The 144,179-nt window shown below is 33.4% G+C and overlaps 3 protein-coding genes across 3 annotated transcripts; 2 read left to right on the top strand and 1 right to left on the bottom strand.

Moving 5' to 3' along the window:
- The first annotated feature begins 40,853 nt into the window (after nucleotides 1–40,853).
- Nucleotides 40,854–65,882, top strand: LOC140448297 (lipase member K-like). The gene is made up of 7 exons (XM_072541385.1): nucleotides 40,854–41,065; nucleotides 46,301–46,484; nucleotides 49,681–49,798; nucleotides 52,147–52,393; nucleotides 55,956–56,102; nucleotides 60,433–60,660; nucleotides 65,605–65,882. Exons 1-7 carry the CDS (start codon nucleotides 40,895–40,897, stop codon nucleotides 65,791–65,793), a joined length of 1,284 nt encoding a protein of 427 aa, XP_072397486.1. The 5' UTR covers nucleotides 40,854–40,894; the 3' UTR covers nucleotides 65,794–65,882.
- A 5,752-nt stretch (nucleotides 65,883–71,634) lies between these two features.
- On the bottom strand, nucleotides 71,635–89,824 carry LOC140448296 (uncharacterized). Its single transcript, XM_072541384.1, has 6 exons — nucleotides 89,556–89,824; nucleotides 83,642–84,135; nucleotides 79,394–79,495; nucleotides 77,961–78,063; nucleotides 75,458–75,616; nucleotides 71,635–71,748 (listed from the first exon to the last, which is right to left on the bottom strand). Exons 1-6 carry the CDS (start codon nucleotides 89,772–89,774, stop codon nucleotides 71,689–71,691), a joined length of 1,137 nt encoding a protein of 378 aa, XP_072397485.1. The 5' UTR covers nucleotides 89,775–89,824; the 3' UTR covers nucleotides 71,635–71,688.
- Nucleotides 89,825–105,092: 15,268 nt separating this feature from the next.
- LOC140448295 (gastric triacylglycerol lipase-like) lies at nucleotides 105,093–125,381 on the top strand. The gene is made up of 7 exons (XM_072541383.1): nucleotides 105,093–105,461; nucleotides 113,069–113,249; nucleotides 113,942–114,059; nucleotides 116,953–117,196; nucleotides 120,850–120,996; nucleotides 123,000–123,227; nucleotides 125,150–125,381. Exons 1-7 carry the CDS (start codon nucleotides 105,318–105,320, stop codon nucleotides 125,318–125,320), a joined length of 1,233 nt encoding a protein of 410 aa, XP_072397484.1. The 5' UTR covers nucleotides 105,093–105,317; the 3' UTR covers nucleotides 125,321–125,381.
- The last annotated feature ends 18,798 nt before the right edge of the window (nucleotides 125,382–144,179 follow it).

The following is a 144,179-nucleotide window of genomic DNA, read 5'->3' as shown; positions in this document are numbered from 1 at the left end:
TGGCAATAAGGTAGCTTTAGGGTATGGTTGCAGTAATACAGGGGAAATAAATCGATTTTCGGGTGTGTCCTTGGAAGTTGCCATCGCTTCATAAGAAACAGTTTTCAAAAAATATCAGTGACAGTGTTTTGTTGTATTCTGCAGACTTCTCTATCAGTTTCTTTATCGCAAGTAAGTAATCGTAAGTGCTGTATCCCGATCTAAATTCAGCTTGTTCTCTAGGATGATGGAAGTCTAATTTACCGTCCAGTCTTTTTTTTGATAATTTTTGTGAAAAGTTTATATATGTGTAAAAGCCAACTGATTATGGCGGTAGTGTTTAGATCTGTATGTCTCCTTGCTTGTGTAATAAATTAATGACTGCATTGTTCCATTGAGAAGAAGTTTTTCCTTGGCAGGGGATTTAATATTTTTCATTTCAAAAACGGCCCCTTATGAGCATAAAAATGGACTATAATTTGTTTTACGCCAGAAGTCATAAATACCAGCAGGTACAGAAAAAGATGACAAGTCATATTAAATTCGATCACAGTCCAAATACTTTTCGTTAGCTTCTTCTTCTTCTTAACATGCCATACACCAAAGTGCGTAGGCGACTATCTCATTACTAGAATTCTGTTCTTGGCGGCGTGACACAGCTCACCTGTATTGTGTATTCTTGTCCATTCTTTAATATTCCTTAACCAGAATAATTGTTTGCGGCCGGTTCCTCTTCTACCTTCGATCTTCCCTTGTAGGATTAACTGTGGTATTTTATATTTTGCTCCTCTCAATATGTGCCCAAGGTAACCAATCTTGCGTTTTTTAATTAATTTAAAGAGTTCTCTTTCCACGACGGCTCTCTTAAGGACGTCATCGTTTCGAACTCTATCCACCCAAGGTATGCGCATCATTCTTCTTAATGACCACATTTCAAATGCTTCAAGTTTATATATATTTTTTTTCGAAGTCCACGTTTCCATGCCATAAAGCAAGATGGACCATATGTAGCACTTGACCATTCTGTAGCGTATTTCGAAATTTAGGTTTTGATTACATAGGAGCGGTCTGAATTTCACAAAAGCTTGTCTTGCCATTTGTATTCGGGTTTTTATCTCTTGTTGTGGATCCGATTGGTCATTGATTGTGGTGCCAAGGTATTTAAAAGTTTTCACGCGTTTTATGCGATCGTCACATATGCATATTATCGGGTTTTCTGGAGGGTTTCTGCTAATGACCATATATTTCGTTTTCAAAATGTTGATTTTTCGTTAGCAAATTGCTAAATTTAATGAAATTAAAAAAAATAGTTTGTAGTATTTCGTTATACATTTCAATATATGGCGACATATTTAACGGAATATTTTATAAAGCATTCAATCCAATTACTCGTATTAAATAATAAACTCGGGTTAACATATTGCATCACCAAAAACCAAGCTTAATTTAATAAATTTAATAATGTAGGTACGCAGATAATAAAATATATAATGCAAAACTAAATTTAATTAAATGTTGATATTGTACTTGTAATATATTTAGAGATTTGAAAAATTGTATTAAATATCCATATACCCGTATATGTAGTTTGTGTTCAAACATAACTTTGTATAACCTTTCAACGTCCAGATCAGAAGAATTTTCCTTTATTTCACAGATTTGTCGCATCAACTTCTCATGTTATTAGCGACATATTATACATATAGTTAGAGTGCCCGTCGGCAAAAAAGTTTGTGCATATAATCCAGAAGTGTTACTGGAGCCAATGGAATTGCCTAGTGCTAAAAGATAACCTTTTGTATAGAACCTTTGAGAATGATGATGGTACAGAAACTAAGCTTCAGTTGATTGTACCTAAAAGAGACTCTGCAAAAGGTTCGAGAACAGTTCTATTGGGTGAACTGTAAAGTTGATGTAAAAAGATGGTGCCGGAAATGTGAACTATGTGTAACCAGTAATGGTCCAGTTGGTAAAAAGAGGGCACCCATATAACAGTACAATGTTGATAGTCCAATGGAAAGAGTAATAATCGACATTACAGGTCCACTTCCTGAGACGAATGATTGAAATAAATATATCCTGGTAGCCATGGATTATTTTACGAAATGGACTGAAGCCTATGCGATACCAAATCAAGAAGCTGCTACCGTTGCAGCGGTACTTGTTAAAGAATTCTCTAGCCGATTTCTCTTTTGTGTTCCCTTGGAGATTCACTTAGACCAAGGGCGAAACTTCCAGTCAACCCTTTTCCTAAACGTTTGTAAATTGATTGGTGTCAATTAAACCAGAACGATAACCCTGCATCCTCAATCAGATGGAATGGTCGAGAGGATGAACCGAACGATGGGTAAACACCTGTCCAAAGTTGTATCAGAACATCAAAGAGATTGAGACCAGCACCTTCATTTATTCCTAATGGCCTACCGCTCGGCCATAAAGAAAACTACAGGCCAGACTCCAACCTGCCTGATATTAGGTCGTGAAGTTCGTTTGCACTGCGACCTAGAATTTGGCTGCAGACCTTCCAAAGAACATGTTGCAAGCAAAGAGTATGTCGACCGCCTAAAGTTAAGAATGAACAACATTTATGAACTTGCCCTACAACACATCCAGTTAGCCAGTGACAGAATGAAAGATCAATATAATTCTCGATGCAAGAATGAAAGCTATGAAGTAGGTGATCTTGTTTGGCTTTATAATTCACAACGACGTTGAGGCTTGTCTCCTAAACTGCAAAGACAATGGGAAGGTCAGTATGAAATTAAAAAGAGAATAAATGACGTAATATACCGAATTAAGAAGTTGCCGAATCGTAAACCAAAAGTAGTTCACATAAATCGTCTTGCACCATATGCTGGCTTAAATGAAACATAAGAAACACGAACCCTATATTATGAGATCAAAGATGACCGACGACCAAGCTTTAATGAATTTATGTCAAATTACGCAGAGAGAAAGAGTGCTAGATTCGGCGTGACCACAAAAGTTCACCAGGATCTTTTTAGTGTTCTGCATAACGTCCCTTTAGCCCACTGTGTTGCCCAAGATCTTGAGATGACTAAAGAAATCTCATCCGTATTTTATAAAAAGTTCGGTCGTTTGGACGAGTTAACAAATCAGCAGCGTAAAGTTGGAAGAGTACTGAGATTAGAATTCGATTTTTGCTGTATATGGTTTTGGGTATTAATAAATATGGTTAGGTAATATTTTGGTAATTTTTTAGACTTTCTTTTAAAATAAGGCGTTCTCACACCTGAGAGACTGATCTAGACTAGGCCAAACAATTGGCTCCCAACGAAAATTGTGAGTTTTATTGTTACACATTCGCTCCAAACTGTCAGAGATCTACCGTTACTGATAGGTCGTTCGATGGTTACACATCGTGCCCCACCCAAAACATATTGATGCCCCACGTTGGGCCCCAATATGTAACCATCGAACGACCCATCAGAAACAGTGGGAGTCAATGGGTAACAATATAACTACCGCAGAAAGTTAAGTGAGTTCTATTGTTACATATTGGTTTCCAACTTTCAGAGGTAGTTGTATTGTCACCCACTGATACCCACCGTTACTAATATAATACATATACAAATCTCGAAATTTTCGTGGTTTTATATTTAATTAAATCCTGGTTATTATTTAAGGTACTATAAACAAAATAATAATAAGGTAATTTAAAAATTTTGGCAAATATTAGCATTATATTTTTGTACACTCATAAAATACTCAGTCAGAAAATTAATGCTAATGCACATGAAATATTTTCTTTGACCTTATTTGCACAAGCGGAAACAAATAGAGCAATTTAATTAATACGTAAAATATCGTGAATACGTAAACAGAAAAACGAAAATAATACTGGAAGTCCGCATTATGACGACAAATTGGAAGGCTTTTAGAAGTTAAATACACACGAATGAGCAGGATATGCTGCATCAAATAATTTTCACAGAGAGCACTCGATTAACCTCCGGCGATACAGTGGGAATTTTTTAAACTTCGAGGTCTGCTCTTTGAAACAAAAAGACAATTTTTGTTCCGAATTTTGGCAGTGAAACTAAAAGAGTTACACGGAAGTGCGATAAATTCAATAATCTGATACAAAAACAAAAATTTAAATTAATGCAATTTAAAATTTAAATTTTAAAACAAAAATGTAAAATTTATGGTTTAATAGATTACTGATAAAAAATTGACACATTACAACAAATCAAGCAATGCTGTTTTTGTAGTAATTCATATTTTAGATTTTTAATACTTCTTCTTCTACTTCTTCTTTATATATATAGACATGACTGTCTGTTTTTCAATGTGCCTCCAGTAAGTTGTCGTTCAATCGTTTTTGTGGTCTTTCTACTGATCGTCTTCCTATTGGTTAACCGTCTCTTGCCGTCTTTACTACTCTATTTACTACTCTACTACACTTCCACTCTTAACCATGTTATTTTCTTTTTTGAAATGTTAGTGTTCTTTAATTCCCTCTTTCCAAGTGATTCTGTTGCTGCGTTAACGATGTTAGTTTTAAGTTTTTCCAGCTTTCATCGATGTTATCGTTTTCTAATATTTCATTCCCAGCGATCTTCTCTGATATTCTTTTCCAGTATAAGTATTCCATGGTTTCCGTATTTAGTCTTTCAACTTAGATTTTTTTTGTCGCCGACATGTCTATTTCTTTTTCTTTCAGCACTTAAGTTATTTCTTGGTCCCTTGAGTTGAGCGATCTGATACTCCAAGTAGTAATTCTCATCTGAGTTTTGGATGTTTTTTGCTTATTTTTATTTCTTACCGTAGTCGTCTTCATAGTATCAATCCGGTTCCGAGACTGTACATTGTTTCTTTGAGCGGTATTTGTTTTTACGATTGGTAGGTTGCTAACGTTGCCAATCATCTTTCACATTTTATCCGGCCTTGTTACCGGCTGCGCTAACCTCAGAGCTATTCAATTCACCCCGCAATCATCCCAGGTAGTGTTGATTTCTAATACAGGGCAATTAATTAGTGTGGTCGAAACTTAGTAGATAATACGAGGCGTGTTTTTTAAATAAGTACCGTTTTGGAATTAAAAAAAGACGTGCAAAGATATGGCAATAATTTTATTTTTACATGAAAGCCTGTACCTTAATCTACTTTTCTACATAATTTCCGTGAATATTGAGGCAGATAAAATTCTGCCGCCTGACTTGTTAACCACTGCATCACAAATGTTTTGACTTCGTTATCGTCTTGAAGACGCTGACCGCCCAGGTGTTTCTTCAAGTGCTGGAACTAATGGTAGTCGCTGGGCGCCAGATCAGGGCTGTATGGAGGATAATCTAGAGTTTCCCATTTAAATGATTTGATAAGATCTCTGGTCTACTTAGCCACATGTGGATGGGCATTATCATGCATCAAAAAGATACCCTTACTCAAGTTGCCACGTGTTTTGTTCTGGATTGCACGACGCAGATTTTTCAATGTCTCACAATAAGACGCTGCATTGATTGTCTCATTACGAGGCAGAAATTCCACTAGCAATACTCCTTTTCTGTCCCAAAAAACTGTGCACATGATTTTCCGGGCAGAAATTGTTTGCTTAAACTTCACTCTTTTGGGTGATGATGAATGTCGCCATTCTATGGATTGTTGTTTCGATTCTGGTGTGACGTATGGCACCCACGTTTCGTCACCAGTAACAATTTGGTCTAAAAAATCTTCACCTTCACTGTGGTACCGCTCAAAGAAAGTCAATGCACTGCCTAAACGTTGGGTTTTGTGCAAATCCGTCAACATTTTTGGAACCCAACGTGAACACAATTTCCGGTAATTCAAGTTCTCGGTAACAATGCGATACAAAACACTACGAGAAAACTGAGAACAGCAGTCGGACAATGATGAAATTGTAAAGCGTCTGTTTTCTCTCACCTTTTCGTCCACTTTCTGCACCAAATTTTCATTAACGACCGAAGAACGCCCACTCCGTTCTTCATCATGCACATTTGTGCGGCCATCTTTAAATGCTCTCACCCATTCCCTTACCATTCCATCACTCATAATGTTTTGTCCGTAAACTTCAACGATCTCATGATGAATATCGATCGGTTTTACGCCTTTAGCACTAAGAAATCGTATAACAGCCCGTACTTCACAATCAGCGTGACTCACGATTGTTGGAGGCATCTTAAACACTGGAGTAAACAAGTATACAATGAAGAATCAGACTGTAATGGCGTCAGTGCGTAGGCAAGAGATGTAGGTAACCAGCGCTCATGCGCGGAACGCCGACCGTAGCGCTGCGGCGGCGGAATCGCAAAACGGTACTTACTTAAAAAACATGCCTCGTATAATATAAAATTACGTAACACATTTTTTAATAAATCATAGAATAAAAATATTGTAAAAAATGGTATAACAAATCATGTGAAAAAGAGTGTGTGTGTATGTGTGTGTGAAAAGAGAGTGATGGTATTAGACAAAGAATCTTTTTGTCATAGAATATTGTTATAGAGATGTTCAAATTTTTATCTTAGAATTAATTATAAACTTGATTAGAATATTATATATAGATTTGTAAGAATAAGATAACAGATTTCTGATGTTAACTGGTAGGCTAATGTTGAGATCTTCTTCTTCTTCAAGTGCCATCTCCACGGCAGAGGTCGGCAATCATCGTAGCTATTCGGACTTTTAAGACGGCTGTTCTGAAAAGTTCATTTGATGTACATCCATACCACTCTCCCTATGCTTCTCCTTCCTTGGATCTTTCCCTGTATAATTAGGTGGAGCAAGGTGAATTTCTCTCTACGTATAATATCTTCGAGATATTCCAATTTTCTTATTTTAATTATATTTAAAATTTCTATTTCTTTATTCTTCCTTCTCAGAACCTCTTTGTTTGTGACGTGTTCTGTCCACGATATTTTCAGAATTCTTCTATACACCCACAGCTCGACTGATTCCAGTTTTTTTCATTGATGTCGCATTCAAGGTCCAAGATTCCATTCCATAAAATAAAGTCGAAAAAACATAGCACCTCGCCAATCCAACTCTTAGTTCCAATTTTAAATCCCTTGTACATAGTACTCTTCTCTACTCTTCTCTTCTCTACTCTATTTTGTTGAAATTTGCTCTAGCCTTTTCTTTTCTAATTTTGATCTCCTGAATGTAATCATTCGTGGATTTAATCATTGTTCCCAGATATGCATATTTATCCACTTGTTCAAAGTTGGTTCCTTTTATTAGAAGATTCCCATTATTTCTTTGAGTTTTCGATATTCTCATAAATTTCGTCTTCTTGACATTCATTTTTATGGCTTCCCTATCGAAGGCATTTTATTGTGGCTGCTTAAAGACAGAAAAGATTTATTTTTCACGTTGAGAAAGCCTATGAATAGCTGTTCTGACGAGCCCTATTATTAGGGCGAAATACGTATAAATAGATACATAGTCACTTTGGACGTGAAATCAAATCTTGACTGTCTTTTTCATTTTATTCGGAACTACTCTGGATGAGTACAAGAAACCAATTCGCTAAGGATTTCTTCTTAGTTGAGGAGACATGTCGTGGAATGCAAATTTTAGATTCCCCATGTCTCTATTAATATCTTTATCAACGTCTGGTTTGACTTGCAATTTTTAGAAGGCTCAGATTAAAGAAGAAATCTGAATTGTGTTTCGAAACTATTTTACAAATTACTAATATTTCATAGCAGATAAAAGAAACGTTTTTAAATACAAAATATATTGTCTTTTATAACATTTTTGTTACATTTTGCTCACAAAAACACCTAGATATACGTAGAGATGTCAGAAAATTTCAAGGCCCTATTTTTTTAAAAAGAAAAGTTATCACGATTTGAAAACTTTTGTACAATTGTACCTATACCGCCCGACTAAGGTTAAGTGAATCTAACAATAGTAACACAGTAAATTAATAACTATATAATTGTTAATTATTATTAAAAAATTGTATCCATTGACTCTCAATACAGGAGTCGTTAAAATTTCAAATGACAAATCACCAAGTATTAGAAGAACTATCGGCTGACTGCTTAAGAGATGGACTGACAACCTTACATAGAGATAATAACCCGCCAATAAACAAGCAATATTGCTTATAAGATTTATTTATTTATTTATCGTATGGCAATTACAACACATTTAGAATAAATACACAAACACTAGCAATATAGGTATTTGACAAACTTTAAATAGTTACAAACAAACATCAAGTGTATTTATATAATCAATTGACTCTGAAGTTGCAAACAGGAAGTCTTCAGGGCTACCATTGTAGGATCTTGAGGTACACTCTTGAATAATGTGGTCGATGGTTTGGTTCTCCCCACAGTCACATTGAGGAGACGGGTTCTTTCCCCATTTTTGTAGCATGTATGCACATCTGCCATGTCTGGTTCGGATCCTATTTAGAGTGGATCATGTTTTGCGTGGAAGATCAAAACCTGGTGGCTTGTGGGTAATGCAGGGCATGTTATTTTGCCATTCGTTCCATTCTTGGGACCATGCATTCGTGATGTTGAACTCCTCATGTATCATTCTTGCCGTTTTCATTGGTGGTTTTCTAGAACGGAGACGGGTATTTCGTGCATCCTCGGTATCTTGGTGGATCGGCAGGTTTATATTATTCATGATCTTTTTGTATTTACGTGTAAGTGCGTCGACTCGTCGTAAATGTGGAGGTGGGATGTGACTTAATACTGGAAGCCATTGGGTGGGAGTTGATTTAATTGTACCAGCTATCATCCTCATAGTGCTGTGCAGCTGATTGTCGACTTTTTTTACGTGTGGACTGTGTAGCCAGACTGGAGCACAATATTCAGCGGTCGAGAAAACAAGGGCTAAGGCAGTAGAGCGGAGAGTGGAAACCGATGCTCCCCAGGTGGTACCGCAGAGCTTCTGTATAATGTTATTTCTTGTACTCAACTTTTGGGCAGTTTTTGTTAAATGCTCTTTAAATGATAGCGTTCTGTCTAGTGTTACGCCCAGGTAATTCGGTGTTTTGTTGTGGGTAAGTGTGGTATTTTCAAACCGTATGTTGAGTTCCTTTCCAGCAAGTTTATTGTTCAGGTGAAAGCAACTAACTTCTGTTTTGGATGCATTTGGTTGAAGTCGCCACTTGCGAAAATATTTGCCCAATGTATATAAGTCTGCCGTCAGAACTTCTTCAGACGTTTCTAGTATTCTGCATCGTATAGCGAGGGCCCAATCATCGGCGTATCCGAACTTTCTTGACTGTGTTTCCGGCATATCTGCTAGGTATAAGCTAAATAGTAGTGGAGAGAGCACTGACCCCTGTGGTAGGCCATTCTTAAGTTTCTTTGGTAGGCTGATATCTGTGCCCATCACTACTTGAAACATTCGGTCGTTGAGCATGCTATCTATTAGGCGTGCTATTGGTTTACAGGGGATTGCACGGAGAATTTTGTATATAAGGCCCTCTCTCCATACTGTATCGTAAGCTGCCGAGAGATCAATAAATGCCGCTGAAGTTTTAAGTCTTCTTTGGAAACCCGTTTCGATGTAGGTGGTGAGTGACATTACCTGGTCTGCACAGCTTCGTTCTGGTCGAAAACCCGCTTGTTCGACTGGGATCGCCTAGTACAGTTCTGTACTGATTCTATTATATATAAGCCTCTCTAATAGTTTGTAGATGGCAGAGAGAAGCGCAATTGGTCTGTAGTTTTTTAGGTTGTCGGCGGGTTTGCCTGGCTTTAGTATGGCTATTATCTTAGAGCGCTTTAGTTCTTGTGGAATATTTCCAGTTACCATGATGTCTGTGAAAAATCGAGCCAGCCAAACTTTTGTATACTTGCCACAATTTATTAGGAATTCAGGGTGAAAATTATCAAATCCTGGTGCCTTTGCTGGCTTAACGTCTTTAAGAGCCTTTGATATGTCTTCGCTGGTGAAGGGGAGGGAATGCTCCGTTTCTGTGGCTACGTGTTTTAAAGTTTTAAGTTCTCTCTTAACGAAAATGGTGTGTGCTTTATCCTTTGGTGCCCTGGATGTTTTTACTATATGTGATGCTACGGCATCTGGCTTTACGGCTGCCTCTCGGCGTTTCGTACGGACACCACTCCCTAATTTTCTCAGTAATGACCATGCCTGTCTTTGCTTATAAGAATATACAATTGTACTTAATGTAATGAAATAATAATGGGAATTACCTACATTCTAGTAAATTACATCAAATATTATAAACCCTAACTTGTCATAATTCAGATTACTATGTAAATAAAAACAAAAGATGATTTTATCATTTTATAAGCATTTTAACATAACCAAAATTAATATTATCTTAATTCTTATATTAAGATGTTTATATTGTACGCTTCTTATGTATTTTAATGTTTGAAATAATTTTAATGTATTGTTCAATTTTTTGTAATCTAATAAACTATGTATTTATCTATGTATCCATTTGAAACGTTCTTAGATATTTTCCGTTGAATTTACGTTTGAACGTGTCCCACACTGTATAGATAATAATATAAGGTTACGAAAAAAGGGGGAAATGATCGATCAAATTTCTCTTCAACATCCCATCAACCTAGACCATTAACTAACTTTTAATTATACTTTCACAAAGAAAAGATCACCAAAAACCTTAATTAAAATCTTTAAAACAGCCGATAATTGTGCTCATCAAACTTTCAGGAAAAAATCCAAATTTCCAAAAGTTTCTCCCGTTAAAAATTTACCCGTTGGAAGCTCCGGCGTGCTGCTTGCTACAATAGGTGGAGCCCATTAATTAAGACAATAATAATTCTTCTTCCAGAAGTTAACCCCAGTGTCACTTTAATTTTGCCTCCTAATCTGGTATTCTTTGTCACGTCTTCCACTCTTCTTTTTAACTTTTTTCTCTATTGTCCTTCATCTCCCATTGTGTCGAGGGTATTGAAGTTAAATAACTAACAAAATTAGATTCTGAGCACAATTCAGGATGAAAGAACTATACAACGTCATTCATTGCTTCTGAGAACTAATGCACGGGATATGTAGTGAATACAGAGTCGCATTTAGGAGTTCCACCATTTACTCGAAAGAGTTTCATTTTAGATTAATATGTTATTAAAAATACACTTCTCCAAGAAATTAACGCACCAATTTAATAAATCAATTTTATTTGTAAACAGGCAAAGAATAAAAAATAAAACTTCACCAGATTTATTCTACATTTTATTAGTAATTAAAACAGTTTGTCCAATCATCAGAAAATGTTGAAGTACAGGAGAAAAAAAAAATGATACGGAAAATTCTAAAAAAATGATGATAAGAAAAGTTAACTAAAATATGAAAAAAGTCTTAATAACGAGTCTTTCCACCTCTACTACGTGTAACAGCCTCACATCGTTGGTCCATACTTAAAATTAATTGCCGTATTTTATTTTGGTCTAGTTCTCTCCAAATCTGGATCAGATCTGGAAGCGGGATCTCCCACTTCCTTTAAGTTGTTTGGTTGGATAGGTGTCGCTCTTAATCGGCTACCAAGGATATCTCAGAGATTTTCAATCGGATTTAAATCCGAAATATGTGCTGGCCATTCCATAGTGTTAATTTCTACCTCTTCTAGATAATTTCTGACGATCTGTGCAGCGTGAGGTCTGGCATTATCTTGCATTAGTAAGAAACTTTCACCGATATAAGGAGTGAATGGTACTACATGTTGCTCCAGGATCTCCAATATGAACCTTTCAGCTGTAACAGTTCCATTTTGTATGACCACTAGGTCCGTACGTGCGGTTAAAGAAATACCACCCCACACCATAACGGATCCTCCACCAAAAAATGTGGTGTGTGAGAAGTTACACTGAGCATATCGTTCGTTGGGTCGTCGCAACACACGTACACGTCTGTCGTTATTGTACAAACAAAATCGGGATTCATCAGTAAATAGCACTCGTTCCCAGTCAGCCTCTAACCAATTAACGTGTTCTCTGGCAAAATGTAGTCTCCCCCTTCGATGCTCTGCAGTTAATAGAGGACCTCGGGCGGCAATCCTAGGTGTTAAGTTGTATTCCCTAAGTCACCGGCGAACAGTTTCAGTACTAATTTGTATAGCACGCACGTCTCGAAGCTGAATTTGTAGACTTCGATGTGTTACAAAACGTTGTCGAAGAGCAGAAATTCTTAAAAATCGATCTTGAATAGGGGTAGTTAACCGGTTTCGTCCTTGCCCTGGTCTGCGAGTATGATCCCCTGTTTCGAGGAATCTTTCTAACACCCGTAAGACGGATGTGTGGGACACATTAAACCGACGACCAATTCTTCGGTAACTCCAACCTTCTTCCGACAATATCACTGCTTGGGCACATTCATCTCGGGTTAAATTACGTGATTGACACTCCATAATAAACACAATTAACAATAATCAACAATTAAACAATAGACGAATACAATTCGTGAACACTTAAAAATTAGTATATTTATAGAATTAGTACATTTTTTGCTTCTTTTTGTTTTGTTGCAAAAAAAACTATAGCGATAAAACACAGACAATAAATCTAGAGTGTTCGAATAGCTTATACAAGGGGCTTGCAAAATATAACATTACAATGGAAATTTTTATTAACGCTTATAAAATATTTTAATATTTCCAAGTGGTGCGTTAATTTCTTGAAAAAGTGTATATTGATAACAATTAAAGCATGACTTAAGTATTGTTATTTTTTTATATGGATAATTTTGAAGATAGTTAAATAGATAAGTTAAATAAGACACACAAGAAAAAAACAATAAGCCTATAAACTATAGTTGCCTCGACTTCGCTTGTCGGCTCTTGGTCTCCACTCCAATAATCTCTTCGTCCATCTTCCGTTTTCCTTTTTAGCAACATGTCCAGCCCACCTCCACTTTTGTTTATTGATTCGCAGTATAATATCGTCTACGCCAGTTCGTCGGCGTATCTCCTCATTTCTCACGCGATCTTTCAAGGTCAGGCCCAGCATTGATCTCTTCATTCGCCTTTGTGTTACCCTCAGTTTTTCGGCAGTAGCTTTCGTTAAAGTTAGAGTCTCTGCTCCGTAGGTCAAGACTGGTAAGATGAATTGGTTAAATGCCTTCCTTTTCAGGTAAATTGGGGTATTTGTTTTAAAAATGTCTCTCATCTTTCCATATGCCGCCCATCCCAACGTGATTCGTCTATTTAGCTCGCAGGTTTGGTTGTCTCTGGTAATTCTAATTCCATGACCCAAGTATGTGTATTTATCGATTAATTCTACCTTGTTGTTATTGATCTGTATCTCTTCGCTGGGAACCATATTGGTCATCATTTTGGTTTTCTCGAAATTTATTTCCAGCCCAGTTTCTTGTAGTATGTCATTCAGTTCTTGGAGCATGTCTTTGATCTCTCCCAGATTATCTGATAGAAGCACAATATCGTCCGCAAAACGTAGATGGTTTAATCTTTCTCCATCGATGGATATTCCTTTCTGTTGCCATGTTAGTCTTTTACATGCATACTCAAGAACGGTAATGAACAGCTTTGGTGACATAGTATCACCTTGACTGACTCCCCTTTTCATCTTTATTTTATTAGTTGCTGAATGTAGACTTATGGTTGTTGTGGCATTTTCATATATATTTTTAACTATATTACAATATCTGTGGTCGACCCTGCAATCTTGTAGTGCTCTTAAGATGAACGGTAGTTCCACTGTATCAAACGCCTTTTTTAAAGTCTACAAATATCAATACCAAGGGACGGTTATATTCGTTAGTTTTTTCTATCAGGGTTTTTAGGCACTGCAGGTGATCGTTTGTGCCGTAATTAGGGCGGAAACCGGCTTGTTCCCGAGATTGGAAAAAATCCAGCTTTGTCTCTAATCTGTTCGTTATTATTAGGGTGTATAATTTGTAAGGGTACCTACACAAAAAAATTAAACTCTTCTTCCTTATTGATAAGCTTGGGACAGCTGGTATTTTAGTAACTTTTCAAAAGGATGTTTTAAATATACATGTTTTAATGAGTTTAGAGAGCTAAGGGAATCTGTTATAATCAGGGCTTTATCTGAATATGTTATGATAGACGGAGAAAAGGTTGTTTTATAAGGAAGCGATTGATGCCCCCACGCCATCTTCGGACTCAGATGCTTCTCTGAAGATTTTACAGTGGTTGAGGTACTTTTCTAAGAGGGCTTCGAACTTAAGCCGAATCAGGAAATAGTTTGTACTGGATTAATCAAAATATTCCAGAGATGTATCACAGATATAATATCCTAGGAGAAAACATCCAAGAAAGTTAATGTTTGGATTTTAAAGTATGTATTTAATTCTTTCGTAATATGGTTTTTTAGTATAGCTAATACCAAATTTGTTTACATATTTATTTGTAAAAATATTTTAAGATATTATTTTTGAAATATTACAAGCGACTTAAGCTGCACGAGATAGGAAAAGGAACATGCAGCGGTGATGAAGTGGTGGTTCTTTTAAACAAGCATAAATACTCGGTATCGGAGAAGTTGAAAAAGCCCCTGTTAATAATTTAAGACTTTTATTATTAATAATAACTAATAGTTTAAGAAGAGATATATTGACAGTGGAATAGGGCATTGCTCCATAATCTAGCGTAATAAAGATTTATACAAAAGAAGTAGAGTGGGTCTAAGCCCCAGTTTTTGTTACAAAGAGATCTTAACATATTTAATTTTTTATTACAGCAAAGGATAAAGTGAGAGATATGATTTTTCCATAGTAGCTTTCAATTAAAGATTAAACCCAAGAATTTGCAATGATCTCTAAACTCCATTTGTTTCTCATAAATTCTCAGGGTTGGAGTTTGTGGTAAGGAGTACAACTTACACTGATTTTTCTATTGAAAATTTGAAATCTGTAAGGTGAAGCCAATTTTCGAGAGTATCTAAAAGTTTTGAAGAATTGTGGACATTAAGGAGATACTTTTGCCTTTAATAGATACCACTATAATAGGGCTTGTAAGGGTATAATTTTTGATTATATCATTTGTTGTCACTAGAAATAATGTTGGACTGATTACAGATCCTTGCTCTAGTAAATTTTTTCTTTGCGTAAAACTTTAGCAATTAATTCCCAGCGGTACGTTTTATGGGGGTTTGTTTTGGGCTAGGGGATAGTGGGGTAGTTTTTGGGATTGATTATTATACCAATCAACAGCACCATATACACATCCTTTCCTTGCTACTGACACCCCTCGTGGTAACATTCATGACAATAGCTAAACGATAAGAAAAACCTAACTGATCATGCTCATGACTCATTTTACTTATTAGTTGCAACAATATAGCCATGCTAAACCAATCGCGTTACAAGCTAGCTCTCTTTTACTTTATCTTTAATACCTCGTGTTTTTACCAGCTGGCAACCCTATTTTAAAACCATTTTTTAGGTATCTTTATATAATCATACTAAAATTTATTTGTTTTTTTATATCAAATGCAATACATGAAAATCAATGACTAAATTTTGTTTAAAAATTAATTATCATGCCCACTTTTCGACTGACAACCTGTTATCAATTTACTTTCCTTGTTCATAAATATATGTAAGAATGTGAATCTGATTAAAAATATTATAAACGTAGTGATATGGTGGTGGAATCTCTTACTATTAAGGATGTGAATGATTTTAAATAACTGTATTGATTAATACAAGAAGACTAAAAAAATTATGAAAATTTACGAGAAGTAATTATCCAATTTTACAGCCAACAATTTTTTTTTAGAAATTACCATGTTATTATCAGTATCAGTAATAAAGTCAGACGTATTTAACCACGAGTGACAATTATACTTATTTTTAATTATGTTTTTGTGTTAAAATTATTAACAATTAATAAACAATAACCACTCACTTTAGTACATAAAATACCCTAATTGTATTGTTTAAGTATATACAGGTACATTTATATTACTTGTGTTAATGATGTTATAAAAATTTAAAACCTTTTTCTTAAAAACAGTTTTTTAATAATCGCTGTATTTTTAACAAAAAAGAATAAACAGACATCGAAAAAAAAGTGTGAATTGCAAAATGGAAATAACTAAAGATAATTTAAATAAACAACATCGGAGAAACGGTTAATATTTTTAAGTTTTTGGTAATAAAATAAAAAGCAAGAGCACTTAATTCTCATCCACAACTATAAATTAATTAAAAAATAAACATATTCGCTGTCCCGGTGGAACAATGAAGCAAGTGCAAAAGTGTAACTTTTCAGGAGAGCCAAAAATATAAAATTATTTTACTTAATACATCATGCAATGAAGCATAATGAAGATACTGGATTAGTATTGCAGTTTTATACTTAGCCACCGTGATATCCTGTAACTCTGTTACACATTCGAAATGAATTCTTAATTTTTTATCCCTAAATTTGATCCCCAATTGCAATTACGTCATTGTTGTCACAAATAACAATGACGTAATTGCAATTAGAGATAAAATTTAGGAATCAAAAATTAAGAATTTAGAATTTAATTTAAAAAGAAAAATTTAGAATTTAGTTTTAAAGATAAAATTTCCACAGACATACTCATTTTGTAAAATTTTTGGTTACCTAGCTAGTTTTGAAAGGTGTAATCGAAATAAGCACAAAAAGTCATTGAAAAGTATATTAAACAAACCGAAAATTGTAGTAAAAGCAAACAATTTTACTAAAAAGGAACTTAAAAATAAAATTGAAATTGCAAAAAAAGGATCAACGAAAAATTTCATAGTAAAAGGCTTTATAAAAATCAGGAATTATATGTTTTAAAAGTAACTGTTTCAAATCTTTTAGTTTGTTATCACCTAAAGGAATTTTTGAAGAGTAAATCCTACGCAGCTGGCATTTATGTGAAAACAATTCTGACGAACTCCAACCTCTTCTTTTTTGGCAAACATCAATGCACTTCATTGTACTGTGCTTTTACGTTGTAAAACTCAGTGAAATCCATTTCTTTAACGGTTAAATTAGCTCCTGTTTCTCAAGCATTCCTAATTAATTTAACATATTGTTCTGGAATGTATATGGACCCTGATTTGGTTGCCCTCTTCACTGCTTTTTCTATTATGCTGTGGACTAAATCTCCTTCATTTTAGGTGTGACCGCGAACAAGATACTTGTGAGTAATAAAATTGATGTCCAAAGTATTGACAGCAAACAGGTACATGGCTATTAGAAATTTATTTTTTTGTTGGCCTCCACAGTTATCGGAATAAAAAATCACATCAACTCCTGGGCTGGTTATTGACAATTCTTTTAGATAGCAATAAACGCAATATTCGATTTCTATTGCCCCTCTATTCCCCATCACTTCATTCCAAAAGTAACAGCTAGCTTTATCAATTTCACAAGTGCTATCTGTTTCGGAGACTTTTTTTCGCCTTTACTTCTACTACTGTAAAGTTATAACAGTTTAAGCAAGATTTGTAAAAAAAATGCAGAACTTTGTCCTATTGGTACAGGTAACACTGCTTCTAAATCATAAGTAGCCAGATATTTATCGTTAGTTTTTTCTTTACCACTGAGATCCTTTTCCTCTAAGTGACTTTCAATGGTTGTTTGTACATTTTCTTTTTCTTCTGCTCTGGCATTTTTAAAAGATTCGCATTGGTCACAAAGATCTTTCTTCGTAATAAAAAACCATATACTAAATTTGCTGTTGAAAATACGAGAATAACAATCGTAGGTGGCTGACTCTTCTTTTTTTGCTTCTTTTTGTTTCTTTATATAGTTCCTGTGAAGTTCCGCAATAAGTGAACCACCGTCTATGTATTGCCTCGAAGAATTACTTCGAAGATAGTGACTTTCAATTCGTGGAATAGAATTTATATGGCTACGAACAAAATCCAAAATTTTGTCACTTTTCTTTGTGACTCTCGTGCTTTCCACGTTTTTAACTGCTTTAATTTTAGAGCGAATAGCTTTTTTAGTTATTTTAAAAGTATTAATGAGAAACGTTTTACATTACCGTTCTTGTATTCCCTTGCCTGTAATGAAAATGCACAATTTGTATTTCTGGAAGTGGTTTTTAATGTAGAAATACGTCGGTAGCTCAACTCAAGTGGCTGAATACAAGAAGCCAAAATATCTCGCTGTCTTTGCAAGGACACTAATGCCCAATACTTTTTAAATGTGTCTCTCTCAGCTTTTCAGATACCCTATTTGGACATTTTTTTAGCAGCTGCAGGTGTTCCTGTTCTAAAAGTATACCCCTGTCCAGAATTCTTTAGTGTTTTTCTCTTTTCTTTCAACCAATTATCCACATTCCATTGTCTTTTTTTCCCTTCTTGACTAAGAGAGCATTACCAAGTGTTGGTGTTTGGGGATCTTGGTGTATATTTTACTTAAATAAAATGCACTTATGTTAATGTTGCCTTACAATAAGGAGAAATCTAGATGAAAACTGACACAGAATACAGACTGACGTCAATGTTTCCGCGTATTTGTGAAAAAAAAATTCTCGAGTTCCCTTTTAACAATTATCAAAACGTAGCTCTGTGCTATTATTCTTTGCTGTGATTCCTTATTCGTAATTCATTTGTTAGAAAATATTTTTAATCAACATTAATTAGTGCAAAAAATACTAGAATCTATCCGTCTCCACACTTTTTCAGGGACTTTAATAATAATAATATGGGTGCCTTCTCACATGGGCTTCCAAGAAAATGAGATTGCTGAGAAAACTGCAAAAGAAACATATCAATCCAACCTACCCATCTACAACATACAGTTCCAAGAAGATATAAAATTAAAAGTAATAAGGAATATCCAAGGCAAGTGGCACGAACTTATCAAAGACAAAAAGCTTAGAGAAATATAACCTAATGTTAACAGCTATTTATCCCTAGCATCCCAGAACAGAAAAGGGAAGATAACAATACGAAGATTAATGATAGGACACACACGTTTGACACACTGTCATCTTATATCCTCTACTTACACACAGTTATGCTCCCACTTCAACGATATTTCTATCATCGTCAAGCATATCCTCACGGAATATCAACGCTACCAGGCTACTCGCATTGCCAACAATATAAATCACAGTTCAAAAAAAATTCTGAACTGTTTAAACCTACTCAAGAGCTGAATAGACTTCTGAAAGACTACATCGTGGTTAAGCAAAATATAATTTATATAATATTATTATTGTTTACTATTGAAAACTCTTTATCACAACCCTGTACTGTAAACCTTTGCTCCCGTGTCATTGAGCAAAGATATCAAGACTTTTGTCTGTTAAACTGTTTACCGAATGGTAAAAAGTCGTTAAAATTAAGGTGAAGTGGGGTATCTGTGGACGAAATATAAAAGTTTTATTTTGAAGTTACTTATGAAGTTAGTTGGGTTTCAAACCACTTTATTTTTGCTTGTAGATATATATTAGTAATCTATTAGTATGTCTTCTTCAATAGAATATAAAAAATGAATTAAGAGAGAAGAGTCTTGACATTCTTCTTTTACATGTAACGGGGACTGACGGGGAGACTGTGGTCTGCTTGGTAAACTTTACTTTGTAGTTATTATAATAAAAGGTGTAACTGTAGCTTAAAATAAAAGCAATGTTAAAAGTGCAGAAACGAAATACAGCTAGGCAATATTTTTGAAGCTCCTTAAATCCTCACAAAACATAACGACGTTTCTATGTTCTGATTTTGGGTCGTTCAGTATTCCTATTATAATGATGAAAAATACAGTCAAGATTTCATTTCACGTACAAAGCGTCTATGTATCTGTTTATACGTATTTCGCTTTAATAAAGCTCATCAGAACAGCTATCCATAGGCGTTCTCAACGTAAAAAATAAATCTTTCCTGTCTTTAAGAAGCAACAATAAAATGGCTTCGAAACGGACGCAATAGCGACACCTGATATTAAATCCGTAAAATAGTTTCGAAAGACAATTCAGATTTCTGCCTTACTCTGAGCCTTCTAAAAATTGCAAGGCATAGCAGACGTTGATAAAGATATTCCTAATATCTTATGATAAGCAAACAAAATCGTTTCAAACATTTGATTATCACGACTTTTCACTGCATTAATTTGATATATTAGTCAAATCGAATGAGTAACTGCTCGTTTGTTTATTCGTACCACGATGTATTTTTCTGATATTATATTATCGTCAGTGGGTTCTTGAACTTGACGTTCGGCACCTTCTTGCATATTGTCATTTGGAGCTTCATATGAGTCATCACTCTCTGCATCAACGACTTCTTCTGAATTTCCATCGTCACTACCTAATTTTTATTGTTTCTTGAATGTATTCTTAGAAGTTTTGTCTTAGTTTTTGATAACTGTAGGTGTTCCAAATAGGTTTTAGTTGTGATCACCTCAGCAATATCTATTCCTTTCCTCTTCGTTTGATGTAGCTTCGGAGAAGGTTTCACTATTGCTAGTAGAATGTTCTTCCAGGATGCAATAAAAGTTTAAGCAGTGTAATTCTGGCATTCTGTAGTAGACTTGCAAGAGGTTTTACATGGGATCGTAGTTTGCTTACCCGTATAACGTTGCTCGTCAGTGATAGTGTCAGGAATAATTTTCTCTTTATAATATCGTTTTAAATTTTCGGGATCAAACTTTTTTTTGTTAATGGAATCTCGATTTAGAGGAAAAATACCTGTTTTTCTAAAGCCATTCACTACAAAATGTTCTCTAATACTGCGCCAAGCTTTTCTCAAAAGATTGGAAAATTCGCATTTTGTTAGCTGTTATCCTAAACTTTTGCGCTGCCAATCTGGTAACAAAGAATCTCATGAAGACTTGAGACCCTTGAAGACAGACACATCTAAAGGCTGCAATATTGAAGAAGTATGTGGCGGTAATTTAAGAATAGTCACATATTCTGCCATGGATAACGCAATCAGTTCGGGTGAAATGTGCGATAAATGACCATCGTAAATCAAAAGAGCAGGCCTTTCAAGGCAATTTTTCAAAAAAACATTTTTGAACCATAGACAAAATACTCGTTCAGTCATCCAACCATTTTCGGATACGTAGTAAGATGTCTCTGGATACTCATCTGTACCAAACATATTGCTCCATAACCTTTTGCCCTTGTGGAGGATCATAGGTGGCAATATGCATCCGTTGGCATTAGCACATGCCAAAACTGTAGTTGTTTTCCATCCTGAGCCTGCAGTTTGCCTTTGTGCTATTTATCCGATTCCAGTTACAACCTTAGTACGGCTGGGGTCATAATTAATAGCCGTTTCATCTGCATTCCATATCCTAGCAGGTTATTTTTGAAGTTGTAAATTATTCATAATAGTTTCCAGTTGATCAAAGAAATGGTAAACAACAAATGGGTCACTTTGTTGTCTTACACATGATGCTTTAATTATCTGAGGTTTCTTAATAGAAAGTCAGTTGCATTTTGAAAAATATAGAAACCAATCTTCACCAGGCTTCCCCTCTCTAAAGGGCGTTTGCAGATTATTTTGCTAAACATATACCTGTACAGAATTGAGTATTTGTTTGCGAGATAGTCTAAATCCCCAATTACTCATAGTTTTTATCCGAGAAGCCAAAATGTCTTTATCTTCTTTAGAAAGGGCAGTTCTGTGACCTCCAGTCACACCTGTAATAGATTTTCATTGTTTTAAAAAGTAAAATCTAGTAGGTACCTAATTTTGTTATTACCTTGTGCATGTCCTGCTGCTGGTCTACCTTTCCACCCATTCACTTTTAATTCAAGTGTCGATTTTGGTACGCCATGCTCCATTCAGCATTCTTTAGTGAAGATTTTCCCGATTTTACATATCTTATAGCCAGTTCTAATGCTTCTATTGAGTACCTACTTCCGACACCACGACTGATAGTCTTTTTAATATATTTTCTTGGCATTTTTGCACCCAAAAAATAAGTTACCTAAAAACTTTTGGAACCACAGTTCCCCCGGTATCGCCGTCCACAGTTGCACCGATCATGTGTCATGTCTGGGTAACTGACTAATGTTAATTAAAAAAAAACATTAATGGGTGTCACAGTTACCCCAAACCACAGTTAACCCATTTAAAATTTTAAAATATTACCGCTTTTCTATCATTTCATTAATAATTTTGTATAATAATACAAAAAAAAAAACACCGGCACGATAATTTGCCCCACCTGGTAATAGCTGTTTTAAAATTGACTTTGGTATTAGGCAGGTTTAATTAAAAAAAATATGAATATTTGATTATATAAACTCTTTTTAGTAGTATTTACAGAAATATTTATTAATTAAACATTTTGGACCAATTAAATAAAGTCAGCGTATTCGAAAATGTATCAAAAAAATTTTGTGATGCCAAATACACTTGGACAGTTTTCAGAAAAGTATAATCATTTTGGAAAAAACTTCAGTAAATAAAATTTAGTATGATATTCTTTAAGAATCAAAATACTTCTTAACTTTTTTACATCAAAACCGCGTTCGCTTGTTTTTATTAAAAAAAAAAAGTTCAAATGCTTCAAATTAATTATATTTGACATTTTCTCCACTCGGTGACAAACTTTCGTGAGGAGTTTTTGCCAACATCAGGTCGATACTGGTAACTCCAAAAACAAATTATAATTTTTCGGCTGACTAATTCGGTAAAAACCGCCGAACTTGAAATTGATTTGTGCCAAATTTACTTTCGAAAAGTTTAATAATATTTTTACAGCATCAGATGTAACTAATATCGGACGGGTAGAAATGAGGCCTTAATTTCTCTTTTCACTTTTGTGAACTTATTAGGGAATTCAATTACTAAAAATGAAGAAAAGCATCATTCCATCAATAGTTTCCAACTTTATCAAGACGAAATACAGTGTGTCCTTTTTTTTGGAGAAAAATTAGTTTGTCTATTTCTGTGTGATGGAAACTTTATACACTCATCATAATTTTCTTAAAAATATTGGTGTCTGTTCGCAGAGAAGTCACAGCTCCCGCAACTATTCCGTTTCCTAGCATCTTTCCTCCATCTTCTGATCCTAAGCATCTTTAGGACTTCTTCCACATAATCAAGCCATCTTCTACGCAATTGTCCGTTACTTCTTTTTTGAAGTTATACTTCTCCACGTTGGAAATTTGTATGGGAGTGAATCTGTGAAATCATTACATATGTAAGATAATGAGTAAGAGAGAGACAGAAGATATATTTTCTCTCTCTTCCTCTCTCGAATATAAAAATGTTCCTTTTGTATATATAATTTAATATTATATATATATAATAAAATATTTATTAATATTATTATTTATGTGATATGTTTTGTATTATTTATTAAAAGTTCATAATTATATTAGTCTTTTGTATTTCAAAATAATAATCTCAATAAATCACTGAATGATCCAGAACTGTCAATTTTAAAATACTTTTGTGTCATGTCCTCGGTAGTATAGTAGTCAGTGTCCCCGGCTGTCACGCGGGAGACCGGGGTTCGATTCCCAGTCAGGGAGGACTTTTTTTTATTAATATTATTACATGGTAAATTAAACATATATGCGTAAGTAGAAAAGTTATGTATATTATTGTCATTTTTAAATACTTATGAATATTGCATGTTAATTTGTATTGTATGATTATATTAACAACAAAATAAACAATGAATTTTACTGCAGAGTATGTGTAAAAAAATTTTTGCATTCAACTCCTTTCATACATATATGAAAATAAAAATATACATTTTCATCAAAATATTGATTCAATCCTTCATTTACTATACTCCTATTACAGGTCAAAAGTTGTTTATTAATTGTTAGTAAGTTGTTATTAATTCTGTTTCTCTTTCTGCTATGTCTCACCTATAGCATTACATATGTAATGATTGTGCAGATTGACTGCCAAATAAATTTGTAACGGCGAATGCGTGTATAGAAATGTAACTTCCACCGGCAGTCCCACTGGACTGCCACACCCATTTTTTTCTTTGTGTTTAAGAATACCATCCTGTTTGTGTTCTTATTATTTCACATCTTAGTAATGTGTCCAACCCACCTTAGTCTCTACACCTTAATAAATTTCACAATATCTTGATGTATGTACAGCTGGTACATAGTTCCTACTTTTATACAAATAATAAAATTAATAATTGCATTATGTTATCTAATCTAACCCATTAGCGCCCACTGTTACTCGGCACTGAAAAATTCTGCGATACGCCTATGAAACTAGTCAGCTACATATTTTGAAAACTATCGTTTCTAGGAATACTTCAGGCACCCATCCACGTAACGGATTGGTATTGTAGTCTTTTCTCAACCTTCTTCTTTAAGTGCCGTCTCCCGATCGAAGGTTGGATATCATCATCAATATCTTTACTCTATGTACTGCTGCTCTGAAGAGTTCTATAGAACTGCATTTAAACCAGTCCCTTAAATTCTTCAACCATGACTCTCTCCTTCTTCCTATACTCCTTCCTTCTCTTATCTTTCCCTGTATCATCAGCCTTAGTAGTTCATATCGCTGTCCCCTCAGTACGTGGCCCAGAAATTGTAACTTTCCTATTTTTATTGTGTTTATTATTTCGCATTATTTGTCCATTTCTCGCAATACTTCCGTGTTGATGCTATTCTTCTGTGTACATGTTATTCTAAACATACTCCTATAACACCACATTTTAAAGGAGTGTAACTTATTTATGTGTTCTTGCTTTAATGTCCAGCTTACAAGTCCATATTGCAGTATCGAAAACACGTATCATCTCAGTGCTCTTACTCTCTTCTTCTTCTTCTTCAGTGCCTTATCCGGTCCGGATGTTGGCGATCATCAAGGCTATCATGGTTTTGTTGACTGCTCTGCGAAACAGCTCCGCTGAGGTCATCCCAAACCATTGTCGGAGATTTTTCAACCACGAGATACGACGGTTACTTACGGATACTTACTCTCAGTTCTAATCAAAGGTCTTTGTTGCAGAGAATTGTTTTTATTTTTACAAACGCATTTATTGCTATTTCTCTTCTGGCTCTTATTTCGGTTGTTTAATCATTATTTTCTGAAATCCAGGTTCCTAGATATTTGTATTTATCTACCCTTTCTATCGGTACATTTCCCAAATGTATGTTAGTTGGTATATTTGTTTTCATTGTTACTATCATGTATTTGGTTTTATTTATATTCATTTTTAGTCCAATTTTTTACAGAAACTGTTTGTTTTGTTTAGCAGTAATTGGAGTTGTTCAGCAGAGCTTGCCATAAGCAAGGTGTCATCTGCATATCTTATGTTGTTAATAGATCTTCCGTTAATTATTATTCCTTCACGTTGAGATAGTAATGCTTCTTTAAAAATGGCTTCACTATATACATTAAATAGTAATGGGGACATAATACATCCCTGCCTAACTCCTCTCCTGATTTCAGTTTCTGGACTGGGTTCTTTATCTATTACGATTTGTGCTCTTTGATTCCAGTAGAGGTTTGTTATTATTCGTAAGTCGCTATGCTCTATGTTTTTTGTCTTTAGAATTTGGACTAATTTTTCATGTCTTACTTTGTAATACTTTTTCAAAATCAACGTAACAAACATGCACATCAACATTCGTATCCATGCATCTTTGAGCTAACACATTAAAAGCAAATAACGCTTCTCTGGTTCCTAGTCCGTTTCTGAACACAAACTGACTATCATCTATTCCTTCTTCCAGTTTTTTTATTTATACGACTATGTATTATTTTTAGGAATAATTTGAGAATGTGACTTATTAGTGATATTGTTCTGTATTTACTGCAATATTTAGCGTTTGTATTTTTAGGGATAGCACAAAAGGTGGAGAGTAATCATTGTTTCGGTATGTGTCCTGTTTTGTATACTGGGTTAAATAAGTCTATTATACTGTCTAAGGTTTCATCATTTATGCATTTTAAGGTTTCTATAGGGATTTGGTCTGGATCTAGTGCTTTAACATTTTTGCTGTTTTTTAATCCCATTTTAATTTCCTCTTTTTATATCTTTAAAACATTAAAACCATATCATCTTCTACTTCTATCTCCATCTGTTCTGTTCTATTGTCTTTAAACAGTTCATTGATGTATTTTGTCCATCTCTTTAATTTGTGGTTAGTATTCAACAAAAGTTTCTTATTTGCATCTTTCAGTATTCCCGCTTTTCTTGTTCTATTGTTGTGAGTTAATTCTTTAATTTTTTTATGTGTGCTAAAACTATGTCTTTTCTGGTATTCTTCTATTTCTGTGCATTGTTCTTTTAACCATTACATTATACATCTGATTATCTTTGTTTTTATATTCACGTCTTTCTTCCATTAAATCTAAAATTTCTTCCGTCGTCCATTGCTTCTTTTTATATCTGGTTGGTATTAGAATTTCTTTTTGACTTTTATCTATTTCTGTCTTTATTAATAACCATTTTTTATCCGCCTCAGTATTTTGTAGAACTTGTTCTTTAACATTCATTAATCCGTTGTTGATTTCATCTGACAGGCGTTGAATTCTGTGTGGGTTCCTTAATTTACTTGTGCGATTTTTAATATTTTTTGTTTTACTGTGGATCGATTTTTTCATTTGTTGTTCTTTCTTTTATTATTTTTATTTTGAGCCTTATTTTGGTCACTACTGGGTTGTGATCTGATCCTATGTATAATTGCGTTCCTGCATCTTTGTCTAACTAATACATAGTCTATTTGGTTTCCTACAATTCTCTCTTCTTCTTGATCTGCTGGTGACTTCCAGGTATATAGTCTTCTCTTTGGCATTTTGAATAATGTATTAGCTATAACGAAATTATTGTTCTCTTCTCTCAACCGTCGAGAGGTAATTTTTGATAGTCATCTAGTAACAATATTTGCATATTTAAAAACAAAATAAATTTATTATACCCCAACCTATTATAAATTGTTGTATTTCATCAATAATTAAATGTAGCGAACCTGGTAGGAACAGTCAAAGTACGCCGTTACCATATGGTTGCGGCGGGCGCTTACGGAGTTATTACCTTTTTTTTTTTTCAGTCGTGGATTTTCGTTAACAGAAGTGCTAGATATGGTTTACGTTGACGAGAGATTAGCTGAGCAAGTTGATAATTTTTTTATAACACCGCCAGATGTAAATGATACTGATACAGACGAGGATTCTGCGATTGAAGATGAAGGTGGATTCGTAAATAACCTAACAAGTGCTTAGTTGTACAAATAATGATATACTTACATTATAATTGTTTATTTCTACAGATGGGCAGCTACAAGCGCAAGCAGAAATACAACTTTCTAGCAGTGAAAGGATCGGAAGAAGTGCAGACAGACGTAAGTATAACCAGTAATTTTTTAATTTGCTTAGGTTTAAAATTTATTTTTATTAGTCACAAGCAGTAGTGGAGAGACCCGAAAGAGAATCTAGAGCATTGTTTTAACTATGGCAAAATGAAAGAAAAGATTTAATAATAAAAAAATTTGCTTGAGTGCAAGGAGACCTACAGTCTGCAAGTTTTTCGTTTCTTCGTTTCTTGGAGAAGATTCTTCTAGATATGAAAATCTATTATGTCTTGTTATCTTCAATATATTTTTTGATGGTGAGACAGTAGACTACTCAGCGAAGTAAACCCAACAATATGCACAATTTGTAAACCAAACTGATTCGTGCATTACATCTGGAAAAATACGTTGTTTCATAGGTATTCTCCCGCTATCGGGGCACAATCCTTTACCATCGAAGAGAATGTATTGGTATACCTATGATGATGTAAAGAAAACTTTAGTTTTTAATTCAATGAGATGAAATAGATTTCTACAAATTTGAAGGTTTTTGCATTTCGCAGATAATACAAAGCCTAATGTTAGTGACAGAGCATGGAAAATTCGGCCATGGATTGACAGAATAAAAAGAAAATGTCTTAAAATTTTGTTTCAACATAAAATCTATCATATGATGAGTCTATTATAAAGTATTATGATCGCCATCAATGTAAACAGTTTATACGAAATAAACCAATCTGTTTTGGTTATAAAATGTGGTCGTTAAATATTTCTACTGGATATCTGGTAAACTTTGACCTATATTAAGGAAGAAATCCACGTTCAAATAAACAATATGATGAACTTTTTGGCAAGTATTCATTCCCTTTGGTGCGAATGCTTGAAAAAATAAATCAGTCAGATTTACACTACAACAAGTTAACAACCTATTTTCAGGACTTAATCTATTTGATTACCTACGTTTTTGGGGAAACGGTACAATTGAAACAATAAGTAAAAATAGAATTCCACCTAGCTGTCCCTTGGAAAAAAAGAAATAGTTTTCTAAAAGAAATCGTGGCTATTCACAACATGCAATAGAAAAAAAACAGCGGTGTGTTACTGGTGCGATGGAAAGATAACTGTTGTTACAGTGGCATCTGGCATGGTAAGTCGGCCTTACTGTATTGTTGAATACAATAAAATTATAGGGGGTACCGACTTGATGGATCAACGTGTTTCCACCTGCCCAGTAGCAAGTCGCAGTACAAAATGGTACTGGAGAATTGTAACATGGTTGTTGGATGTTGCAGTTCATAATTCACGGCATTTATATAAAAAAAAATAAAAAAGATATATCCTTGCTATCGTTTAGGAGAGAATTGGCTCAAGTTCTTCTCGTAAGATGTAGAAGTCCTCTAAGACGTAGTCTACATAGACAGAACTTGCCAGATCTTTGTTTTGATCGCTTCCACCATTTCGTTACACCAAGCAGTAGAAGGCGATATGCTGGCGACGGATGTACAACATCTGGACGAACAATGTGCCGAAAATGCAACGTTGGTTTGTGTGTTGATTGTTTTATAGGATGCCACACCAGAAGACGAAAATATTCTCAAATAAATATTTTAAAAAAATTTTTATTTCAACGATCCAAAAAATTCCTTGAGCGCCCAGTGTTACCCCAATATGCTAACACTATATAATAAAAAAAAAAAGACTTTTTTGGATTAAATTATTAACATTTTCATCTAATTAACCTTAAAAGTAAAGATTAAAAAAAAACGTGGGAGCTAATGGGTTAATACATACTTTGGAATAATATTATATTTTTATTTTAAATAATTAATTTATAAATTATTGATATAATAAAATATAATTATGCTCAATAATTTGACGAATCCTTCTAAAATGGAAGATACTGAATGATATAACGAACTTATCCTGGCTATCGAAGGTTAAACAAAAGAGAGAGAAAGTAAACATAGAGAAAGTTTTATGCATGAATTATTTAAGTAGTAAGGCCAGATGATATTTAATAAAAATTTGCTTACACTTTCAAAAAATTGCTACAAACGAACTTTTTAAAAGGAGATGGTTGCTAACAAAATGTCTTTAATTCACTCGTTAGTAAATCCGTTGTTTGGATGATTTAAAAATCAAGCGAACCTCAACAATAAAAATGCGTATTTACCAGTATATTTGCCTAAAGGTTGAAAGTCGGAAATCAAAAAAAGAAAACCGCAGTTGATTTATTAACTTTACTTTGCTCGAATAAACTTGAATATTCAAAAAGCATTAGTCCGGTCTTTTAGCATGATGTAAATAAACAAACTGTTTTATGTTAAAATTACTTTAAAGATGTTTGTCAGGGAGAAAATGTGTTAAAATTTATTGTTTTAATTTCCACATATAATATATTTCCATATATAATAAAACATACAATTACTATTTAAATGGGAATAAGCCACAATTAAAGGTTAAAATACGTTTATTGACGTTTCAATTTCCACTTCGGAAATCGTTCTCAAAATACAAACATTAGTAAATTAAATAAAACATACAAGTTACAGTGTTTTGGGTTGCCATGACAGTTAACTACTTTAATATTATTCATCTAGTTATATTTGATTTGGACATGAATGATAGCACCCATTTATGACAAAAAATTGCAATGGTCTTTATATAGGTCTTTTTTTTTCTTTACTATGTGTTGTATGTATTTACAAATGTATTTTTAAGTCAAAACTGTTTTGAAATATACATTAGTTTACAATAATAATAATAATAATATCTATGTGTGTTACAATGTACGTTTTAAATCTTTTGAAGAAGTTGGCAGTCTTTAAGACAGGAAAATATTTTTCGGGTGTCTGTATTTTCTTCTAGGGCATCTCTTAGTGAGTTGGGTATGTTATATTTGAGTCGTTCACTATTATATTTGGGACACTGTATTAAAAAATGTTTTACCGTTAGAACACTGTTGCACACTTCACGCACTGGTTTATTTTTGCGCTGTAATAAATAGTCATGAGTAAGTCGTGTATGGCCGATACGGAGACGGGTAAGTATCACTTGCTCTCTCCTGTCTTTTATTTTTGGTTTCCAAATATGTGAATGTTTGTTGATTTCGTATAGCCTTGATGGAGTGTTGTTCCAAGTTTGTTGCCATTTTTGAATTATTTTTTGTTTTAAGTATGGTTTTAAATCGTTTTGTACCAATATATTACTTTTTTCGGACAGACGGGTTAGTTGGTGCGTTTTTGACCAGCTTATCTACAATTTCGTTACCTTCAATTCCGATATGAGAAGGCACCCATAAAAAGTGAACTTGGATGTTCTTATTTGAAATGTTTTTAAGTTCTTTTTTAATAAGAAGTAGAAGGGGATTGTCACAGTGCAATTGAGTCAGTGAGGATAATGAACTTAAAGAATATGTGATTATTATACATCTTTCTTTGTTCTTGTTTTGTATTAACAATAGAATAGCACCTTTTTATCACATTTAATGATCCGTTAAATTATTTTAAGTATTTTTTTAACCTGGTTTATATAATTTTTTTCTTATAATTACGATTTTGCATACTTTCATTTATGTTGCACTTAAAATAAAGCAGTACCTAATATTAGAATTTTATTTAAGATTTTCTGAAATATGTCACGACGTAAAGGCTTAACTCAAAAACATCTTCAAGAAGAAGCTGATAAAATATTGGCTGAAGACAACGATGACGTTTTGGCATGTACTTTAGAGGAAATATCGGAAGCTTACTCGGATTCAGGAAGTAGTGATGGATGGATTTAGATGGATTTGTGCTAGAAATTCTAATTTATTCGAGCAAAGGGACAGTTTTTCAAGAGACTAATCACGCTCAATAGGTAGTTAAGAAACTAGCAGGAGGTTATCTAGTCAAGGACATACGTTGTTCCTTGATAACTATTACAACAGTGTAAGTCTGGCTGAATATTTATATGAACAAAAAACACACATTGTTGTAACGTTACGGAAAGATTGTAAGGGGAATCCCAAATTAGTGATAACTACTACATTAAGGAAAGGACAAAGTGTGTTTCGAAAAAAGATAAATGTATTTGTGATAAAGTCGAAAGATGAGCGTGACATGTTACTAGTATCTACAAAACATAACTCTGCTTTTGGTAAAATCACTAATAAGAGAGGTGTTGAACTAGAGAAACCAAATGTCATACTAGACTATAACAAAAATATGTCGGGCATAGATCAAAGTGACCAAATGGTGTCGTACTACTCAACGCCCCGGAAAACAGTCCGTCGGTATCTGAAAGTGTTTTTCCACTTATTAGATGTTTGCATTTGGAACAGCACGTACCTATATAATATATAAAGTGCAAAGAAAAAAATTACTTATTTGAAATTTAGACAGTTGCTCGTATCTCAATATTTAAAAGCAAACACAAACACACGTGCTCCATCATTAAACAAACCAACATATATGGAAAAGCCACATTATCCAAAGAAGGTGGAGAAGAGGAAAAAATGTCGTGTTTGCTCTTCAAAAAGGAAGAGAACTCAAACGTACTTTGTTTGTGCTGACTGTAAGGACAAATATGGAGAAACTGTTGGACTTTGTGTAGACCCTTGTTTTCGTGAATATCACGAATCGAAGATCTAATTTCTTTTTAACATTATGTATGCTCGTTTTGTAACAACAGAAATTAGAAATAAAAAAAAAGTCGGTCGAAATTATTATTCTTGGAGTGGCTCATAAGTGAGACACATAGTCAATCAAAGAAAAATTCATATAATAGACCAGTGTCTCATATATGAGTCGGGTTCAAAAATCCTTTCAAATATCTTTTTTCTGCATCTGATATTTACTACATTGATTCACAGCACAATTAAAATAATTTTAGTTCAAAATAATAAAAAAAAATTGTGGTCCCTCAACGTCCAAAAGTTTAAGGTCTTGGTAGCGAACGTGTTAAAAAAAATACAGATCTATAGCGAAAAATATATTTTCCTTAAAGAATGAATCACATACAGCGTGTCCCATTAAACAAAGGAATTAGGCGAAAATTTAGGATGCAGGTTTTATATCAATTTTGACAGCACCCTGTCAAAATAAAAAGGCAACTTTACACACTAAACGAAAATGATATATGCGGTTAATACGCGCGGTTAATAATGTGGTTAAATTTTTATTCAAATTATATTAGAAGACACTGAACTTTATATACATGGTAGAAACGTGTAATTTTCATATTAAAACCATTATAACTCAAAAACGGTTCAAATACGTATAGGAAAGTGTAAACAGAAAATGTTCAGAATAACTTGATTATTATGTCCCATAAAATAAACGAAGTTAAAAGTAACTTTCGGTACTACCTGCACTATTAAGCTTAAATGCAGTAGTTTTTTCTTTTTCTAAACTAAACGAGGTTTTTAATAGCACAAAGTATATTGATGACTCATACCAATAAATAGTAAAATTGTTTTTATGTGTAAATAGTAAGTGTATGCAAATTAGTATGTTACAATGAATAAAAACATATCAAACCATGTACGAGTATGTATCTAAACCAAAATGTATCTAACCAAACAGATTGTTTCTTATTAAAATTAAATAGAAATAAAAAATGTTAAGTAGCTGCCTTGGTGTATAAAATAATTTTATAGAAAACATGACAGAGCAGTTTAGAATAGTTAAAAAGTTAAACCTTATAAATAATAAATTTTGTAAAAAAGATAAGATAGGTTTGGTTAACAACTAGGGTGAATATTTCGTTAAGGATATTTCATCCATGATTTGTATTTTGGTATGATTGGTTTTTTACAGTTAATGCATTTACCATGAAATTGTTATATTCTCCAAAGTATTATGTTCTTACCATTTAGGTATGGGGCAGTATTATTTTATGATAATATTAATAAATTAAAAAAAAAAGAGGTTAATCTTTGTAAATGGGTCATAAATACATAGCATCTCAAGACTCGTGTTCTTATATCAAAGTTCAGGTGCATATTACATAAAATCTTCCTGAGGCGATTGAAGACAGCTCTCGCCTTTTCCATACGATATCCAAGGCTGCATCCAAGGTATGTAATTTTGTCGATTATTTTCAAGGGTTCATTATTAGCTGTGAATTGGTGCTGTATTACGTCGTTTTTACTTACTACAAAAATTTTGGTCTTCTTACAGTTTAACTTCATGCCGCATCTGTCACAGCCTTCCACTATACGGTCCATTAATGTTTGCAGATCCTCCGCATTATCAGCAATCAAAATCGTATCGTCCGCATATATCTTAAATTGTTTATGATTTCACCATTGATTTTTATACCTTCTCTTAAACCATCAATAGCTTTCCTGAACAGCATTTCCGAGTAAGTATTGAACAACGTCGGTGATAAAATGCAGCCCTGACGTACTCCCTGTTTTATCGTGAATTCTTGTGAGGTTTCGTTGTCTACTCGTACAGTTTTCCTTTGCTGTGAGTATAAATTTTTTAATTAGGCGTAAATCTTTATTATCAATACTAGATTCTTTTAGTATCTGAAATAATTTTTGATGTTGCACCTTGTCAAATGCTTTTTCAAAGTCTATAAAGCATGCGTAGACTTCGGAATTTACGTCTCGAGCTCTTTGTATTAAAACTTGTATGAAAAATAGGGCCTCTCGCGTTCCTAGCCCGCTTCTAAACCCAAACTGAATACTGCTAATGTTTTCTTTAAGTTTTCTGTATATGCTAGAGTGAATAACAGAAAGAAAAATTTTGAGTGCATGGCTCATTAAGCTTATAATTCTGTAATCAGAGCATCTCGTGGCATTTGCCTTTTTGGAGAGAGGGATGAAGGTGGAAACTAACCAATCTGTAATAAAGTCTGCAGTTTTATAGATTTTGTTCAGTAAACTCGTTAGGAGTTTGAGTTGGTTGTTGTCTAATAGCTTCAATATTTCTGCTTGTATGTTATCAGGTCCAGGTGCTTTGTTGGTTTTTAGTCTTTTTATTGCATATGTTACTTTACTGAGCGTTATTTCTGGTCCTGAACATCCAGAAACACTGACTTCTCTCTCTTGCTATTCCTTGAATAATTATTCCATGTATTGCCTCCATATCTCAAGTATTCTCTCATTATCGTAGAGTAGATTGTTGTGCTCGTCTAGTATTAAGTTATGACTTCGTGATCCGTTTCCTCCCGTTAAGTTTTTGATATTTTTATGTAGGTTAAAAGTGTCATGCTTCTGTTCTAGGGATTCTATTTCTCTGCAATGATCTTGTAGCCACGATTCTTTTGCTTCTTCTTTAATCTTTTTCTTAATGATTTTGTTTATTTCTCTTTTTACCTTTTCTCATACTTATTTCTGTGTTTTCTTCATTCTTCTATTAGTTCTAATATTTCTTGTTTCATCCATGGCTGTTTTTTTTATATTGTTTTCTGGTTAAAGTTTATTACAGATTACCACTAAATTACAGATATTTTTTATTTTATTCCACATATCATTCACACTTATGTTTTCTTGATTAATATCTGAGATTACCATGCTGTTTATTTTGTTGTTGATCTCCTCTTTGACTTCTTCTCTTGTGGTTTTATCTTTCAACTTCTGGATGTCCGGACATTTTTGTGCTTTTCTTTTATGAACTTTTTTCAGGTGGAGTTTGAAAAGTCCTTGTAAAAGATTATCGTCTGATGGAACATCTGCTCACGAATATGTTTTAGCGGATATTACGGAAATCTATAATCATTTGTTGATCATGATGAATGAATAGAATATTATTTAAAAAAGCAAAAATACTTAAAATATAGTTTTTAAAAAAAAAATGGAAAATTTAAAAATATCATTATTTTTTCTTATTTTAATTTGGCAGTATATCGGGTTAGCACTAACACATAAAAATATACCAGTTAGGGAATTTTCTTCTTATCATTTTGAATATATGCATAGCAATATCTATAATCTAATAATCTAAATATTTATAACATTATTAAAATAAGTCACTGAAGCAGCAACATACGATAATCACAAATCATCAATCACACGACCATTCTGTCTGGTATAGATTAAATCATCAGGAGTTACAAATGTTTTTAAGTAGAACCCATATTTTAAAATGTTAGAATGTTGAGACAATAATTAAGAATAACAGGTAAATCAAATTATAGAAGTAGACCTCTTAAAATTTATTTTTCAAATCGAAGAAATTTAAAACATTTTTGATTCCCATAAATAACGAAAATTTTATTTGGGATAAGTATGTATCGAAAACCTTTAAAGTTTTATTAAACATAAAATTAACTACACTGCAACTATGAATTTGTTACCAAACAAATCAAGCACTGTAGCAGTTTTCTATTTGAAGTGGTGTATATGGTTAGGCTAGAACTATACATGTAAGAGAAAGAAGAAAAATTTGAACGAATCATCCTAATCATATCCGTATTTAATTTTCAAGTTTTCTCATATTTATAAGATGGACCTTGCCCTATTTTGGGGTTAAATTAGTGTCTCCAAGTAGTACGCATATATTATATTCGCCAACTGACTGTTGGTTTCATCAGAAGTCCAATACAAATTTATTAAAACTGGTAGAATTAAACGGACATTTGTTCAACAAATTAGGATGGCGATATTGCTACCACTTAGAGCGTACTAAGTCTTGTAATTACTTCCATTCCGAAGGACCACCCACTGGCGTGGGCAATAAGAATACAAGCAGTTCAAACAATACGTAATTTAATAATTGAATGTTACTACAACTAAGTTAATATCTAGCCAAAGTTTTAGCGCAAGTTCTTTATTGAAATAGCCCCGATCACTGTCTATACACTGGTCCACGACACACTACAGACACAAGCACTGATACAGATTAAATATTACTACTAATTATCACTTCAACTAAGGACGTTTTCTTATATATGAATAAACTTGTTAAATAATCAGGTTCAGCTTTTAACTCTAAGCTATGTAACGATAACTAAAATGCGCGAGATAAAACTCTAAAAACAAGAAGCGACCAGCTCAGCTGGGATACAATTGAATACTGATTACGCGATAGTCTAGAAACTCTTAAACCAAAATTGCGTCGAATTATATCGAATTCGAAACTAAAAACTAACTAATATGCGAGCGACCAGCTAAGCTGGGGTACAATCTTATACTGACTTAAAATTCCGATTTTCAATACCTGACTATTGCAAGGGATTTTCGAGTGGCGGTGAACAACTTTGATATTTCTATACAGAGTCGGAGAAAGTTAATCTATGGGTAAACATATCTTTTAAATACATTTTCGACTTTCATGAGAATTTACCTAGGTAGAAGTTAAAAATTGTAAGTTAATTGCTACCAGTGGCGTAGCAACACTTGGATACATTTCTTACAGAAACTTATCCATACTGGGGGGCGCGCGGCTAGGTGAAGTATAACTTTAGCTAGAAATATTCTAAACTTACTTGTTAAGTACAACTACAGTGCTACTGAAGGCTATCGGCTTCAGACAATGGAAGAGGAGTCAGCTTAGTTATAGGGCGAATATATTCTCCATCAGCAGTATGGACAAAAACAATTCTAACTTTTCCATCTTTGCTGCTAATTGATTCTATCACTCTTGCTAGGGGCCACCGTAACGGATGTATATTTTCACTTGTGATTAGAACTAGATCATTTACTTTCATATCTGTGGTGGGAAAGAGCCATTTTGGGCGATGTTGTAGGTTATTTAAATAGTCAACAGACCAACGTTTCCATAAGGATTGCTGTATTTTCGAAATTTGTTTCTAGATAGAAAGCCTGTTAACAGGCGTATTTGTAACATCAATCTCAGGGAATGCGGTTATGGGAGTACCGATTAAGAAATGCCCAGGAGTTAATGGTTGTATATTATTAGGATTATTGGATAATGCATAAAGCGGTTGAGAATTTAAAATAGCTTCTATTTGGGTTAAAACGATATATAACTCCTCGAAAGTTAATACCGAATTACGCATTAAACGTACTAAATGAAACTTGGTACTTTTTACTACTGACTCTCAGAGTCCACCCCAATGAGGTGATCGGAGAGGAATAAACTTCCACTGAATTTCAGTTTAAGCTAAATAAGCTCTAATTTTGTCAAAGTACCCTTAATTTTTTCATTACTGTGTTTTATATAAGCTATTGTGTAAGCTACAGTATAAGATACTGTGAAAATAGAGCTTTTTTCTTTACCTCAGGTAAATTCTTAATTTTCTCAAAGGTATCAATTTCATCAAAATATATTTTGGGATTTAGCAAAAACTCAGGTCCCTGAAACCAAAACGAAAATGTTTTTGATTAAATACACCGCGAGACAAGAGATCCGCAGGATTTAATTGTGATTTAATATATCTCCATTTTAGATTTTTACCAAGATTCTGAATATTGGCCACTCTATTCGAAACAAACGTATTATAATTATTAGGGGGATGTTTAGTCCACCTGAGAGCAATTTGTGAATCTGACCATGCGTTTATAGAATTAATCTTTGCACGGATTTTAAAGGTCGTTATAATTTTTTTATTCAATTTGACTAAGAGTTCCATAGCTCTTAAATCTAATTTAGGAATGGTAAGCTTGCTTTTCAAGGGTTCGACACGCGATTTTGCAGCAACAAGATTTGATGATAAAGAATTATTTACATATCAAGCGACCATATAGATACAAGCACCGTATGCAACTTGACTTGCATCACTAAATCCATGCAGATCTATGCTAAGAATGTCTAAGTCAAACAAGACGAAACGCGGAATTTTGATATGAGCGATTTGAGCTAAATTTTTATTAAATTTCTCCCACTGACCTATGATAAGTAAATTAATTATAGGTTAACCCCATAAAACCTTCATCTGCCATAGTTCTTGCAATAAGAGTTTTCCCTTCACAATTAAAGGATGTACCAATCCCAGAGGATCAAAACAAGAACTAATACATGAAAGAATTTGACGTTTTGTAATTCGATCTAATTTAGTAGCGTTATTTACATCAATTTTTAAATGATCTGATTTTGAATTCCATTTTAAACTCAAAGTTTTGCAAGGTGCATCATCAAGATTCAAATCCAGTTCTACCAATCGTTTTGATCAAAAATCTTATTTAAAAAGCGGGTCAAATTAGAAGACCATTTATGTAAAGCCAAAGCATGCTGGTTCAATATTTGATTCAATTCTTCATAAAGTACTTTAAGCTCAGAAAATTGATCAGTTCCACCTAAGGTATCGTCCATATATGTTTGGGATAACATAGCACTAGCTGCTAATGGAAATTGAGGGTTAGTTTGTGCAATATCTTTAAGGACGCGGGTGGCTAAAAATGGAGAACAATTTTGTCCAAAACTGAGACGAAACAATTCAATGCATTTAAAATCCTCTCTCCACAATAAATTTTTTAAATAGCGGTGTTTGGGCGAAATTTCAATTTCTCTATACATCATCTTTATATCTGCAGTCAAAAAAAATTTAAATGTCCTAAACCGGCAAAGAATATCAAATAAATTATTCTGTACTTGATAACCCTTTAGTATTAGATCATTCAGCGAATATCCCGAAGTAGATTTGGAAGAAAAGTCATATACGACGCGAAGTTTCGTGGATGTTGCTTGTTCTCTAATCACTGCACAATGTGGTACAAAGTATTTTATTTCGTTAGTGATATTATTGGACAGATTTGAACGTAGTTATGAGGTCCGTTATGATAAATATAATAAAAAGTTGAAGTTGTGGAGAAATAATGTTGGTTAAGGTAACTCTCTATAACAGACTGTGCTCATATGAGGTCAAATCCCCAATTTATAACCTCACAAATAATTGATACCTCAGCAAAGAGGTTATTGCTTCTATCATACAAACCAACTCTGAACTATTAGCTTACATTACAATTTAATCTAGGCCATCATTGCAACACTTAGGAAGTTCAATTATAAAAATTTATAATCGACAATTCATTAACAGGTGAATGGACTTTAATTATTAAAATATTACTGGATATCATTTTCACAATGTTTGTATTTTACACGGTAAAACTATAAAATGTTAAGAAGTTAAGAATAATGTGAGATTACAAATTAAGGGATTAATTTGTGATTGAACATATTGGCCACTATTTAAAAAAACAGACGACCAATAGAAAATATTTAAACACATAGAAAATATAAAATAATAATATAACAATAATCATAACACTTATTCGCTCGGTTTTTGAATTATTATCTCACCCGAGCAGTGCTACCTATAACTTGATTATTTAGAATTATGTTTCAGCTAAACTATCTAATTTAAATCTAATCTCATTAAGTAAAACTGATCTAGGAAGTGCTTTCTCTAAAGTTTTACCTAAATTTGGTTGTGGTACCGTATGGCTTCGAGGCGTTGGATAAGGTTGGATGCAAAAACCTTGATACCTTTGTTTTCTGGCTCTCTTGAAGTTTTGAAAATATCTGACTACCTTCCATATAATGACAATCAATATAACAATAAGTATAGTGACTAGTCCCGTGGTTAGGATGTTTTAGGATTATTTCTTAAAATGGTCTGTTTAGCTAAAAAATACCTTGTTCCATACTTTACGGATACAATGTATATGGAAGTATACATTATAATATTGATATTATTCGACGACGTTATAAACAAACTTGTAACGTAATTTTAGTTATAAAATTAATGATAAGTGGCTCCTTCTTATACACTCAGTTACTCTATGGGGCATTGATCGAATTAAGTGGTCTATATTGTATTGCGGAATACTCATCCAGATTCTTCTTATGGTATGTCATAAAACTTTTAAGTTTGTTGGAGGACGTGGCAATCGATTTAGGATTCAACCTACCATATTCCACACATTAAGTTTGTGACAAATCAGCCTGATCTTAATAGCCACTCCAAAGTATCTACACCAGATTCTTGTATAAACTCCATGGTTTCACGGACAATATGAGGGCTTGCATTATCCTGTTGTCGCATTTGATATGGTTTATAGGTAGAGATGAAATACTTGTTGCATTACTTTAGCAATATATCGTTAAGCTGTCATAGTTCTTCTTTTTTGCTTCATTAAATGTTTTGTTTAAGTCATCGTAGAAGATGTTTACTTCTTGCTCTGTGCTATCAGATGTTGGTGCATACACTACAATGATGTTTATGTTGAACGGTATAGCGTTTAATTTCAATAGTGCCATTCTATCCGTTATCGGTATGAACCCTTTGACTGGTCTTTCGATCAATTTCTAATTACGTTATTAGAATACTCATATTCAATACATGTAAGAAAATAATACAAAATCAAGTAAGAAACTATCGAACTGTTAAAGTGTTCTAAATTGTCGTGGGCTTTTAGGACTACAGAGCCACCAGTGAACTTCAAGGTCAAGGATGGAGTCGAGAAACCTTCGATCCTCTTCTAGAGCTGCGGTCGCAGACCATCCAGATATGGATAATAACTCCGTGGATGCTACGGCCGTACGACAATATTCCTGCGGAAGCAAGGACCCACACATAAAGCCAGACTGATGATAATGACAATGTTTGTCAGTAAGTACTACATATTTGTATAAGTAACGTGTCTCACTAAATAACACCTAAGAATATTTTTTAATATAAAATTATTAATTGAAACATTTGTTGTAAAAAATATTATTGGCAATAATCTACACTTAACAATGGATTTTTTTATCTACAAGCAAATATTTGAATTTGTAATTACTTAATTAATGCGATATGTATTACGTGTGTTAAAAGATATAGAACCATTTAGGTATAAATTTGGTAACAAATGACATTATTCAAATATTTGCACTAGTGGAAAAGTAAAAATGGGTTCACAGATATATCTGTTGTTATTAATCCTTTGTTTTTCGTGTTCGGTCACATTAACTACTGCAGGTGTGAAAACATGTTCTAGTCAACTGGAATATTATTTTAATTTGTTTGGTCTATCTAATGGTGGCAGTTGTCAAATTGATCCCGATGGAGGTGCCACTCCCGTAAGTTGATTACTTTGATACTTTATCAATGATACTATTATTTAATGGATAATTTTGAATTTTTTTCCAATCAGTCAATACAATTTCTTCTACTATCAAACTCTCCTCTTTTCTTTTTAACACGGACTTTCCAGCGCAGGTGGAACACACTTTTAGTGGACAATGTTGTTGTTAAAAGTCCATATTTCAGTTCCATATATCAGAACCGGCAATATATACTGATTTTTTTGCTTTTCGAAAGTTTCTGCTTTTAAAGTATTTGGTAAATTTGATTTAAATACTGTTTGTGATCTTCCAAATACTGCCAAGCTAAGAAACATCTTCTATTTAAATCATTTTTGGGGTCAGCTTTTATAATTCGATTTTTTTTGAGAGGTATATATAATTCTTTACATTTTCTTTATTATTATTTAGATTTATATCCTCAATTATATCTAGAGATTCGTTTGTTAGATACTTAGTTTTTATTAGATTTATTTTTAATCCTATTTCTTTTGATTTTGTTTTTAGGTTAATATCATTTCCTGCAATTCTTCTTTGTTTTTGCTTTTAACGCAACATCATCAGCAAATCTTAAAGGGTTTAGCTTTTCTGCCGTCTATCTTCACTTCTTTATTTGCCCATTCTAAACTTTAAAACATGTCTTCTAGAGCTAAAGTAAGTAATTTGGGTAAGATAGAACTCCCTTGTCTAACCCTTCGTTGTAGTTTTATCTTTTCTGTTTTTTTTTCTGTTTTTAATTGCCATGCTACATGTAGCGTATTATCAAATGTAGCTCTCTCAGAAATTTTCATTGCGGGCGACATTAACTTTATTCCTTTGTAGTTCTGACAATCTTCAATGTTCCCTTTATCTTTAAACAATGATACCATCACACTCTCTATGCATTGGGCATCTTTTCTTCCTTATATATCCTACTCATCATTTATTACAAAATATCAACCCCTTTCTCTCTTAGAGCCTTCCAAACCTCCACAGGTAGTTCATGAGGTCCTACTGACTTACCATTCTTTTACATTCTATTACCATTCTATTACACTCCCATTTGGGCTCCAGTATCCTCTGTATCCCCTTTGATGTTCTCATTTAGCAACTTTCTAAAATAATTATACTATCTTTGCTTTATTTCAACGTCGGTTCTAACACTCTTCCATCCGCATTCTTAATCTGTCGCACGTGGGTCAAATCCTTTGATGACTTGTCCCGTGGTTTAGCAATGCTCTATAACCTTTATCCCCTTGAGTGTTTTCAACTCTTTATAAAGTTGTGCAGACAATCTTTCCTTAAGAGCAGCTACAGTCATACCTCTTTATAGCCTCTTTTTTCTCTCTAAACTTCTGTTGTACTTCATCGTTCCACCATCAAGTTTCTTTGTCTCTAGGAGGCCATTCACCAGACGTTGTTCCCAGCACTTCCTCTCCCACTCGTATTACAACTTTACTGTTAGCTGAATGGTTGAATACTCGTTCAGTATTCTAATCTTAAAGACTATTGACAAATCCTTATCATATAACTTTCACCACTTTACTTTCTACTGTCCTACTTTAAGGCCTATACTTAATGGGTCGGTAGGTGGGTCTTTCTAATTTATATTTATTTCCCTTGTGTGTGGGTACTTCACTTATTTCTATACATTCACTGTAAATAATTTTTAGCATTTTTTTCCATAATCTATCTATATTATTCCGTCTTTACCTAGAGCTTTTTTATTTCAAGTAGTGAGGATTGCGTTTTTATTTCTTCCTTTGTTGTAACGACCAAAAAACAAAAGGAAGTTTAGACCATTAGGCACACTCCTATGGAAGAATGTTCCCAATGGAAGATGATAAATGGATCATTGACAACACTGTTACACAAAACCCGTAACTAAGGACTGGACTTCAGTCTGGTGTTTTCATCGCGGTTCGTCATAGCTAAACTACAAGTGGTTATCAAGTGAGATAGATGACAACACAAAAGAGAAGAAAATTTTGGACACCACTCTATTTTCAAAATAATAGATAATTTAGTAGAACTGGCGATATAACGAATCTGTTCAACATCTTCATCATCCTTAATCTGTATGCGTCCCCTGCTAGACATAGGTCTCCCTCAGCTCTTTATATCTGTCTCAGGTGGTCAGTCCATCTAGTTGGTGGGCGTCCTCTGCTTCGTATTGCTTTTTGTCTTAGTCTCTACTCTAAAAGACGTTTTGTCTATCGGTTATCTGATAATCTGGCGACGTATCCTGCCCAATTCTATTTTAACGACGCGATTTTTTCGATAGCGTCTGTTATTTTTGCTTTACGACATATTTCTTCGTTTAGGATTCGGTCTCTCAGAGAGACACCCAACATCTGACGCTCCATAGCCATCTAAGTCACGCGAAGCTTATAATGAATCTATTATTAAATAAGAAATATTCTGGAATACTATCTGGACCAGGTTTCAATTTAACATTTATGTTTTTTCAACAGTTGTACACACCCATTAAATCAGTTCAAATATAACCTAAGTTGACAGCAGAATATCTATCATGGCAGTTATTTTTCTAATGTAAGTGGAACGAAAATAGTTTTTGTCAGGAAGAAACGGTTAGGAAATCGTGGCCTAAAAGCGTGAAAATATTTTTATTGTTAACTGTTAATACTATAACAATTTCAATTGAGAATAAGCTACAATTTAACCCTTTCGAGACTTTAGGTACATATGTGTACCACTATGTTTGCATACAAGCCTAAAGTGATATTTTGCCGTTAAATATTATTTAAAAATGTACCAGTCAGTTCTCCATTGCATCGTTTGAGTCACGTTCACGTGTAGCCGCGTAAAATATTTTAGTTAACCTAGAATTTGCGAGTTTTAGATGTGTTGGTTGCTACAGTCAGCATAAATACATTGTTTTTTGATACAAATTATAGTTAAATTGTATTATATCATTTTACAGACTGTTTGTTTTTGTGTCTTTTTATAGTAAGTATATTTAGATTGTTATTTATTTAGAGTAAAATAAACATTTGACTGTTTTTAAAATCTATGGTACTAATAAGTACCAATAGTCTTATAGTACGGTATGTGAGTGTACCATTAGTCTTATTCATGTCATTTTTATATATGGATAAGAAAAGGCCACTTACACAGAAAGAACTTCAATATTATGCAGAATTATCATTTTCCGAGTCTGGAAGTAGTGATGACATATATAAGCCTTCTGATGATGAATCGGAATCAGACGAGGACTGCAAAGATAATTTTCACGAAACTTCTGATGAAGAATCAGAATCAGAGTTAGAAGTTCGTGATACACAGGAAACTTTACAAGAAACTGCCACACCTAGTAGTTCTTTTGTGTTGTCGTCAACACCAAATTAAGGTTTTGCTCCGAAAAAACAAATTTTAAGTCAACGTAGTTGTACATTGGATGCTGGCATACAATCTAACTTGACGCCATACCAATATTTCAAAAAGTTGTTTCCACGTTCTTTGTATATGTATATTGCTCAATGCACTAATGAAAGGATTGAAATATGTAAGCAGTCAAGAAGAAACGCTCGTCTGAAGGAAACTGACTTAGGAGAAATTCAAATAGTTCTTGGTTGTATGCTAGTTATGTGCTACAACCGTGTACCAGAAATCAGTAATTATTGGTCAACTCATCCTTCACTAAGAAACGTTTCAATTCAAAATGCAATATCCCGTGACAGATTCAAAGTTATATCGTCAAAAATGTATTTTGCATCACCAAAGAAACCAACAGAAGCCTCAAAAACGTATTACATTGATGACGTTGTACAATGCTTGAAAGGTACCTTTAAAAAATATCGACAAGACAGCAGTTTTCAAAGTATCGACGAGTCCATGACGAAATTCAAAGGTCGATCGTCACTCAAACAGTATATGCCGCTAAAACCAGTAAAAAGGGGAATCAAAATGTGGCTTAGGTCAGACTCGTTTACTGGATATACCTGCGACTTCAACATCTACACAGGTCGCGAAACTGAATATGTAGAAGGAACTCTTGGGGAACGTGTAGTGAACAAACTTGTTTCCACAGCAAAAGAAAGAGATATAACCTTTTGCTTTGATCGTTTTTTTACTTCGGTTTGTCGGTTGGAAAATATAGAGTACGCAGCGATGGGGACCTGTAACCAAAATAGAAAAAACTTGCCAAAAATAAAAGATAAATTGCAAAGAGGTGAATGCGTATTTCAGTGCAGTGAAAACGGACTAATGTTTGTGAAATGGCAGGACACCAAGGAAGTCTTGATGCTGAGTAATTGCCATAATGACAGTGTTTCATCTATCAATAAAACCATGAGAGATGGTTCGAAAGTAAATGTGTCCTGTCCAGAAATGATAGCGTGCTACAGGAAAATTATGGGTGGGGTTAATCTAGCAGACCAAATGGTAGGATTGTACGATTTAGATCGTAAATCAAACAAATGGTGGAAAAAAGTATTCCATCGCTTACTTATGATGTCAGTTGTTAACTCATGGATTATTTATAATGAAAAAAATAAGAAAAAAATTCCTCTGATTCAATTTTTGGTACCTCTGGCAGAAGAAATGATAGCCGAAGGACAAAAAATAGCTGCTATACGACGTTTATCTAAGAAGGGAAGAATATCTATGAAAAGAAAACGTTTCGAGAGTGTATCATTACATCTTCCAATTGAAGGAAGCACAAGAAGACGATGTAAAATGTGCACTGATAGTAAAACTCAAACACGTACAAAAACCCTTTGCGAAGAGTGTGACATTTCTTTATGTAAAAACTGTTTCGCAGTATATCACCGTAAATAATATTTTGTATTTTTGAGTAATTGTTTTGTATTTTTGAGTAATAAAGTAATACAAATATATTATGTGGTATATAATAATATTTTTATGTGGGACTGTTGGTACACATATGTACCAATACACAAGACTAATGGTACATATGTCGGAAATCGTTCTCAACATACAAAACATTAGTAAATTAAACTTATCACTTGGTAAAAATTTTTTCTAATAATTTTATTTTTTATGACTCATTAATATTGACAATTCAAACATATAATGTACATTTTAAAGTAAATGACTTTAAAATGGTATTTCCAAAATCCTGGGACGATTTTATTGTGAGATAGTCCATTCGATTATATGAAATCAACTTTATCTTAAGAATATCCGTCAGAAAAATCATTCCAAGTGTTTCAAAGAAAAAATATAGCTTACTATTTTTATTTTATACATGATTATGATTATCGGTTTTAGATGGAAATTCTACAGAGATGGGGTTGCACTGTTGAAACAAATACATTAACAACCACAGATGGGTATCAAATTTTAGTCATCAGAGCATACAAAAATTTGGATCCTACGTTGACACCCATTTTAATGGTTCATGGTATTTATATGAATTCTAGAGCCTTCGTGTCTTCTGGAGAAAAAAGTCTTGGTAAGTATATTGTAAACTATGTAATACAAAACGTCATCTCGAGATAAATGCGCGATAATGTTTTCTGTTTGTGTTTCAGTATTTTTTCTGTTATTGTTTGTAATGGTCAAATGTAACTAAATACCTTTTTGGAACTGCTTTTTACCGAACATCAATGACAAATTTCTTCAAGAAACCAATTTTTTAGAGTATAATGCTATAAAAGTATTGAAATGGTCTCATACTTCGCTTACTGAACGTTTACGGTCATGTTTTAAACAAAAAAGTTTACATAGCCGATTAAATAAAACTGCAGTTCGTAAGAAAAATAAGTATTTTTGCTAAATATTCCATGATTTAATTATAGAAAATGGTGAAATTAGGTAGCCGTGATAGGTGAACTGTAATTGGAAACTACTTACTCATACATTTCTATTTTATACTGCATGTGATGTGTCTGTGCGGTTTTGCCCATCCTCTATACCTTTTAGTTACAGGGTACTGAAGAGGCGCGTCCCTGTCATACAATTAACTACAGCGCAACAACAAGAACGACTACAACCGAGACAAACAACAAAGAGCTCCACACGCTGAATTTGCTGCCCTGGAACATCAGCTGGCGCTCACTCAAGCTCATGTCCATGAATAAAAATATTTTGCGCTTCTATTACCAGGTGACAAACTTCAGTCAAGAAACGATCAGGTATCGACAAAGTTTTTAGGTCAAATTTTACAATGAGTACTCAGAAATTCAAGTACCTGAACAACGAGTTGCAAAGCAATACCGGGTAATTATAGAAAACAATCTTAGCGCAGATGCTATTAGACGCAATACCATCAGAAGCGAAGTCAAACGGGAAGTTTATAACCAAGAAGTAAATGTGGATTAAGTTCCTAGTGAAACACATGTGCAGATTTCTGAGCTTGCTGTACAAGACAGTTAATTTGATGATACACAACAGAACAACAACAACATACAAGAGTTTAATCGAACAAACCTACTTAGCAGATCATCGCTACCAAAAATAAACTCGTCTACTCGTTACAAATTATGAATATTGTCCTACCCAATTACCTCGTAGAAGCCTATATGCTGGAACATTTGCACATGCTTGTTTACTATGAAGCAAAAGTAACAGCTAATATAATGGTATTCAAGATTAGAACACGATGAGGTACCAATGTCGGAAGGATAGATAAAAGAATTTCACCATGGGAAAATGGATTCTAAACAAGATTAAATAATTGCGTCAAATGGCGGAATATATACGTGGAATACTAAGTAGAAAAGTTAGCAGAATAGCCGAAGAAATAATGCTGAGCACTGCAAGACACTTGAATTATATCCAAAAAACAACGCAGTCCAACAGTGACTGAATACATTAAATTCTTTCAATTATTCAGGACGACTAAGGAGATATTAAATTAGTTACAGTCCAAAATGCGACAATGCGATTTTTGAGCATGCCGAGAAGGCGTTCTATGGGAAACTTAATTCCACTGTAGAAAGTACCAATAAAGTTAACTAATAGATGTGGCAATACTTAACAACTGTGGGTTAAAGACAATATAAAGATCCCCAAGTAAATAGATCTAAAAATACAAATAAGGAGACAGTAAAAAATGGAAAGTACCTAAACAGTGCCTATTCTGTTATCTACTACTGGTGTTATTCCGACAAACCTCCCAGAAAACATAAAATAGCTGGATATAAGTAAACACCTGTGTAAGATCATACAAAAAGCTGTGCTACTATCGACGTCCAGAAGCTTACGAAAATTTTTGTGAGATACTCTCACGTAATCGGTCACCTAGGGCTCGGTAACACGAAAAGAGTTACACCAAAGCTCAATCTTGTTGATATCGGAGGTATCTAGGATAAGTGAATATTTTCTTTAGAGAGAGTATGAGCCATATGCCTAAATCTGAATAATAATAATGATAATAAACAAATCCCTATTAATCCCTATGAGTTTAAAGTTAGAATAAATTTCATAATTTTCTACCACTTCTTTGTCGATTAATTGGATTACTTAATTGAATAGTTAAATGAAAACTTTAATCTGTTACTGACTAATCATTTATTTATACATTTTTATTTATTTTGTAACAACGAAGAAAAGAAATACTGCAACGCTATATTTCTAGACTTTTAACAAACGTTTGACAAAGTCTGGCACGGAGGTCTGCTTTACAAAGTAAAAAGAGCACTATCAAGTATAGATTTCCTTCTACTTAAATCCTGCATATCAAATAAATATTTCTCTGTAAAATTCAAAGACCAACAATCCAACCTCTGTCCTATCAACTCTGGAGTCCCGTAGGGTAGTGATCTAGTGCCGCTGCTTTTCTCACTCTACACAGCCGATATACCAGAGACTAATACTACAATCGCTTCCTTTGCTGACGACGTAGCAATACTAGCTGTAAGATCCCATACAAGCATCACAAAACCTGCAACATCATCTGAACATACTCAGTGATTGGTATACAAAATGGAGAACAAAAGTAAATAAAACAAAATTCACTCAAATAACATTTATCAAACGTCACAACATATGCCCACCTGTAAGAATGGAAAATGTAAGAATACCATCAGTAACAGACGCTAGATATCTTGGCCTCCATCTTGACCAACGTCTCACTTGGAAAAAATATATCCAGACCAAGTGAAAACAGCTCACCTTAAAATTTCGGCAAATCTATTTTCTCCTTGGACGTAAATCAAAAATTAACATCCAAAACAAGAAAGAATCAGAAACCTATCTGATTCTACAGACTACACCTATGGGGCTATGCAAAGTCAACGTTGCTGAAATGATCCAAAGATTCCAGTCTAAAGTGCTAAGATCAATAGTGGATGCATAATGGTACGTAATTAACCAAACACTTTACTACCACTTAAAGATTCCTTTCATTAGAGAAGAAATCCATAGAGCCACGGAGTCACAAAATCAACGAACCATTTACCATGAAAATTACTAGTAAGGGAATTATTCAACAATGGTTCAGCCATTAGAAGACTAGATAGAACCTGGCCCCAAGACCTACTTCAAAACTAAACCAAAATAGAATAAGGTGAGACATCATTGGGTGTCTCTCCTTCACGCCCAAAACTTTTAACATATTTACTTAATACTCTGAAATGTACGAGTAGATTGTAATTAAACGTAATTATAAAAAAAATTTGTCACTACAATAAAACTGTCCATTTTAGTATATCAACTTATAGAGCAGAGAAGGCAAGTTTTTTTGATAAACTTAAGGGGATCGCTTTATAGTCCTGGAAATGTAAATGGTCTTGATAAGAGTAACTACGACTACTGGAATTTTACGTAAGTGATCTTAATGTTGTCATTAAAATATTTTAGTAGTTTATGGTATATACATATATATATCGCACCTTAAAAACCATAGGGCAGTAACTGCAAAAATCATAATGTTGAGTTATGAGCGTTTCAATTTTTTTTTTAAGTTAATATTATTTACTGTTATTCCAAAAATTAAGCTACAAACCTGATATTTAGCATAATTGTCTTTAATTTTGCATATTTTTATATGCAGTAAGGAGTATGTGAAATTTATTTCAGGAAATAGGTATTTTAGCACATACGGCCATATGGTTTTAAAATATATATCAATTTTGGAAAATGATGCTGTAAAAATTCATATCAAATAAAAGTTTTTTTTATTTAAGATTGTACTTATTTATTACAATTTTTTGGTTTTAACACTTAATCAAAATCATGCATATTGTATTCTGTTTGTTCGGTTTCTACTGTTTCATTGTTCACATGTAAATCTTCATAAAACCTATGGTAGTGCTCTTGAATAACATTAGCCTTACATAGTGAGAGCAGATCTTGTATTTTTAGATTCGATATTCCTGGTGGATGCGAATATGCTTTACTTAGTTCCATATTAGCCACCAACCCTCGTTGTCTTCGCCTTATATTAATGGTTCTGAACTCTGTATCATTGTAGCTTGTCTTAACCTGAAACTTATTTTCAAGTGTCTTCTAAACCTTGATCATCTTAATCTCATTCCAGACGACCCGATTTCCTTCTTCGTCAATATTATAATTGTTCCCCATTTCCTTACATAATTTTTTAAAGTCCGATGTAGACATTTCATTAATTTTGTAAGGTTCACCTGTTTCTTTCGCTGTTTGAACTACTGTGACCCATTGCGCAGGCACATAAATTGGTTCTCCTTTTAATGCCCTTTTTTTTGTTTCTCAATCAAAGAATGCATGATATCTCCCTCATTTTGGAAGTGACCTGTTATCAAAAATTTGTGGGTAATTTTAGGTATGTTCAATTTCTGTACTGCATAGAGATAAAGACAGACAATATACTTATTCTTATTGTGCCCACTGCAGTTATCTGAATATAACATTATTTCCTGTTCCCTGGCATGGTTCCTCAGAAATTGTAACAGGCATGAGGCTATTTCGTTTGGACCACGATTGGCAATTCCGTCGAACCAAAGGTAGCAGTGTCCTGCATTTGTGGTCAGGTCAAAAATTGTGAAATTAAATGTTGATAATCTCCTTTTGTAATAAAATAAGGAGACATCGCCTGAAGGTGTAGGTAATACGGCTTGTAAGTCAAAACAAGCAGTAATGCAAGTATTAGATTTTGCAGATTTTGAGTCATTTTCTTTTTCTTTTCTACTAAGTTCCACTTCTTGACGGTGAGTATTATAGGCTGCTTCTAATGTAGATTTATTTAATGAATTTTTGTAACTTTCACATAGCAAGCAGAGGTCTTCTTTGGGCTTAAAGAAACTTATATTAAATTTCGTGTTAAATATGGTCCTAAACGTAGCGTAATTTCCGAACACCGAACCTTTTTCTTCGCAAAATTTTATATAATCGCGATGAATATCAGCCAGAGTTTCGTCACCACTGACGAACTCTCTGGTAGTTTGTTTTCTTAAGTAGTGGGATTCCACTCTAGGAATGGATTCGATGTAACTCATTATGTTTTGTTTCACGACTTCGTCGATTCTTTTTCCATTCTTGTGAGTTCCTCGCTTGTCTTTTGGGATAAACCCATCTACAGTACGACGTTGTATATTTGCTATAGTCTTGTCGCTTATTCCCAGTGTTGCAATAAAATTGCAACACTCTATATTTCTTGCCTTCCACTTCGAAGAAATAGACATAGTTTGCTCCACGATTACTGTCTGGATTTACTGTTCTATATTTCACATTAGTTTTTTCCATTGATCTTCCTATAAATTTTCACTGTTTTGTGGAATTTTATAGGAAGATCAATGGAAATCAACTCACAACATAACAGATAAAAGTAGGTACAGGCTGAGTTTTGGTTCCTATTTTAGAACCATAGAGCAACAACTGCAGATAATGCCTGATGGTATAAAAAGATGAATAGATTTTTTACAAAAGCCATAAGGACGTATCTTTCTGGTGCCGAATTTAAAATTCGTTGCAGATGTTGCTAAATAGCATTAAAAAATAGATTTTTTTTCTATTAGACTGCATTAAAAGGTCATTTTACGAAAAAAATGCAGATATTGCCATATGGTTTTCAAGGTGCGATATATACATATATATATATATATATATATATATATATATATATATATATATATATATATAACGAATATCACTTTCGGAAAAACACATTCTTTATGAGAAATATTTTATAATCTTAGATGGCACGAGATGGGCATGTACGATATGCCAGCTGCTCTGGACTTAGTTTATCAGACCACTCAACAAAAAGCGATAGTGATTGGATATTCTATGGGAACAACTGTCACAAGTGTTTTTCTGTCTTTAAATCCAGAGAAAGCTCAATCCAGAGTAAAAAATTTTGTTGCAATGGCACCAATTGTAATTTTAAATAAGCAGATAAGATCTATATTAGGAGGTTTGGCACCTCTTTGGCCCTTAGTTCAGGTAAGTTTATAATAAAATTATAATTAGGATTCGGTTGGTATTAAGCCAACATGTATGTCGACCATCTATCTAGACAAAATTATTTTCTGCGCTAAACTACCTTGATACGTCACCATCTTGATATTTGAGTGCACTTAACATTTTGCAAAACAAGTTAAAGCTAATTTTGCCATTGGCGTAAAATTACAAGTTTTTTTAATAAACTTTTACTTTTTAGAGAAAATAGTCATAACCATTAATATGATTTAATTATCATCTTTGGCTCGACAATCCTCTGTGGATCCTGGACTTCTCTAAGATTAGTCGCCATTTTGTTTGGTTTCTGGACACGTGTTGCCATCTTCTGATCTCTAGTATCCCTAAGTCGGTCTCAAACTCCATCGAACCACCTAATTCGCGGTCGGCCTTTGCTTCTTTTTCCTATAGGTGTTCCTGTCGTTAGCTTTTTAGCAATCATGTATCTGGGCCATCTAAGTCGCTCTATTTTAATCAACATTACGATATCTGATTCATTAAAAAGTTAGTATAATACGAAATTAAATCTTTTGCACCACTTCCTTTGATCGTTTATGGCTCCAAATATTTTGGAGAGTATAATTCTGTGACTGAGGTGAGTAAGCACATAAGTCAAATTTTCCGAATTTTTTTTTGATAAAAATGTGTAGGTGATTTGTAATACTATCATCGGCTCTAAGCACTTTAGTCTACTATGCATTTTTACAGCTGTTATTGCTAAGTGTGCATAATAACCATACTGAGAAAATACCGACTTGAGTTTGTGAACACTGTACACAAACACTGTACACTGTACACTGTGTCGACTGTAAATACTTAAGTCGACTTATGTGAAGAGAGCCAGTTGCAACTTGCTGTCTCTTGTTGTGTCGTCGGTGATTTATGTTACTAGGCGCTAATGAAACATTACATGCAGAAAATAATTTAGCCAAAAACAGTTCAGTTTGGTTTGATATTGCGAATAACACATGTCCAGAAGTTTTTTGTTTAAAGTGTCTGTTGATGATGAGTTGATAGCAGATACATTCCTAAAAGCAATTCTGTTCTGATGACAAAATAATAATACTACAAGCAATTTTACTTAGAGCGTAAAAATCACGTCAAAAGCTGCAAAAACCACCGGACACAAGAAATGCTAGATAATTACGAAAAAAAAAGTAATTCGGGAAGTCATATATTACAAAAAATGGTAAAATAATTCCAGAAAGACCATTTCAACCTCTGCCACTATGCCGAGCAAAGTGCAGAACAAAAATCACTGAAAATCAGCTGAAAGAAATTTTTCCCGAATATTGGAGTTTGGGCAGTTACGACAAGAGAGTAGCTTATATAGCCAGTCTTTTCACCATACATGACAAAAAATCACAGAGGCCTCATACAGATGATCCAGACAAAGAAAAATTTCGCCTGAAAACCTACAAATATTTTTTATGAATAAATGGTAGCCATATTTCTATTTGCCGTAGATGCTTTCTTTTGACTTTTAATGAAACAGACAATTTCATAAAAGTTATCGCTTTAATAAAAAGAGCATAACCTGCGGAAACAAAGACTGATTCTGTCCAATGAAAGAATATTCCACCAAACAAGTGGTCTGAAGAAAAATTAGAAGAACTCGATAAGCATATTTTGAGTTTCCTGAGTTACGAAAGCCACTACTCACGCGACCAAACAAATAAAAGATTTCTACCATCACATTTGACCCTAGAAGCAATGTATTCCCTATAGAAGGAATCATACAAAAACTTTGTGTCGTATCCATATTATAGATCTAAATTTCATAAATTGAATCTGTCGTTTAAAAAGCCTCAAACGGATATTTGCCATAAATACGACAAGTTAAAGGGGCCATTGGTGTCTAGGAAAAAAGACGATCAAGGAGAACCTTTTCGCTGGCATGACGTGCAATGGCTAAATTATATAAAATGGGATAGTGGGAAAATATTTTTCAAAAAATCCTTAAATGCAGAGAAGCCATTTAAGGAAATTTCTTTTATTAGATGAAATTGGTTGGGAAATTTAGTTCCCCCGTTGAAATATAAGGTGGATGTGCCAATAAATAAAGAAAAAAAGAAGGATCTTCTTGATTTCCTTCCCTTAATCCCTACAACTTTTCATGGGTTCTATGAAAATCTTTCATCGATCGAAACAGCGTTGCTGGACTATTCAAGTATCGACGAAGATATTGATTAAATAGTTATTATGTTTAAGTGGTTCATTCTTTTTTTTAGATTTATTTTTTTTATCAAGCTTCCTTTTTTATAACAAATAAAAAATACTTTGTTTAATAATATTATTTTCATAACCATTTTCTGTAAGTGCAATAACACATAAGTCATGGACACACTTGGGATCAAATGACATAAGTCACGAATTTCATTTTTGGCATATTTTTTATTTCATGGGTGGTGGAAAATTTGGAAAATAGTCTATATTAATATAAGACATTTATATAGATAATTATAAAAACAACAATTAAAACCAAATAAAGTAAGTAACACGTAATTTTGGACTATAAAACGGATTTAGAGGTAACCGGTGAATATTAAATCGCTTCTACTGCAAAACTAGGCAAAATGACTTATGTGCTTTCTCACCACGGTCAAAGAATTATGCTTAAATATTCCTATTAATCCAAGTCTTTTATCCTTCTACGTGAGAGTGAATGTTTCCGCCTGTTTCACCGCAGTTTCCAATTCTAAGAAACATTGCTCAACACCTCGCTTGCTACGCCCTATTATGTCAATGTCATCAGCGTATGCTAAGATTTGTATCGATCTATTGTTAATAGTACCTTCGTCTCTAATGCGTGTGTCTCATCAGGAGAAGGAGTTCAACATCACGATTACATGGTTCCAAGAATGGAACGCATTGTAAAATAACATGCCCTGCATTACCCACAAGCCACCAGGTTTTTATCTTCCACGCAAAACATGGTTTACTCTAAATAGGAACAGACATGGCAGATGTGCATACATGCTACATAAATGGGGAAAGAACCCGTCTCCACAATGTGACTGTGGGGAGAACCAAACCATGGACCACATTATTGAAGTGTCCCTCAAGATCCTACAACGGTAGCACTGAAGGTTTCCTGTTTGAACTTCAGAGTCAATTGATTATATTAATACACTTGATGTTTGTTTGTAACTATTTAAAGTTTTTCATATACCTATATGACTAGTATTTGTAATTTTGTTCTAAATGTTTTGTAATTGCCATACGATAAATAAATATGGCGTACAGATTTTTGGTAAATCGATTTTTCCGTTTTCCCCCCTACAAGGAGGCGTTCTATGGAAAAGCCGGGGATAGGAATGGTAAACTTTTTGCATCTTTTTTGTAGTCCACAAATTAATATTTTCAGCAAAATTTAGCTTGTTCGTACAATTTTTGGAGGTCAAATCTCTGAAATCTCTGACGACTAGACTATTTTTAAAAATGTTTGTTATTTTTTCAGTTTCAGGATGTAATTTTATTCGAAAAATTTATAAAGTTACTCTTCATTATATCTTTAACATCTAATGCACTCTAACCTTTATTTTAGCCAATAGCCAAACTTGTATATAACGGTGAAATGCTCACAGGGCACCAGGGATACACGAATTTCTGCATTCAGCTTCCAATTACAATGCAAATGTGTTACTCGGTTGTGGTACCTCTTTATGGAAGTGATTACGAAGGTTTAGATTATGTAAGTACAACCTTGTAGATTATTTTATATAAAATTAAAACTAAAAGAAATAAATATAGACAATAGGACATCATTGCACAGTTAGTTCTTACTATTCAATATTTTGCCAGGGTCAGTATCATACTGTTATCATTAGAGAATAAAAGTTTAGTCCAATTTAAAAGTCCAATTTAATTTTAATTAAATGATGAAAATTACCTACTTAAGTTCATATTGACTATACAGTGCTAGTCAAAAGTCCGTTCCCCCTCGTATATTTTGAACGGTTATTGTTATAAAAGTAAAATTTGGAGGGAGGTAATAAACAGACGTAGGCTTCTCACCTAGTCATAAAAGGTGACGTAATAATGACAGATGACGTTACAGATAAATTTAAAGTATGTACCATTTAAATGGGAATAAGCCACAATTAAAGGTTAAAGCACGTTAATTGACGTTTCAGTTTTCACTTCGGAAATCGTTATCAAAATACAAACAAAGTAAATTAAACAAATTTTGTTTTTTCTATTACTTGGTGAAAAATTCTTCTAACAATTTAATTTTATCTGACTCATTTATATTAACAATTCAGACATACATTATACATTCAAATATTTAGGATTCATACTCTTAAAACCACCGAGCAAGAGATAACCAGCAGATTAGAACAGACAAGAACATGTATTAAACAAATGAACGGGGTACTGTGGGATAGACAGATTACCAGAAATACAAAGAAGAAAATTTATAACACCTTGGTACGCAGTATAATGACCTATGGAGCAGAGAATTGGATAATAAATAAACGAAACAGGTCCAAAATCACAGCAACTGAAATGGAGTTCATGAGAAGAAGCTGTAGAGTGACAAAAATGGATCGCATCACAAATGAGGAGATAAAACGAAGAACGGCAGTAGAACAAGACATACTCAGCTACATCGAAGAAAAACGTTTAATTTGGTATGGACATGTGAGAAGAACAGATCATACAAGTTGGATAGCAAAGATTTCGGATTGAAGCCCAATAGGAAGGAGGAAAAGAGGTAGACCCCGAAGATCATGGAGGGAAGAAGTGGACGAGGCCATGGAAAGACGAGAGCTTAGAAATGGAGAATGGCAGAACAGAATGGACGGGAGACGTTGGCTGAAAGAAGGAAGACGGCGACAGTTGTAAAAATCCTTATATAGATAGATAGATTATACATTTTAAAGTAGACGACTTTAAAATGATATCGCCAATATTTTTGAGTTGCGTTCCTGGGACGACTTTACTTGTAAGATAGTTCATTCGATTACATGAAATCAACTTTAACTTGAGAATATCCGTCAGAAAAAATCATAGCATGTAATTCGTCTTTAAAAAGCAAACACATGCCATGATGACAGTAAAAATCCCCTGTTAGTGATTCCATAGTAAATTATGAGGGAAAAACCAGTAAAAAAACCTCATAATACTATCCCGACATGGTACGTATTTGGTCGTGCATTTAGTTTACTTTCAATAAACACCAAATTATGATTTTATATTATTTGTTATTTAACCCAGATATTACTGAAACTTTTATTGTTAACATTTTGAATTAATTTCGAATTTTCATGGAAATTATAGCATATGGAACCAAAAAACACAATCATATATTTTTTTATGACGATACCTGTCAAGTTTTGACATGTTCTTTTAAAAGGACGGTAGTAATATACGGTACCAGATATCATATATATTTTATTAGTATTAATTTACAAAGAATGAAAGGATTTAAAACAAAATTTTGGATGTAAAATGGTATTTTGCACTTTTCACACAAAAACTGGACTTTTTTGTGACAATATCCACATCGCGATTGCTTTTCTTGATAAAGAATCAAGTGGTTAATACCGTCATATCTTGAATTGGCTACCGAATTCGAATTCCGCTTAGAAGGTCCGCGTTTTGTTTCTTTTTTAAAAGTTTCCAAAATATTAGTTGCAATAGATCTTCTAAATTCAAGTTGATCCAGTTTACCGTCTTGAGTTTTGTGAATCTGCCACGCATTTTGAATAGCCATATCAACGCAATGAGCAAAAAGGGGAAAATACCATTTCTTTCCTCTTATGGACACTCGATATAAACTGATGTTCTGGTCACTCCGATCAACGCCACCCATGAAGTTATTGTATATTCTAACAATATTTGGTTGAGGTACTTGAATATGTTTTTTCTCTGCTTGTGAAAATCTCTTTACAGAGAAGCAAGGCATTACTGGTACAAAATTGGAAGCAATAGAAACGATATTATTATCATGCCAGCGGCAAACCACTATTCCTGTATTTTTATCAAGACGATACTCGTATTTACCACGTTCAGTTTTTTTCATAATAGATAAACAGGGTAAAGGGCATTTCATGGTGCGATTTTCCCTTACAGTGCCTGTACCAAATATGCCTCTTTGTTTTAGCTCATGCAGTAAATGAATAGAAGTAAAATAATTATCAAAAATAAGATGAAATCGCCTTTGAGGCCATACTTCATTCAATCTGTCTGCATAGGATAGAACTACTGATGCACCCAATCCAAGGACTTTATATTGTTCAGGTATTGTAGTGGAATTACCTTGGTAAGGAGAAAACCAAACTATGTATCCCAGACGAAGGGCTCCTACCCACATTTTGTACCCCCAACGGATTGGTTTTCCCCTGATGAATTGTTTTGTGGGATGGCGACCAAAATACGGAACCATTGCCTCATCTATGCTGTGATGTTGTTCAAAAGGGGGAAATTGTATAAATTTTTTGTTTATTACGTCGAACAGGGGTCGCATCTTGGCAAATCTATCAAATTTATCTAATGACAAGTTATTGCAAACATGCAAAACTTTCATTATGTGGGAAAATCTATCCCTAGATATAGCAGCTACCACCATTGCGTTGTGCGAATCGTCACGATTTTCCCAGTACATGTACCTTTTCGGCACAACCACATAACCACTCAATACAAGAACGCCTATAAAACATCGAATCTCATTTTGAGTAATGTCGTTCAAAAGATTTCTTTGTCCTGCGTAGATGTTAGTGTATTCGGTAACCAAATTGATGACTTCATCATCAAAAAACAAATTGAAAATTTCCATCGGCGACTAAGTCATTTTCGGTCCAAATTGAGTTTTCCAGTAAGTACAATCAGGGTGTTGATACAAGTCTCCTTGAATCCAGTGTGCAGATATTCTCTTCTCTAATTGATGGGGCAGCTTTTCCTTGGAAAGAAACACAACCAATGGTATATTGTCATCATCCGAATCTTCTTCTGGTAGGCTGGAATTCACAGAATCTTGTGGTAATTCAGTCGCGTTGTCAAAAACAAGTTCTACATCGTTTCTCAACTGACTACCCGGTAAATTATTTATTGTAGTTAGTTCTTCATCGCCGGAGTCGCAATCGGTGACATCATCATTGGCATTTTCTGGGGGAAATATGATCAAACCATCTGGAGGGACTGGGATTTCATCAGAATCAAGCTCTTCTAATAGCTCATGCAATTTGAGAGGCCTCCTGAAACAATACGCACGTTGGTAGTACTAATTACTACCGTCCTTTTAAAAGAACAAAATGAAATCCCAAGCGGCGAGCCTTTTAAACAACGTGACAACTATTCGAGCCAAGAATATACTTACATAAGTCCCTATTATACAATAATCCACATGCCAATGCCGTGAAATAACAGTTTTTTAATTCTAGACTTACCTCCAATTATAAGCATCCATTTTGTAGTCCAAAACCTGGCAATTTACACAGATAACCTCACAATTACAGCATGTGCGCGCACTAAAATCGTTAATACTTGTCGAATGCTGGCTCTTGAAAACACTCCATCTAGAGCCATCTATCAGTTGGTAGCTGTACTAACCTAAATTACGCATAATTTACACTGCCTTTTAAAAGGACGGTAGTAATATCTGGGTTAAAAAACATAAACGATGTATCCTCTATATGTTACCGACTTACTAATACTGGTATTTTCCTTTTTATAACTTCCTCATTTAATATGGATAACCAGATCCTGCTACATTCTGCCGAGGAATTTGCGACACAATTGGTAAATGAGACCAATTGTGTCGCAAATTCCTCAGCAGAATGTAGTAAGATCTGAATGAAAAATATATAAATATTTTTGAAAAACTTGCCATAAATAAAATACAATTAACTGTATGCTTCTTAAATCAAAATAAAGCATTTTTTCTTGTAAAAAATTTAGTTATTTTAAAAAAATAAGTGTTTAATGCAGCAATTACGGTACAAAGTTAATCAAGTATTAGTTTTAAATAAAAATTACTTCTTCTATCTATAACTAGTTGTTCATTTTATTAATTGTTACAGGCTAAACGTCCAATACAACTTGTAGATAATCCAGATAGCATTTGCGAAAAGGTTGTAACCCATTACGCACAAATAATTGATAAAGGATTATTCCAAATGTTTGACTATGGAGCATCCGGTAATTTGTTGAAATATAACAGCCCTACACCACCCTTATATCCATTAAATAATATTAATGTTCCAGTTACATATGTCGTTGCATCTAATGATTACTTGGCAGAAAGTTCCGTAAGTAAATAAAATAAAATATTTTTATAGATATTTAACATCAACTTGGGCTATTTAGACAACCTGCATACAGATAGAGAAAACATTTTTTTTTTCAGTCATTTGGTATGAATTGGTACAAATGGGTTTGGCATATGGGATAACAAAATTTGATAGCTTCAGAATACAGAAAATGCGTCAGTTTTATTACCTATCTACTGGTTTATTCAACAGAACAAATCTTTTTGGATGGTCTCTATATAAACTCTGTTTATGAAAAAAGTAGACTCACACTGTTCTATTTATGCCACCAAGATTGCGATTAACTGAAGAAGATGCTGATTTAAAAAAAAATGATATTTTTTCTGTCATCTTATAATTATCATCACAAACTTTTTCATCAATCGTCGGATCTCTTAGGTGTGTCCAATCATTTCTGTTCGTTTTTTTTACATATAATCATGAAAAGTCGTTCGTTTGATATTATTACTCTATTTTGTTTAAGGCTGCCTCTACTTCTCTTATTGTCTCTTTTGCTATTGAACAATTTGCTTCGTTCAACGGTTGTCTTACATTCGTCCTATCGTCTTCGTATTTCTTTATTAGATATCTATACGATCGCTGACTTATTGTTAAACATAACAGCTTCCATAGCTTTCGGAGTCACTCGAAGTTTGCGAACTATGTTGTTAAAAGCACATGTTTTAATTTTATATGTCAACAACGGCAAAACAAACAGTAATTTTCCAAATGCTGCCCATGCTAAGGAATATCGTCTATTTAAATCAGCGTTTAGATTCAGCTTTGACTTATGGATGCGATTCAACCGTTTTACATTATTATTGTAAAATGTTACATCCTCAGTTATATCTAGAGATTTATGATTTTAGTTCTGAAGTTAGCGCCACAAAGTTCTTTTCTGGTCTCAGCTTCAGTATTTAGTACAAACAACTGGAGTTGTAGGCTTATATTTTCATTGATTATTACTTTACAGTCCTTTACTCTGGTATATATTCCCTCCTGGTCGTGAAATAGTGTATTTGATAATGGTTGTGTCAATAATATTGATAGTTTCGAGATGTGGTGCTACTGTCGAATGCTGAAGATAAGTTGGGTTGAAAGAGTTACAAACTTTGAAGTAAGGCGAAGGATAGGAAAAGACCCAGAAATTTTGTCAACGATCAAACGAAGAAAACTTGAATATTTGGGTCACCTGATGAGAAGACATAAATACGCATTACGTCAAAATATAATGCAAGGAAAAATAGAAAAAAAAACGACATCCAGGCCATAGCAGAATGTCGTGGTTGAGTAATTTGAGAGAGTGGTTGGGCTGTACCACTAATGAAATCTTTAGGTCAGCTGTAAACAAGGTCAGGATAGCCTTGATGATTTCCAATCTCCGATAGGAGTGGCACAACAAGAAGAAGAATTGTCCTATTGCTTATTCTAACATATTATCTTGAGCAACAGATTGAGCTAAACCTAGTTTTAGGGAGTTCTATAAAGTAATCAGCATAGACAACATCAGGTACTCTGATGATACCGTACTAATAGCAAGCAACGCACAATAACTACAAAATATAATAAATGCGGTAGTTCGTCGTAGCGAAATGGTTTACATCTAAATGTTTCCAAAACTAAAATTCTAGTATTTTCAAAGCTACCAACAACCGTATATTTGTATGCTAAGCGACAAATAAGTGTAACCCAAAAAAGGAAATCCTATCAAGAATCGAACGAGCCAGGAAAACACTTATGCACATAAAAACACACAAGATCAGACCTTAATCTAGGTCAGGTTGTATAGTCTGTCCAAGGTTGCAGCGCTACACGATGATAATGAACATAATATGCATTAATTCCTGATATATTTAATAGATCAAATAACACGGTGAGTGGCCAACGCCGAGAGTTTCGGAAAACATCATATTGTGCACACGATTGGTCAACCAGTTCTACACCGAATTTTGTTTTGTTGTAATCCGTTATTATCTCGGGTTTGTTCTTGTTTTCTGTTTCAGAATCAATACTGTCATCATGGTGCATGGTTGAATCAGCTAATACGACCTTATTTTTTTTTGGAACGTACGTTACAAATGTACATTTTTATTGAAGGAATCCAAATAGTGAAGAATGCATGTCTCTCTTTATAAATTCTTGTGATAGCTCCCTCTTATTTTTACGAATTGTACCAACAATAGTTAATCGCTTTTGAAGCAAGTCCATGGCCAAAGATATACTGGTAAACCAATTATCCATGGTTACGTTTATGTCCGTTCCTTCTATGGGTTTAACCATTCTTGTAACAACCTCTGCGCTACTCCAATCAGTTTTAAAAGGACCAGTTGGTTGTGTTCCACTGTAAATCTTCATATTATAGGTATATGCATATTTGCGTATCTACTAACGCAAATATTTTTATACCATATTTGGATGGTTTACTGGGGATGTCTTAACGGAATTAACATTTTCTCCTAAAAGCAAGTAATTTCTTAACTGTTAAATAATCTGAACGTGTAAGTTTTTTTTGAATTTTCAATAAAATGTCTAAAAATGTCTCGTATAGGAGCAATTTTATCCAGCTCTCTCCTTTGTTGTCTAGAATTAAAGTCGTCAAACCTTTCAACACCAGTACCTTTCTTATTATCCCACATTTTCAAAACCTTTAGTCTTCCAGATTTTAGAACACCTGCTAAAGAGAGTATACCAATAAGTCCCCAAATCTCTTTGACGTCGGTCATTTTAGAATTTCTATAGCGTTGAAAATTTGTTTTTACCTTCTCCATATAGATGTTGGTACAACGCCTGATGTCTTTGACGATATTATCATCTAGCATACATTATTTGAAGCATTCAAACTGTGTTTTTGCATTTCTAGCTTCTCTTATTGGTCCTGGTAACTTCAAAACAATATTTTTGCACGAGTTCTTGAAGAAGACGCAGGACACATCCTACTCCACTTTGTTTTTTTTTTGTCTTTGCCAACATAGCATTTTGAAATTATTTTTTCTTCACCTTCTTTCCCTTGAATCTTTTCATCAGTCTTGTTCCGATTCTTGTTCAAACATGGTACATTCTTGTTCTAGAACATCATCAGATACATATTGCTCAACATTATAGTCACCTGAGCAGCTGTCGTTGTGACTACTATCTATATTCGGCTCCTGTTTGTTCTCTATTTCTTTATTCAATTCCATCAGCATTTTTTCAAAATTAGAGTCGCCGAATCTTACTTTTTTTGGTCGGGACATTACTGATAACTAAAACAAAAATAAAATATAAATATTTGTTACTGTTTTTCACGCAGAACTAATCTTAACCGCCGAATACAAAATATAATTTTTAGTGTAGGGTTATGTAAGTACACGAGTGGATTACAATGGTAACAGAACACAATCTATTTTTTACACCTACACACATCAAGAGACAGACGCATACTAAAACAATTCCTTATACTATGCCCTGAAGTTATAAGGAGATAGGCAACTTTATATACAGTATAGTCCGAAAAGCAATATTATATCGCACCCTCAGTGCTAGACTGCATTAACTCAAAATTTTATGAAAATTAAGTAATCATGGAATTCAATTGTAAGCATGCATATCTATCCCCTGTAAAACTTTAGTAACTTTCAAATGCTTAACCGGCTAAATATTACAACAACAACAGTTTAACTATTTTGCGTTTTTGTACATAAGTTCCGTGCAAAACTGTTGTAATTCTAATGTAACAGAGTTACAAGAGTTTTGCACGGAACATTGCAATGGTTTCGATGACAAGCAATGAAAAGCACGAAAAAAGTAATATATTTGTTATTTTAATATCTACATTTGTGGTGTTTTATTTTAATATACAGCGTGTCTACGTAATCCATTATCGGCCGATAATAAACAAAGATTTACGAGACCAATCTATTCATGTAAGTTTAATGTCCTTTGTGTGACATTATATTTTCCATAAAATGTGTGCGATGTCGTTCGTGCGATTAAAAACACATAAATTAAGACTAATTATTTACAGACAAAAAGTATTTTTTCTTATGAAAGGAAAAACAGTTATCTTAAAACTTGTGTATTAATAATACTGACAGGTTAAAAACATCTCTTCTCAGAAAACTTGCTCTATAAAAACTAAATCCCAAATTGTTGGGAAACAAATATACAAGAAGTGTATCAACTAGGACAACTAACAGAAAATGTGTCTACACTTTTTACAATTTTCACCGTGCAAAAGTGTTGTAACTTTGAAATTCCTAATTTTTTTAGCAATAATATTATTTTATTTAAATTTCTATTTTTGGTTATTGTAATATAGGCTCAAAAGCATGCAAAATCATAATTAAATGTTAATTTTTCTTAAAACTTGTGTCATATTTCACCGATATTAGCACGAAAATAAACAAAATCGTCTTTATCTCGAAACTTACTTATTCTGACTTAATTATTCTTACCCTCAGTGCAGTCTTGCACTGAGGGTGCGATATAATCCAATGGTTTACGTATGTAATCCTCGCGTGTACTGCAGAGTTAAGGAAGGAGAAATTTTACATATTTGTACGGCATTTATAACTTAGGTAGGTAATACAAAAATACTGACTTGCGACCTAATGCCGTACAAAAATTTTGGTAGAAATAGGGGAAATCGTTTATTTTTGGAAAACTTTCATAAACAAAGTTTTGGATCGGCATACAGATTAATTGTTTTGCAACGTCATTCCGTCCGTACATTCCATCTGAAACAGTGGTGAGAAATCTAAATCGCAACCCTTGTTATTACATATTGTAGTATTGATTTATATATGATTCATGTTGGGTCAAATGACCTTCTAAAAATGTTCTACGAGCTTGTAGTCTACAAATCTTACTTACTTCATTATTCTATTATTCGGCCTAACAACTTCTATATTCTACAGTAATTATTTTTTAGAATACCTTGTATTAATATATTTCTGTTTATTTCAGAATGCAAAAACGGCGTTTAGTCAAATACCACAAGAAAACCAATGTGGATTTTTGACGATTTCGCAAAGTAAATTTGCTCATGACAATTTCATAAACCATGTAGATCAGTTACCACTTTTAAATCAACCTATAACTGACCTAATCAATAAACTAGAGTCTAATATTTGTCCTATCGAAACTATACTTTAATAGATGTTTGAAATTGTATAATTTGTAAATATTAATGTTATTATTGTTAAATGATAAGAACTTATTTCATTAAACTTTATTTACAAGAATTGTACATTTTATGGTTTCACCTAAATAATCCTAATCACGTACAACTTTAAATTTAAATGATAAATATATTAAAAACAAAAAGAGCCAAAAGAAAAAGCACTTACACAATGGTGTATACAAACTTAAATGTGGCGACTGTCCAAAAACTTACATCGGTCAAACTGATAGAACGTTTATCAAACGTATAGCAAAACATAGAATGACTTTTAATAATAGAAAAACAGACTCTACGTACGCTCTTCACCTTCTAGACCATAATCATTCTTTTAATGACGAATTTCAAATTCTTCATATCCAAAATAAAACGTTCAGCTACCTTTATTAGAATCTATGGAAATCAACAAATTAAAAAAATACCTACGTCACTTGAGAAAGGCACTCTGGCCAAAACAGCTGTAGTGATAATATTTTAAAATCAAAATAAATTTTGTGGAAATGTAGAAAATCAAAGTTTTCAGTATTTTAGTGTTAGGTAAAATGAATTTCCATCAAGTAACGGTCGAATCCATCACTTAATTAAATTTAAATATATTTATAAAATATTGAAAGTTGTTAGCTGTCTAAAGTAATTTAGTATTTTTATAGCAATATCTTTGCATTTACAGAATGCATTGTTGCCAATCCTAGTAAAAAACGGAGAGAGAGTTTGTAGTAAAACTAATAACCTAACCATTCTTCTTAGGTACATTCATGTTGTCAGTACTCTTAGTTTTTTATTTATTCCTATTCTTACATTGTTTTAATTAATATCTAAGTTTACTGTTCTTTTCACAGGGCATGCAAATAGGCCTCATCCTACCTTGAGTATCAACTGGCCAGTCTCTAACATACCCAGCTAGCCGAACTGCATTCAGTTTCAACTTTTATTTTTAATTTAGTTTGAAACTTATCTTTACCACTAGTCTACAGGCATCAGGGACCTTGTCCCGATAGATCTCTGTGATATTAGCTTCGGAAAATACACTATTAAGTAATGATCCCGGTACAGTACAGTATCCCGTTACAGTATAGAAATCCGTTACAGTACAATAAGTGATCTTGGAATATAATTACTAGTCTACTATATAATTACTTGCTAAAATAGATTTGTTGCAGGTAAAAACCCCTAAACCAGACTTTAATCCGTAAGAATTTAAATAAAACACAAGCTATTATGTTGTTTGAAATTCTCAATAGTTTTGTAAACAATTATTATAAACAACATTGTAAACAACCATTATTTTTCAATGAAAAAATATTTTACTTCATGTCGGGCATAGTGGCCACAGACGTGGCTATTTTGCCCTCTTCGCCGCCATTATATTATGAATGCCACACTACCGGCTAAACGAATCGAGCAAGGCGTTACACAGACACATCGTTTTGTAGCCTAAATACACCTCTTTTAAGACGTTACTATCATTTGCCTGTATTATGAATGAAAGTTTGGTTGTAATAGTTAATTAAATACACTTAACTTATATCAGCATTCGTTAGAATGAGAACTATTTTCAACAGTCGAGACATATCATTAAAAACAAAATGCCGTCTATTGAACTGCTACATATTCACAGTTCTGCTCTACGGAATGGAAGCATGGACACTGACTGTTGCATCTATGAATCGGCTCGAAGCTTTCGAAATGTGGTGTTATAGGCGCATCTTACGTATATCCTGGGTTGACAGAGTTACTAATGTGGAGGTCCTGCGTAGAATGGGGAAAGAATGTGAAATTCTCATGACCGTCAAAACTAAAAAGTTGGAATATCTAGGTTATGTAATGAGAAATCAAGAACGTTACGGCCTTCTCCAGCTGATTCTCCAAGGGAAAGTAAATGGTAAGAGAGGACCGGGAAGTAGACGCATTTCCTGGCTTCAAAATTTGCGAAAGTGGTATAACACGACTACCACTGAACTGTTCCGCGCTGCAATAAGCAAAGTGAAGATAGCCGTGATGATCGCCAACGTCCGGAACGGATAGGCACTTTAAGAAGAAGATATCAGGATGTTGAAAAACACGAACATTTTCAATAACTTTTAAACAAATGATCAGAACAGCTTACACCTTCAACACATCTAAGATGACGTTCAAATGAAAGAGTTGACCTGCCCGTCGCTGTGTGTCAATACCGTACTGTGCAGTAACAACCAGTGACCCTTATGCCCGCAGTGGCCACTATGCCCACCCTTCTCCTAATAAGAACAAATTATTAATTTACAAGAATATTAAATTCTAAATCTATGTCTTTGCAAAAATTGCAAACCAGAACGTCAGCTACCTTAGTAAGTTTCGGAAAACCATTGTTTTTTTTTAGTTAATATTTAAAATTTTAAAAAAATATCTTTCAAAGTGTACCTTTAACATTTTGACAAGCTACTCCAATTTCTTTTATTAAGACTATGCTAAGGCTAAGGCATATTTTATAAAAAAGATTAATATGTTTCAATACGATGCCTAAACACAATAAATTGTCGGTGCCTCTACTCATTCTAAACACTGTAGTTTTAAGTAACGCTAGAGCTGCTAGTACTTTTTTACTCTATTTTATTCGGGTTAGATCAGTGTCCTGATTTACCATGAACTAAATTCTTGAAGGCTGCGAGTCTAATGGAATTAAAAGCAAATGAATTGAGTTTTCCGAGGATTTTCCAAAACAGTAAAACAGTAATTGGGGATTACTTCTACTTCCGGAGTTCTTTACTTCGGATATTTTTTACATTGTTGTAGGACATTTTGCAAGGATGCCTGTGAATTATGCGTAAACTTTTCGAAATTTTTACTTTTCGAATAGTTGTAAAATATTTAAAAAAAAACGGGACACTGACATTAATGAATTGAAAGAAGTAAACATTGATATTTAATATCTCATGGTTTACTGTCATTAATATACAGGGTGGCGCACCGAAAACGAAACAGATGCATTTACTGGCAGATGATTCCTTTTTAATAAAAACGCTTGGACCCGTCGATTTTGTTATCGAGGGGAAAACAAAATTGGCATAAAATCACATTAACATTTGCAGATCCCTGAGGGGGGGTGGCACGATCCCTAAAATCTTAAATGAAAAGGGGGGTCGAATGATCCATCATTTAAAAGGTCTTTCAACTCCCTTTACAATGATGTAAAATTCATGTACTTCAATTCAGTAGTTTTGGAGATTTATTGATTTAAAGTTTAAATACATCATCGTAAGAGGAGATCAATACATAGCAGCAAAGTTGTTAAAAAATAAAGAATGAACTGACCTGTCAGCCGAGTAAATGTTAAAAATGACCACCATTACTTTCCATGCAATAATAAAGATTTTGCTGAAAACGTTGCCGGACATTTTGCAATATTTGAGGAGTAATTTGATGGCACTCATTTACAATTCTTTGTCGTTAATCTTCTAAGGATGTTGGCTGAGTAGCATAGATTTTGCTTTTTAAGTAACCCCACAAAAAGAAATCCAAAGGTGATAAATCTGGCGATCTTGGGGGCCATTCAACGGCACCTCTTCTACCAATCCATTGACCTGGAAAGGTCTGATCTAAATAATGCCGAACTCTTAATGCGTAATGTGGTGGGGCACCATCCTGTTGGAACATCAACATATTCTCAACGTATCGACCATCATTCTGATTTTTAATTATATCTGTTAGCGCAGGATCTATGGCATTTTGCAGTAATTCCAAATACATTTCACCAGTCAAATTTCCAGGTAAGAAAAAAGGACCAACCAAATGATCGCCAAAAATGCCAGCCCAAACATTTAATTTTTGTGGCTGCTGTGTGTGTACCTCATGGTAAATTCTGGGATTAGAGTCCGACCAATATCAACAATTATGACGATTTACTTCGCCATTTAAAAAAAAGGAACATTCGTCGGAAAAGCAAATGTTAAATAAAAATTGTTCGTCGTTTGTAATTCGTTCACTCATAACTTCACAAAATTCTAATCGCTTATCAAAATCGTCTTCATTAAGTTCTTGTACAAGGTGAATTTTATACGGATGAAAATTATGGGCCTAGAATCCGTTGGATAGTACGTCGACTAACACCACACGAAGTTTGCAATTTGCGGGTACTTAATGTAGGATCTACAATAACTTGCCCTAAAACCCCCACTTCTGTTGCTTCGTTCCTTATAGGATTTTCAATATTACGTTTTTTATTGGCGACTGATCCAGTTTCTCGAAATTTAGCTACAAGTTCTAGAACATATTTTCGGTGCACATTATTGTTCTCATGTCGCTCATTAAAAATGTGTGCTGTTCTATTAGCGCACTGATTATTTCCGAAAAATATTTCAATAATTTCAACCCTTTCTGCCGTGGAATATACCATGGTTAATTTATGTATAAAGCAATAAATGATATTTTAACAACAAAGATTGGTCAAATCAATCGCAAACTAATGTACTATTTCCTATTTAAAATAAGTACGTGGCATTCTCTACTTATCTTTCTTCAAAAAACAACTTTTTTTGTCACAAAGGACACTTCAATTGCTATTTTTATTATTAATAAACCATGGGCGTAGTAAATAAAAGCATTTACTTTTCAAGAAAATGCTTTTACTCAAATTTCTTCTGAAAGAAGTACAAACTAATTTGATGTACCTAATAAAGTCTACTTTAAACTTTAAATCAATAAATCTCCAAAACTACTAAATTAAATACATGAAATTTACATCATTATAAAGGGAGTTGAAGGACCTTTCAAATAATGGATCATTCGACCCCCCTCTTCATTTAAGATTTTAGGGATGATGCCACCCCCGCTTAAGGGGCTGCAAATGTTAAAGTGATTTTATGCCAATTTTGTGTCCCGCTCGAAAACAAAATCGACGGGTCCGAGCGTTTTTTCAAAAAAGGAATCATCTGCCAGTAAATGCCTCTGTTTCGTTTTCGGTGCGCCACACTGTATAGTTATTTTTATATGGGCGTGGAGATATGTCATAACTTAGTGAAGTATTTTATGGTGTTATATTTATTATTATTTAATTCAGATTGATATATATTTTATTTATTATCTGTGTATCTTTTTTGTCATTGATTGTGTTCGTATTTCTTTTTATTTCTATTGATTCGTATATCTCCCTCTCCTTTTTGTATTGCTCGGTTTTTAAAATTTTTATGTTTTCGAAATCAAATTTATGTTTCTTCCCATTTTCATGTTTTGTGAGTGCAATAATATTGTTCTTGTCATATTTTTGTGAGAACGAATCCTAGTAGAGTACAAGTGTACTTAGATAAGTTAATATCATTACGGTGGTAGGTTAATCTATGCCTAACTGACCGCCCAGTCTGACCTATGTAACAAAAATTACATTTAGCACAGGAAATGTGGTAAACAAAATAATAATTTATTTCAGAGAGAACAAATGTGTTTTTGTTTCCTCTCAACCCTATAAGTTTGTCTGTAACTTAAAGGAAGTATGACAAGGAAAAATAATGGGATATTGACGAAGCCAAAAAAGTTTCATGTGTTGTAGTCTGAAGAACTGTGTTTAACATGTCACATTTGTCTATTTTCTGATCTGTTGTACCCTAACTTCCATATGTTTTGATTTTAATATATATTTAGATTGTTGTAATTGGATTTCTTAACATTTTACTATGCCAAACGAAATATATATTTTTTGTTATCTGTGGAACAACTTTATATTTTTATTCATTGACAAAAAAAGTAATGCAATATTTAAATATTCTTTAATAATGAGTAAAGTATACAGCAACATATTTTAAATTATTATCTAAAAAGCACTATAAATAACATGTCCAAACATTTTGGTTTTGTCAAAGTCAATATGAATCGGCATCTTTATCGTATATCTGTAATGTCTAGCTATTTCTTCCCATTGTCCTCAAAAACATGTAGTACGATAATATGGATCGATATGTCTAAAAATAAAAAAAAAATACATACTTGCAATTACTCTAAAGGCCAGGATAGCAGCTTTTCAAAATGATAAAAACTGAAAACAAAGTGGTACAGTTGGCGTTACTGCAGAGTAGCAGGAAGTTTTTATATATGTTGTTGTGATCTGCTTTATGATGTTTTATTATTAATTAACACTAATTTAATTAATCCAATTATTTAATTAATTAATTCACTAATTTATGCAGAGTCATACAAATCAATTACTATTAAAAATTCTCAGGGTGCCTTTTTAATTTTACTTTAATGTGTTTACCTTATATATCTCTTCTAGTGGGTTCAGTATCTCCTAGTTGCTCATAATCGGGATAGAACAGGAAACGGAACTAACATTAAAACAACATAAATATGCACAGAAATTATTATTTATTTTCAATAAGCAATACGATGAATATTAATAAATAACTTTTGTGGGCAATTATCTTTCCCAACAAACTCCTATACTCTAAATTTAATTTTAATTACAAACTATCTATTGATCTGTTTTATAATAATATCTACTAAAAAAAATGACCATATAAAAATATAATTTATTCACAAAAAAAAATAACTCTTTGAAACTTGGAATCTTAGTTCGTATGCTTATATTTGATTTTATCTTTAGAATATCTTAAAATTTTCTTTCATTCAAATTATTTGACTGATCTTTATTTTTTTACACCAATGATGTCTCCTCTCGATCAAACCACAGTTCCTTCCTTGATTGATTATGTCCGGCTACCATCAAATCTTTCCCGTTCTCAGCATCGATCCAAACCGCATACCAGCAAACTACTCCTCCGAAAAACAAGCCCAAACCTCTTTTGACCGGTACTCTTTATTCACAAATTCTTCTTTCTTTCTCAATTATATCTCTTAGACTATGCAGACTCAAAAGGGGTATTAATCTTCTCGATTTTGATCTGCTCTCAGCTTCCACCTTTTTCACTAACAAACGTAAACACTGGTACTCAGATTGACTACACGAAAACACGTCTTCTCTTCTGGTCTGCCGGTAACAAAAATAATCTTTCAATCTCTCCCAGACAACCTTCTCAACTCTCTCATTAACACAATTCCTTTTTAACCAATCATAAGCATTCATCTTTCCCACTTATTTTCGATTTAGAAAATTTCCAACATGATATTTAAAACAAATAAACTACTTTCACTCAAATTACTTTTCAGAAACCATTAACAATTTTGCCTTTTTCAACAGAAATAAGTTTCCAAATTCTTGTTATCTCATATCTAAATCTAATTCTTATTTACTTTCGAAAAATGCCCACCGCAAAATACAATTACAAGTTTATTCCTAAATCTATAATTATACGGGTTCCATTGTCCTTTCACTATTCACTCAGTCTTTCACGGAAAAAACTCGTCAGGGTCCCGTCACGGAACAATGTTTTCTCTTATTCTAACTATTACAAATAAGTACAGGGTTGTATTTTAACTTATATGCCCGCGGTATATTAAAATAATAAAAAAACTCTTTATTCTATTTCTGATCGATAAACTGATCCATAACAATGTATATTTTTATGATTTATTTATTTTTTTAATAACATGTATGTCTCAAACATACTTGAATTTAAAAAATTAATTTTTCCCCTTATATTCAATATCAAAAAAGCACCCTAATATTCGATTGAAAACTGCCACGCCTTCTATTTTTTTTAGAAATCTTTGTGAGATGTTTGTTCATTGAAATCTCTACTTTCTGATGGGTTAATAAAAATTTACATTACTATAAAATTTTTTTTATAAAATGCAAAAAAAACGAAAAAACTCGCATTGGAAAAAATTATTAATAAAAAAGTTAACAGATAGTTAATAAAACCCAACTTTATAAGACATCTACACACATTTTAGAAAAATTTTTTTTTTTAAGTAGGTATCTAAAAAAAAAGTTTTATACCTGAATGGTCTATAGAAAGCATCATTATAAGACAATAAAAATTTGTCAAATTTGGCAAATATGTTTTATAAAAAAATGCATCTACAAAAGTAATAAAAAAATGGATTAAAATAAATCAAATCGATTTATTACAGATTTCAGAAATGATAAGTAGCAGTCTATTTTACGAATAAAGTTATTTGATTAATAAAACTGACATAATATCTGAGTTTCACCAACATCAAATAAGACTTATTCTATGAATAAACTTAAAATAAGTTGGCAGAAAGACTTTTGAGATTTGATCTTAATACAGGGCTTCTGCCATCCGCTTATACGTATTTCGATCTACTTAGGTCTCCTCAAAGAAATATTTTAATTTAGTTTAGCCAGTTACGACATCTTTGGATTCCTTTCTACTAATTTTAAAATGAGTTAGCCGTTTATTTTAAATCGATTTCATAGCTATAGATAAATCGTCAGTTTGTAAAAATCATTTCAGTATCCCATATCTCGGAAAAGAAAGTATTGGCGGACAAACATTTATACAGCCAACTGTTATTATTTTTCCATGAAGAATTAGTGCCTGAAGTTTTTTCACTTACTTACTAAAATTCTGTATATTACTTTAATTATTTAAATGAACTTATAACAGACAACTTGAAGCTCTGTAACTCAGAGAAATTGTATTTGAAAGAATAATTATAACAAGAAACGCAGAGCTCTAGAAGCTCTATTTGGACCCAATTTTTTGAGTTCCTACGGGTGAGAAATTTTACGGTTAAAAGATGTACTACCATAACGGAACTATCAAAAATTCTCGAGAAGTATGCCTTTAACATAAAAACAGGCAATGGCGAAGACTATAAAGAGTCTTCTGTAAAGTTAATGTCGAATACTACAGCAAAATTGCCACAAGAAAACTATTTTACAGAGTGCGGCATAAAAATCGACCCTTTCACAGATATATCTTTCAAATGTGCAAGATTGGACCGAGATACCAAGCGAAGGCAGCGTCAAAGTGTTCAAGAAAAAAAGAAAACTCAGGTCGAAAGCATTATCCTCCAAAGAACTATTAAAAATTATCCAAAGCTACGACCAGGAAAACCCCCGATGGAGCACAAAAGATGAAGTTTTTTCACCTTTGCTCATTTGAACTTGCTTGATCAAACTGAATACAAATCAAGGCGGTTCGAATAGTTTGGCAAGCAGCAAATGGCTGGTAAGAAATTCATCAAACGAAAAATTTATGTCCAGTTAGATAATTTTTGGAATTAATGGAAAAAAGGACCAAAGATTTTATCAGACAGACTCTTTCATAGCACAAATTTATGTGTTTGAAACATGCCAATTTTATATTCAATGACTGGTACTTAAAATAAGTTGTTTTCAGTCATTTTTCGTAAAAATGACTGTTTTTTAGAAATTTTTTGTTAAAATTTACGTATGTTAAAAGTTTGTTCATTTTTCTATATAAAATATATCTTTCCTGTTTGGTTTCTGTTATTGACTCATTTTCTATAATTTTAATTAAAAAAAAACACAATATTTTTTTAGTTAATTAGTTTTAGTTCAAATAAAATAAGGTCATAAATAAGTACGGACTCAGAGTCCGGGCGCGACCTTGCATGTTATAAAATTGGCGCTCTCACTGAAGGGTTAATAAGGGTAATTATTAGTAAAGAAGATATTATTTTTTAATGGAATTGTACTATTAAAAGTATAAAATCTTATCACGAATACTAGAAATCATGCAGCGATTTTATTAGTAAAATTCGAAATTTAGTTCTTACCTTTAAAGAAAATTCGTAATTTATAGTAAAAATTTTTCCAGCGTTTAATGCTACTTTATTTTTAGCTACTGAACTAATCATCCAAATAAATAGCTTTTTGTCTTTACAAGCAGTGTTGTACCACTTAGTGTCAAAAGCAATTTCTTCTGTTAAATCTGCCTAAAATATTTATTAAACATAAGTGAGTTACTTAGTAAGTACAAGAGACATTGTACATAGAATAACAGAAATAAAGATTGCTGAAAATAAATTCCAGAGATCGATTACTGTAAATAAGTTGGGTTGTTAGTGGACAGGGTGTATTGGAAATATCACCAACTACTTAAAGACAAAAACCTGAGCAAAAAAGAAACAACGACAACAATATACAAAGCAGCAATTAGACTGGTGATAGCATATGAAGCGGGAGTAATATGTCTTACCAAAAAAAGATAAAGAAAAACTAAAATTAATTGAAAGAAAAATATGAGAAGAATGCATGTTATAATAAAGTCAGAACAAGGACAATAACGAAGACTGAGTAACCAAACAATTAATACAATTTATTAAATTACAAAGATTGAAACGGTTTGTATACATACAAAAAAGAGAAGAAGATGCACTAACTAATTGGAAGGATAACAAGCTGGAAACCAGTAATAAACAGACCAAGAGAAAGACCAAAAATACTATAAAAAGGCCAACTACTAGAGGATATATCAAAGATGGAAATTGCAAACAGAAGAGAAAAGATCCAGGACCGAAGAGATTGAAAAAGTTCTTTTTTTTCTTGTGACATCAGAACCCTGGATGGATCTTTGCCTTATGGCTATGTCCTTCCATTCAGATCTCTTTTGGGCCCTTCTCGTCCAGTGTCTTATATTCATATTTTTCAGGTCGTCTTCCATGTCAATCAATCATCTTGTCCTGGACCTTTCTTTTTTCCGCCTTCCTATCGGCTTCCACTGTAACATTTTCTTTGTCGTTTTTGTGTCTTCTTGTCACTAAGCATGTCTCAGCCATGATAGGCTTTGACTTTTTACAAATCTTACAATGCCATACTCTTCATTCAGTTTATTAACCTCATCGTTTCTCCTGATTCTCCATGTGTCGCCTTCCTCTTGCACCGGGCCATATACTTTTCTCAGTATCTTTTTCTCTAATGTCCTGAGTCGGGCTTCCTTGTGTTTCGTCGTTACCCAGGTTTCACTACAATAGGTTACTACGGGTCTAATCAAAGTTCTGTAGATAGTTATTTTGTCTTATAATTTTGACGTCATCAATGTTTTATTAGCAATGTAGCATATTCTAGTCGCTTGTACTCACTTTTCGTTATAAATTTCTCTGCTATTCCTTGTGTTTCTTTGAAGTTGGTTAAGCCTAACTTGCCTTTTTTCCTCTACTGCAGTTCTGCATTCATCATCATACCATTGCACATTTCTTTGCCAATTGGCTTTTCCTACAGTTACCTCTGGAGATTCCGTTAATATTGTTTTTAATTGTCTCCATGTAGTGTTAACATTTTTGTATTTTTTCTGTTGTTGACTTAATCTACCTGACAAGATTGACAAAACAATTTAAGATTAAAATGGATAAGTTTGCAGTGGTTGGCTTTATACCACAATAGTTAAAAAAATTTACAGTTAACTAAAATTTTCTAATGTAATTAGTATCTTTATTTAATAAAAAAATTTTAAATTTAAAATGGATTATATTGGTTCAAAACGTGTTTAGTCCCATCAGCGAACTTAGAGTACTACTTGTTTAATAACACCATTACAAAACCTGAATTTGTTGGGATGCCATCGCTGCCTAGAGAGTTGTGGTTTTTTAGTTTTTTTTTTTAAAGATACTTTCACCTCTTTTACCCAGACTTGTTACAAAAATTCGTCATTTTGGTACTTCACTACTTATGTCGTTAATACGTTCCTCTTCCAGCAACTCTCGAAAGTGTCTTAAGCAACATAACAGGATATCCCCTTTCTTGGTAAGCAAGTTGCCATTCTTATTGTTACAGTGGTTAATTCTCGGCTTGAGTTCTTCTCTTATAATTTTTATTTGGAGATATAACTTTGTTATTTTTCTCTAACCTATATGTCTTTCGAGAAGTCCTAATCTGTCGTTTTCTACTTCTCGTTTCTTTCTTCTCCCTTCTAAAGTTTTTGTACCAATCTATTGTTGTCATAGTTATTTTTTGTTGCATGATCCTAAATACCTCGTACTTCGTTAACCTTCATCAGGGCAAATAAAAAGGTCAAAAGTATAATTGCAAATAGGTAGTATCATGGTCTATCAAAGTACTTAGCTATTAAACATCTTTTTCAAAAAAGGCCTATAAAAATGTATAGAACACTTCGTTCTCACATATGGACCAAAGGAATGGATCCTAATCAAAACAGATGAATCTTCATTATCGATTTTAAAAAAAAGGTAGGTACAACGCAAGATATTAGTTTTTAACATACCTAAAAGTTACAATGTACATAAATTGATCTTTGCCAAATGTGTTACAAAGCATGCTTACCTCTGTAGACAAAAATTGGGCAGGTATTACATATGTTAGCACAAACTGATTTCCCAAATTAAATTGATAAAAAATGCATCTTACCAGTTCTCGTATTTCTGGCCTAAAATTATTATATATAGATTACTCTCCATACGCTTTTTCACAATTACTATATCTATTTGATACTTTTTGGTGTTCAGAATAAATAATAATTTAATTTTTTACTAAAATATCAAAAATTGGAGCAGCGGATCTTTGACTCCACTGCTACTAAGTTAGTTTGGTCCCAAAAGAGCCCTCCGAAATTTCAAAAGTCATACCTAAGTATTTTCTGCTCATGTATTTGGCGACATATAACACAAATTTCAGTTAGAGTCACATCTAGAATGCGTTTGAACATTCGCAATAACAATCGATATTGATCGATTGTTGCTTCAGTTGAAACTTTATTTCTATTGTTAAATCTACTCTGGGATGAGTACTTACCTCCTTTGCACATGTTTCTTTGAACATTGTGATTCGTCTCGTATTCAGTTAGTATCTTTTATATAATTCAACTAATTTATCTAAGAATAATCTTATTTATTTTATCCTTGCCAATTTGTTATTTTCTATTCAATATTGTAATTATTTTGAATCTTTAAATGGTAAAAAAATATTTCAAAGTTATGCAGGTGCTAACACAAGATTTATTATTTTAGTTTTTTTTTACCCCAATTCAAGTTTTGTTTACCTTTTTGTGTGAAGATTTTTCAAATAATTGGGGATAAATATTGCAGTTAGTGGCCGCTGTTATGGGAACTCAACATATCTCTGGAGTTTAATACCAATATAAATAACTGCACGTAGCAACCAAAAACTACATAACTCAATCCTGTCTTGCTACTTAAAGAGAACATTGGAAGCTATAAGTACCATTTTATTTTTTGTAAAGATTTAGGCAAGATTTGTTCTATTGATTTTAATTTAATATCAAAATTCACACCTGAGAGACTGAGGTAGACGAGGCCTAACCATTGGCTCCCAAAAAAAGTTGTATTGTTCTATATTGGCTCGTGACTTTCGGAGGTAGTTATCTTGTTACAACATATTATTATATAGAAATATATTTCTATTATTTTCGAATTTTTTACATGATGAGTAAGACAGAATTCAGAAAGCTCGGAACGAATTGCAATCGAAATGTTGATAAGATATTCCAATAAAACATTTATATTTAAAACATCAAGAAATGTGTTTATGCAATAAAAGAAGCAAGTTCCATAAAACAAGAAGAAAAATTAAAATTTAGATATATTTTAAATTGGTGTATTGCTGTGGAAATTATAATTGTTAATTTTTATTTCACATTTAGTCTGATCTCTAACCGATCTCTAATAGTTAACGCATGCATATTTTAGCCATTTTTTAATGCATTTCCGTTTTCTAGTCGTAACTAATAATATACATACCCTGTTGAAACAATAAATAAATTAAGACAATTTGACATTACAAATATTATCATATATGCTAGCAATCCCAGTGATAACGACTTATTATAATCTTCAATATATCTGAAAAAAAAGATAATAAATATGTTTGTAAATATACATATTATATATATATATATATATATATATATATATATATATATATATATATATATATTACTATTTAAATGGAAATAAGCCACAATTAAAAGTTAAAGTACGTTTATTAACGGTCCAATTTCCACTTCGAAAATCGTTCTCAAAATACAAACATTAGTAAATTCAACAAATTTTGTTTTTTTGTTACGTGGTGAAAAAATCTTTTAATAATTTAATTTTATCTGACTCATGTATATTGACAATTCAGACATGCATTATATATTTTAAAGTAAACGACTTTAAAATGATATTGCCAATATTGTTGCGTTCCTGGGACGACTTTACTTGTAAGATAGTTCATTCGATTACACGAAATTAACTTTAACTTGAAAATATCCGTCAGAAAAAATCATAGCATCTAATTCGTCTTTAAAAAGACAAACACATGCCATGATGACAGTAAAAATCTCCTGTTATTGATTCCATAGTTAATTATGAGGAAAAAACCAGGGAAAAAACCTAATAATACTATCGCGACATGGTAAGTATTTGGTCGTGCATTTAGTTTACTTTTAATAAACACCAAATTATGATTTTATATGTTTGTTATTTAAAAAACATAAATTATGATGTATTTTCTTTTTAATAACTTCCTCTTTTAATATGGGTAACCAGATACTACTACATTCTGCCGAGGAATTTGAGACACAATTGGTCTCATTTAGCATAATTAGAGCCGCTTCTTTTATTTTTCTCTTTTTATCATTCGTTTCTTTTAGGACTATATTTGAATCCTATGTTCATTATCCCATGCATGTTTACATATTTGAGATCTATCAAATTCTCTATTTTTAATATAAGATTGATGTTCACTTATTCTAACATTTAATGGCCTTGATGTTTCACTCAAATAAAACTGATTGCATTCACAAGGTATTTTATAAATGCAATTCTTTGTCCTTTTTTGTTCATTGTTAGGTTTGGTTTTAGACAAAATAGACCTCAATGTGTTTGTTGTTTTGAATGTTGTTGAATTGTTGAATTTATTTCCTATGCTTTTAAGTTTTTCTGATAATCCTTTTATGTATGGTATTGTTATTTTCCTCGTAATATTCCTTGTGTATGCTGTAAGTATCTCGTTCTAAGTTATTCTGTTCTATTCGGTCGATTGTTGAAGATTCCTTATTTATAAACGATAAAGGATAATCATTTTTTAATAAAACATATGTTAACAAATGTTTTTCCTCCAAGAACGAATTTTCGTTAGAACAAGTAACTTTGGGTCTATCGTATAAGGATTTAATGATTCCCTTTATAATTTTAATATTGTGATTTAATTTAAAATTTAAATATCTGTTGGAAAGGTAGTGTGTTATTATATTCCTTTTCCATGGTAAATGTTATTGTCTCTTTTTTGTCGTTTACATCATTCAGGAATGTGTCCAACAACTCTGATCCACGAGACCATATTGAGAATACATCGTCTACAGATTTTCACCATACTGTGGGTTTAAATTTTGTTTAAAAATAATATTTGTTTCAAAATCTTCCATAAATATATTAGCTAATAATGGAGATAAACTACATCCCATTCTAGACCAAAATTTTGTTTATAGAATTCACTATTTATTTGAAAATATGTTTCATCAGTACATAATGTTAATAACATCATTATAGCTGATATGTTTAGTCTTGTTCTAGTTGCCAATGTATCATAACTCTCTAATTTTGTCTTGACTATATTTAAAGTCCTATCTAATGGCACATTCGTAAATAAACTATTTATGTCAAAACTTACCAAAGTATTATTTGAAATAAATTCAATATTGGATAATTTATTGTGGTAAGAATTTTTCACCACGTAACAAAAAAACAAAATTTGTTTAATTTATTAATGTTTGTATTTTGAGAACGATTTCCGAAGTGGAAATTGAAACGTCAATAAACGAACTTTAACCTTTAATTGTGACTTATTCCCATTTAAATAGTAATTACTTTAACATGACACAAGAAAAAAGCTATATATATATATATATATATATATATATATATATATATATATATATATATATATATATATATATATATATATATATATATATATATATATGTATATATTATATTGTTGTACTTTTGAATGTCCATAAGCAATAAAAAACCGATATACAAATTTTATTACCTAATTAAAAATTAAAATTATTGATATTTCATAAAGACACGGGCATATAAATTTTCAAACATCCTGTATAAGACAAAATATGTATTTTAAGTTGTTTGAAGAATTGTTCATTAGGCCTCAGAGACAAGACTTTTAAATATTATCGATAAGAAATTTAAATAAGTCGGTTATTGTGGAATGGATTTACCCGGAATAAAAGTGTATATAGAAAGTGTTTAAACAATAGACCGGGATTTGCGGTGGTTTTTCTCCCCGAAAGATTATATCGGTAAAAGTTTATTAACAAAAGACATTGAATTGAGAAACAGGTATCGTTTGTAGCTATTAGTAAGAAATATTTGTAAAGCAGATAGATTTAGTTAGAATAATTAAAGAATGTTGTTTTCTGGAATTACCCGAATGACGTTTTATAGAGAGAGTTGGTTGGTAACGATATACGTCACAGAGGTGGATGATTTTTATTGGTCAATTTTGAATGCAAGGAGGTGGTGGTTTTGGCTATGAGATAGGAGAGAGGAAAAAAGTTAGTTAGTCAGTTTTCGTCGTCCAAGAAGGAAGGAGCTTTGTGATTTGTGTTTGTTTGAAGTCCCGAAGACGTAATTTACCGGGTGTGTTTATTTGCTGTGTAAAAGCTGACCAGTGTGAGGAACGGGGTACGGAGAGATAGAAAAACCAAAGGGTATAAGAATATTAATATCAGACGAAGCCGGAAACATTTGGAGTTATAAACAGGCGCAAAGATTGGCTCAAAAGGAGGCTGCATAGACTAATACGAGTTTTTGGGTTGCAGATACAAGGACAGATAGGAGAAAGGTGTACGTCATCTGGACCACAATAGGAGCAGAAGCAGAGAAAGGATTTTTTTTTGTGGCGTGGCCATAGAATTGCAACGGCAGAGAAAGAAAGGTCAGTCAATTTTCATTAGAGCAGGAGTGTGGTTTTCATTTATTGATTAAATAAATTGAATAAATAATAGAGACAGTTAATTTTGCGATCATTTAAAAAAAAAAAAGAATTATAAAAAGAGCTTAGTTATAACACATATTAAAAATCAATGTAAAATAACATTTGGGTCCATGATAGAAAACAACTTCTCATATATTTAAAGTTAGTATATTGCAAATATTACAGGATTGATTGTTATATAAAATTTCGTTAAAATAAAGGACATCTCACATATAGTTCAGTTGAAATTCTATGTATTTTATTCAGGTCATATTACCTATCCCAATTAGGAAGCCAATTGGAAAATATTTTGAATCCACGATCAAAGGTAAATAATACAATTTAAATAGCATAACAATATATATATATATATATATATATATATATATATATATATATATATATATATATGTATATAATATTTATGAGACATTAGTGAAATAAAATATACAAACCTTTTTAAAAAATTATGATGCTCCACACATCTTTTAACTTTCGTCTTAAACATTTGTCGATCTTCTTCTGTATCGATGTTAAATAGCATTATCGATTTAAATAGCATAACAATATATATATATATATATATATATATATATATATATATATATATATATATATATATATATAATATTTATGAATATATATATATATATATATATATATATATATATATGTATATAATATTTATGAGACATTAGTGAAATAAAATATACAAACCTTTTTAAAAAATTATGATGCTCCACACATCTTTTAACTTTCGTCTTAAACATTTGTCGATCTTCTTCTGTATCGATGTTAAATAGCATTATCGATTTAAATAGCATAACAATATATATATATATATATATATATATATATATATATATATATATATATATATATATATATATATATATATATATATATATATATAATATTTATGAATATATATATATATATATATATATATATATATATATATATGTATATAATATTTATGAGACATTAGTGAAATAAAATATACAAACCTTTTTAAAAAATTATGATGCTCCACACATCTTTTAACTTTCGTCTTAAACATTTGTCGATCTTCTTCTGTATCAATGTTAACATCTAAAGTATTTTTGATTTCGGTATTTAAACCTTTCCATTGAATTGATATGAGACACATGATGTAAGTAACGCATAAATCAAAAGGTAGCACTCCCGTGAGTACGAGAAGCATAGCATAAAATTCATATACAGCTAGTACATAATATGAAATGTTTTGTGGTATATACGTATTGAATCCCAGTACTTTTTTTCTTAAAACTAATGGTTGCAGTACAAAGGAGGCACACGTAAGTGCTGAAGCGACTATAAAGAATAAAATTATGAAGCGTGCATATCCTAATACTTTTTTACGATATTCTTTGTTCTCCTTAACACTGCTGTTTTCCATGTCCCAAAAATACTTTCTTCTTTCCAATAGTTCAAACATTATAGGCTGTTGCAAACAGGAACTAGCAAGTTTTAAAGAACACTAAAAATGTACGATATTAGCAGAAGTCTTGTAAATACTAAAAAAGGAGTCTGTGTAAAATATTGTCAAATTGTTTATTCATAAATGGGCATAGGTTAACCAAAAATTAAAGCGATTCTAAAAAGATAAACAATATACTAAAAAGTAATATAGTAAAACCTTCGAATGCTGATCACCCTCGGGGAATCTTTTGTTTCGTCTTTATTGAAAGGAGTCTGGAATGTTCAAAAGACATCTCTGTCCAGGTCACCGCCTGAGTGACCTTAGTGCAGTATTTGTTCGTCGTACTCCGGCGATAGTTCCCGATGTACTTTAAAATGCCCTTTTGTCGCCAAGTCTACGCCGAACGTCTACCTGCTAAACGAGACCCTCTTCTGTCATCCACCGATCTGGAAACGGAATGGGATCTGTAACGGAATGGCAACGAAGTAAAAATAAAAGAAGTATTGCGTCAGTTGCATGACGGTGCATTAGGTGGACACTTTGGTATCACGAAGACTCTGCAAAAGGTTCGAGGACGGTTCTATTGGGTGAACTGTAAAGATGATGTAAGAAGATGGTGCCGGAAATGTGAACTGTGTGCAAACAGTAATGGTCCAGTTGATAAAAATAGGGCACCCATGAAACAGTACAATGTTGGTAGTCCTATGGAACGAGTAGCAATCGACATTGCAGGTCTACTTCCAGAGACAAATGATGGAAATAAATATATCCTGGTAGCCATTTATTATTTTAAGAAATGGACTGAGGCCTATGCGATATTATATCAAGAAGCTGCTACCGTTGCAGAGGTACTTGTTAAAGAATTCTTTAGCAGATTTGGTATTCCCTTAGAGATCCACTTCGACCAAGGGCGAAACTTCGAGTCAACCCTTTTTCAAAACGTTTGTTAATTGATTGGTGTCAATAAGACCAGAATGACACCCCTGCATCCTCAATCAGATGGAATGGTCGAGAGGATGAACCGAAAAATGGGTAAATACCTGTCCAAAGTTGTATCAGAACATCAAAGAGATTGAGACCAGCACATTTATTTATTCCTAATGGCCTACCGCTTAGACTTGAATGAAACTACAGGCCAGACTCCAACCTGTCTGATGATAGGTCGTGAATTTTGTTTGCCGTACGACCTACGAGTTTGGATGCAGACCTTTCGAAGAACATGTTGCAAGCGAAGATTATGTCGACCACCTGAAGTTAAGAATTAATAACATTCATGAACTTGCCCGACAACACATCAAGTTAGCCAGTGACAGAATGAAAGATCAATATGATTCTCGATACAAGAATGAAGTGGGTGATCTTGTTTGGCTTTATAATCCACAACGTCGTCGAGGCCTGTCTCCTAAATTGCAAAAGACAATGGGAAGGTCCGTATGAAATTAAAAAGGGAATAAATGACGTAATAAACCGAATTAAGAAGTTGCCGAAAGGTAAACCAAAAGTAGTTCACATAAATCGTCTTGCACCTTATGCTGGCTCAAATGAAACAGAAGAAGCCCGAACTCTTTAACATGAGATCAAAGATGACCGGCGAACAAGCTTTAATGAATTTATGTCAAACTACGCAGAGAAAAATAGTGCTAGATTCGGCGTGACGACAGAAGTTCAGCAGGATCTTTTTAGTGTTCCACATAACGTCTCTCTAGCCCACTGTGTTGCCCAAGACTTTGAGATGACTAAAGGAATCTCATCTGTATTTTATAGGAAGTTCGGTCGTTTAGACGAGTTAAAAAACCAGCAGCCTACAGTTGGAAAAGTACTGAGATTAGAAGATGGTCCTCGATCTTTGCTGTATATGGTGACCAGGTCGTATACAGACAGGGCAAGCTACGAGGATATACGGCATGGTCTAACTAATTTGAAGAAAATCGTGTGCAATTATAATATCAAGAATCTGGCTTTACCCAAGATAGGCCATGCACTAGAAAATCTGGATTGGAAGATTGTCAGAAGCATGCTTGAAGTGATCTTCCGAGAAACCGGCGTACGAATTACTGTGTGTTGTATAAACCCGAAGAGATCTTGTCCTTCAAAGTCTGTAGACTGTTATTTCTTCTTGAGGGGGTCATGCAGAGCTGGAGAGGCCTGTAGATTCAGCCATCCTGGGTCTACATATAGAGTTGCTGATGGGGACACTCAGATCTAAGAGGGGAGAAGTGTTACAAACATGCTTTCGGCATAGCCTATGTAACGGGTGCATCTCGAAATGGCATCGAGAACCTTCGCGATGTATCGAGCGCTGTAGAAATCCATTTGTCAAACAACGAATTAGAGGTAAGACTACCCCAGAAGATTCGAGAATAACACTTTTTGGTATATATATGTAACGATGTTATAAGTGAGTACAGTTAATAAGGTATAGACGAACTGTAATCTTATAAATAAATATATTTATATAAATTCGAACCACTCATTTTGTTTAATCTCGCTACAATATAGATGCGTAGTATAATGAGTACTTACTATAATGTAGTCAGAATTTTCGATGGTTGGTGGATATTGTGCATACTACAACACTTTGAAATTTTGGAACCATAGAAGGTTTCGTATGCAGTGGAGGATTACAAATAATAAAGGTGTTAAAACAAAAATTTTTCGTGTATAAATTATTTTTTATGCTGGTAATAAAAATGGCTTCATTAAGGAAGCAGAGGCTATATTTTCATCTACTTATGCTTTAATGGACTACCATGGAGAAATAAATCAAGAAAAATAGTTATAGACGTTTTTAAATCAAATATTAAAAAGTTTTCTGAACCATCCCTAATTATAATGGATAATGCTACATAGCATAGCATGTTATTTGAGGAAACACCAAACATCTCTACAACTAAGATGGAAATAAAAGATTGTGTAACTAGCAATAAATTGCCTTTTAATGAGACTTCTTCTTTAGGTGCCGTCTTCTTAGCGAAGGTTGGCGATGACCTCTGCAAAGTCTTCCCTATTTTGGGCTTTCCTTATTAAACTTTGAAAGTCTAATCCTGTCCAATCTTTGATGTTGCGCAGCCGGGTCATTTGTCGTCTACCCGGGCCGACAGTAATAATACGTTCATTGAGACAATGTTCAAAAACGAGCTTTTGCAAATGGTTGCGCAGTAAGTACGCCTAATGAGAGTTGAGTTCAGGTTATCAATATTTATTTCTGGAAACAATTGATTTATTCGATTAATTTTGTATATTTAATGGTGATTGTCTCTAGAAATCATAAAATGTTTACTTTTTTTTTATTTTCTCTACAGGAATTATTGGCCATGTGTACTCACATATGTGGTTTATACAGGGTGGCGCACGGAAAACGAAACAGATGCATTTACTGGCAGATGATTCCTTTAAAAAAAAAAACACTTGGACCCGTCGATTTTGTTATCGAGGGGGAAACAAAATTGGCATAAAATCACATTAACATTTGCAGCCCCCTAAGCGGGGGTGGCACCATCCCTAAAATCTTAAATGGAAAGGGGGGTCGAATGATCCATCATTTAAAAGGTCTTTCAACTCCTTTTACAATGATGTAAAATTCATGTACTTCAATTCAGTAGTTTTGGAGATTTATTGATTTAAAGTTTAAATACATCATCGTAAGAGGAGATCAATACATAGCAGCAAAGTTGTTAAAAAATAAAGAATGAACTGACCTGTCAGCCAAGTTAATGTTGAAAATGACCACCATTACTTTCCATACAATAATAAAGATTTTGCTGAAAACGTTGCCGGACATTTTGCAATATTTGAGGAGTAATTTGATGGCACTCATTCACAATTCTTTGTCGTAAATCTTCTAAGGATGTTGGCCGAGTAGTATAGATTTTGCTTTTTAAGTAACCCCACAAAAAGAAATCCAAAGGTGATAAATCTGGCGATCTTGGGGGCCACTCAACGGAACCTCTTCTACCAATACATTGACCTGGAAAGGTCTGATCTAAATAATGCCGAACTCTTAATGCGTAATGTGGTGGGGCACCATCATGTTGGAACATCAACATATTATCAACGTATTGACCATCATTCTGATTTTCAATTATATCTGTTAGCGCAGGATCTATGGCATTTTGCAGTAATTCCAAATACATTTCACCAGTCAAATTTCCAGGTAAGAAAAAAGGACCAACCAAATGATCGCCAAAAATGCCAGCCCAAACATTTAATTTTTGTGGCTGCTGTGTGTGTACCTCATGGTAAATTCTGGGATTAGAGTCCGACCAATATCGACAATTATGACGATTTACTTCGCCATTTAAAAAAAAAGGAACATTCGTCGGAAAAGCAAATGTTAAATAAAAATTGTTCATCGTTTGTAATTCGTTCACTCATAACTTCACAATATTCTAATCGCTTATCAAAATCGTCTTCATTAAGTTCTTGTACAAGGTGAATTTTATACGGATGAAAATTATGGGCCTTTAGAATCCGTTGGATAGTATGTCGACTAAGACCACACGAAGTTTGCAATTTGCGGGTACTTAATGTAGTATCTACAATAACTTGCCCTAAAACCCCCACTTCTGTTGCTTCGTTCCTTATAGGATTTTCAATATTACGTTTTTTATTGGCGACTGATCCAGTTTCCCGAAATTTAGCTACAAGTTCTAGAACATATTTTCGGTGTACATTATTGTTCTCATGTCGTTCATTAAAAATTTGTGCTGTTCTATTAGCGCACTGATTATTTTCGAAAAATATTTCAATAATTTCAACCCTTTCTGCCGTGGAATATACCATGGTTAATTTATGTATAAAGCAATAAATGATATTTTAACAACAAAGATTGGTCAAATCAATCGCAAACTAATGTACTATTTCCTATTTAAAATAAGTACGTGGCATTCTCTACTTATCTTTCTTCAAGAAACAACTTTTTTTGTCACAAAGGACACTTCAATTGCTATTTTTATTATTAATAAACCATGGGCGTAGTAAATAAAAGCATTTAATTATCAAGAAAATGCTTTTACTCAAATTTCTTCTGAAAGAAGTACAAACTAATTTGATGTACCTATTAAAGTCTACTTTAAACTTTAAATCAATAAATCTCCAAAACTACTGAATTGAATACATGAATTTTACATCATTATAAAGGAAGTTGAAAGACCTTTCAAATAATGGATCATTCGACCCCCCTTTTCATTTAAGATTTTAGGGATGATGTCACCCCCGCTTAAGGGGCTGCAAATGTTAAAGTGATTTTATGCCAATTTTGTGTCCCCTCAAAAACAAAATCGACGGGTCCGAGCGTTTTTTTCAAAAAAGGAATCATCTGCCAGTAAATGCCTCTGTTTCGTTTTCGGTGCGCCACACTGTATGTGCGGTTAAAACTGAAGATAATAAATTACTAGGCGAACATGGCAATAATATAAATAATAAGTAATATGCAAGTTATTTTAAGAATATTAATAAAATATAACTTAATAACTTACATGGCTGAATAAAAACATAATGTCTATAGAACCTGTTATTTTCAGAAATGTTAAATTCTCCTCTAAGAAAAACGTCAAAGCTGCAAGATATAAAACACCAAAGCACCAGAGAACGTTGAAGCAACATCGTATTTTGCCAGTCCACGACCGTTTAGCTCTTGGTTCGTTTCCAGCAAATTTCATAAACGCAAAAACTATGCGTATACTAGGAACGTCCATTTTGTACAAATATTACACAACTAATACTCCAAACTGTTATTATTACTCATTTTTATAGCTAAAACTTTTACAAAAATAATTTATTTGAATGTAAGTTAGTAAAATATAACCAATAATTTAATTTTATTAAGTTGCTAACCAATATTTAGTATAAGAAGTTAAATAGTGGTCGTTTCTGGAATATACCGAAACAAGATTAAATATTAAAAGCACTTTAATTAAATAATCTACTTCCAAGCTATAAACACTTCTTTTTATCCTGTTTGTTAAATAACATCACATCATCACCACTACCAACTGGATTGCTATGTCTTAAGGGAGTTTTCAATAAAGTTTAGTTATCTGGGGCAATACATACGTTGGTTGAATCGAGAACATTTTTTGATATTGTTCAGCACATATATCTATTGCAAATAGTTCTGTTTTAAATACTGTAGAAGAATTTTAAGAGCCTTTGGCAGTCTATAGCCGGTTCACAATTTGTTGATAGCTCACTACAAGTTTAACCCTAATTAGAAAACTGAAATACAGAGAGGATAGGTAATAAGATATAATAATAAAAACCAACCTAAAACTGACGGTTTAAGACGTTTTCGACTAACCCACCTTATATCTGAAGGAATACAATACCTTATAATCCTATTACGGGGGTATTTTGAATAGTTAGAGATGAACGACCAGTGTCGTAGAGTATATGATTGAAACATTTATTTGAACTAAATAAATATATTTTTTAAATTGTACTTATGTAAATTGTATTTTTTATTAAAACTTACTTATTTTATTCAAAAATAAAAAGTTTCTTGCCATTTGTAAAAGATACATTTATTTAATTAAGGAAAAAGGCGCCAAATGTCGCCTGACATAATTTTCAATGTGTTTTAATTGTATCCATTATTTTCGAATCCGTAGAAAACTAATAAATATTTTTGAAAAATTTAAACGCAGAATGAAAGATTACATTATTACTGGGGGCAGAAAGTCCCTGAAAACTTCTACAATGTTAGAATGTTTACAAATAAAAGAGAAAATATAGTATAATTTTTAATTGAAAATATTGCATGCAAAAGAAACTTTTTATTTATTCTAATAAATATTTCATTCTGCCTTTAAATTTTTCAAAAATGCTGTTTAGTTTTCTCAGGATTTGAAAAAAAAATGGATACATTTAAAACACATTGAACATTTTGACAGGCGACATTTTGCTCCTTTCCCCTTTAATACCTTAAGATTACAACTATTATTACTTACCTTATATAATTACGATTAGAAAACTATTCAAATTCAAAATAAATAGGATCAACTTCGGAATCCGAGTCATTTGTAGAGTTAATAATTAGCGGTTGTGTCTCTACGGTCGCATCAATTATGTTATCAAGATCCCACATTTTTTGTTCTTCTCCTATTACATGCCTTACTGCATCTTTCCAGTTTTGTTCTGTAATATGTTGTAAAGACTCGTATAACAATTCACGTACAGCTTGTATATTATATAACGTATTTTTTCTAGCCACATAACTTTTCATTTGTGCCCAAATGAGTTCAATTGGATATATTTCGCAGAGGTAGGGTGGAAGTCTAAGGACTGTAATGTTTTGCCTTTTCGCCATTTTGTCAACTACGTATTCCTTGAACTTAGATTTGTGTTGCCGGGCAATTTTTAGAAGTTCTGCTTTTACCATTCCATCTTCGTAAGGCAGATACTTATTCCGCAGCCAGTCAAGAATATCCTGTTTCTTCCACGCAGTCGTTGGAAGTCTTTCTACTAGTCGTGATTGATAAGGTGCATTATCTAATACCATAATTGAATTTGGTGGTATGTGTTCAATCATCTGCTCAAAATACTCTTCGAAAACATCAGCTGTCATCTCCTCGTGATAGTCTTTTGTGCTTTTGGACTGTAATTCCAACAAACCATGCTTAACAAATCCTTTTTCACTGCCAATGTAAGAAATTAATAATCTACTGCCTTTACCAGAAGGTGGGGAGATACCAGTAGACCAACCTTCCATAAAGGCTTGCCTGGAGCTTAATATATTTTTATCTGACCAAATTTTTTTTAGAGTATGACCTGAGTTTACCCACGTTTCATCCTGGTAGAAGATGGGCCTTCCTTCAGCCCGGAATTTTCGTATGGATCTTAGATAATTTCTTCTCCAACATATTATCTCCTCCCGGTCAATCAAAAGAGATTTTCGGTCTGATTTCTTCCACCGGAAATTTAATGCTTTTAAAACTTGCCACAATTTAGTTCGTCCGATATGAGGCAAATCCGGGTCGTCTCTAACTTCTTGTAAAATTTTGTTTATATATGGTATTTCTTTTTTGAAAAAAAATCTATGAATTTTCCTTCGAATACCATTTTTGGCAAATTCATCAATTTCAATAGGCTTTTTCCTTCTCTTTAAGTGTTCGTTTGTGTTTGGGTTAGCTATACCGTGTTTTTTTCTTTCTGATAGGGACCTATATATAGTTGACTCTCCTACGCTAGTTATGTTGGCACAACTTTCGACTATGTTGCGAACAGTGTTTGTGGGATTCTGAGAAACCAGAGCATCGTGAACATTCAGGACAATAGTCTTCTCTCTTGGTGAATAGACAGACTTACTGACTGTACGCAACAGTACCGGTGTAAAACTTGATGATGTTGATGATGAAGCCATCACAAACAATCCAACAAAACGAGCACGAGCGAAAGGTACGTATATGTTCGTAGGTATATGGAATAAAAAATCACTCACGCACTGCATATAATTCGCAAAAGAAATATTCGAGACGCTAATTACTGCCATAGACGCGGACAAACCGACGAGCCGTAATAACTTCACCCTTTTAAGTTAAGTTTCGAATATAAACTGAACAAACGAGGCACGTGGCCAAAGCATACCCATTAAATTATTAAAAATCTGGGGAATTCCATCCTAATTATCTTGCAACGAATAGTACCTTCGGATATGAATTCCACGTTTTCTAGTAAAGTGATTAAACGCGAAGATTAGTATTGAAATATCCAAAGAGATAAGGTATTCTTATTTACAAAATTGTTAATGGTTAAATTCTTATTTTTATTAATATAATATAATTACATAACATTAGCCGTGAAAGTTTTAATTGTTTTTTTTTGCTAAATATATTAGTATTAAAATATTATTAATATTATATATATTAGTATTAAAAAATATTATATTATTATTTAATGAATAAACACCTCAGGAACGCCTATGGTTTATCCTCAGGACCGTTTTATAGGTTGAAGCACATTTCGTGCCCTCAACAATTTATGAACGGAGAATAGTATGAGGATCAGTTACCCTATGCATACTTCCTCTTGTAGTTTTGACTTAAGATTTAAGATCTTGTTTTGCAGATATAATGTCTGTAAAGATCTTCATGAATTGCGTTGGTCCAACCCTTAAGGTGTCTCGATGTATTGTTGGGTATATAAGTTTTAAATTTGTAACCTACGTAAACGTAAAGACTTTATCTAGAGCGATACTATCAGAACTTTTAAGGCATGGCAAGAAAAACCTGACATACTGTATATGTAGACTGGTAGAACTAATCTTAAAGCAAATAAAGTTTCCAGAAGACTGGAATGTAGGTATAATTGTACCTATCTACAAGAAATTAGATCAAACAATATGTGTCAACTATTGAGAAACAATCCTCCTAAACGTAACATACAAAATATTGGCATATATTCTTTACGACTGACTTTTGGGATATTGTGATGACATAATAGGTAAATATCAGTGTGGGTTTCGTAAAGAAAGATCAACGACCGATCAAATATTCCTTCTAAGACAAGCTCTGGAAAAAACATATGAGTATGGCATTGATACTCAACACCTGTTTGTTGATTTTAGATGTGCCTATGATAGTTTTAAAAGAAACGCGCTAAACAAGGCCATGATAGAATTCAGCATACCAGTTTCCAGAAAGTTCCAGTCTCAGATAAGACTAAGACAAGGAGACAGCCTATCATGCCTTCTATTCAATATTGCACTAGAGAAAGCGATAAGAGAATCTGGAATAACAACCAGAGGAACTATTAATAAACGCAGCGTATAATTACTAGCGTACGCTGATAACATATCGACATTATTGCAAGAAGAAAGGCGGACGTGGTCGAATCATTCAAGGCGCTTGAACAGCAACAAAAAGAATGCGATATACAGAACTCTTATCAAGCCCATCCTCACCTACGCGTCGAAAACATGGACGATAACAAAGAGCGATAAAGAACGTTTAAGATGTTTTGAACGTAAAATCCTCCGGCATATCTATGGAGGATTACAGGAGGGTGGATTATGGCGTAGACGCTATAATTTCGAGCTTTACCGCCTGTATCTTCTTCTTAAAGTGAGTATCCGTTCCGGATGTTGGCGATCATCACGGCTATCTTTACTTTATTTATTGCAGCGCGGAACAGTTCAGTGGTAGTCGTGTTATAACACTTTCGTAAATTTTGAAGCCAGGAAATGCGTCTTCTTCCCGGTCCTCTCTTACCATTTACTTTCCCTTGGAGAATCAGCTGGAGAAAGCCGTAGCGTTCTTGATTTCTCATTACATGTCCTAGATATTCCAACTTTTTAGTTTTGACGGTCATGAGAATTTCACATTCTTTCCCCATTCTACGCAGGACCTCCACATTAGTAACTCTGTCAACCCAGGATATACGTAAGATGCGCCTATAACACCACATTTCGAAAGCTTTGAGCCGATTCATAGATGCAACAGTCAGTGTCCATGCTTCCATTCCGTAGAGCAGAACTGTGAATATGTAGCAGTTCAATAGACGGCATTTTGTTTTTAATGATGGTTCTCATTCTAACGAATGCTGCTTTTGCTTTTATTATTCGCTGTTTAATTTCTGTTGAGTGGTCCCATTGGCTATTTAAAATTGTGCCTAGATATGTATATTGCTCGACTCTTTTGATATTCTGTTGGTTGATTGTAAGATGAGCGTTTAGTATTGGTTTTTTACTAATTGTCATAAATTTGGTTTTCTTTATGTTAAGAGCTAGTCCGTATCTGTTGCTGACTTCTGTTATGCGATTTGTTAATATCTGTAAGTCATTCAGATTATTGCAAGTATACCGCCTGTATGACAAACCTGATATTATTAGGTAGATTAAAATAAACCGACTGCGGTGGTTAGGTCACATAGAGAGAATGAATGAGATGGAGCCACCAAAACATATTTATATCCAAAGAATAGATGGAGTGAGAAGGAGAGGCAGACCCAGAGCACGATTTAAGGATAAAGTGGAGGAAGACTTGAGAATGTTGGGAGTACTAAACTGGAAAGCCAAGGCGAAGAATAGGAGAGAATGGAGACTTATCCTTGAGCATTCCAAGACCCACCATGGGTTGTGGAGCCAATAATTATGATGATAATAAAAGATCTTTATGAATTACGTTGGTCCAACCCTTAAGGTGTTCCGATGCCCTGTTGGGTATAAAAGTTTCAAATTTGGAACCTATATAAACCTAAAGACTTTATCTAGAGCGATACTTCATGCATATATATGTAGCAGAGCAAAAATATTTAATATTAGCTCTAAGGCTAAAGTAAAATATGATCTTATTGCATCGGTATTCTCTAGACATGTTAAATTGTAATTTTTACAACTCTATTGTTGTTTTTGCTGTTGTTTTGTTTTACGAATCAGCGCTTCACAAGAAAAAATTTCAGGTAATTGATGGATTCGACCGTTACTTCATGGAAATTCATTTTATGTAACAATAAAACACTGAAAACTTTGTTTTCAAAACTTCCACAAAATTTATTTTAAATTCTTATCACTACAGCTGTTTCGGCTAATTGCCTTTCTCAAGTGATCTGTTTTTGGCATGGGTTTACACTTTATAGTCTCTAATGAAATAGGTTGAGGAGGGGAGAACTGTTTGTCTCAAGCTGATCATTCAAAATTATATCTGTGTTTTTTAATTTGTTGATTTCCATAGATTCTAACAAAGATAGCTTAAGGTCTTTATTTTGAATGTGTAGAATTTTAAATTCGTCATTAAAAGAATGATTATGATCTAGAAGGTGAAGTGCGTATGTAAAATCTGTTTTTCTATTATTGAAAGCCCTTTTATGTTCTGCTATTCGCTTATTAAAATTTCTACCTGTTTGACCAATGTAAGTTTTTGGGCAGTAGCCACATTTAAGTTTGTTAACAACAAGAGCCAACATAAAAAACACTTACACAGTGGTGTGTACAAACTTAAATGTGGCGACTGCCCAAAAACTTACATTGGTCAAACAGGTAGAAATTTTAATAAACGAATAGCAGAACATAAAAGGGCTTTCAATAATAGAAAAACAGATTCTACATACACACTTCACCTTCTAGATCATAATCATTCTTTTAATGACGAATTTAAAATTCTACACATTCAAAATAAGGGCCTTAAGCTATCTTTGTTAGAATCTATGGAAATCAACAAATTAAAAAACACAGATATAATTCTGAATGAACAGCTAGTGATAAGAATTTAAAATAAATTTTGTGGAAGTTTTGAAAACAAAGTTTTCAGTGTTTTATTGTTACATAAAATTTAAGGTGCCTAAAAATCATACAATGAAGTGTTGTCTTTAATGGTACCTATAATACAAAACACTATATTGCGGGAAGCAAAGAAGTTTACACCCAGATCTATCAGCGAATACATCAAATTTAGTAAAGCAAAGGGCCCAGGTTGTATTACATCGTATCCAAATAGGAGATACAAGACTGATGCACGAACACCTACTATGGAAGGAACCTCCTAGAATATACTACGCCTGTGACACCAATATAACGGTAGGCCACATTGTTATAGACTGTCCATTATATCAAATGGAAAGACAAGCTACTGGACTACCAAGTGATATAAAGTGGGCTTTAGACAGTGAGCATAGTGACAAAATCATTAGGTTTTTAAAGAAAACGAAATTGTTTAATCAAATATAAGTGATACTTCCTGATTCCACCCGTAGTGACATATTTATCTGTTTTTTTTTTATATAAGAGTATTGATTTCCATAACAATGTATCATTACATTTTGATAAACTAAAGTTGTGCCATATTAATATATTATGTATTATAAAAGTCTGTTTTGTAAGATACTAGAAAAATAGTTAAAATAACTAAATAAAAGTATAACCAATAATTAAATAGTAATCAAATATTTTATAATACTTTTATATTTTGTAAAGTTAATAAATACTTATAGGAATACATGCTTTTATATTATTAGTACAATTCATAAACCGTATTCTTATAAATAAATTCTTGAAAATAAAAATTGTATTTGTTTATTAATGTTTATAATCAATAAACGGCCCAGCAACGAAAAGAAACTTATTTAACCATTCTTTAAATGATTTAACATATTATTTCCAAAAGTGGAAATAAATTATTACAAGTTTGTCTATATATAATGGCAGATTTTTGTTGCCTTTGGACAGTTTCAACTCAGATAAAATACTTTCCTAAGGCCATAATCTACAGGTGAGTAAAACCGCGGTTTTTTTGGCACGACAGTAAAAGCTCGCCGGTATAATCATTGCGATAGAGCGGTCTTAAATACTGACTCGCTTGGCTCGCGGCTCATCACGTTTGTCGTATTTTTTACTTGATTCATCATGTAAAACCGCGTTTTTAATGCACTGTAAATTGCTCTGCATGTCACTCGAATAATCATTGTCAAAGTTTGCTATGTTATTATGTAAAATAATATTTTATTTTTGTTGCTTTTAATAAATGATTTGATCTTAAATTTTGAATATTTAGAACTTTATATTAAGGATAAATATGTATTTTTTTGAATCGAATCTATACCTTTTTCTGCATGTGACATAAAGTGCCGTTGCGCGCCTACTATTGTGAATTTTCCAAGCGCGCCCGCCCGAGGTTTAAAATTTTTAAACGAATCTTTAACGCAAATATAGTAACTTCATTTTTAACCTTTTTGCAAAAAAAATTAATTACAACGATAAAGATACCTATATTTCACACCTTAAACTCTTTAGTTGCAACTTAGTTTATAAATCACCGGAATAATTCCTGGGAATCCATCAAGTCTTCTGATCTATTATCACCAAACCTTACTATTATAGGTTCAATATCATTTTCCATTATGTCATTTCACATAATTAATCTCTTCTATCTTTGATACATAGTCAACAGCTTTCTTCCAATTTTGGAATGTTTATGATCAATACTGGTTCTTCAGGGCCACATATCCCATTATTTAAGCCAGAATTAATTCAATTGGATTAAACTCACAACCATTATCATCAATCAGCCTTGATTTATCCATTTTTTAACACAGGCTAGCTCTAGATATTGCCATCTATTCCTGTTCTGCGCAGTTCTATCCAATTGTTTATTTATTTTAAAATCATCGGTTGTAACGATGCTCTGATCGTTTAACAGTTCGAACCGTGGGAGTGTCAATATTTGCGCATCCACTTCTACAACGTGACGGCCAAGTGGGATTCAGAACGGCTATTTAAGGCGTGTGAATAGCGGAATTAGACAGTCTTGTAGCTAGCGCTCTAGGCTCCCTGACTCGCCGGTGTAGTGAACCTGCGAGCCATCCCGGACAGAGAGATTTCCGTATTGAGGATCATACTCTGTCCTTAACCAAGCGGAACCCATCGGTATTGCGTATTGAGCATTACCGTGGATCTGCACAGAACCAACCGGGACAGAGAGATTTCCGTATTGAGGATCATACTCTGTCCTTAGCCAAGCGGAACCCGTCGGTATTGTGTATTGAACATTGCCATGGGTCTGCACAGCTAAATATTTTGTTTGCGAGTGTATTTGGAGCTTTCGCTGAATTGAAGCGAAAGCGAGTATAAATCTGCGCGCGATCGATTTCCCCCATTTCGTTTCTTATTAGTACTAATTAATTTCTTTTCTTTTATAGACGTTTGCCGGGGACTTCGTTCATCGTGGGATCCAGACGGGGACGTAGAATTCGTTTTAGTTTTATTCATTGTATAAGTATACAACGTAGAATTCCTTTTTATTTTTATTTATTGTATATATACTAAACTAATAGATTTATTTTTATTTCAAACCTGTGTTTTACTAAGTCTGTCGCCCCGCAAGAGCTACCCATCACACGGTCCATTGCATTAGGTTTATGCCTGGCTTCGCTTGCCTGTCCTTGGTATTCAGTCAAGCAGCTTTTTCTACGTGACATCTTCAATTCTTGTAACATGTCCCGCTCATCTGCATTTTTGCTTCCTCGTTTATCAGTCTATTTCTGAAGCTTATTCTAAGCATTAATCTCTCTGTTTTAAGTTGTGTCCTTCTCAATTTGCGCTGATGTTTTTGTAAGACAACATTTTTCCACAACCACGATTTCTTAATTTAGAATTTAATTTTCTTAACCTAGAAAAACTGATAGTCATTTCGAAAACCTTCTGTAATGTAGCCCGATAAGGTTTTTATTTGAATATACCTTTTAATTTTATTATTATTTTTTAATATTTCAATTGTTTGTATTTGTTTTAGTTAAGTTTTTATCTATTCTGGTCCAATAGAATAGACCATTTGTTTCTGGTTAAAGCTTAATACATTATAGAAAATTTAATGTTAATATATAAATTTTTTTTTAGAAAAAACATATAATCCACATCAACTACGCAGGGTTATTAGTGGAGTAACGTACACAAGAGTTCATTTTATTTACATTAAATATATGTATATAACCCTATCAAGACGAGCGCACACGATCGTGCACTTTATTTCAAAAAATTCCTTCCTCTTGTCTAATCAGCTTTGCGGGTCCAGAACGGTAGCGAACGATACTTCACAAGTCTGTTTATGATTTAAACACGGACGTGTGACTAAGACGGTGTGATTAAATTGAAGAAATAGAAGATGACTCGTTTCTGCCGTTGATGCATGTTGATACCTCCAAGTTTAGACCCATCGTCTACAACTGCTCCTGAAAAGTCTACAAAAAACCGAGAGAGTCGGCTTTGTGTAGACTGGACAAAGGATCTGCAGTCTCATTAGCAATGATATTGTTGTTGTTGTAGTAGCACTTCTGGAGATGATTCTTGTCAAATCAAGCAATGGGATAAAAGTCAATCAGCATTTACAGACGTTAAATGTCCAAAAGTAATCGCGAACTACAAAAAGAATATGGGAGGTGGAGATATTCTTGATCAGTCCATAGAATACTAAAGGACCTTCATCGAAACGAAAAAATTTACTCTAAAAGTCATCCTTCGTTTTTTTGACCTTTCAATTTCGAATGCTTCGCGGTTGTACGTATTAGAATCAATTGCAAGACTTATTGGAATTTCGAATGCAGGTGGCAGATGGTCTAGTCTATGCCACGTAACGTAAAAGAGGAACTGATATTGATGAACAAGATGAGAACCTGCGCCCGAATACGTTAAAGTTCCATCGACCGAACCCACCTTCTGTGGCCAAACGGTATGATGGGTATGACCATCTTCCATTATTTGATGAAATAGACAGTCCAAGATAGTGCAGAATGGAAGATTGCAAAAGTAGATCTAAGATACTATGTACCAAATGTAAAGTTTAGAGTAGATATGTTTCAAAATAATTTTTAGCACTTTAAGTCTGAACATCACGATCATGCAGATCCCCTCACGCTAAGGGGGACGAAGGGGATTTTTTAAAATATTTATTTAGGGTACCTACGTTATATAATAAATAAAGATGTTCAGTAGTCAAAAATCTCAATTTCAAAAAATAAAAAATCAGACCTGAAAGAGATAAACGTAAATCTTTTAAATAATTTATTACATGGTCAGTGTTTATGGTTAAAGTGGTTTTGATGTCATCTGAGATTCCATATTTTCTTCTTGTTTCTTCGTGGTACTGGCAGTCAATCACAATATGCTTCACTGTTAATGGGATCGAACAGTTTCTGCAGGTTGGGGAAGGTTCTTTGTTGATTAAGAATCTATGGGTCAGTGCAGTGTATCCAAGTCGGTTATCTTAGTCGGTTAATTATTACTTGATCCCTTCTATTGGATGGATTATTCAAGATGGTCTTCACAAGGGGATAAATCTCATATAGTTTGGTTCCTGAATCTTTCCAGTAGTCTTGCCATATGTTCATACAGTGGTCTTTAATTAGGTTTTTGAGATCGGAATATGGGTAATTTATTGATTTGGTTGTGTATTGTGAGTTTATTCGACTTGTGTTTGCTAGGTTGTCCACTTTCTCATTTCCAGCTATTCCTACATGAGACGGTACCCAGATAAATGCTACTACTTTTAGAGTTGATTGAATTACATTTATCTCATTTTTTATAGCCCGAAATATTGGATTTGTAGGGTATATTTGTTTTACACCTAATAGAGCATTTAATGAGTCAGTCATGATGACACATTTATTCTCACTACGCGTTTTGAAGAAAATTAAGGCTTCCAAAATGGCTGTGAGGATGCAGCAGTTTATATATAAATTATTATGTGCAAAAAAGTTGCCAATAACTCCTAAGGTTCTCAAAATGTGTAAAATAAAAGACAATCTTTGTAATGTGATATTTGTTATTTATAAAATAAGTCATATTCCGAAACTTATATTTGTATCTTTTATTTCATTTTTAGTTTAGGTGCCAATTTAAGAAAGTACTTAAAATGCACTTAATGTCAAGGTACGTGCTTTTTATAATATTTTGTTATACTCTGTTTGAAGAAAATTATACAATGTGATTGTAAATAAAAAAATGTTACTAAGTTTTAAAAAATATATTTTATGTAAAATATTATTTCTATTTTGTTTTCCATTGAGACATCCCAACATGATTTCTCATCAATACATGGCCATTACTTTTTTTTTTCGTTTACATTTATTCTTTTTTTTTTTTTTTCTTAACAATATAAACATTATTCAGTATCATTTATTACAAACATTCAGCAGTTATACTTTTAGCTTTTTCACTGCGGATGATCTGATAGGGTCAAAAAAGTTCTAAAAATTTATAAATCCACTTTGGATAATTTTTAACATTTTATGCCATTTTACAAAAAGAAGATTTTACTTCATTGTAAGTTTTAATTAAACTATGGTATTTATCCAACCCCTTTTAAATTTTAATAATTGACGGTATAGTCAATTTGGCTATCCAGTACTTGCGGTTAGCTACACATAGAAACAATTTGAAACTAGATAGATAATTCATATTCCAATGTCTTAATTATGAAGTTTTTCTAACTTCCAGTGGGGTCAGAACATCAAACAATGTCCTCCAAATATCAGGAGCTCACTTCAAATTAAACTAATGAAGAAGGGGATGTGTATCCATTATAGTAAATTAAATTATATCAACTACTCGAGGGTAAGTCTCTTTGGACTAAATTATTAGAAAAGATTTGTATATCTTAAATCATCATCATCATGCAACCTCTTCTGTCCACTGCTGGACATAGGTCTCTCCCATTTTTCGCCACTCTTTACGGTTCTGTGCTTCTTGTTGCCATTTCTTGGATATTCGTCTAATGTCGTCCATCCAGCGTGTTGGTGGTCGTCCTCTGCTGCGTTTGTCTTCTCGTGGGCGCCAGTAAATAAATTTTTTTGGTCCATCCTGTGTCTTTCAGTCACGCTATGTGACCTGCCCAATTCCATTTCAGCTTGGCTTATCGTTCGATGACATCACTGATACCTGTTCTTTTCTTTAAGTCTTGATTCCTTATTTTGTCTTTTTTTGTCACGCCGAGAATTGATCTTTGCATGAGCCTTTGTGTGCCATCCGCATTTTTAGTGCTGTTGTTTTTATGAGCGTGAGAGTTTCTGCTCCGTATGTCATAATAGGAAGAACGCATTGGTCAAATGTCTTCCGTTTCATAGCTATCGGGATGTTGCTCTTAAAGATGTCTCTTAGTGAACCATACGCCGTCCAAGCAAGTGTTATTCGTCGTTGAAATTCGCAGGTCTGGTTGTCCTTGCCTATTCTGATTTCATGACAAAGATATATCTACTTTTCTCTCAGTTCTAAAAAAAACTGACCCCCTTGTCTTTTACTTATCCACGACCCCAGCTCTCCTACTAAAACCTGAGTGCCGTTCGCATATGTTTCGATTATTTTGCTTACCCTTCTCCACCCCCAGTAGTTTCTTCCCCCAATTTTCTACCCCTTGTATTAATGCCCCGTGTGGTAGGCAAAATATTTCGTTACAACATAAGGTCCGTCTGGTTTGTGTTTTTCAGTTCCCGTAAAAATACTTTTTTCCAGGGAAGGGTCGTTAGTCCTACGCTTAACCCCCAGAATCGAATGACCAGGGATTCTTCTTTTAAGGTTTTCATACCTTACCGCTTGTTCTAGAACCGGTTAGGGCGTTCCTCTATCCATCACCTGGGGACGTGTCCGGTAGGAGACAGACAACTCCACATGGAAAGCAAAGATAATGGCGAACCAATTAAATAGCTTAAATCGCTCACACATGTTATTTCGGTCTGAACTATTTATTTATGTGTATATGTGTATTTATATAAAAGTTGGAAAATCACTATAAAAATTTACTCTAAGCGTCTAGATTGGAATATATGGGAGAGGAATACAGTATGGAAAGACAAGCAAATAGTAACATTATTACTACTAACAACGAAGTTTGTACTGCGTTAATTAAAATGAAAAACGGACGATCTCCAGGACCTGCCAATATAGCTGTAGAGTTACTTAAAGTAAGAGGTCCACTTCTAATAGAACGAATAACTTTTCTAATAAATCAATGCTACCAACAAATTAAAGTACCATCTGAATGGAAAACCGCTTATCAAGTGTTCATCTTTAAAAAGGGTAATCGAAAATATCCTAACTGCTACAAAGGATTAAGTGTCCTACCTACTTTCGGGAAATTGTTTGGAAAGATAATAAATGGAAAAATACAAGATGATGTAGGGCATCTAATTAGCGAAGACAGCGGTTGGTACCGAAGTACATCTAGCCTTCATCTACCAAGAAAAGGCGTATGATAAGGTCCCAAGATATAAATTGTGGCAAGCTTTACGACAACTCGGCATTAGTCCATACCTTCTAAGAATAATCACAGAAGTATACAGGGATAACACTACTTACCTAAGAATCATAAATAGACTATCAAAGCCAATAAAAGTAACTAAAGGACTAAGACAAGGATGCAATATGTCACCCTTACTGTTTAATAATTTATATATTGAGGCAGCCCTCTAAAATTGGAAAAACCACTGTCAGGGAATGGGAATCCTCAGAGGAAATGATATACTATTCTTCCTCAACTTTTCAGATGACCAAGTCGTCCTAGCTCAAGATTCTTATGATCTAGAATTTATGATAAAGCGTCTATACAGAGAATATGTAAAATGGGGGTTACAAGTCCGCATGAATAAAACAAAATATTTAGTTATCAATTCAGATGCAAGGTTTGAAGTGTTGATAGATGAGGACGTGGAAATCAAACAAGTGGAAAAATTTAAATATTTAGGTGCACTCGTTGATAAGAACGGATTGGGAGAAACCGAAATTAAACACCGAATTAATCAGCAACGTAAAATTGTAGGATGTTTGAACTCCTTATGGTGGGATCGCAACATTTCCAAAAGAAACATGAAAAGGATAGGGCAAACCATGGTTGAATCAGTTCTTTGTTATGGCTCTGAAGTATGGACAATTAATGCAGACCTGAAGAGAAGATTGTTGGCAGTTAAAATGGATTATTTGAGAAGAACTGCTAGAACATCAAGACAGGAAAGAAAGATCAACGGATCTATAAGAAACAACATGAATGCTACAGAAACGGTCATTGACAGAATAGAAAGAAGAGGTTCAACATGGTTTTGACAGACTGAGAATGCCTGGCGAACTTGGCCACAAAAACTTCACAGATGGAAGCCCCCTGGAAGAAGAAAAACAGGTAGACCTCGACGCTCATGGAATGAAGGAATTAGAAGAGCGATGGAATCGAGAGGTTTGGAGGAGGAGCATGCCTTGGACCGGGAGGATTGGCGGAGGAGAACGGGAATACGGCGATAGCCGTCTCCAAAATGTAACTATTTATTTATTAATGAATGTATTTGCAGGATCTTAATGCACAGTACGGATAAACTGACAATTGTAGACAAATATGAAATATTCGTTGTCAATGACAATAACAAAAGCTTTTCATTTAGGAATTTCAAAAAAATATTTGTAATAGTTCTAAAAATTTTTGCTTCTCTGTATGTTATAGTTTTAACTAATGATTTTCGAACAGGTTTTTACAGCTATTTTTAATTATGTAATATATCTCGTAAAAAATTTTCCGCTTCCTTTATTTATTGACCTTACCATACGCATGAATCCAAATATCAATATTCAGTTATTTAATGTGAACTACCTTAGAACCAGATAATATAAACAATTATATATTGTTATCGCTCTGGTTAATGTAAAGTTGTTTTAAAATAAAGCATATAAAACTTTAAAATAACGTTATTAAAAATAATAGCTCTAAAATTCTAAACTAGTTGTAAAAATATTGCTTTTCATTTATGTGTTATTTAAAAATACATTTTTAGTCTCTGTGATAATGTCTTCTTTATTATATGTTATTTTTTGTATTGTCTTTCTATTTATTAATAGTGGTGTAAGCATAAGAGTGTGTCCAACATTTTCGGATTATTATAAAAGATCTAGCTCCTGTTACAACAATGATATTGAGAATCTTAATATGGTAAGTAAAGTTTATAGCTTTTGTTCTAGTAGATATAAAAAAATTAACAGTTCCAGTTGTTCATTGTAATGTAAAAATTGTCTTAGTTTTGGCCATCGATTTAAATATTTTTCTTTCCTTTTTTATCCCGTAATTGATAATCCCCAAGAATTATGTATCCCTTTGAACTTAAACTAAAACAAATATAGACCAGGAGCTTCGTTACGACCAGGAGCCGTTCTGTCTACCGCTGATACCCACAATGTAGTTAAAACTGTTTGTCCTTTATCTGGTGTTACTTTTTCTGTAAATGTATTTAAGATATATAACATTTATTGACGTGCTAGATAGACACCATTTTTGACGAAATGCCTCTGAAGATGCTCTGAGAGTAAAAGTACTTGGGCAAGGTTTATTAAAAAACTGTGCTTGATATCTGCCTTTAATTAGTAAAATTCAAATATTCGGGCATTCAAACATATATTATTTTTATTTTAAAACAAATATAGGCTAAAATAATATCAATAAGTATTATTCATATTATTTATACCAAACAATACGTTGAAAAAATAACGTTTTTATTTTAACACAAATTCCTGATTACATTCTCGCTCAGTTCTACTTGTAGACGTTGATACGAGTGTCACTAACAGGTGGTACCAATGCTTAACACATAAAAATATATAATATAGAATTGTTATATCAACACCCTTCTGCAATTCTATATTAGCGTAACTACAAAACTATTACAACTCAACAACATTTAAAAACTCCCTAAAATAGGTGACTTTAGTTTTTTTATAATGACTCTGACAAAATGTCGACTTGTTGCTGATCAGACTGTACATACTCTAAAGTAATAAGTTCCTTTTCCAAACAATTTCTAATAAAATTATGTCAAACATCAATATGTTTGGTTATTTTTGATTCCAATGTGGCAGCCATCTTAATACATGATTGCTTATCTTCACATACAAGTACCAATATCTGACTAAAAAATAAACTTTCTGTTGTAACACATAAAGATAATATAATGTCACTAGCCTATTGCTGCTGTATATTTTTGATATAACATTTTTCCACGATTCCTTTTTTGCTTCTTTTACAATTTTTCTATTAATAGCCTTTAACTTCTTATATGTCAGAAGATTTTGGCGTGCTTTTTGTTTTTCATATCTATTGAAAGCTCTTGTAGTCTTCTTTGTAACATACTGACAGTGATTTTTTTTAAGTTTCCACTTCTTCCTTTACATTATTTACCCATTAACGCCCAGAGTACCTGCACGGGTACGGTAAATATGATTTTCTGCTGACGCCATCTATGGTTGAAAATCTCAATATCTGGGACACAAGACGCTTCTGCATAGTTTCATCTCTCAGACGGTGTAACAGATTACTGTATTTTTTTGCGTGGTTTTAAGATACAGCACTTTGAAAAAAGCCATTGCAGTTGTGATTGGAGGTTAAATTATGGTACGTAAACATTTTTATTAATAATGTTCTGCATTGATGAATTTATTTTGTTGCATGCCTGAAATTTCTTTTATTATCATCATCATCAGTGGCATTACAGCTCGTTATGAGAGAAAGCCTTCTTCAGAACAATCTTTCATTCGCCTCTGTCTCTGGCAACTCTTCTCCATGCTATTACTCCAATGGATTTTAGATCAGCCTCTATGTTATCTTGATACCTAAGTTTTGGTCTTCCTCTGGCTCGTCTTCCCACTGGTCCTCTTCGGTCGAAAATTTTTCTGATCGTTGCATCTTCATCTCGCCTAATAACATGTCCTATCCATCGAAGGCGTGCTAGTTTAATACATTTTACAACGTCAGGTTCCCCAAAACTTCTGTATAACTCAAAGTTGTAATTTTTCTCTCGAAACGTTTAAGCAATTATTGGTCGTTCTGTGTAAGTGACCACGTTTCAGACCCGTATGTTAACACTGGCCTTATTAGTGTTTTATATATGGTTACTTTAATTTTTCTGGGTAGTTTTGGGGCGAAACGTAAATAATACTAATAATGGGAGACTTTAATGCCAAAGTTGGCAAAGGACAAAGTGGAAATTTAGTGGGATCCTTTGGTCTAGGGGAACGTAATGAACGTAAAGACCGTTTGATTGAATTTGCAACTGAAGAACAGCTCGTAGTGACAAACACCTTCTATGATCTTCCTCCAAGACGACTATATACGTGGAAATCTCCCCAGGATACCCCAGATCACACAGTACGAAATCAAATAGACTATATTCTTATTAACAAACGATTTAGAGACTCTATAACATATGTTAAAGCGTACCCGGGATCCGACATAATTTCGGACCACAATCCACTTATCGCCAAAATGAAACTTAGTTTAAAGAAAGTTCAAAGACCAAAAATTATGAAGTACGATATTAACCAACTGAAAAATAAAACAGTAAAGGAAAAGGTACAAAGACGCCTAAAAGAAAAAACGTGGGCTCGTACAGAAAAACCATGGGCCCGTACAGAAACAGATAACACAGATGTAGAACTAGAAAATTTGCACAAAGTAAGTCAAGAAATAACAGAGAAATACTTAAAACCTGAAAGAACAAATAAAAAGGAATGGATGACGGAGGAGATTTTATGTATGATGGAAGACAGAAGAAACGTTAAAGGTAATAAGAATTACTACAACAACATAAATAACGAAATATAAAGGGCTATTAAAATAGCAAAAGAAAATTGGTTTAGCTCGAAGTATACAGAGATAGAGTCATTACAACAAAAACATGATTCATTTAACCCCCATAAAAAGATTAAAGAAGCGGCAGGCTTATATAAACACAAGAACACTGGATTCCTGACAGATAATCAGGGAAACATAGTACTGGAAATAGAGCATAAAAAAGATATTTGGATTAAATACGTGGAAAAAACTTTTGAAGATATACGAAGTAACACTGGTATTACAACAAACACCAATTGCGAATCTGGACCACCATTTACAGTCGAAGAAGTAAAATATGCCATCAAAAGCACCAAAGATAGTAAAGCAGTAGGCCCTGATAATTTTCACTCAGAATTCTTAAAACTTATGGACTATGATGGCATAAAATGGTTGACAAATATATTTAACAGTATATATGATACGGGCGTGGTTCCCCAAGAGTGGTTAGTGTCAACTTTTATAAATATTCCAAAAAAACCCAATGCGAGAAAGTGCGAAGACTATAGAATTATGAGCCATTTACTTAAAACATTTCTAAAGGTCATTCACAAAAGAATATATACAAAATGTGAGGAACAACTAACAAGAACACAATTCGGATTTCATGATGATCTGGGAACACGGGAGGCCCTTTTTCCTGTACAGGTGCTATTTCAGAGATGCAGGGATGTGAATTGTGACATATACGTATGCTTTATAGATTACCAGAAGGCATTTGACAGACTAAAACATGACAAATTAATGACTGTAGTTCAAGAAATTGGAATTGAAAACAAAGATCTTAGAATTATCAGAAACATTTACTACAATCAAACGGCCAAAATCAAAATAGAAGACCAGTTAACTGATAAAATTGCAATAGAACGTGGAGTATGACAGGGCTGTATTTTGTCTCCATTGTTGTTCAACATTTATTCTGAATGGGTATTTAAGGAAGCTTTAGACGGTTGTGCGAAAGGAATACTAATAAACGGTGAATGGTTGAATAACATCAGATATGCAGATGACACTATAGTTTTTGCCGATAATCTGAATGACTTACAGATATTAACAAATCGCATAACAGAAGTCAGCAACAGATACGGACTAGCTCTTAACATAAAGAAAACCAAATTTATGACAATTAGTAAAAAACCAATACTAAACGCTCATCTTACAATCAACCAACAGAATATCGAAAGAGTCGAGCAATATACATATCTAGGCACCAATTTAAATAGCCAATGGGACCACTCAACAGAAATTAAACAGCGAATAATAAAAGCAAAAGCAGCATTCGTTAGAATGAGAACCATTTTCAACAGTCGAGACATATCATTAAAAACAAAATGCCGTCTATTGAACTGCTACATATTGACAGTTCTGCTCTACGGAATGGAAGCATGGGCACTGACTGTTGCATCTATGAATCGGCTCGAAGCTTTCGAAATGTGGTGTTATAGGCGCATCTTACGTATATCCTGGGTTGACAGAGTTACTAATGTGGAGGTCTTGCGTAGAATGGGGAAAGAATGTGAAATTCTCATGACCGTCAAAACTAAAAAGTTGGAATATCTAGGACATGTAATAAGAAATCAAGAACCTTACGGCCTTCTCCAGCTGATTCTCCAAGGGAAAAAAATGGTAAGAGAGGACCGGGAAGAAGACGCATTTCCTGACTTCAAAATTTACGAAAGTGGTATAACACGACTACCACTGAACTGTTCCGCGCTGCAATAAATAAAGTAAAGATAGCCGTGATGATCGCCAACATCCGGAACGGATAGGCACTTTAAGAAGAAGAGTTTTGGGGCCATATGTTTCCTCAAGCAGTAATAGCGCTTATTGGCAAGCACTACTCTTCTTTTAATTTCTTCGCTGACATTGTTGTCTTTGGTCAGCAGCGAGCCCAGGTAGACGAAGGTGTCCACACCTTCCAGTTTCAGATCATCAATTAATAGTCTAGGTATCTGGTTGCCTGATCTAGTACAATACATATACTTGGTTTTCTGTGCGTTTATTTTCAAACCCATTCTAAGTGCAGACGCCCTTAGTGATCGAAATGCTTCGATCAGAGATTCTGTGGACCTAGCAATAATGTCTGTGTCATCTGCATATCCGACCACTTGTACAGATTTATTAAAGATGGTGCCATTCGTATTAATATGGCACTCTCGAATTACTTTTTCTAGTGCAAGGCTAAATAAGAGACACGACAGTCCGTCTCCCTGTCTCAGTCCATTTTTACAATGGAAGGGTCTGGAAAAGTCGTTTTGGATTCTGACTATACTTTCTACGCCTGTGAGTGTAAGTTTTGTTAGTTGAACAAGATGAAGCGGCATTTGAAATTCCACCATAGCCTGTAGAAGTTTTTGTCTGTTGATTAAGTCGTATGCGACTTTGAAATCCACGAATATGTGGTGGTTGTCGACTCCGAATTCAAGCGTTTTCTCAAGAATCTGTCTGACTGTGAAGATTTGATCCGTTGTTAATTTATTGGGTCGGAAACCGCACTGGTAGGTCATAACTATTTGTTCAGCATAGGGGATCAATCTTCTGTACAATACGTTGGACAATACTTTATATGCCACGTTAAGTAGGGTGATGCCTTTATAATTATCACACACCATTATATCTCCCTTTTTGTGAAGAGGGTGCATTACACCTAATTTCCAGTCCGCGGGCGTTTCCTTCCGTTGCCAGATTTTGGTTACTAATTTATGCATGTGTTGATTATATGTGTAACAATATTGAGTGAATATAGTTTAATTACAGATTTGTTTTACCTCGGAGATTTAGTAACCTAAACTTCTTTGTACCTGCGAGGGTACATTGGGCAAAAGGGTATACAATATAATATATATTTTTTTAGGTCTGAAATTGTACGATGATTCTTCTTGGATTCTTCTTGGCACGTCTGCATTTTATGGAAAAAGGTATCAAATGCTTGCAGCAGCTGTAAATGATATTGAAAGTGTAGAGATTACCAATAGTACTGAAATAGATCTGGTAATAATTACACCAAATGTTGACTACCAAACGGATGGGGAGTTTGATCAAGATGATTTGATAATAACCCAAATTTCTAACGATGCTCCCGAAGAACTTGACGTTATTATTGACGAGTCCAAAGATGAAGATGACTATAGAACGGTGGATGTTCCTAACTACGATGATTTTGATAATAGAGATGACCCAGGTGAAACAGATGAAACAGATGATGACATTTCATTGTCCAAACGAATAAAATTATGAAAGAGGGAACTAACAGCTAACTGACTTCCATAAAAGAACTTACTGAAGAAGCCCGGAGATCCCAAATGTTGTTGTAAAATAGTCAATACGAGCATAAATGGTACCAATGGAAGCTATAAACGTATTGGAAAGGTAAAACCTGAGGTTGCAGAACTAAATAAGTTTCAAGTTTTTAAAAAGTTATTTGATGATGAAGTTGTAAATCATATTGTAGAGTAAACCAATATGTACGCAACAGCCTCCAGTAATCATCATTTTATAGTTACAAAAGATGAGATCAAAATTTTTGTTGGAATTCTTCTTTTTACCAGATACCATAAATTACCCCGTGAAAGGATGTATTGGAATTTGGATGAAGATCTGAATGTTCCATTTATTTCCAACGCAATGAGCAGAAATAGGTTTACAGAAATTAAAAAGTATATAAATTTCGTAGACAAACAAAATTGATACAATGTCTAAACTACGACTGCTTATGGATTAACTGAATGCTAAGTTTCAACAATGGGGCATTTTTCATGAAAATTTATCCATCGATGAAGCAATGGTCAAATACTTTGGCCACCATTCGACGAAGCAAATCATCAAATCAAAGCCATATTTTGATACGTATTGCAGAGCTAAGCCTTCAACTAACGAAGAACAGATGAAACCGAAAAAGTCTAAACTGCCACTAGGATCACAAGTTGTTTTATACCTCCTGAGTATTATTACAGTTCCAACTGATCATATAACATTGTTCGATAACTATTTTGCGAGTTATGAACTTTTAGTGGCATTGAAACAAAAAAGTTTCAGAGCTACAGGCACAGTTCGTGAGAATCGTATCAAAAAATATCGGCTTATGCAAGGCAATATAAGTGCTATATTATTTATAAGATGGAACGAACAGTGCTGTAACCATGGGTATCAATTTCAATACCATAGAGCTCCTAGTACAAGTAAAGCGTTGGTGTGCAAAACAAAAAGAAAAAGTAGCAGTGTCACAACCTCAGTTATTCAAATCCTACAATTTATTACTGGGGGGTGTGGACTTACTCGATCAAGGAGTAAATAATTACAGAATTGGCATACTTGGAAAAAAATGGTGGTGGGTACTCTTTACCCATATAATAAATGTGACAGTTGTCAATGCGTGGAAACTATATAGGATTACAAATGAAAATGACAAAATAGATTTGCTACTATTTCAAAGAAATAATGTCCGCCATAACTGCAGAGCTTTCAAAGCCATACAAAGACGATCCACACCTACTAAACTATCTGGTTCACTGCCAGAGAGTATACTGGATACTCCTGATGGCCATTTTGCCACATAAGAGTTCGATGGATGTGTGAAAAATACAATGCAACTCTTTGCACTGAGCAGAGAGAGTGTTTTAAAATATTTCACTTATGTGTTTTTTTGTATGTATTTTTAATAAATGTTTCCTTGGTCTCTATGCATTTTTATGTTCACTATTTCTACTGGTTATATATAATTATATTTTATATATTTTATACTGATTGTCCCAGTGTACCTGCTTGGGTACACCATTTTTTTTTCAAAAACGGTGGGTAATCCGTGTACCAAAAATGTACAAAATATTTTTTTATATAATTATGATTATAACTAAAAGCAACTCCTAAAGGATTTAGGTATTTTTAGTTTTTCTTTTAGCGGTGGGCATTAATGAGTTAAAGTTTTTATTCCATTACAGACCGAGGTACTTCGACGTTGGGGGTGTACAGCAGAAGAGTATTATATATTTACCGATGATGGCTATGAGCTACTTATAGTACGAGCTTATAAAAAAATTACTCATCCAACACCAATAATTTTAGCGCATGGAATACTCATGAGCGGATCATCGTTTTTATCATTAGGAAATCAATCGTTAGGTAAGAACATTATATTATTGGAAATATAAAATAAACTTAATAAAACATGGAAAGCAAAATATTTAACCTTATTCCGTGATCAACTGACCTTTACTTGATACTCTGAAAATGTGTTAATAAATGCTTTTGAGAAACTACGAAATGTAGTACTAGGTAAACGAAAAATTGATGAGTTACTTTCAATATACACAAAAAACACAAAAAAAATTCACAAATTGTATATCGGTGTTTGTTGTTCTTTATTTGGGGTAGGAGATCATCGTGGATATCTGTACTTTGTGTTTTTTATTAAAATTGAAATATAACATAAATTAAACTGTTTTTGTCAAAAAGTTGCAAAATGAAGATAAATGGTACTATTTAAAAGTCTTTTCAACAACTTTGAAAAAATTTCTGACAGAAAGAAAATATTTAATATTATATAAATTGTTCACCAGATCTCGGACTATTTGTTCCTATTAAATCTTTAAATATCAACAACTATCAAGGTCTGCGACGGTATAACAGTATCAAGTTGAAGGTTTTTTTTTAATGTAGTATATTAATTACGTAATATGTTTTGTCTAGTAGGCTGATAAAGAATTTGGTTTTTATATAATTTAATGTGGTAAAAAATAATGCAAATGCATGTTACAAGGATCTTCCTCATAGTTATAAACGTTTTTAAAAAAATAACTTATTTTTTATTACAGCTTATAATATTATCGAATCAGGAAGACAGTTGTTTTTCCTTAACTTCAGAGGTACCCGCTATAGCACGAGACATGCGCACGGACTTACACAAGATGATTATGCTTACTGGAACTTTAGGTAATAACAGATTTAATTATTGGTTTGGTATTTGTAGATCTAAATTAGCTGTAATAAAAACAAAAATTAAACGGTTATATTGGTATCTCTACAAACCACTAACATTTAGTTTGTAGAGAAATATTACCTTCCGTGGAGACACCCGCTGCTTTAGTGGTAGATACTGGGTGCAGGTACATATATTTTTTATTAATCAAGTCATCAGACAAAGAAATTATTTAAATCGAAAAAAAAATCAAAAATAGAAGAAATTCAATGAGATACAGAAAATAAAAGACATAACTTAAAAGCATTGTACCAATACTTAAAACTAGGTAAACGAAAACGAACAGCTAATATAGCTATCCTCTTCCTCAGTCCTAATCCCTTTTGGGATGTGGTAAGAAAGACACATCGGGCATTTACAGTTTTTTCAATATTTTTGGTTGATCTACCCAACGGCTTGGAATCTTTCCCTATGTCTCTTTCCTTCAACTCTACTCTCGACTATCAGTTTTTCCATCGTACCTGTTCTTTTAGCAATGTATCCACAATACTGCAAAATATCTCTGTTGTATGTTGTGGCTATGGGAAAAATGAGTGCCCTTACCAGCCTTAGTTTTGTGTGTATTGTTATGCTAGAATTTTTCCAAATTGTTACCAGTTTCATCATACCTGTTCTAACAATAGTCAACCTTCTACGTATCTCTCTGTCATACCCTCCGTCATTTGTTATTAGGGACTACAGGTATATGAAACTATTTACTACTTCAAAGCCCAAAATTTCTTTAATGTGGTAAAGATTATTCCGAGCTCTGTCTAATATCATGATCTTTGTCTTACTCCTACTTAGCTTTAGTCCATCTTCTTCTTCAGGTGTCATCTCTGCTACGGAGGTTGGCAATCATCATAGCTATTTTAATTTTTGAGCCAGTAGCTCTAAATAGTTGTTTTGAGCTGCATCCAAATCATTCTCTCAGGTTCTTAAGCCATGAAATTCGTCTTCTTCCGATGTTTCTTCTGCCATCTATCTTTCCTTGCATTATGAGTCGCAGGATGCCATACTTCTCGCCCCGCATCACATGTCCGAGATACTGTAGCTTTATTCCATATGTTTTCCTTTTCTCATTCAGACATCTCATTATGTCTTCCATTTCTTCTTGATTTGCCGCGATTATTAAAGTATCATCAGCATATCTCAAGTTACTCATTTTTTGACCTCCTACTGATATTCCACTTTATAGACTTCTAATTAGTTGAATTAAGTGGTGGGGTGTTCCCATTTCCGCAAGTATGGACCATAGCTGCTGCCATTTGACTTTATCGAAGGCCTTTGTGTATTGAATTTACGAGTTTTTTCGATTATCTGTCTGACATTAAGGATGTGTCCTCTTGGGCCTTTTCCAGAGACAAATCCCGCTTGTTTTTCTGATATCTGTGGCAATCAATGGCAATGTTGATGTTGTCCAGTCGTTGAGCCACTCTATGGTTTCCCAAAGCTTTTTGCAGATCATATGTATAACATTTACTTTAACATCTCCAGTCTCTTTTTAAACTTCTGCTGTAATCTGGTCTGCGCCAGGAGATTTTTTATTTTTTAACTTTTTGATTGCTTTTTCTACCTCTGACTTTAGAATGTTTGGTTCTCTCTCTGTAGTGAACTCGTCGTGATTTGCATTCTGGGGATCATCTGCATATAGACTTTGACAATATTTTCTCCATACTTCCGCAATCCCTTTCTCGGTATTTATAATGTGTTGGTTTTGATCCATTAGCTCATGAGATTCATACAGGTGTGCATGTCTCTCTAGTTCTTTGCATTTTTCATTTATATGTTTATTTTTATTATCCCTACATGCTCTTTTAATTTTTCTATTAAACCTTGTTAATTCGTTTTTGTTGCTGTCGTTTTGATATATGAGAGATTTAATTCTCCTTCGCTCTTCGAGAAGTTGCTGCGTTCTGTCTGTCATCCAGTGTTTTCTCTTGATGATCTTTTTTTAGGTTGTGGTTCTTTCTGCAGAGGTTTCTATGATATTTCTAAAACATTTCCACATTTCTTCTGGATTGTCTTGTGTGTTCAACATACTAGTTTCCTTTAATGCATCTCTAAATGTTTTCGGATTTGAAATCTCCAGCCTGTTTTGATTTTGGTGCGGCATTGTTCTTTTTAGCTTCATCTTAAATCAAGCCCATAACAATTTATGATCGGATCCACATTCAGCCCTTGGTCTAGTTTTTACATTTGTAAAACATGTCTTCCATCTGTTTCTTATCAATATGTAGTCAATTTGGTTCTTGTATTTTCCATTTGGGCTGGTCCACGTCGATAAACGACGGATATAATGTTTGAACATTGTGTTTACAATGGCCAAACTGTTTTCAGTTGCAAAATCTAATAAACGTTCGCCTCGGCTGTTTCTAATACCTAACCCATAGTTGCCTACACTTTGCCTGTTATCATTTCTTGTTTCTCCTACCTAAGCGTTAAAATTTTCTATGATTATGAGTGGATCGTTAGATGAAATATTTCTTATTGTGTCTTTAATAACGAAATATAAGTCTTTCACTTCATTGTCTCATGCGTCTGATATAGCTATAGAAGCAGAAAAATTGCAGAAGTATTACGAAAAAATATATCTAGAAACGGATAGAGAAGAAGAAAGAGAAACAATAACTAACACGTAACAAAACGAAGAAGAAGTATTGACCTATACAGAAGTGAAAGAGAAAATATGCAAACATTAAAAAGGGAAAACAGCGAGAGAAGACGAAATATGGGCAGAACTTATAACGTATGGTAAGGAGGCACTATACAGAAAGATTTATGAACTAATACAGAATATATGGAGCAATGAGATATTAATACAATCATAATAGATTTTAGTATCATTAATTCGATTCTTAATTTTAGCCTTGACGAGGAGATTGAATTTGATGTTCCAAAAACCATTGATCTTGTATATAATATAACAGGTCAGAAGGCCATTTTTATGGGTTTTTCCATGGGAAGCACAGTATCCATAGCGTATGCGAGCTTGTATCCAGAGGAAGCATCTAAGAAACTAAGTGGTATAATAAGTTTAGCAACAGCTTGTTACTTTAGAAACATTATTTCAGTTGCAAGATTTATTTCACCTTTTTTTACGATAGCACAGGTATGTACAAGTAAGTAATGGAACGTGGTTTTACCAACGGTGAAACCACATTCAGTCACGGTGATTTATAAATCATCGATAACTAGCGTTCCTTGCTAACTTCGATAACCGCGATCAGTGACCAGATATATCAGATATCAAATCACGGTCACTGTCTTACAAAACTTGTTTATATAATAAATATTATGATATTCTATGGGGATTTACAAATGGTGAATATAAGGAACTGAAACACGAGATATTTTATCTTATTTTCTACTGATATTTATTGTTTTGAAGTAATAAATTTAAAATATTGCTATTGATTTAACGTCCTGAATATATTTTTTCGTTCATAAAAACATTCTTAAAAATTTATAAAAAAATTTATGTGAAATTCTTGTTTCACAAGTGAAGTTTTATAGTGCTTCCTTTAAATCGACTACTTTATTGTTAGTATTGTAAATTTATTATGATAATCATGAATGTGTTGCTTGTGTGTGTCCATTTTAAATAGGTAAAAGAAATAAAATTAGACTTACCCACAATCAATTTAATTTTACTACCAAACGACCAGTTTCGCTTTCTACACTTTGCAAAGCATCTTCAGGTCAAACAATACAAAGTAAATTAAATGCTGAAATTATAAAAAGCCCATATAAGGGTGCTGTCTTATAAAGATAAAGATCAAAAAAAGGTTATAGTAATTATGCCAATAGTACCTGCCTTTGTTTATTAATATGCATAAAATTGATTAAGCAGACAAAGTGAAAACCCACAAATTGGTAAGAGATAATCTATTGAATTGTAATAAATTAGAAACAAACAAAATACTACTTACATTCCGGTACAAGAATGTTTCAATAATGATTCGTGATACATAGTTCAAACTATCCTGTAATTGCTGATGATGGGTGATCTTGGGCTAATGTTGTGACAATTAACGAGGAAGTTTCTTGAAGGGACAGACGTTAACAAATGAAATAGGATTAAGGTATATGTGATTGTTTGTTAAATGAAAGTGATGTTTTATATTAATTAAATTGTTAAAGTTATTTATATTTATTCAAGAGATATATTTTAGAAATTTGTGTTAATTTATTGAAATTTTTTAAAGTATGAGGACAGTTATATGACAATGAAACTTGCCATCTACTTGCGTTAGTGAAACATATGCATTATCAGAAATATTTTTTATAGTATAGGTATATATGTTAGGTACTACCTAACATAAAGTGATCGCTATCGTGTTCTTTAAGTTTACGATACTTGTGACTACATGTTACTGTAAGTAAAAGAACAGTGATCACGGTCACCGTTTAAAATCACCTTTATTTATAAATCACGGTCACTAATCAAGGCGTAATTTAGAAATCACCACGTTCGCTATCACTAGTACAAGTTAAAGTTAAATTAGGTAAGAATTAGTTGTATTCCTATCCCATTGAAGATTATATAGCATCAAGGCTTCCAGGCTATTCTTATTTAATTTATCTTCTTCTTTAGGTTGCCATCTCCGCTACGGAGGTTGGCAATTATCATAGATATTTTAATTTTTGAGGCAGTGGCTCTAAATAGTTGTTTTGAGCTGCATCGAAACCATTCTCTCAGGTTCTTAAGCCATGAAATTCGTCTTCTTCCGACGCTTCTTCTGCCATCTATTTTTCCTTGTATTATGAGTCGCAGGATGCCATACTTCTCGCATCGCATCACATGTCCGAGATACTGTAGCTTTCTTTCTTTGATTGTGAGTTCAACTTCCTTCTCTTTACCTATTCTTCTCAGTACTTCATTGTTTGTAACTCTATCTATCCAGGAAACCCTCATAATTCTTCTATAGGTCCACATTTCAAAGGCGTTAAGTCGTCTCATTGTGTCTAGATTTAACGTACATGATTCCACTCCATAGTATAATACACTGTATACGTAACATTTTGTTAGTCATACTTTAAGAGCTATTTTATTTATAGCTGGTCTAAACAGTTATTTTGCTCTTCTACAGCTTTCCATATTTCCTTAAATATTCCAATATTTCATTTTTATATTAAATAATAATATAAAATAAATAATATAAAATAACTACCGATACAAAAATGAGACTAGTGAGAAGTCTAGTTTTTCCAGTTTTTACTTATGCATCGGAATGCTGGACCCTTACTGAGAAAGACAAAAAGAACATAGATGTATTTGAGATGTACTGCTGGAGACGAATGCTGAGAATACCATGGGTGGCCCGAAGAACAAATGAATCCATACTGGACCAGCTAAACATAAAAAAAGACTAAGAACACAAATATCAGAACAAATAATAAGCTATTTTGGACATGTGCTTCGAAGAAATGGTCTTGAAAAACTTACCATCCAGGGAAAAGTAGAAGGCAAAAGAAATAGAGGTAGATCTCCCACACGATACACGGACCATATTGTTGCTACCATTGGCGCTCCATTGTCAGAATGTGCTAGAATGGCAGAAGATAGAAAAACGTGGAGGAACATTGGGAAATTTAGCTAATAGCTTCATGATATCACGATAGCTGCATCAGGTCAACAACTAAGAAGAAGAAAAAGATATTTAAGCAATCCAATACATTTTCTGATTTTAATGTTTTGGTCACTTTCTTTGGTCACCAGTAAACAAATACTTTTTTTATGTAAACTCCAAACTCCAAACTATAAACCCAAACTGGCGAAAGATGAGTAACGTTGTTCTTAAAAAACATTCCAACTGGCATTTTTAATTTATTGCGTCGAAAAGATTTATATTTTCCAAGGACAAAGATTATATGGCAAAGGTAAGAGCGAAAATATTTTATCGTTCTGACATAGGGTTCAGCAAATTTACAATACGAAAAGGGAAAAAAAATTTTTTTTAGACCTTAAAGTTACAACAGATTGGATGTTAATGGAAATGAGATAAATCGTTTATAGACACTCTTCTTAAAAAACATTTTGGTGAAAATTGAAGAGACCAGCTGGATCTCACATTTTATAAAATAACAGTTACTGGCGTACAGACAAAAAATAACGAGAGTTCTGCAGAAAATGATCATATTGATGATGAGGACCCAGAGGAACTTAGAGTTTAGTAATTATTATAAATATATACACGTAATTGGTAAGACGTTTTGTACTTTGGATAAAAATAAACTGTGGACTTAAATTTACTGGCACATGCTTTCTTTCCTATTCGTAACACACTAGGTTTTTAAAACGCACTCTTCAAAGAACCTCTTATATCGTTAATGGTTGACTATTATCATGTATCTGCAAATGTTAGTTGCATAAATCTGTATTTACTGGCAAAACTCGGTATTTTCAAATTATTTTTCCTTTCCTAGCAAACACAATAACTTTCTAAGAAAAAATCATTATATTTTACCTAATAAGGCATTTATTTATCACAAAAGAGTTCAATTTATTAAATCTGAGGTTTTATGCAAAATTTACCAGTTATTTGCAGATATCTAAGTTTGGCTTATACGGTAAATATAAAGTTTTGCACCTGGCGGATTTATATATTTCAATAAAATTTAAATATTCAAACCACCAAGTAATAATTAAAACAACTATGTTATCTTGTCCAGAACTATGTTTAGTATCTATGGTAAAAAACCTATTACGTGTTTCACGCTTTTCTTATTTTTGTTTAGTTAATATTGTTTCTAAAATTTTAGCCTTTCCTTAGATTGCTGTGGAACGGAAAAATGTTCCCCCGTGAACAAGAGCCACTGGGGCTTTGTGCAAGCGGACCAATACAGTTCTTTATATGTTATAATCTTGCAGCTCCAGTATTAGGATACGATTTTAAAGGTGTATCTCCAGTAAGTGTAAAGTTTTTATTAAACTTTATAATATTTATGTACAAAGACATATAGAGGGTACAGGAAAAAAAAAGGATGAATGTCACTTTTGTTTTATTTTTCACGAGAGCATTTTCAGAGTTATAAGACTAATATTACTGATATATTTTGTTATATATGGTAATATTTTTTTAAATTATAAGTTTAGTAAGTTTATACTGTGAGTTAAAAATTTTCATGTAATTTGGATAGCGGTAGAACACCACATTGTAAGAAATACCTAAGAAATACACTTTCGCTGATTAACAAGGGGGAATGTTTTAATGCATAGTGAATTTAATATACAAAATTTTGAGGTGGTCAAAGAATTCAAATACCTAGGAGCAACAATTACCAGTGAAAACACAGGAGAACGGGAGGTTGAAATACGAATACTGGCGGGGAATAAATCATTCTTTGCCATTCAACATCTAATGAGGTCAAAGCTTCTCTCAAGGCGTACCAAAATCCAAATGTACAAAACCATAATACGACCAGCAGTGACATATGGAAGTGAAACATGGACATTGAGAAAGAAAGAAATCAATAAGCTATTAGTATGGGAACGCAAAATCCTGCGAATTATATATGGTCCTTGCAGGGACAGCGTGACAAATAAATGGAGGATCAGATACAACAATGAAATAGAGACTCTCTTCGGGAAAGGAAACATCGTAAGATACATAAAAGCCAATATATTAAGATGGGCAGGCCACGTGGTACGGAGTGATGACGACAGACTGATTAGCAATGTGTTTTGGGAAAGACCAGATAGTAGAAGATCGACAGGAAGGCCTAGAAAAAGGTGGAAAGACGCAGTCAGGGAAGACCTAGAGAAGATGGAAGTAAGGCCATGGGAAATAATAGCACAGGATCGGAATCAATGGAAGGCAATAGTAAACGCGGCAAAAACTCACGAAGAGTTGTAAAAGCCAATGATGATGATGATGATGAATTTAATATACGAAAAGCAACAAAAATAAAAGAATAATACAATTTTGCTTAGTAGGTATGATAATAATAAACTTGTCCTCATTTAAAATGGGGTAGTGCTTTAAAATACTCATCGGCATTCTTTGTGCAAAATCTGGAGAGGTGCACAACGTCATCAAACTTTGCCTTCGAAATAGGAATTAAACGGATGTCAGTCCTTTAGCCAGGTATGTCGGACTCGATCTCTCAGTCTTCACCGTGTAACGAGACCGCCTACCGACTAAAGACCCCCTCTTTCTCCGGTCGACGGACCCGAAAACGCTCTTAGCGAGCATTAAAGCCTTAAAGCTCCTGTTAACGACAACGGTCAACGGGTCGATTTTGAAACCGTCCCGTTGGCCGTTGCTCTGTGTCTTTCAGGTTTGTATGAATGTTTGTTCACGCAACGGCACTAATCTATGCAAGCTATGCAAGTGTGTTGACGACGTTGGACGAGCATCCGTTGTTTCAATAAATTTCTTTCTTTGTTGCCGCTAAAATAAGGATAAGGATATGGAAATATGGAGAACAACATCTTGGTTAAAGAACCGCAGAATTTGGTTCAATACAACATATATGCAGCTTTTCCGCGATGTTGCAGATAAGTTAAAGATTGCCATGATGATTGCCAACATTCGTAACGGATAGGCACATCAAGAAGAATAGGACAGTTTGATATTCCAGGATATATTTGTAACAATATATCCGTTGTCTGTCATGACGGCGACTTTAATTCTATTTGTCACATTTCTGAGTAAATGCATTGATTTCTTTCGATTCCCAATATCATGAGTTGTGGTGTCACGAATGTGTTTTTTTTAAATCCGCGATTGGTATTTATTTTCCATTGTTGTCGTCTATAACTTCACTGGTTTGGATGACATTAAATAAATTTAAAAAAACAATGTCAAATTTCAGCAACGTTCAACTATATTTCGTACTTTTTGTACTGGTATTATATATTATAGTTAATATAGTTAGCACTGCATAGGTACTATAAAAACAATTTTTAGGAACATTTTCCAATAGTTACTTACTTTTTTCCCGATGCAGTAGGCGAAACTCTTATTAAACATTACACTCAGTTGTGGGGATCTGGAGAATATCGTAGATTTGATTATGGCAGAGAAAGAAATTTAAAAAAGTACGGAACTCCCAAACCCCCGTACTATAATTTATCTAAAATAAATATACCAGTTGCGCAGTTTTTAGGAGAAGGAGATTTTATAACAACAGTAGAAGTAAGTAACATTTCATTAAATTTTTGTTAAGATATTTTTTAAAAAATTAGAGATATGTATATATATGTAGTGGTGTATACAAACTTTAATGTGGTGACTGCCCAAAAACTTACATAGGTCAAACTGGCAGAACTTTTAACAAACGCATAGAAGAACATAAACGATCTTTTAATAATAGAAAAATAGATTCTACGTACACAATTCACCTTTTAGACCATAATCATTCTTTTAATGACAAATTTTAAATTCTTCACATCCAAAATAAAGGTCTCAAGCTATCTTTGTTAGAATCTATGGAAATTAACAAATTAAAAAACACAGATATAATTCTGAATGACCAACTTGAGACAAACAGTTCTCTCCTCCTCAACCTATTCAGTTAAGGACTATAAAGTGTAAACACATACCAAAAATAGATCACTTGAGAAAGGCACCGTACCGAAACAGCTGTAGTGATAAAAATTAATAATAAATTTGTGGAAGCAGTATAAAACCATTAAGTCTTATTATTATAACAATGATATCGATTTAAAATTCTGTCAATTATCTCTGATGAGCCATACCTTAAAAATATTCCTCAAAATAATTCATAATAGAATTTACAGAAAATTGGAAGAAGATATCGGAGAAACTCAGTTTGGATTCTGGGAGGGAAATGGAACTCGCGAAGCATTATTTGCCTTTAACATCTTGACACAGAGGTGTTTGGATGTGAATCAAGATGTATTTGCTCGTTTAATTGATTACAACAAGGCGTTTGATAAAGTCAAGTATAACTAACTTTTAGAGATCTTGGAAGCTAAACAGTTAGACAATCACGATATAAGAATAATATCTACTCTGTATTATAATTAGAAGGCAGTCGCACGCATCGAAAATAGCACAAAAAATGAAATTTAAATTAAAAAAGAAGTTAGACAAGGATGTGTGCTGTCACCAGTGCTATTTAATCTTTATTCGGAAGAAATTATGAAGAAAGCATTGGAGAAAGAAGAGATTGGGATAAAAGTTAACGGCCAACCAATTAATAATATTAGATATGCAGATTATACGATTTTAATGGCGGAGACAGTAGAAGACCTGCAAGCCAGTTTAAACCAGGTAGTCACAACTAGTGAAGAGAAATGGTTAACAATGAACGTCACGAAGACGAAATTCATGATTATTTCAAAAAAAACAAAGATAGAATGCAAAGCTGTACATTCACAATAACGAAATCGAACCGGTGCACAAATATAAATATTTGGGAACAAGCGTTGATAACAACAATGACATCACAGAAGAAATAAAAACTAGAATTGGAAAGGCTCGAGCTGCTTTTGTTAATATGAAGGACATTCTGGGAAGTCATGACATTAGCTTAAACCTGAAAATGAGATTGGTTAGATGCTACATCTTCTCGATACTGCTGTACGAAGTAGAGACTTGGACTTTAAACAAGAGCAATACCGATAAACTAGAGGCCTTCGAAATGTGGATATACAGAAGAATTTTGAAAATACCTTGGACAGACAAAATAACAAATAGTGTAGTTCTTCGAAGAATGAACAAAGAGTGGGGGCTGTTGATCATCATCAAGAGAAGAAAGTTGGAATATCTTGGTCATGTGATGAGAGGGAAAAAGTACCGATTGCTCCAGTTAATTATCCAAGGAAAGATTTAGGGCAAACGAAGCGTGGGGAGACGACGTATATCTTGGCTGCGCAATTTAAGAGACTGGTTCCAGTGCACATCTAACCAATTATTTAGAGCAACGGCTTCAAAGATACGAATAGCAATGATTATTGCCAAACTCCGTAGCCGAGAGGGCACTTGAAGAAGGAAACTATCAATTAATCATTTATTTTACAGTCCGTGTTTTCTTCTAAAGTATGTATTATATCTTTTAAATACTGATACTTACAATACCTAATTTGTTTTAGAATGGCAAGCTAGTAGACAGTCTTTTAAATCCAAATGTCAGGTGTGGAATAACAATAATGAAATATAAACGGTGGACCCACGATGATTTTATTAATCACCGAGACCAAATGACATATCTAGTCCCTTCAGTTCTTCAAAAACTTGATAATATGGAGAATTCAAGATGTTAAAATAATTATTTTCCAAAATTTGTATGTACATAGATATTATTAAAAGTATTATTTTATATTATTTCTTATACTTTATTATGTTTCGCTCCAGTATGAACTTTCAAAATAGATACCAGATATACTCTAATAAGAAATTGGGAGAGTACCATTTGCTGTTATATATTTTCAATATTATTGTATGGAGCTGAGACTTGAACATTAAAAAAATGCAATTTAAAAAGAATCGAGGCTTTCGAACTCTGGTTATACCGCAGAAAATTAAAAATATATGATAAAATTACAAATAATGTGTCCATTTAAGAAATTAATTTAAGTAAAAGCTTTAATCCTACAGGATGAAATGGAATTAATTTCAATCCTAAAAAAAAATATCGAAATCATTAAAATCAGTTCATACGAATGAGTCACCCTCTGCAATAAATTTTAATCAAGGGTTTTTGTGCATTTCTAGTTATTATTAGTTTTCAAAAAATCGATTTTTGAAACTATTTTTACAACAATTAACCTTTGGCTGATAACTTTATGTCTCTGGCACCGACTGATTCAAATTTTAGCGGTTTAAGCGCTGCTAATTTTTATTTCAATCTGCACCTCACAGTACCTTTCACAAGGATCTACAGATCGAGCGTGTCTTATAAAATCCACGGCTTCGCGCAATCGTACTTGTGAGTTCGTGAACTGTGATAGTCAACTGGAGTTACAATTTGCCAAATTTAAATGTAGTCGTTTCCACTCATTCATATTAATATTATAAGTAATGTATAATATAATAAATTTTTTAATATTGCTAATTTTATTAAAGATTTTAATATTGTTTTTTTTGTATTAATAATAATATTAAGTAATTAAATATTGCACCTTGCTTAAAAAAAGTACGAGATAAATAACTCGGTTTTTTTATAGGAAAGTGCAATTTTCCTGCAAATGCTTGGTTTTTTGATAAGATAATACAAATTGTATGATGATGATGAGTAGCTAAACGTTGGGTAGTCAGTGGCGAATCTACGAGGAGGTAAAAAGGATCTTCTGAATTTGCCAATTCTTTGACTGAACATACAACCAAGAGAGGATGGAATGTTGTCAGACCATTAATAATATTGAAATATAACCAGTACGTGACAGGAAACGATGTAGAATATGTTCTATCGATAAAAATAGAAAAAACACAATTTACGAGTGTGCTGATTGTGACAAAAAAAACCTGGACTATGCATAGGATATTGTTTTCGGTAATACCATTCAACCAACGGATAGATTGCATTCAGTATATTAGTTTAAATAAAAATCTTATTTTCTAAAGACCTTTTAATTGTTACCTGATGTCCCACTAACAATTTCTAATCTGAAAATATAAATATCCTGAGAACTTTCACAAATGTTAGGGATAATAAATTGAAATCCTTTAACAAAAGGCTATAGCTATAATTTGAATAAGCTGGTTTTGCCGATTTGATTTTCTTATTACTAATTAACATAATAGGCAGGTATTTTACATAGTCACAATTCTCTTAAAGATTTTTGTTTCATTGAAAACTGAACCTGATATTTCAGAACCAGATGAACAGGTGCTATTTCGTCTAATTTATGAGTTTAAATTATAAATACTAAACTAAATTTATAATATTTCACAACGGTCAAAAACCACACTTAAAAGTATTCACACCACAGAATATTAGTTAACGCAAATATTCAAACAGAATCAACAACCAAACATCCGACACCGACACAGTGTCTCAAGTACGATTGCGCGAAGCCGTGGATTTTATAAGACACGCTCGGTCTGTAGATCCTTGTGTACCTTTCGAACGTGCCTGTATCTATTCAGTTGTAGTTTAGCAAGTGGACAGCGTGTATAGAATTTTGAATATTATACACGATTCGTTCCCACAAACCGACGTTAGAGTTGCCGTTACATTTTGAGGTAAGACTAATTTGTTTGATTTTTTGTTTGCGGTACTGATTTATATTATATTTTAGGGAAAACGTTTATAATGAAACAAGAGAGGGAACAAGAATGGCTGTTGCGGCTTAATGGGGAACTTTTAAATGATTTAGAGGCAGTAACAGATGATGATGATGTGAGTTTGATAGACGACCATATTATAGAAACTATTGAGGATATAGACTCGGAAGAAGAGTTTGAAAATCAACAAAACTTATGTATTCTTGAAGAAACCCCTTGTACCTCAAGAATACCCTGCCTTATCGGTAAAGATGGAACTACCGGGTGGCGAAAATATCCTGCATCAGCACGGAATGTTCGAACACGCGTTGAAAATATTTTCACACGTTAACCTAGACCTAAGGGAGATATAAGGCATAAAAATAAAGCTTCAGAAATATGGGAATGCTTCTTTTCTCCCAACATATTGGAAAAAAATTGTTACTTACACCAACAAATTTATAGAAATGCAAGCCTATGACGTTTCACAGAATCGTTCTTTTAGACCAACTGATTTATTAGAAATATAAGCAGTATTGGGACTTTTTAATATTTCTGGTGCTAGTAAAAATAACCGGAGAAACGCTGAAGATTTATTCGACAGAACAGACGGAATGGCTATAATATGGCTATACTGAATGGACATATTTAGACTTACTATATCTCGGATACGATTTCAGTTTTTGTTGAAACATTAGGGAAATTTACGACGAGTTTGTATCCAATTTGTCACAACATTACAATATGTCAGCATTCACCACGATTGACGAAAAACTCGAAGCATTTCGAGGTAAATGTCCTTTCAAAATTTATATGTCTAAAAAACAGAATCGCTACGGAATAAAAATATATGCCCTAGTGGACGCTAAAATGTTTTACACTGCAAATTTGGAAGTTTACATAGGAAAACAGCCATTGCAACAGGATACTTTGAATTTAGCAATAGTGCCTCGTCTTTGTTCACCTATCTTGGGATCAAATAGAAATGTCACGCTTGACAACTTTTTTACCAGCTTACCTCTGACGGAGATACTAAGGCAACACCGTCTTACTACAGTTGGGACATTACGTCAAAATAAACGTGAGATAGCTCCTTAAATGTTACTAGCAAAACCAGAAAAATCCATTATGTTTGCTTTTAGAGATAAGTGTACGCTCGTTTCGTATTATCCAAAACCAAAAAGAAATATCCTGTTAGTATCGACTATGCATTAAGATGATGCTTTTGACGAGGAAACTGGCAAACCGGAAATAATCATGGACTACAACAAAACAAAAGGCGGTGTCGACAAAATGTGCGAAGCCTACAATTGCGCTCGTTGCAATTCGTCGTTGGTCAATGGTCATTTTTTATAGTGCCATAAAGTACGAATAACCAAACAAAAATCTAAAGAAGAAAATTCTTAGAAAACTTATAATTTCAGTTACTTAGCCCACATATTCGTCGACGAACACAACAGCAAAACATTCCCAGGATAATCCGTTTACGTCTTTCTGAAATATGTGGCAAAGAAACTGAGAATATTGCTCCCCAGAATCAAACTAATGGACGATGTACATACTGCAGCACTACAAAAAGTCGAAGAACAAGATATTCTTGTGCAAACTGTAAAAAATATTTGTGTCTAGAACATCTGATGGGATTATGTAGGCATTGTTTTGAAAATTATGGTGCCCAAAATTTGGAATAATTTTAGTAATCTGTGTAAATTTTGAGAGTAAAATTTTATTTTCCCTGTTTATTAACATACAAGTAACTGATTTGTGTTTTAGTGGAACCAGAATTTATTTTTTTGTTATAATTATTTTGATTTAGCTATTATTAGAAGCCTGTTCATAAAAATTACACTTTTTTTAAAATCCGCTTAAAATTATTAAAAGAACAAAAAAAAATATAAATTGCATCTATTTATATAGAGAATAATATACACAATTATATTATTACAAATATTTATCACCCAAGGCTAATTTTTTTTTTAATTTTAGAAAAAGTCGGTTTGTTAGACCGACGTTATCAAAAATTTTAAAATTTTTCACGTTATCTGCGGAAGGTTAAGCAAAAAATTAACAAAAATAACTTTACTTTTATGCCTTTTTAATAAAATTGTGTTAATACATTACTTTTAATGAAATTAATGAAACGAAATAAAAAATTAATCAAAAAAACTTTTTAAATGGCCAAAATATATTTAAGCACTCACTTCAACAGGTCTATGATATTCCGAGAAAGCTGATACGACAAAAACAGATGGACCAGATTTCGAAAAAATCAGAGTGCAACACCGTCAATATTTTTAGAGTTGTGGGGAATGATATTGTAAAAGACGGAAACCAGCATTTCTGGATGTGCATTTCTGCACATCTGGTGCAAACTTGCACCAGATGTGCAAGGTGCTATGATCTCTTAATATTACAATTATTAAAAAAAAAAGCAGATGATCATCTTACCACATAATATATAAGTAAACAAAACTTTAAACAACGAAAATATCAACTTCTAAGTGCATATTGATATACAAATAACAACTGGCCACTAAAAATAAAATTGAATTTTGGCTTATTTATTATAATTGAAGTGAGCCTTAATTTAATTAATTTTTGAGGTGGGGAAGTGTAGTTTTATTTAAACTGTAAGTTCCCTTAAGGAAATAATAACACTTTAACTAAATCATAGGGCAAAACTAAAAAAATTCTAAGAGAGAATATGTAAAATCGCCCTCAAGTGGACTTAATTAAAAGAGAACCATGCAAGTGTGCATGGAAAATTTGAATACCTACCCTTACCTAAACATAATTTATTATGAAACGGGAACTTTTAAGTACACAAACTTGACGTATTCGAAGATATCTTCTTCTTAACATGCCCTATCAAGTCCCCTTGACGTTGGCGATTAACATGGCGAAACTGTCTCTGTCTTGAGCTATTCTAAAGAGTTGCTCAGCTTTCCTCATTCCTGTCCACTCCCTGATATTCTTCAACCAAGAGGCCTGCCTTCTACTAATTCCTCTGCGTCCTTCGATTTTACCCATCATAATAAGTTGAAGAATATTATATCGGTCTCGCCTTACTACGTGTCCAAAATAGGCCATCTTTCTACATTTGATGTTATCAAGCAGCTCGCGAGCAGCATTTGCTCTCTCAAGGACTGCCACATTTGTCAGCATAGCGGTCCATGGAATTTTTAGTATACGTCTGTGCAGCCACATTTCAAAGGCCTCCAGACGATTAATGGTGGATATTTTTAATGTCCATGCTTCGACACCGTATAAGAGGACTGACCAAATGTAGCATTTAACCATGCGCTTTCGAAGTTGAAGTTGCTAGTTGTCATTACAGAAGAATGACTTCATTTTTAAAAATGTCGTGCGGGCTATCTCGATTCTACGTTTTATCTCTTGATCTGGATCTAGTTGTTCAGTAATATGGCAACCAAGATAATTAAAACTGGACACTCTTTAAATTATATGACCACATCAACATATAATCGTGCATCTTGATGTGCTAAACTGCTAAACACCATGTGTTTTGTTTTTGAACAGTTTTTGTTTAGGCCAAACTCTCTTTCCACTGTATCAATGGCATTTAAAAGGCATTGTAATCCATTTATGTCATCACTTGAAATAACTGTATCGTCTACATATCTGATTGTGTTTATCAGAGTTCCATTAACTTTCACACCCCATTCCAAATTATGCAGCGCTTCTTTAAATATTATATCTGAATATAAATTAAATAACAGTGGGGATAGTATACAACCCTGTCTGACACCTCTTTGTAGAAGAGGTATCAGACAGGGTAAATGGGTAAATGACAACCCTATTCGAAGATATACAAATAGTAATCTCAAAATAGAGTTAACTGAAAATACAGTGGTGTAAAAAGTTTTAAATTTAAGAAAAATTAACATGTCACAAATTTTACCAGAAAATACACTTTGACGACAATTTAGAGTATACCAATAAATTAAATTTTTCATCCTCTTTTTAAATGCAGAATTAAAAAAATCTAGTGTAAAGAGTGTTGTTTTTGGGTCGCCAAATATTTCCAATATTTTTTAATCCGGACCTTTATTTCTTAGAATTATAAATAAATTCATTGATTATTCACCTTAAAAAATATTCGCGTGCCAAATGTAAAGAAATATACAGTCTTGTTAAAAAGTTTCGAACCAAATAAGTAGTTGGCGAAATAGATTGAACACCCAGTATCTTTGTGATTGATTCAACTCATTATGTATGGGGTTTTTGGTATAGTTTATTTCACGAAAAATGGTTGAGTGCTTAATGATTGCAATAAAACCCGACCGCAAGTACCCCAGCTTAGTCAACATTAGTTGAGCAGGTAAGTATTCAGGTAAAATTGAAGCTACTTTGGAGTGTCGTTATCTTGTTTGAATAATAAATTCCTGGTAATATAAAAACGATTAAAAAATCGTATAAAATTATAAAAACGATTAGAATACATTTTATTTCATAAAGTTGTAAACATTTTAACAGTGAGTTTCACCATCAATGGTTGATCTTTTAATGACCATAATAAATTTGTTAATCGTTAAGTATTTCCAGGAATAATTATAGAGGTTCCCTCTATTCTGTATAATTTCTAAAAGTATATAAAACCGATGAGTAATTTTTAAATATACATTTTGTTTCATTTAGTTGAAAGTGTTACACGTGTTACCAGTGTTATACCTATTTATACCTATAAAACAGCATTATGTGGTGTCCGTGGAAAAACATTGATGGTGCTTCTTCCAGTGTTCCAGCAAAGAAAAAGCATTTATCTGCTGACGCCAGAAATCGTAAAAACAATATATAGTTCTTTACTTACAAAAGGACTTACTGCTAATACTGCTGCCAGTGAAATATCTGATTTAACGAAAATACCTCTAACCACAGTGAAAAGAATTACATCAAATCCCATTAAGTCAAGAAGGAAGCGTAAGGATGCCGGTTTTACCAAATGTATTGACGAAAGGGATAAAGACTTAATAAGACAAAAATTTACACAATGTACAAAGACCAACGGATAACTACATTAGATGCTTTAAAACAACGGCTTACTAATGATTATACACAAATAAACTGTAGCCGCATTAGTCTTTGGAGGATTTTGTCTAAAATTGGCTTCAGATATCGTACAATTGACAAAAGGCAAGTGCAAAGTAGAGTCTCATCGTTTACAAAAGTGGCGTACTGAATATATAACTTCCATAAGAAAGTACCTTACAGAAGATCGACCAATAATTTATCTGGACGAGACATGGTTTGACACTCATGAATCACCATCCAAAGGATGGTCCGATTCTTTCAACAGGTGTCAAACAAAAGCTCCATCAAACAAAGGGAAAATAATAATAATTTTACATGCAGGATCAGAAAATGGTTGGGTCCCAAATGCCTTATGGCTTTCTGCAAAGAACATTAAAGACTCCTGCGTGGACTACCATGAGGATACAACGGCAGAGCTTTTTGAGCAATGGTTAAAGAATTGTCTTATACCTAACCTTCCTCAAAATAGTGTAATAGTAATGGACAATGCAAGTTACCACAGTCGTCAATTACATAAGTCTCCAAGTGCAAATAACACGAAAATTGAAATTCAAAACTACCTGTTAGAAAACAATATATATTTTGAAGAAAGTTATTTAAAAAATAAACTGTTAGAAGTGTTAAAATCATTTTCTATTAAAAAAGTATATGTTTGTGACGCATTGGCCGAGGACATGGGACATACAGTGTTACGGCTTCCGCCCTACTATTGTTTATTTAATCCCATAGAGCATATGTGGCACCAACTAAAGTCAAATGTTAGGTCACAAAATGTTTCTCCGACTTTAAGTGGTAGTGTAGTCGAAGGAAATGTGTTGATGATATCTCCCCAGAAAGTTGTAAAAATTCAGTACGCCATGTAATGAACGTAGAAAATTCATATGTTACTTTGAATCACATAATGAAACCAATTGTTATTAATCCTGAAGAGGATAGCGACAGCGAAACAGAATTAGGTATTTAGGAATTTATAAATATATTTTGGTTATTTTGGGTATTTTTTTTTGTAAATATTAACTTGTATATATTTTTCTATATTTTTTTTCAATTCATCTATTTTTTGTACATTATGTATTCGTTTGTATGTATATACTGTAAATAGAACTATTATTACTGTACATTTTTAACGATATCCGATTAGGAAGAGCAAAAACTTTTAAACACGCCAGTTTTTTGCTGACAGTCCTAAACCTGTAAAAAGTGTGAAGGAAAGTACCTTTCTGAATTTAGATCCATATACTACAATTATTCACGTAGAATAAAAAACTACTTTCTTCATGTTAAAAATTGTTCAATTATCAAGTATATTCACTTGAACAACCTGAAAATACCATATGAAATAATTTAATAAATTTTTATAATCGTGTATTACACAGCTACCAATGAAATATATTAAATAACAAACTTTCTGAAGTGCGACCCTGTGTACTTCGGTAGTTTATTCAGAGACTCTTGTATACACAATAGGATCAACTCAGGTTACCATTAAGCACTCAACCATTTTTCGTTAAACAAACTATAACATATGTTATTTTTCAAAAGAAAGACCAGGTACAAAAACAGTTAAATCGAGTTACCTTTTGAATATGACTAATTTTGAGATGATGTTCTGCTTCGTTCCTATTCACGCCCTTGAAAATTACACCTGTAAATAAATATAAATTACCATGCACGTCATCTTTAGCTGTGTCATCGGGATACTTATAACCAGCTTTTAGTTTAAAGGAAAATAAATCGACGACTTTAAGACCATAAAAACAATAACGACGATCATAATTCCCGAGCAGCTCTGTAAAAAGCAGGAATAAAACATTTCTGTACCTCAAGTAAAATCCCCGGGGATTGTCCACTAAAGTTGAAGCGATTCCGACATGAATAAGACATGACTGTGGGCTTTAAGTTCAATCTATTTAGTGGCTTCAACAAGATTCAGGGATATTTGACAAGCATGTTCTGATCTACGGTTACTCGGGAATGAAGAATGAGAACGAACCGAGTAAAATATGAGGGTAGTTGAGTATCGCTCAATGTAAAATATAAGAACGGCCATTTGCTGAAAAAAATCGTGTGCTTAACTTCTAAAAGTCTGCTTTAAGCGAAGGTAATTTCTAATTTGGAGAATGAGACATTTAAGGATAAATCAAAATGGTGGGTTTTAGCTTTCGGAAAATAGTAACAGTTATACAATAGTTCATTTAACTTTACCAGATCTAAATTAAACTTTATATAATTTTCACAATAATTAAGCCATTTCATAACAATGAAAATTGTCTAATTTTAAACATAAAGTACAAAAAATCAATAAGAGGTAGGTAGAGAAGTTTGAAATGGAATAAAACAAAGATCACTTCTATAAATTGACATAAAATGGACTTTATTCGAAAGATAGTCTTCTGGCATTATAATTTAAATATGAATTCTGGCATATGACCATCACGGCTGGTTTGACGTAGTCTAATCTAGAGGCAATCGCCATATATCAGCAATGACTCAGCGAATGTTGTCCTCCAATTGGTAACTTGTTTCATGCTTATCTTTGATAGCTTTTTCTTCTTTTTCTACTTCTTGGAGATCTTTGATCTGTTTAATTCTGAAGCTGCCCCTGGTCAATTTCCTGGGAGGTAGATTGACAACTATTCCTCCGGCTTTTAGTTGGTCTTCCGGGAGGTCTTGAACCGGGCGGTTCAAGAGTTCTAGGGCACGTTTTGGGAGTCTATTCTCATCCATTCGTCTTACATGATTGTACCACATCCTCTTACACTGCCTTCCTAATCTTACAATATCTTGAATTTTGCACTGCTCTCTGACGTTTGTATTTCTCAACCTGTCTCTTATTGTTTTGCCCACTATTGTTCTTAGGGTTTTTATTTCGGCAAACCTTAGCATGTGTTACATTTTGTTGGTATCTTCGCGCACTTCTATGCCATAATGTCATGATCGGTCGTATGCAAGTCTCTTAAATTCTAAGTTTACTATCTGTGCGCATATACGGATTTGACCAGACTATCTCCCGCAGACATCCCTACAATGCGGATGCTTTGTTGATCTGTATCTATGCCCAGATATCTGAATTGCATCATCAATATGGGGTTGTTCTCAACTACTAACTTACATCTGAGCGGATCTTTTGCTATTGTCATACATTTAGTTTTATTGGTAGAAATGGTCATATTTAGTTGGCGGCTTATTTGAAAGAACTGAAAGAGCTGTCTCTGAAGATTATCTTCTGATTCGGCAATAATTGCTGCATCATCTGCTTAACACACCATACCAATTCTTTTAGACGTAGACTTAGACGTAGACTAGCACCTTCACATATCCCCACATAAAATATTCTAGCGGTGTTAGATCATACGATCTTGGAGGCCAATTCATTTCTTCGATAAATCAATTGTAACACGAGCTGTTTGACATGTTGCGTCATCTTATTGAAACGACAGCTCATGAATATCATGGTTGTTCAATTAAGGAATGGAAAAGGCACTAATCATGGTCACCATTAACTGTAAAAATCTGGCCAGCATCATTTTTGAAGAAAGATGGTCCAATGATTTCACCAGACCATGTTTTTCGAACAGAACCACAATTTTTAAAATTTTAAATTTGTACAATTTGAAAGCGTTGTTCAGGCGTCAAGTTAATTTATGGTAAAATCCCAAACCAAACTTAATATAAATCTTTTAACAGCTGAAAAGATATCGCCGACAGTTAAGTCTCATTTGTAGTACAACTTAAGTAGAGGAATTAAAGTATAGGAAGAAAATACACAAGAGGGAAATACTGCAAAATACATACACGTTTCATAGCAAATTAAATAATAATAGAAACATATATATTCTAGATATTATAACAATTTTTTTATCTTTCTCTGTTCCTGTTTTTTCTGGAAATCTATTTTAGTATTTGCTTATATGTCTTTTGATCATTCTTTGGACATTACCAACCAATCTCCCAATTTCTTTTCCTATTGATATTGTGGTAAGTATTCCTTCACGCTATGGCATGCTGGACGAGCCATACAGCTTAGAGGTAGGCTAAATATCACTACACTGTGATTTAAGAGCTGGGATAAAAAAAATAATAATCACGACCTGTGAATAAGAGCAAAATATACTATGACTGTGATTTAGGTCTTATTCTCCTTTTATATCTGTAGTTCTTGATCGCTATTTTATGTTCTCGTTTCAGTGGCAAAGTTGTGAAATGAGAGACGTGTAACAGGATAAGAAGGAACGAGATAGAGGTACTCGGCGGTATTGAGAAGTCTCTTTTTAATGAGTAACGCAAAGGTAAAGATAAGATTATATCGTCTTTGAAGGAATATGAACATCGCTATAGGCGAAATCGCTATAGTCGGAATTCAATAGGATAGTCAAGTTATCGCTTAGAAATGATTGACCCTCGAGGGGTTCGAGATAAGAGACGCGTGTAGTTTAATGGTGGCGTGTATATTTTTAAAATAAGGGAAATAATAGGGAACATACTAAGTATGTCCATTTACAAGAACTAAACGAGTTTATTCCTGCAGATTGCAGATGATTTTATGAAAAAAAAAATTTGTTGCATAAATAAGTTTTAATTTTGCACTTACATAAAGAAATATTTTTGTATTTTATGCGTTATGTTTACCTCCTACAATTCAAAATCTGTCTGTTTTGCCTTGCAATTCTTAGAAGGCACTGATTAAAGCGGAATTCTTGAATTTGGTTTTGAAAATTAGTCTACGATTTTATTATCAGATGTCGCTACATTGCGTCTATACGAAGCCATGTTAGAGTTGCTTCCTCAGACAGAAAAGATTTATTTCACGTTCAGAGGAACGAGTTCCAAATAGACGAGGAAGACCATACCAGCCCAAGCGAAGTTGCGAAAATCATCAGGAAGCTGAAAGGAAGCAGAGCACCAGGACAAGAAGGAATCCATAACATCACCCTCAAGAAACTTCCGAAGAAGATCATAGTACAGCTGTACTACATCTTCAAATACTGCCTAGAAAAAGGACATTTTCCGAACAACTGGAAACACGCCAAGATCATACCTCTTCTGAAGCCAAGGAAAGATGGAAGAAGACCGGAAAGCTACAGGCCCATATCACTCCTGGAAACGATGGGAAAAATTTTGGAAAAAATCATCTACAAGAGACTTGTGAAGCACACAGAAAGAAGAAAAATTATCCAAGAAGACCAGTTCGGTTTCAGAAAAGGAAGAAACTGCGAACTACAACTAGCAAGGATTATCAGCGACACGAAGATAAAATTCAACAGGAAACAGAAGACAGGATTAGCCATACTGGACATAGAAAAAGCATACGACACGGTTTGAAAGAAGGCACTAATCTTCAAGATGGACAAGGCTAGATTTCCACACTACCTCATCAACATCTGCGATATGTATCTATCCAACAGAACATTCCAAGTTTCAGCTGACCAAAAGATGTCGACGATCCAAGAAATCCAGGAAGGAATGTCTCAGGGCAGCATTTTATCACCTATATTATATAACATTTTTGTTTCAGACCTACCAACAGATCCAAGGACTTCTACAGCCCTGTATGCAGACGACACAGCAGTGTATGCATCCGGAAAAGACGAAAGAAGAATCATAGATGACATGGAGAACCACCTGGAAGAAATCACGGACTACACCGAAAAATGAAAAATCAAGATCAACGCCGAAAAGACGCAGTTCATCATATTCACCCAGGACAAACGAACACCACGGAACGAGATCACAGTAGGAGGCAACAGAATTCAGGAATCAGAGACGGTCAAATACTTATGAGTCCACCTCGACAGAAGACTCAACTTCCGGGTGCATACACAAAAACAAAGGTAAAAGCTAATACAGCTAAAAAACTAATACTTCCTTTCATTTTTAGGTCCAGTCCACTTTCGAAGGAGAAGAAAATTCAGCTCTACCAAGCATATGTTAGGTCGGTGATTCTGTATGCAGTACCAGTGTGGAGCTCCATTGCGGAATCACACTGGAAAAAGTTAGAAGCAACTGAAACATCATGCTACCGAATCATCGACGGAGCATCATGGGACGATAGAGTTACCAACGCGACAATTAGGAACAGATTAGGATACACGCCACTAAGGGAGGTGGCCGAGAACAGAACCAGGTGGTTCTTCAACCAGGCCACACGAAGACTACGTAAGACCAGGGATATCCTCGAGAAGAACAGGATCCAGAGGATATTTAGATCCACCCATAGACTGATCGACCACCTGATCAGGGTCTAGAAAACCAGGCATGCAGGTAAGTAGGTACGTTTGCCGATACAAGTACCTACAGAAGCAGACGAGGACACCACCAAGGAAAATCCAGGAGCCGAAAGAAAGAAACAACAAACGCTGGCGGTGCAAAAGCGGTACGCCGAAGAAAGAAGGCTGAAAGTTTTTTAAGTTTGACATGTAAATATATTTTTTAAGGCAATAAATGTTTTTATTTTTGACGTGACAACGTCTTAAATTAGGTTGTGGCTCGGAGTCACTCATGAAAAAGTGTAACGCCCGCTCACGTCTGTTACGATGAGTCACCGAACGAGAGAGAGGCCCGCCGGACCGGCGAATGCCTTGCGTCTCTCTCCCACTCAAACATGATCGGTCCGCTGCGCGCGCAGCACTAGAGAATTAGGCGAGTTGAATCGGTGCGTGCTTGTGTCTCTGTCTTTCTCGAGCGTTATTGGCGTTGGAAAACCGAGAAAGCGTCATAATACAAGTTCACACTTGTGGTTAAAGTATCGTCAGCTGTGTCTGTAGTGAAAATGTGGAGTGCTTAGATTCGTCATTTACAACAACTACAACAATAAAGGTAAATAATTGTACACTAATATTTCATTATCGTAAACTATGATTGATTGATTAATTGTTAGATTGACACAAAAGTTGAGAAACTGAGTTTATATGTTATGTCATACTATTGACAAATGTTGATAGTGTTAAGTAAATTATTAGTTTAAATCACTCTGCAATCAATCGTAATTCAGTCGATTGAGAAGAAACAGCGCGTTTCAACTGCAAACAACTATTGTGCAATTTAATAATATTCATATCAATAAATATTCTACCGAGAAAAAGACGTTGTCACGTAAAATCTTCTCCCGTAAAACCGACTTTACAGGCAACCGATTTTTTTTTTATTTTTATTATTCACGTTCAGAGCGATTGCGAAAGCCGCTCTGATGAGGCCTATTGGGCCGAAATACGTATAAGCGGATGCGCAAGCGCCCTGTACGTGAAATCAAATCTTAACTTTCTTTTCCTTTTTACAAAATAAAACATTTAAATATCAGACAATTAGGTCTCGGTTCTTTATTCCAATACATCATATCTTGTCATTAAAAACGGGTTTCTTAGTTAGTTGATCTCTTAATATAGCTCTAGTTTAATTCGGCGAAAGTATAGCTTTTCCCAAACAGCAGATCAAAAATACGAAAGTTCTACAACTCATATTATTTTTTTCAACTCCTGAAAAATCGTCTATTTTGGCATACGACCTATTGGAGTAACTGTGATGAACTGTAGATCAAGGTTGACATACTAAGCGAGAATCTGGATTTGAAACAGTGGAATGCAAGCACGACATATGAAATATCTCAGAACAACGATATGATCAAGAAGGACTAGACTAGGAAGAAATAGACTTACAACTAAGCAATTGCTTGACACAGTAAAGTAGAAAGATTAGCATGTTTTGGTAATATAACACGTATGGACAGTAACTGGCCAGTGAAGCTGGTTGAAAGAAACTGGAAGCTAAACCAATAGAAAAAAATAAAAGAGTCTGTCTGCTCCTTTAATTTTTTCCCAATAAAAGAGTGGAACAGCATTATAGCAAAGATCGTGCAAAACAAGGGTAAATCTTGACAAGAAGCAGCACAAATGGTGTAGAATTAAAAAAAACTGGAACAAATTCATCAAACGCTAGATGCATTTCCCTCCAAACTTAACGGTACAATACGAAATATTTATACATTATAATTTTTCTGTTAAAATTGAGGGTCCTAGTAACAAAGTCGGCAATCTCCATCATTTTGACTTTTGAGTAAAACGCAAAACAATTATACGGCTGTATTTTAGGTGATATCGAAACAAATATAGTCTAATATATAAGACAATGGCAAATGACAGCAAATGGTGAAGAAGTTATTACCTAAATTATTAACAGTTTTTTTTTAAATTGAAAAAAATGATGGAGAATGCCGGTTTTGATACTAAGAGGTGTATATTGCCGGTTTTGATACTAAAATTCGGCAAGAACATAATAAAAGTAACATAATAAGTATTTATGTTACCTTGAAGAGTTTTACAGGTAATTTTATTTATGATAGCTCATAAAAATAAAATAGCTTTGTTTTCAGAATAATGTAATTTAAGAAACAAAATATTATATAAATATTATACTAAAATAGAAGGAAGTTCTTCAAAGAACTCACATGTTGCTTCCTCCATTTTTTCAGTATCTGGAACTGTATCAGCACTTCCTTCCTGAACTGCTCTAGTTGATTATTATTAAAGATAATATCTTCAAAAAATTTGAGTTCTTCCATGGTTCTCCAAGTATTTAGAAAAGTGCTTGGTGAGAAGTTTATCAACATCTTTAAGCTTAAGTGAATTTACTTTTTGCAGACCACTTTCTATAATAACGGGGTCAATCATATAGATCGTACAACCTTTCTTTAAAACACTTTTAAATGTTTGCAAATCAGTTCTGTAATTAATTTCTCCTCTAATGGTAATATTTCCAGTTTTGCATTTTCTTAGGAAAAAGCGCTTTGTATTTTTAAAAGAAAAATGCCATGTACCAGTGGGTCTAAAAACACTTGAGATTGTTTCTTTCCAATTAAACACTTTGCAATTTTGCCCTAAGTGAGTAAGTGTAGCTATTTTTGAAAAAAATTCCAAATACGTTTTTGGGTGCGATATAACTTCCAGTTTTTTAATATCTTTCTCAATATTACCAAAGACCCTATCAGCTGGCAAGAAAGAATGGCCTACCACCGGAAAAATTACCTCGATGTTTTGTACATGTGTTGGTGCTCTTGATGAAAGCCATTTGCAACACATTCCAATTAGCGTAGTGTTCTTATTTTGGCCACTGCAGCCATCTGCCATTAGTCTAATGGTGGTTACTTCAGAGTGAAAGTCAATTTTGTTAAGCCTGTCAAAAACGGCAGAAGAAATTTCGTTGGAACCTTTTCCAAATTCGTCCTCTATCCAATAATACGAAAATACATTCTTTTCAGTAAGCTTTGATTGAGAGGTTCCCTGGACTATGGTAAAATTATATAAATACAGTTGCCTAGATTAGTAGGCACTTTGGTCGGGGACCTTAGGAAGTACAAGGTTTTTTTGACAATCAAAAGATAGTGTTATCAAATCATCTCGTGACTCTTTAAGCAACTCAAAAAATGCATTAGCCCTTAGCTTATGAATTTTTCTTTCAACAATCAATTTTTTCTTCTCTTCTTCATCCATAGAACTTTTAATTTTTTCTGCAAACTCAATGCATAGGGAACACATATCCGTACGGGGAGTAGTAAAGCTAAGGTTGTACTTAGTATTAAAAATCATTCTAAAGTATGATGGTTTTACTCTCTCCTCTGGAGAACACTGATTAATATACATTTGGAACATCTTTTGTATTGACAAATCAGAAGAAAGGTAGCGCATACGTGTGGAAGAACGACAATAATGCGATTCAACACTTTTAAAAGTATTAATAAATTTTTGAACTGATTCTTGTTTTCCTTTAAAATTTGAAGTTTTTCTGTCACCGCCTCTTTTTTCCTTTGGTGCTTCTCCTGTTTTTAAAAATGATTTCATAATGTAGGTGAGGCGATGTTTCGTAATATTTAGTATGTTTAAAAAAGCTTTCTGGCACACTGCAATATTTTGCTTTATTACACTATTCCGTACAAAGCATTTCACAGACGTTGTTTTTGCTTCATGTCTAGAGTTTTTTGGACGGTGACGTTTAGGTAGTTGAACTGTACAAAATTTTAGAATAAAGGAATCTTGACTAAGCTTGTCCTTAACTGCGTAAAATGCATCATGAAAACACTTGATATCTCTCATTGTTAGAGAAGAACATTGATAGGCCTTCGTTTTGTGGCCGCAAGTAGGGAATTGTGGTAACTGTGATGAAGAGTACCTGAAAAGATAATATACTTCAAAAAACTAATTATAATACTGACCTTATAAAATTAACAGTAGCTTGAACAAATTATTTGTTTTTTTTATTAGTTTTTTATAATATGTAAAATAGTTTTAATAATAAAATAAATCAAAAAATTATATGAATAAAATCTGAATACGGATGACATGTGCTCTTAAACTCAACCTTTCGAGTAAAAACTACAACTAAATTTTAAAGAACGTACCTCATTTTTTTCCGCACATTTTGCTGCCATGTGGACGGATTGCGAATTCGTTTGCGAGCTTTGTTGTTTTCAACAGGAGTTGTAATAGTTTCCATTTTAAAAAAGTAACAAAATAAACAAACAGCTTGGCACCTTGGTTAAAAAGAAACTACGAGAAATTATAACGACAGCAACTCCAGACGACTCCTAGTGGTATATCACATGGTCACTACGAGGATTCTCATTGGTCAAACAGGACATTGCCGACTTTGATTCTAAACCGTTCATGGAGATTGCCGTGTTTGATTCTTAGGCTAAATTTATATGCTATTTTATAGGCGGATAATGCCGTTTTTGATTCTTATTCTCTTTATTTATGTATAGTGTTTTAAAATACGAACAATTTGGTGTAACTAACTCAATTTTGGTAAAAAGTGGAGATTGCCGACTTTGATACTAGGACCCTCAATTAAGTGTAAGATGCATATTATGATTGTATAAGTACTATAATAAGTATTAAACATTAGGATTATATGATTATATAAGCATATAACATTATAAAAGCTTGCAGTAAGTTAGTTTTTTCACAAAATAAAATAAATATCCGAAAAGTAAATTTTACACCTAATTTAACATACGAAACTATTAAAACTTTAGAGAAGAATTGGCAACTCTCTCCATAATCTTAACGCAATTAAAGTTTTTTGCATCTGAATGCAAAAACTTTATGAAACAACGTATTCTTTCTTCAGCAGGTAAAGTTTTGCTGGTTAAGTAAATAGCGTCTGACCTGAGGGAAGGCAGGAAGTTGAACTTGTTCGTGGCAAAAACGAAAAATATTTTAATCAAGCGCCCCGAACACGAACGAATTCCGATGATTCCTCGGAATGCAAGGAGTGTTCTTAAAATTAGTTAACTTCTTGAAAATAGACGAACTTTTATCTCAAAGGCATAAGCTGCAGACGGTTTATAAGTTTCGGCTTTAGCCGGGGTTTAAAACGAATTTAACATACAATGGAATTCAATTAGAGGGAAGTCGAATATCACTGTAAACTTTCTCGAATAATTCCTATTAGCTGGGATTCCGAATTCCTACCTAGAACGGTTAAATTGGGCTTTAAGGGATCAAATTAGGGAAACTTTATGGCGGATATACAGGCCGATATTGATGACATTCGAATACGTTTACTTGTGCGCTATTGATTTTGATAATTATGTGCCGGGAGTAAGTCAGAATTATTACACCTTCAAGGCAATATTTTAGCATTAATTGTACTTTAATTAGATAAACAACATTGGCTATACATTCAGAAAGAAACTATTAAAGAATTTGTTTTGCTAAAATACTTTTTTGTCAAACCATTTTTTATAGAAAAAAAAAAGTTTTAAATATATCAAGTCAAGTCAAGTCAAATTTATTGATCACATGCGACATTATACAAAGTACATGTATGAGACAAGTCAAAGTTACAGACATACATCTTAATAGTTATTTAACC

Source organism: Diabrotica undecimpunctata, chromosome 8 (assembly GCF_040954645.1).
Source record: "Diabrotica undecimpunctata isolate CICGRU chromosome 8, icDiaUnde3, whole genome shotgun sequence".
In the NCBI taxonomy this organism is placed as follows: Eukaryota; Metazoa; Arthropoda; class Insecta; order Coleoptera; family Chrysomelidae; genus Diabrotica; species Diabrotica undecimpunctata.
The sequence above is the reverse complement of the archived record's forward strand: the minus strand, read 5'-3'. Positions and strand labels throughout refer to the sequence as shown.

Coding starts and splice junctions, on each gene's coding strand:
- LOC140448297 (XM_072541385.1), top strand. CDS start 40,895: ATGGGTTCACAGATATATCTGTTGTTATTAATCCTTTGTTTTTCGTGT. Junction 46,485..49,680: donor TTCTGGAGAAAAAAGTCTTG/GTAAGTATATTG, acceptor TGTCCATTTTAG/TATATCAACTTATAGAGCAG. Junction 60,661..65,604: donor ATTACTTGGCAGAAAGTTCC/GTAAGTAAATAA, acceptor TGTTTATTTCAG/AATGCAAAAACGGCGTTTAG.
- LOC140448296 (XM_072541384.1), bottom strand. CDS start 89,774: ATGGACGTTCCTAGTATACGCATAGTTTTTGCGTTTATGAAATTTGCT. Junction 75,617..77,960: donor CCCAATTTTTGTCTACAGAG/GTAAGCATGCTT, acceptor TAAATATTTTAG/GCAGATTTAACAGAAGAAAT. Junction 71,749..75,457: donor ATTACGAATTTTCTTTAAAG/GTAAGAACTAAA, acceptor TTTTATTTTTAG/ACATATCGATCCATATTATC.
- LOC140448295 (XM_072541383.1), top strand. CDS start 105,318: ATGTCTTCTTTATTATATGTTATTTTTTGTATTGTCTTTCTATTTATT. Junction 120,997..122,999: donor ATTTTAAAGGTGTATCTCCA/GTAAGTGTAAAG, acceptor AACAATTTTTAG/GAACATTTTCCAATAGTTAC. Junction 123,228..125,149: donor ATTTTATAACAACAGTAGAA/GTAAGTAACATT, acceptor AATTTGTTTTAG/AATGGCAAGCTAGTAGACAG.